Raw genomic sequence first — 105851 nt, forward strand, 5'->3', positions numbered from 1 at the left:
AATAGTATCAGAAATTTAACATTGACTTATGTATGTCCATGAAGTTACAGTATTTAAGTTTGGATTTTCATTAATAAACGTTAACAAAGAAAACGGACACAAATAAATAGTGCTTTAAAAGGAAATGCCAACTGAGTACTTTAATTTAGAAGCTCTTGCGGAAGCCACAGATTAACCGTTACTTTAATTAGTTTTTCTTTACAATTCAATGGACCGGCTTTATCAAGAAACGAAGGTTCAAAACATTTGTTTGGTTATTTATTCTATATTAGGGAGAGGGATTTATGTAACACAACATCCTGTATATAAGACCCATAGTATTATTGTTTTAGGACTACAATTTAGACAGACATATGATTGTTACAATAACAGTCGGGCCCTTTTGTGGGAACGTGTACGAGCTGAAGACATTGTTGCAATAATAGTCAATTATTATCTATACCATTTTATATATCCCATATGTGAAATTTATAAATCAGTGACATATTTAAAATACATTTCGCTACAGTGTCGATATTGTTTTGTTTATTTTTTTTAATTAAATCTTATAATCGCGAATTAAAACTTCTATAAAACTTATATTGTTATCCTTTACTATTAGCCTTCAAAAAACTGCAATAACTATGTATTTATGATGTTTTTCGGCAGTGGAAATTGTTGAAGCACCGACTATCGGACAATAAGCTCTGGGGAAATGTGAATTTAAACGACTTAAGTTCTCTCTAATGTGATACGATAATAAAAGCATAAAAATTTAAAAGCATCTATTTATCATAATAATTCCTTATTAAAAATAGCTTTTTGATTTGTTAAAATTACCTTTCTTTTATATCCATCCAAGGGCTGAAGTATCAGTTGAAATTCTGTAACAAAAGAATTTACAAAAGATATAGACAAAAGAGACAAAAGATATACTGTGTATACAATTAAAAGTAAAGTATGGAATGGCAAGAGAAAAGTTTCATTAAACCTGATAAAAAATTAAGGACAAAAACCTACCCTGGCTTCCTAAGATGTTTAGTAGAAGTACGCATAAAGTATAAACACGCAAGAATCGATTTTTATTTGTGTGGTAAGATAGATATGGTAGTAACATTTCACTCCGCTATAAGGGGGCTAATTGTACTTAGATATTCCGAGCACTCGCCACTGAGCAACAAAATCAGTCACCCGGAAACAAATAAAGTACTCAAAGTACTTTAAAAATTGTAAACATAAAAGCAAGACAACGAATCCAACTTTTGTAACAGCTTTTTAAAAGTTTTACAGATTGTAAAACATTTGACCCATAAAACTTAAAGCTTGTTCTCCGTCAGAAATTTTAAATATTTGCATAAAATTTTATCTGTTTTTACTATAGTGAAGAAAATACATTTAAAAAGATGGTGAAAGCCAACTTTTTGGAATTAAAAATGTACAATTAAACAGCCTAGTTAAACAAATCATTGAAAATTATTATCATCTTATTAATATTATAAATGCGAATGTTTAGATGGATGGATGGACATTTGTTTGAAGGTATCTCCAGAACGGCATACATGTAAAACATTGTCTGGAAGAACACGTAGGCTACTTGTAAAGTTTGTTTTTTAATACTGCGCGGACACAGTCGCGGGCGACAGCTAGTGTCGTAATAAAATTAAGAAAGCATTCGAAGAGAAAAAAATTAGATTGCCCCGAAATTCAGTTCTCATAAATAATTAACTACTATTGTATTATATTGCCCGGGGAATACTCCATGACTACGCATGTTACATATTCATTATAAAGCATTTGAGATTTGAGACATACAATAATGTAATATGCATGTTTGTGTGCACACCAGGGACTCCACCTTAGTTATTTCTGAAAAGACCAAACCGGTTTTAATAAATAACTAGAAAATAAAAATAAGCAATAATCTATATAAAATTCAATCTTTATTTTAATTAATCAGCAATTATTATAGTAGGTAAATATGTTAATTAAAACTTAAAAATATTATTTTTCATCAACTTGTGTAACAGTGTAACGACAAGTTAATCACATTAGTGAATTCGTACTAAAACAATTACAAAAAGTTCTTACGTTTCACATTAATTAGGTTACTGTAACTAACTCAATTACAACAATTAAATCAACAGTTAAATTGTCCTCGGTGTATTCGAAAATGTATTGTTCTTTTTTTCACAACATGATAGACGAATGTTTTCAATCATACTAATATTATAAATCCGAATGTTTGGATTATGTATGGATGGATGTAGAAGATGTATCTAGAAAAGGCTGCATGGATCTCGCTGAGACACAAAGAATGCTTCCAATAAAGAGAAGAAAGGAGTTGTAATACTTATTTAACTGTACGATATATTCCATTATACTAGCACTGAATTTGTCCGCGAAAAAATATACCCAATCTCATAGCTGTTTATTACCGAGATCTTTATAAGTATAGGCTTTATTTTTACGTACATACTGATATAAGATGAAAGATAATCGAAAATATGATAACGCAATGGCCATTATCAATTGCGTCGTCATTTGTTTCAGTAAGTAACAGTATTAAGTAATTTACACTTTGACCTGATATTACACCTCGTCTACGTCTCGATCTATATTTATGTTTAACATACTAATGGAAAATAAAATAAGTTTATGTTTCGCGCGTTTAATTGACAGTTGTCAAACGACACGACAGAGTAAATAGGAAATGTTGGCGGGTAACGAGGTGTTGGAGCCGTTCTCAATTTCCAAAGAGGCTTTATTCTCACATTTGCCGCGTTGTATTAAAATCCTTTGAAATACTACAAAGTATTACATATGTTGTTCAATATCTCCTTTTAAATTTTAAATAAAAGTACTTACCAAAGAATAACTTGTTACTGACTAATTACTATTGATACAAATTTTGACCCTAACACGTAACCATTTACGCAACGATTTGATTACACAATTATGATATTAATAAAAAAAACATAATAATGGCGTAGACTATTGTGGTAAGTGGCCCTTTCCAATCTCAACGTTAGGTCTAGATAAATATATTTATGTGTTGTCGTTGTGTTGTTTATTTTTGTTCTTTGAGCGAAATTACATTCTACGTCTCTAAATTATTAAAAATGCTTTCTAAATTGAACAATTTTTCTACTCTTAAAAACACAACATACAAAATTATTAAATGCAGAGCTATTTATTTCATAAATCTGTGCGTTTTTATTTTAATTAGGCAGAGATCGGGCTAAATCTTTTCATCGGATACTTTAGGATGAAATAAACTATTTAACTTCAATTTATTTAATTCCTGAATAATAAACACAATTTCGCAGATAATTTAATAGAAATATCTGCTGTTAATAAAATCTATTTATATAAATTGGAATATCCTTCACTTTAAATGAGAGAAATCAATCTTGTTGATACGTTATTCTATAAATAGGAGACGATTTATTCATAGTTCAATTACTGTCCATTAAAATTTTTAAACATGATTTAATTATTAAACTCTTAAAAGAATTTTTTAGAAATTAACTATGAAACTAAAGTTAAAATGAAAATTGAATTAAACACATCAATTCAAACGCACGTTACTAGACAAAGAAACTACAAACGGCTTAGGGTTATATTTTAGTTACTACAGCTGGCCTAACAAAAGATTACCTCACATCCCTTGAAGTGTTATTCATCTTTTTTACGTCTTATCCCAATAAGACAGCTTTATCACCACCCAAATTGAACCGAAAATCCACTCGCGGCTAACATGAATAAATGGATCTAATTTCCCTTTGTTCCACGCTTTGTTTATTATTCCTTGAAGAAAAAAATATTCACTATGAACAAGAACACACAAAAACCTCCAGATATTTTATTGATGTGATTAAATTGTTTTAAAAAAAATCTTATATCGTTAAGTTTTGTGTTTATGTGTAACAGTTAAAACAAAAGATTTTCACTTTTTAATGAAAACTTTCTACCATTCACATTATTTTAACTTTGAAATTGCTACGCACAATAGTTTGATCTAGTTTTAAACAGTGTGAGTTTATTGATAAGAATTGTGAACTGTGAACTTTTTCATGAAGTCAATTCCTTTAGGCAAATCTAGATTGATAGACCCAGAGTTATAAAGTTCTTTATTGCCACGAACAATGACGTAAACATGTAATGAGTAATATAAATAACACTTTAATAGTTTATAGTGAGTTATTTTCTGCTATTATTTCTCAAATAATCTGTAAAATTGATATAAATATACGTTGTTTGCAATAACATGATTGGTTTACGACCATTTTGTGGAAATATTGAAAATATGACAAAGCAAAAGACAATTCTGACAAAATGGAAGCTCATTCCTTCGTTAACAATTTCATGTGTGACTTTAACGATTTCTCTCGATAATCAAATGTTATCAAGTATCATAAGTAAATGTAAAAGTAAAGTTGATAATATTGTAAATTATTTTATATTTATTTAAAGTATTCGAAGGCTTCGATGGCGAAAAATTATAAATACTATTAAAATACAGGCCGAAAAATCTACATAGAAAGACAGAGAGTAAGCCAGAAAAATAAAATCGTCGCTAATAGCGCGTTGTTAGGCCGCATTGAACACAAAGGCGTGAACGAAGCTGAAACGTGTCATAGACAAGTGAAGCATTTGAACATAAACATTGTTGTGCAGTGCGCAACAGGGTGGCGCGAGTTACGAGCGAGCGTACCTGGAGCAGACAGATGACACACAACGCGGTTACACACCGCGCCGCTCGACCGCTCAACGCGGACTGAGCCGCCCGCCCGGCGAACCGCGCCCGCCCTACCTCGGGTGTTGCCACCCTCGCACACACAATACCCCTGCTTTTACTATAAATAAACCTACCTCCTGGATACACGTGGGTTTAGAATTGATTTCTATCTGACTACGTATGATACGTACCACGCAGATAGGTGACGACAAAACACAAATAGAACGCACATTCTATTGACACTTGTGCTTTTAGCTTTGGAGAAAATGTAGACAATTTTGTGAAAGTGTTTGCGATAATGATAGTACATCGAAGAATTGATTTTCAAAGAATACTCCTACGCACTAGTTAATAATGGAAATCCCTGTTGGTAGAGGTATGTTTTCAAAAAAATAGGTAATTTAAAACGAAGATAAACTATTTAACAAAAGGGAAATTTCTCGCTAACATAAAATATTAATAAATCTGTGATATTAAATTGTAGTATTTGTATCATAAGAACTAAGTTACTCACAAAGTTTGTATTAAAAAGATGTATAAACATAACATCCCCAAACAAAGCTCAAACCTGGGCACAATTTAGATTTTCATAACGGATGAACAATTAAAGGAAACACACAAGAAAACAAATTAAAAGAATTAATTTTTACGATCGTGTTTTGAGGTAAACCCTAATAAACAATTATATATGGACGTCATTACGACCTTTGCCTCGCGCGTGACGCGTTGGTTTGTAATTGGCAACACTGAGCGCCCGCCCCGTACCCCTCCGACCCGGCCGACTATAGAGCGGAAAGGGTACATAGGTAGGGTGGCAGGGAAATGCTACCCATGCCGGATGGATCGCACCAGTCCCGATGTGTCCTTTACCTGCATCTCTTTCACAAGTGAACACGGCCGCACGGAAATACTCGTACTAGTGGCGAAAGAACAATATGACTACCAATGCAAGTGGGACACAACTTCATTCTTTTTTGTTATTTATTCTACAGTTAATTATGACATACTTTTAGTTTACTGTGTAAGTTATTCGATGAATATAAAAATATGTTAATTAAGAGCTGAAATGTACGACAATTTCGTAAAACATGCATTGATATTATATTAAACCAATGAGATAATTCGTTGTCTACTCGTGGACGTGAGATTGTCTGTTTTTAAATAATTCGATTGTAGTGAATGAATGTACATGTGTTGTGTATATAATTTTATTTATATTATTTTTTTCAGAGAATTGAATGTAATCTTCATTTGTTTTGCTCTTTTCTTTTTTATAAGATAAAACATTTCCCATGTTAGGTGATCTTTAAATTAACAATATTTTCCATGATATTAGTAAATATTAATTGAACACTTTTCCAAAATGTGATAAATCATTTTATCTTATTTAGAAAACTTTATTTCTATTTAATGTATTATGTATTTAACATATAGACATAACGGAGACGTAACGATATTCGTATTCATATATTCGGCTACATTTATTACCGTCCACAACTCAAAGCTTTGAGGCAATGAATTTTAATCAAGTGCTCAGCGGACGTCGCACGAAGTGGGTCAATATGATATCAAATCATGCAATTAACAGTAACTGCTGTGAACGGAAATTAATGGATTTGCAATACACATGTGTAATCATCTTAATTTAGTGCCATCAAAGTATAACTACATAACTTCCTAACTGAACAAACATTAACTTTGTACTAAAAAAAACTTTTTAACTTATATCTATATATATAAAAGAAAGTCGTGTTAGTTACACCATTTATAACTCAAGAACGGCTGAATCGATTTGACTTAAAATTGGTGGGCAAGTAGCTTAGAACCAGGAAACGGACATAGGATAATTTTTACCCCGTTTTCTATTTTTTATTCCGCGCGGACGGAGTCGCGGGTAAAAGCTAGTTTGTGAATAAAGATGAAGCTTTCTTTTATAACGATAAGCAAAGATATAAGATATTTACGTGATAATATAAGATGCTGTATAAGGCGATTCACAATTTTGTGCTACACAGTATTTTGTTCTGCATAATCCAGAGCTGCATTGCGTTTATTTTTGTCAACTTGAAACTTGAAACTTTTAAGTTTTCCTAAATCACACTTTCAATATTACATTATATAAAAAACAACGTTTGTGAAGTAGTTTTATAGTTTATAATAGAAAGATTGCAAATTTTTTAGTAGTAAAAGCGTCGGTGGCTCAGGGATTAAGCACTTGACTTGCAATCTGCAGGTCCTGGGTTCGAATTCCGCCATGTACCAATGTGTTTTTCGATTTTCGATTTACATATGTACATTTATCCGACGTTCTTACGGTGAAGGAAAACATCGTGATGCAACCTGCACATATCTGAGAAGAAATTCAATGATATGTGTGAAGTCAACCAACCCGCATTTGGCCAGCGTGGTTGACTATGGTCTAGTCACCCCTAATTTGGGGTAGGCTCCGAGCCCCTCGGTGGGGACGTATAGTGAGCTGATGATGATGAAATTGTTTAGTTGACTGGAAAATCGTAGTAGTTCATCCAAATAACAAAAAAAAATTTTTGTTGTTTCAACCTTTTTTCGATCTTCATATTAACAATAACAGTTATTAACATGATAATATTTTTTAATTTTGCATGAATATTAAAGTAAAAAATTTACCGATCGCACTTTCAATATCCTAATTAACAAACTGTAACGGACACGGTAAGAATGGAAATAGGTCAACAGGATGTTTAATGATCCAATTTATAGTTAACTACTGGGTACACGTTTGTTATAAGTAACATCCTGTATGTAGCCCGGATTAATCCCCTCATTTTGTCAAACTTATCGTGTATTCATTAATTTAAATATTATAATTTTGGAATGTGAAAACAAGATTTCATATGAATATTGTCCGCAATAAAAACATGCGACAATATGTAAAATCCTCTGTATCGCTATTGAAGATTTTTTTCATAGATAACGAAGTTCCTTGCACGTAACGATCCTCTCAAGACTTTTAGAACCTACATTATGCACAAAAAAGTAAAGCCAATTTCAACCCTTGACTAAAGCTTAAATAGTAAAAATTGTCACCGTCAAAGAAATAATATTCAGAACATAAACTATACTGTGAAACACATTTTGTGCGTAAGTGTACGTAATGTAATATCACATACACAATGCATTAAATGAAGCAATTAGTGCAAGACGTGCTAGATTATTCGCTTTTGTGCATATCTGATCGTGCTGGTACAGTTAAATTCATATTATAATGTAATCTGGACAGGAAATGACGCCAGGTGTTACTGTTACGTTAAATTGAAGATCTTGAAGAGGGTAACGTTTGAAGTGCAGACATACACATTACACGATGCACACAGGTGGGACAGGTTATACATAGAACACACCGGTTAAAGCATAAACACACGACATATTTTGAACTTTGCGAACTGGACTTTTAATATTTAATTCCAAGCCGGCAAAATCGTGAGAAGTACCAGGGCCAGTACGTACGGTAGTTTTATATTGATGAGAAACTTATACAAATCTACTAATTCCAAACACAAATACTTGTCATTTTGATCTTAAGATTTTTTATCTCAGCTATCTTTGCTTAGATAAAATAAAATCTGTACTTTAAATAATCTGTAAGACAAAGTTTGAAACAGTAAAACTTTTTAATCTTAAGTCCGCTAGCTTGCAACTCGCTTGCATACTGCTTTATATAACAAGTTTTTTTTAATTCTACAACTATGTCTTTTTAGCTTACTACTAACCTCATATAAACCTGTCCTTGTTAATTATTAATACAGCTAAAAACTAATCTGCAACAAAACTAATTGAACATAGATATAAACACGAATTCAATTATTAAATCTAGAATTTCGACCATCTTATTTTACGAACATGAAAACAGATTAATAATTAACTTTTATGTACTGTAAACTTGTAAAGTTTAGACCCGCATTATGTTTACGTTTATTTACTGAGGGATGAAGGCTGAATAGTGACGTGCCATAACTCTCAACTAAACCAATGCTGGTTGACACGTGAAGTTTCCAGTGACCGACTTTAAGCCAATTAGCTCCCCGGCCGACACGTGTTCCATTTGAAGTGTTAATTTATTCTTACGACTTTCATAAAGTCAGTGGCGTCTAACCTTTTGACTTTCTCGTATCCTTCCTCAAAGACTAGAACTCGTGTTGGATCTTTAAAAACTTAGGGTTTAAAGTATAGTTGTTAAAATATTTTACTCTCTACAGTAATTTAATTTTTAATGGGATGAAAATATATTTCATATTTTATACAACAACGTGAACAATATTAAAAAAATTTAACAGCAAAGCTTGTATTTCGCTTTGTACTAAAGCAACATAAGATTGCTTAAACGTATCAAATTTCGCTTCAAAGATATACTTGAAAAAAATACGATTAGGATTAACAAAGCAACGAAAATTTAATAAACGAGGGCTCCATTAAAGATGGCATTCAGTGGGGAAATTGGAATTTGAACGAGAAGCAAGCGCTCTCTGAACTGTAGGCACCAGAGCGATAACAATTAAAAGCACTGGCGCACCGGCTTTTAATATCAGCTTCTACAGCAATTTATATCTTAACACCTTGTTTTAGATTGCCAGAGTCTTGTTTGGAACACAGATTTTAATTTTGAATCCTTCATTTTTTTTCTTATATTTATTTTAAAAGGAAACATTTACTTTTTCTTATACTGTTAAGAAGTTAAATCAAGAAATAACATGTAAAAACTAATTTCATATTTAATTTAACTTGAACACAACTTTACATTTCAATGATTAGAATCATTACGAAATTGTTAACGTTTTAATTTATAAAAAAAGCATCTTAGCTTTACTAACTTTTATTTAGTTCTAAAATTAGGTTTATATTTGTTTTCTACTAGAAAAGAATATTCAAATTTTATAATTGGGTACCCAGTCAAATATGTAAGTAGCTTTTGTAGTACAAAAAGCATAGTTAATTCTATTTATGTACTTTTCAAAGTTCTTTCTTGATGTCATTATAAGCTGCAGAATAACAAATGAAGCTCAGCGAATGGCTTGCACAATAAATTGGCACAAGTCGCGTTCACTTTGTCAGGCGGTGGCAAATTTCTCACAGCCTTAAAACCATGCTTAAAGTTTTATGACGATAAACAAATTGGATTGTGTCGTACTTGCTCTATGTCCTTCTGGATTTTACATGATTTTCTCTTTTTATTTATAAATATACCACACAAATAGGTGACACATTATTTAATTTTCATATTTCTGCCGATGGATACACACTAATAGTTACACTAAGAATCGTTAAATGCCCCCTAAGAGCTCTATCAGTATAGACAAGTGTGTGCAATTAGTTTAATCTTAACTCTATCGTTTAGTAAAATAATTAACACTATTGGTGTTAATTTTCTGAGAATTTTTAACGAGAAAGCAAATAGCGCACGATTAAATTGGTGTTAAGTGATTACCTATCACCATAAACAGCACTAATCCCAGATCTTCACTGCACTGACTATAGTATTAATACATATTGTCATCCCTTACTTTTTCTGACAAAGAACAACGACAACAATATTTTTCAATAGAAGTTCATAGAGTTCACACATTTCTTTATGAATCACATTCTTTATATTGACACAAAATAAACTTCAACTGTTTCCTTAGCATGAAAAGGTTCATTTCACAAATTAAGTTACTATACCTATGATTTACCGAATTAATATATAAACTATAAATATATACCAAAAAGCCACTAGATACATTCGACAGTGGGGTAAAAATAACTAAACAACATAAGATTTGATATCTCTTCATTGTTGACTCCATTCTATTGTGAGAGACCGAAACGTATTTGATGTTTAATTCCGATGTCCGCTGCTCGTCAGAGCGCAGCGAATGTTCGGTTCCATACACGTCGCTGCCAGATTACTTCCGGAACGTTAATTTTTAGAAAGTCAGCATGCAAAATACGGAAAAGCTTTTAGTTAAAAATCTTTAGTTGGAGTTTTTGGGCTTGACGAAAAAAGACAAAACAATTGATCGTGTTTACCTTCTAAATCCTATCTACGTTACTTTCCAGTAATACAAGGGAATTGACAGTAATCCCTGTTGTGTAACAAAAGCAAAACAATCAGCTTACCAAGACGTAGCAAGACGTAGCAAGACGTAGCAATACGTAGTAAGACGTAGTAAGACGTGGCAAGGCGTAGCATCGATAAGCTGAACTAGCAGACAAGACAGAACCTAACTTTCCAACTACGTCGAAGTAACTCCCTTATCAGACGGCCCAGCCGTGCTACGACAAATTATGCTAATTAACTACATTGATTAAACAACTCATAGACAATAGCCATCGTGTGAACGATGTTAGTGTTAGATTACTAATTAAACACATAATGAAATGTCTAAAAATGTTCTATATAATCTTCGTGTTGTCTTACTAAGCTAAAGTATTTTCTGTGCCAATTTTGTACGTTTAAAACTACTACAACAAATACAATTCAAACGTAGACAATTCTTTTTTTGTTAGAAAGTTCTACTATTTTTAATCAAGAAACTTACTAGAAAAAATTACTATGTTATTGAGTTTTGTAGTTGTGAAATCGAATGATTTTTCGTGTATTTTTTACCTTTTTATTTATTGAACATGTCAGTACGAGAAAAAAGTATTTGCATTCTACATTGCAACAACTATGATGCAGAAACTTCCGCCGTGCTCGTAACTCGTAGTTCACAGTTTAAACGTTTCGTTTCATCAGGTACATTTCTATTTCCGAAACGGAAAACATTCCTGATGCGCGCCGTCGAATTCATTTTGGAATTGTAAACAGTTGCGAAACATCCAGTTCAATACAGTTTACCTTCATCCCGTATCCTATCTATTGCTAATATCTTCATATGAATATATAATCTGTAGGATTTTAAAACATAAATATTTATATAATAAACAAGATAGAACTAGTTTTAGGTCTTTCATGATTGGCTAGGTAAGTATGACATCAAAATATATGAGATATTTAAAATATATGCGTAAATATTTTTGCATTTCGTCAAAGCTAAGTTAAGGTCAGCCTACATCGAAAAAAAAATATTTTACGATTGTTATTGTTGTGGCGCATATAAATATTAAAGTTGAAGGTTACCATTATAAATCTACACGCTAAAAGTCTGCCTTATCAGTATGGTTTAAAAATATCTTACTCTACTAAACGAGTAACGTAAATTAGTATAAAGTTACCGCAAATGTTGGCTTTTGTGTAACGGCTAACGAGTAGTGGACACTTCATTACTGAGAATTGAGGCTACTAGATCCTAGTACGTTAGTGACAATGAAAATAGGTTCATGTGCGGGCAAATAACACCTGTTTACTAGCAATAAACTCTAACAACAACGTTCGGCTCTTATTTAGAAAATTAGTACCGAACTTTTAAGTAACAGCTTGCACTGCATCTTAGTAATATTTAGACAAATACGTAAGTAAATTGTGTATTTAAATCCGTCTTTTCAGTAGGGATTTAAATGCAATACTTGCATCCTTTAAAATACCTCTTTCTGGTGTCTAGTTAATGATTAAAAAGAACCTTTCTTCTATTAGTAACATCGATTCACATCCTCATCTTACTAATATTATAAATGCGAATGTTAAGATGTATGGATGGATGGTTGAATAGATGTATTTTTGTTTGAAGTTATCTCCCGAACGGCTGCATGGATCTCGATGAAATTTCGCATCGATATAGAACATAGTCTGAAAGAACATATAGGCTACTAATTGAGTTTTTTTTAATTGCGCGCGGACGGAGTCGTGGGCGATATCTAATCTCTAATATAATCCGTTAACCGTTATTAGCAAGATCAATTTCTTCCACTAAGAAGTCGAATGAAATCAACATCGCAATCTTGTGTACAAAAGAAAGTTTCATATTTCAGAGTGACAAGAAAATAGTGTTTACCACGAATTTTGTTAATCAACATTTTTGGTCACAAAATAGAAGTAAATCTAATTTATTTTTGTTTCATTGCGCTGTGTAATTGAAATCTTAACTGTGGGAGGTTAAACAGAAGCAAAGCGCTCAATTAAGAGTGCGCAAAAACAACTGCAATTAAAGAGCAGTAGCGCGTAACTACGTCTAGTGCAATCCACTTTATATTAATTCTGAATTGGAAGCACAGCTACACGGTTTTGTTACAGCATTATTACACCAGTTGTTTAAATTTCAATAACTCCCTGGTCTTGCACACCTTAATGTTTTGGCTTAATTTTTTCAATTATAATCATCATATTTATATTCTATACATTTTCTAAACATACATATTTGCTTCCTTACTCTACTTACAAATTGAAAAAAGTAAGTCTCATCAGCGATGTAATTAATTCTGATGAAAATTTTATTACAATACTAGCTGTCGCCCGCGAATCCGTCCTTGCGGAATTAAAAAAAATCTTAGTAGTCTATGTGTTCTTCTAGACTATGTTCTATATATTATCTATGCCAAATTTCATCCGGATCCGTTGAACCGTTCCGGAGATAACTTCTAACAAACATCCATTGATCCTTCCAAACATTCGCATTTATAATATTACTGAGATTTATCTTTTCTTAATATATTTCATAATAGATAACTTGCTTAAAAAAACCATTGTATAAAATAGTCTTATTTTTGATTTAACACAACATAATTTTTTCTTTCATACGAGTTGGAGAAACAACTTGATATTTCTTTCAGCTGTAGATCAGGACTTACAATTGTACCGTTCAATTCAGCTCGTATCGTATCGGCGCTGTATTACATTTCACATCACACGGAATAGAATAAATGACATATTTTCTTGTTGGAAGATTTGTTGAGAATATAACCAACGAAGCGTGTGTGAAATATGATAGGGTACTAGCAGTCGAGACATGTACGCAGGTACGAACAACACAAAAAAATAGAATTTAGTAGCGAAGTACTGTCACGTGCTATGATGTCATAATAAATAATGTTACTAATATTATAAATGTAAATGTTTGGATAAATAAAATAAAAAATACGTAAGTATAGCTAAGATACCTTATTCACAAAAATATAGATAAACTAAAAAAAATTATAATCCTCAAATTTCATAACCACTTACATAGTGTGTACGTCATTCATCCGACCAAAGACGGTTATAATGCTATTGCTGAACACTATGACATAACCTATTAGATAAAATATTTAGCAATTAATAAAGAAGGTTATTAAAATTTTAATGTCCATCGAAAACATATATAACTTTAAATTTACACATAATTTTTCCAGCCTCGGTGTTGGGTCGTGTCTTTTTGGACATTTTATGAAAAAAATTTAAAGTTAATCTTTTTAACATCTCTTTGTTTTTGACATATTGTTTTATCTTGAACTGTCATATCTTTTATCCGACGTTCTTACGGTGAAGGAAAACATCGTGATGTAACCTGCACATATCTGAGAAGAAATTCAAAGATATGCGTGAAGTCAACCAACCCGCACTTGGCCAGCGTGGTTGACTATGGCCTAGTCACCTCTAACTAGGGGTAGGCTCCGAGCACCTCATTGGGGACGGACGACTGATGATGAAGAAAAACATCCGAGATAAAATCATCCTGTAGTTTTGCGGTTATAGTACCTTTATTAACCCTGAATACCGTTTGCAATCGATAAAAAAAATGACATTTTTGCAATTTTATTTATATTCATATGTATAGATTAATGTTAAATTAACCAGTGAGACTGTACAGATGTCCTGCCACAAACCGCCATCTGTATCATTAAACTTTGTAAAGGCTAAAGGCATTACTTTGAAAAATTAATTAGGACCCTTTTTAGGTAAAAAAAAAACTCGCAAGTCGGATTAAAATATATACTTTACAGACATGTAGGGAATTTAAAATTTGTTATTCAATTAACACTGAAAAATTTCTTTATAGACTCATATCATATAAACAATAAATAAACTGTAGGTATGTATAAACATTTCTAAATTCGCTAGAGATTATTTCTCTCTCGTGCTCTTCGAATGCAAGTTGCAAATCCGCTTATGCAAAATTCCACGAGAATCAGCAAAGCGTGGCTGGACGCCGAAAGTCCTTTGCCAATAAAAAATTCTCGACTTATGAAACAGCATATTTAAATAACTCCCGAAATGAAAAAGTCACAAGTTTACGTGCACATTCGTGTTTTATGAAAGCAAAACATAAATCTGTGTCGATGTTTACGTGTCTTGGGCATTAGCGGGATATGTTCATTTTCTTATTTATCAAATATCTTTCTGTGAAAACAAGCTAACGCTTGCGATTTTGTCCGCGTATAGAAACAAGAATCCGTAATTATTATTTAATTAATTTATACTTAAAAGTGTTTGTTTCAATTTTCAAGAGCTAAAAGAAAAATAATTCTAGTACAAACATTCACTCCTACTGCCAACATTATAACAGTATTCTTGGTTTAGGTGGCACGTTGATTACAATTTCTACAAAATTTTAGCATATTTTTTACTTGGCTGTAACTTAATTTTAATAAATGTGTGGTGCAAACATAGTCCATCAACGAAATAAACAATCTGGATAAGCTAAATGGATCTTTTATGCGCCTTTTACACAAGATATCATAAGTTATTCAAATTTATAGCAACGTAAGGAGAAACTCCATAAACGTTGCGGAACGAAACACTTAAATCTTTGAATAAGGGGTTTGCTTCAATATGGGCTTTAAAATATGGCCGTAATGGTTTATTATCATTAAATTTTATGTTTAAAATTATAATTATATTTAGTCTTTAACTTAACAGTCTCCTTTTTAAACCAGAGCCATCAGGCTTATAAAGTGTAAAAACCTTTCTTCGGCATTTATCGAATTATAAAAATAAAGTTTTAAATTTTAACCACTTACAAAGTATCGTATAAAGTTCATGATAGACATTTTTTTATTATTTTACTGAAAATAAAGTATAAGATAGAGAAAACAATGAGAATTTAATTAAAGCGTTGTTGAGAAACAGCACGATTTCTAGACCAGAAAATTGAAATCTCGAACGGAATTAAAGCTCACTACGTCTTTGTTAACATTATTTGATGATAACTAAAGATTAAATAAGGTCTTCCATTTAAATACAAGGAAATGCTTCAATTTTATTTTATAAACCCAAAGTTAATTCACAGCTAATCGAAACTTTTTCAACGTCATCGACAAAGTAATCTTCGAATATATGATATGTTGACTGTCTGATAAAACACTCGAAATTTTCGCAATAATAATAATCTAAATAAAAGCAATAAAAAGATAAGTAATTTAAATAGTTTAATAATAAAGTTTACCGAGTCAAATTGAAGTTAGATATAGCGGAATTTAATAAAGTGGGAAGTGAGAAGCGTTCGGTAGTTAAATCAAAAATAACCTGTCTGAGGAAATGAAGTCAGATTGAGCTCCAACTAGCTCGTACACTTAACTCGCGGAAGTATTCGTCGATTCATCTCACGTACAACACTAAAACTAGAACTTTTACTAACTATTACTAACCATAGTACTTTTGGGGTAAAGTATTTCATTTTTTATTAAAGCAAGCGAAGTATTATACTTATATTTATATTATTAGTACTCCGTTTGCTTCAATATTTTTTTAACATTAATCTTTTAGTTTTTTTTTAAATAAATAAATTAAAACGTGGCAAACGAGCAAGCTGCCACTTGAATTCGTTAAAGTAGAGAAGCCACCGCTACCCAAAGATTTGTTGCCTACTTTTAATCGACTTTTAACATACACACAGAATAATTCTCCTTCCTATGGATCCCCTCCTCGGCCAAATGCACCTCCCCTTTACATCTATACCTTATGAGAAAAGGGTGGGAAAGCGAAGAGGATTATAATTAGGCCTGCGGCATGCACACTCATAAGATGAAATGCGGAATTACATCCACTTCATGCGTGTCTTCTGTGTGGTCGAGCCTGCTCATTCATGCAACAGATGTTATTACGGGCTGTACCACCGTAATTCTTTCACTTGGATTTAAAATAACATTATAGTTTCTATATATGATTTTGATCAGAACAAAACAGCAATATATTAAAGTACATTTATGGTAAAACTTTAATAAACTACTATCACAAGTTTGCATTTTAATGTACACTTTACAATATTAATATATTAATAGTGACAAAAGATATGAAAAAAAATTTATATTAACTGTATCAAAACATAGCAAAGTTGCAATGTGAAAATATTATCCTAACATCTCACATACGAGGTTCATACATTATACTTGTTCAATAAAAACCTAATGACGCCGGTCGGAGACGTGGATTGCAATTCATCTTACTTTATGTCGCGACACGTACGAGATGTGCTCTATGGAGCTACTTCTTACTGCATTTACTATTATAGGTATATATAATTTTGTGTCTAGTATTTTTCTTTGTGCGGTAAATAAGCACTTGCTACGTTCATCAATTAATGATACTAATTGTTATTTAATATACGAAATAGAAAAATAACTATTTTAAAAAAATATAATCGTTACGCAAACACCAATATCAAAAAGCGAATGATAGGTATGGTATTAATTTATTGAATAAATTTAGAAAATTGAAATTGGACAAATTTTCTTTTGTACTTTTAAATAAAGTAGAACACAAGCCGCCATTATGAACAATAAACGAACTAATATTACAAATGCGAAAGTTTAGATAGATGGATGTTTGTTAGTAGGTATCTCTGGAACGTCTCAACAGATCTTGATGAAATTTGGCATAGATGTAGAACATAACCTGGAAGAACACATGGGCTACTTTTTAAGTTTTTTTTTTCTAATTTCGCATGGACGCAGTTGCGAGCTAATGACCAATAAATAAGAGAAAAGGTTATAAGAGCCTCGCGTCTTTTAAAAATAGACTAAAATCATGGCTTATTCAGAAAGCTCTGTATAGCTACGAAGAATATTTTGACTAAAAATATGCATATATATATATATATTAATTGTGTGCTCATCGTTATTCAAAATATTTGAGTAGTGAGATTTTGTTTTATAAAACAGATATTATAGCTTTTACTTGTATGACCTGTAATTTATATATTACCAATAAAATTGTAATTGTAATTGTAATTGTAAGATAGTATACCTTATGCCTCAGGTGACTGTTAATAAAAACATTTACGCCATCTGAGACTGAGAGGGTAGTTTTTGTACATTTGTCATGCCGCGAGCACATCTGGATAGTTTATTGCTCGCTGCTGCCATTGTGACACATTATGACACTGTTTATTATTTCTCATACATGTTTCTTAGAATGTAATATTTAAAATAAATTATTATTTAATACCCACACAGAGACATACGGAAAAAAGGACTCTTTAAGTAGTATTTAAGATACAGTTTTGAAAGGTTGAAAAAAAAAAAGAATGAATGTATGCATTTTGCCTTTACTTTGTTATTATCTGTAGCTATATAGAATATTTATACATGTTTGCAATTAAAAATACTCTGTTTTAACTATCATTTAAAAGCAAGTTTATCTCTTAAATTTACAGCACTTAGCTACAAGATTCCCTAGCTGTATAGCTGCTTCTTCACCGCAATTTAACGACCATCTTAATTAATACGGCTTACTTACTTCAACAAAGCGCAAATGCAAAATACTTAACCAAGTATCACTAACTCGTTTTTTTTTATTATTTAACAATGAATAGGATTTTATTTTAACTTTAATCTTGCTTCTTGCTAATATTATAAATGCGAATGTTTAGATGGATGGGTGGTTGGATGTTTGAAGGTATCTCCGGAATGGCTTAGGGAATCTCGATGAAAGTCTGAAGAACACATAGACTTATTAAGTTTTTTTTTCAATTCTGCACGGACAGAGTCGCGGGCAAAAGCTAGTATTTTTTAAATTTAATTTTACCTTTCTCAAATCTCTCCTAATTTGAATGGCTACCTTGATAATAATAATTACATGTATTTAAAATAAAAACGTATTTTTTTCTATTGCAATTTAACTTTACATTACCTTCCATTACAGAAACGATATAAGCCTTAAGTGAGTGGAAAAATCCTATTAGAAATTCAATTATCAAGATAATTCTCTGCGAAACTGGCTCGCGTTCGCGTGATCAGAATCTGTTTGCTGAAAACGCAATAATGGCGAATAAGCACAAATAAGAATTATTTAATTTAAAATCGTCATTGAGCAGTAGCTTAAAACTTTACTTTTTTTAAACTTTATTACGTTCGTAAAATATTTTAATATGTATCAGGCAGGAGTTCACATGGATTGTTAATATTTATTTATGCATCAATAAAAACCAAAGTAAAAAAACAAATAGCAAATAAGGCAACACAAACGTTTCTTTTATTTCACAACGTGGAATTTAAAAGAAGTTTTTCTGTCGGAATAAAATAAACCGCACTCCACTCACTTTATATTCGCTAATTCAAAACTTCAGTATAATTTTACAATATAAATAGTAGTTTTATATTCGAAACGCAAAATACTTACTTTCAACACTAATGGAATATTTTGTTAAATAACATGCCTTTAAATAGAATTCAATTTCATGAAAACCATGATATACTATCGAGGAAATTCAATTAGGTATTAAGAAGAAAAACAAATAGACTGCTTAGTTGTCAGATAAGTTGTAATAAAATAGGTTCTCACTTCCAATAGTTATACATACAAACATTAATCTCATTAAGAAACGGCTTAACTCACGTGTGATCGTCCGGTGACGGCACCGACTAGTTTCGGAGCCATCGGGGGTTAGTCGGTGACGTCACCGGACGATCACACGTGAGTTAAACCGTTTCTTAATGAATTAATTATTATGTCTCACGAAAGTTTAAACAATTTAAACATTAATCTTGCAGTTAATATCACCATATAAATAATTCCAGCCAATATTTTATTGAGCTTTACTCTACCATATAAATCAATAAAAGGCAACATCGTACGCGAAATCATTGGAGGTTTATCGATAAGCAAATTCAGACGTTCAAATGAAGACCGTGTTGTGGGTTTAATACTTTAAGTCTGATGGGATTTAAAGTAAACATTGTTTATTGAAGCGATATCTCGATTGAGTAAGCCCAATGAAAGGGATCAAAAGTTATAGAGGCTTTAAAATTGTGTTTCCACTCAATTTCTATTATCGAAAGTTAACGTGGTTTGAATTTTTACGTTAAATCTAACTCTAACATTACAGTATTTTAAAACTTTATTATCATATGCTCAAATATAAATGTTCAATTTTCAACGAAGTATGTTAATTTAAGTTGTTTAGTTTTAATTCTACTTAATACTTGTTTAATTGATATGTTGTTTGCTCATAAACATTCAAAAGCTTTAGATGTACTCAAATACTTCTTTATTATATGAATTATCTAATAATTGAATTAACGGAGAGAAAAAGATTTCAAGCTGCGTTCATTATTCGCTAATTGTCTTTCAAACAAAGCTAAGTTTTGCTTTGGTAAGCTTAATACGATAAACGTTGAGAACAAAACTTGATGGCTAATTAATGCAGTCTTACAGCTTGAAAAGGAAGATGGATGAAAGTTGAACGCCACCCGTGTTTGTTTCCACTGCGAATACACGTCAACAAAAACATGCAGTTATTCATCTTATAATAATGGAAAAAATAGAGCTAATAGTTTTTGTACAGGTTCTATGACAGTGCAAATGTACAATAATCTTTGCATAGTAAGCTTTTGTATTTATTAAAAAATCACGGTGTCTTCAACAAGATGTACAACTTATGAAAAAGTCATAAGTTATTACAAGCAACCTACATTCGTCATTTTACGACAGAATAAAAATCATGGACAGAAAGCTCCGCAAGTAGGTATCAACAACGTAGATCCCAAGCACAGACTCTTGGGATGTTCAGATTTCATTAACGTTTTCATTGTTAGCAGACTCAGCCACATGGAAGAGAATTGCAAATAAGATTACAAACTTGACGAACACTATAATGGTTTCACTTAAACAGAGCTGAATTAATATAGAAACGGTTAAAAAGAAGTTTAGCGCGGCGAGAGTTTTGTCAGCTTAATAACAGCGGTTACAGCGGTTTACGCTGTTTTTGTCGAATTTTTATACTTGTCTCGGTCGGTGGTCGAAAGCAGCTTTTTAATTACGAATTCGTATATTTTTTAATCCGGCCTTTGTACGGATAGAGGCTTCATTATAACGCTCCATGGGTTGTTTGTGCTTCTCAACAAGCACCTTTTGTGTAAAGAGCTAGGTTTTGTAGCATCTGCTCATATTTCTTTCACCTATTTAATATTCACCTCTTTTGGGTAAAAATATGTAATTTTCTATTTAATATAATAAAGGTAATTTTATGGTAATTTTATTATGTTAAAACGTCTAACTTGAGAAGTGAAAAGTTCAACTTTTTAGGTTTCTTTTTCTATTTTATAGAAAGTTTAAAAATTATTCATAAAGAGACGTCCCCAGTGCTTTTAAGTTTTGACTGCAAAAAGGGATTGAAAATTTTAATAATCGTCTTATTAACAAAAACGGTTAGTTTGTTGAGACGAAAAAGTTGCCATATGCAAGTGTATTATAAGTAATCTGCATTAAGAGGATATTTAAACGACTTTATTTTTTAAATAGAATCTACTTAGAACCTACTTACATTTAAAGCCATTTGCTCTCAAGAGATTAAATTTTAATTGAACGTTACAAATCGAAGTTACCGAGACGATGTTAATCTCCTCCGATTTATCATTCGCTAACATTCAATAATTTGTCTTTAGTCAGATAGAAATCGCAAATGCTTACCTTGAGATTAGTAAATACACTTTTACTAAAAGCCAAGATGACCACTTAATCTGTATCCCAGTGTTGAACAGATGGCACAAAACAGACCATCTTAGTTACTAACAGTTTTAGCTATTGTTTTGCCAATGTAACAATCAATTTGATTAATCTTTAGTATCTATGCTGTTCGTATAATTCTGGGACTATAAAAGTTTTACTATCTTTCAATTACTTCTTTAAACTTATAAAATATGCAAATACAACTTCCTCTATTAATCCCGGAACAGATCTGTTATCAGTCGTAAAACAAAGTTCAGCAGTTAAACCGAACGTTAAAACAGTTTTATTCTGTCGTTTGCGTTCGTAAAGAACAGTTGATTTCTATATTTTTTTATTATGATAAAGTGGCTAACGAGAGAGCGGCCACCTGAATTCGTAGAAATAGCGAAGCGACTGCTGCCCATAAACATCCACAATTTCAGATGCGTTGCCTACCTCAAATCGACAAAGGAGGGAATGCAAAGAAAGACAATACTTCTCCTTCCTATTCATTCCCTCCTCCGTCAAATCCACTTGAACAGAATAAGTTTGTGTCGATATTTTGCTGTATCAATTAAGAAGGTTTTTTACCTATGCCTTTTACCTTATTCTCACAATATTCCCGTTCGCGTATTCTAACAAAATACTTTATAAGCAAAACATAGTCCGCTAAACGACTACAGTTTATTTACCGTCGAGATAGTTTGAATACTGTGAAGTAAGTAAACGTTGTTTTCTTTGTACAAAAAAAAGCTTTGTATTTTGAACTAGCAATCGCTATAATAAATGTAACTCTGGTTTATTTTGTACAGTGATCTTTAATTCTTTCTCTGTTACATTGAACCGACAATTCTTTATATACTTTTATCGTGACATATACTTATATAAACTTGAACATAGAACACCCCAGCAAATCAATTTTGAGAACCGCAAGAGTAACAAATTCAACGTAAAGGCAACGGCTTTTCACACAAGACGAGACGAAGTTTTCAGCAGACTGGCGGTGCCGAGGGCTTGCGAACAATTGATGCTAATGTCGTCACTACCATGGGAGTTCACAGAGCAAACACTTCCACAATTATTAAAACGAATGTTTTCTAAACAACAAAGTATTTTATTAAGCATTCATAAAACTGTATCAGGTACAGTTTGTAAAGTTTTTTATGTTAGTTCAGCACAGTTTGCACCGCGCTCCGCCGCTCTGCCGCTATGAACAATGCTACGAGTTACAACAACGTAATACAATTGCTCACAAGTTTTGATAACAATCATTGTTTTTAAGTTTTTATTTGCAAAGTGGCAGGAAAAGTGCTGTTGAACGCCAAAGGCAATTCCAAAGTCTTATAAAAACCACAATCAACATAATAAACAGGGGGCAAAAGTTTTTTAATTTCTTCTATTACTAATCAGCAGAATTATGTCTACTGATGAATAAAACAAAACTTAACTGTCGCAACAAACATCGTCACACAAATTTAAATTATATTTAAAACAAAAACTTAGCTTCTATAGTTGATATTTTAAATTTTGTAACTGTAATGAATGAACTCGTAATTTATGTAATATTTTTTCACAGAAGGATTTAATATTATTTATAACTCCTCATGAACCTCACACTCAATACAGTGAAATTTTTATAGAAACGAGAAATGAGAAGATTTGCGAATTCCACGTGTTACGAGAAAATATCCGCCGCCTTATCCGAAAAACGATTGCGTACGTAATGGAAAATGAAAAAGTCGACGCTTCCATCTCGTATCTTTGTTTAATACTTATTCAAAATCTACCTATACGAATGAATTGTTTAAAATATAAACGAAATGTATCAAGTAAAAATTCAATCTGTCAAAAAATGTTCACAATTTTAAAATCTCATTCGTCTCGTCGGTACATTTTCCGATACTAAACTAAAATCCATCGTAGCGGAATATTTCCACTGCAAACAGCAGCCGAAGTTGCAATACCACTGCGACTATGTTTCATACAAATATATTTATTGACTCGATCGAATATACAATAAATAGATATGACATCCCTCTCCTCTGTCCTGATCAATCTTTCTGAATGGATTTTATTAATCTACACTTTATTTTGGGAAAAGTAATATAAAATACAATTAGTGCGCATGTTATTTTATACCTCTTATTAACAGTTTCTGTTACAAATAACTACACTTTTTTTGAATTGTTATAACAATGTGAATTGTGAATTAAACAAAGAAAAACTTTTTTTCGAAGACTCATTAAGTTCGGAACAGGGGTGGTTAGGAATCCTGGTAGTCGTTTGGATAAAATTTACGAGTCATTACACGTGATCATTTAAATGTTACACCTAAATTTTCTTTTATAACTGTTGAAAAAATCTTGCTATTTCTGTTAGTTACTTCAACAATATGGCAGTAACTTTTAATAACGAAACGTAGAATTAAAATATATATCTTCACAATAAGTATTTTAAAATGAACCTTTCCAAGTGATATACCTAATAGAATCTGCAAGCACAGACGCGGAAGTTTATGCAAGAGTGACGCGGCTGGGACAGGTTCACATGTAAATCCATTTCATTCAACCTGACACCTCATCCTCGCGAACTGAACCAGATTGGAGTGATTTGAGGCGACATGTTGGGTCGCGGATTACGTGCCCTATTTCTTTAATTCGTATTTTGCTACCAATGTTTGGATAACTCATGCCACCAACTAGTATCCATAATAAAATATAAGATTTGCGGAAATCTATCTTCTTTCCCACGCAAATATTGCTTATATCATTTTAAGTTATGCAAAACAAGTCGAGTCACGTGTATATTATGTATGTTTTAAGGTTGATTAGAATTACCTCGAACATCATCATTACAGTACAGATAAAAACAAATACTAGCAACAAATGTAAGTACTTTGTTACTACAACTTGTAAGCTGCTTGCTTGAAAACGTGCAAGTGGTCAAAGTGGCCATAACCACACGCTAGCGCTGCGCTGCGGTCTCGTTAGTTGTGCAGTCGACATTTAACTCGACATCTGCAAACCGACGCTGATACAGGAAGGACCTCCGCCAGCCAACACATACTACATACACAACTCGGATTTTAAATAATTATTAAAATTATACATTACAGAGACAGACATAGACTTAAGGTCTTTGTTAGCGTGAGATACCCTCCTGTTAATCTTCTTTGTAGTAGTTCGTAGCAACGCACATTTGAAACAATAAGAATAATTTATTACGCGAGCTAGGATACAAGTATAACAACATGCAAAGAAATGAGAAAAACGCATCAGAAACACGAAACAAAGGAAACAGGTTGGAAGCGGTCCAAGTTGTTTGTTGTCATAAAACTTGAAACACGGCAGCGAGAAATTTGTCACCCAGCCGGCAAAGTTACCGCGACGCCCAACGATTTATAGACAAAGCTCTTCAGTGAGCTATATTCGGTACTGTAGTTTTTACTTCACCTTTTTTAAGCAAAAAACTACCAAAAATTTGTACTTTGAAAAATAGCTACGGTAGAAAAATACACTACGGTTTTATAAACTGGGGTGTACTAAAAATATACATGTCTCATATAAATCGGTTGTCTAAACCGTAGCCTCTTCCTTCTGCTTATTTTTCTGGCGAAAAAAAAATATTTTTCCTATATAACAGTAGAAATCTATACAATTAAACAAGCGGCAGTGCCTGTATATAAAAAAAACATTTGCGATGGTTACAACGAAAATAAAAAAAATTAAATGTACGTCTGTCTGTCTGTCCACAAATCTGCGTTGGTTCCGGGTAATCTCCGAAACGGCTGAACCAATTTCGACAGTACTTTTACTGGAAGCTTATAATGTGCGGAAGTAACTTTTTTGAAAGCAATTTTCTCTTTTAATTTTTCGCTGACAAAGTATTGGAAAAGGGCATGTTATAAATATTACTGATGGAAATGATGGTAAGGGGAAGTTGATTTAGCGCAGAAGGAATAGGAAATGTCCTCTTTCTGTACATCTCACTGCAGATGTCTATGGGCAGCAGTCGGCTCGCTTCAGCGAATCCATGTGGCCGCTTGCTCGTTTGCCACTTTATAATATTAAAAAAATACATATAATGTGGCAAGTTATATTCAAACAAGAACTTAATTTAAATAACAATTTGTAATTAAATTATCTTGTTCTATAAAATAAAAAACGTAAGCAAGATTATATATTGGAAACAGGTTTTCGGAGCAGCCAACCAAGCTAAAGTTAATCTGTATGCAAATAAGATGTTCTACGCGTCACATCGATTATTCCAGTTAAGGGAAAATGGGAAAGGACAAGTGTTACCAGCTTAAGCAAGCCTAGTCTAGACAGGTTGACAGGTAGTAATAATAAGTGACTTTGACGAACTTTGGCTCGAGCAACACCTCCGTGAAGTTGGCCCCCTCACTTCGTTTTTTTTTACTTTTTTTATGCAAATCGTTTGAGAGGGTTTGAGAGAAAAGAAATATCGTTTGAGAGTTCCTACTTTCTCCGTAAAAACAATTTCAAATTTGAGTGTTAAGTTGGCCCCCACACTCAATTTTTTTTTTCGATGTAAATCGTTAGAGAATCGTTTGAGAGAGATTGAAAGAAAAGAGAAATCGTTTGAGAGTTAATACTTTTTCTGAAATAAATATTTCTAGTTTGGAATCGAAAGTTACAAATCGATTTTCCTTTTTTTGCGAATTAAATATGGCAATCATGCACTAAGACGTTTCCAATTTATTTTATAGGTAGAGAATGGTTAGAGAGTGATTGAAAGGGAAGAGAAATCGTTTGAGAGTTAATACTTTTTCTGAAATAAATATTTCTACCATTTATTTTAGAAATATTTATTTCAGAAAAAGTATTAACTCTCAAACGATTTCTCTTTTCTTTCAATCTCTCTCAAACGATTCTCCAACGATTTGCATCGAAAAAAAAATTGAGTGTGGGGGCCAACTTAACACTCAAATTTGAAATTGTTTTTACGGAGAAAGTAGGAACTCTCAAACGATATTTCTTTTCTCTCAAACCCTCTCAAAACGATTCTCAAACGATTTGCATAAAAAAAAGGAAAAAAAATGAAGTGAGGGGGCCAACTTCACGGAGGTAATCGACGTAGATGTTTCTTACAATTATTGTACTCTTTGATGTAAAGTGTTGCCATATCAATGAACATTATCGCGCACTTACTACAAGGTTTTAATATTGTTGGTCAGGCTTTAACAGTATGTTAAAATAATGAGATAATTAATTCAATACAATTATATAATTTTAAATTCCTGTTTGACTAACATAACTCTTTTTTATCAAAATAACATTTTTCAAAGCTCATCCAACTTTCATCGATTAATTTTGACAATTTTATATATATGACGTTGTACAATTAATGCAATGCAGTATCCGAACGTCAAGTAGAATGTGATGAAAAAAATGTGAGAGAATGTCAATTTCATGTTCTAAGCTATTTTTATATATTCTGTAGGTTCGTCAAACCTATCTGAGAAATAAATTATCATCAAACACATTAGATAAGGCGATTAACTGAATTTGTATAGAAGTGCGTAAGTTTTGACCTTGTAAGTTTTAGCTCTGTAGATGGTGGTTTTAGTGCTTTACGTTTTGTTTTGTAGCAATAATGAAAAGGGCAATGCAGAAATGTTGGCGTGATTCTGCCACCTTAATAGTTGCTACCAAAAGAAATCAAAACATTACACCTGTGAATAGAGAAACAGGTAATTGTAACTACGACATCTTGTTACAGACTCGAACGCATAACGCGTCATTCCCGAATAGTGTGGTGTTCCCGGGCGGCGTTTGTGAGGCCGCCGACGGAGACGAGGAGTGGTACAAACATCTCCGTACCTTTGGCTACACGGATAACGATTTTAAAAGTTTTCATCGCATTGGCAGTCCATTAACGCCTTTATTTGAAAATAATCCAATTCAAAGGTATGTAAAATCTCTTTTCAATAATTCACTTAAATATTAACACCGTAGTGTTCAAGTAATTGTTAGACTTAATCACATTGTGCATGTTTATTGAACAGAATGTTATTGACTCAAACATTCTATATCAGTTTGTTTGCTTTAACATTTGTATTTTCATATTTAATGTCACTTCATCTGTCAGTGACGCTTCTCCTACAATTAGTAATCCAATTGGTTGTTTGAACAAGTGTTTAGTGATTAAATTTTGTTGTAACATTTTAATACTTGTCTTGAGTTAATAATAGCTAAACAGTAAGTTTATTGAATTATGTAGGCTTCGGTTTTTTATTACAAAAAGTTAAGTCAATTAAACCTCAAAGTCTGGCCTGAAAAATATGAAAATAAAAAAATTGTCTTTGTACATACATTTTTAACAACATCAAAATTAATTACAACAATTTTACTAAGTTCACATTGAAATATAAAAACAATAATTTGTTTAGTCAGTGATAATATTAGATATTTCTGTAACAGGCATGTCTCCCTGAGAATAACTGCAATAAGGGAGACATTTGAAGAGCTAGGACTCCTTATATGCAGTCAGAGTCATAAATCTGAAAAGGGAAATGATTGGGCGTCACTCCTAGATAATGATGATCTAAAACATTGGCGGGAAAGGGTGAGAAAATAATTAATTTTATATTAATAATAATCTAATCAGTAAATTCAATTATTTTCTTCTTAAATCTTTGTATAAAATATAATTATAAAATACTTTACAATATTAGGTAAAACTGTACATCCATTTTGGTGACTAACACAAAGATCAAGGTTAAATGGTCATATACCATACAGAAAACAGGTGTTAAGTGGAAGTAATTCCGCATTTCGTCTGATGTGTGTGGTCGGAGGCCTAATTTTAGTCCTCTTCCCCTTCCCACCCCTTTTCTTATAAGGAAAGGATGGAAAGGGAAGTTGGATTTGATGGAGGAGGAGATGCATAATAGGAAGGTTAAATATTATCTTTTTGTGTGTTCTCCTCCTTCGTCAATTGAGGGTAGGCAACGCACCTGCAATTGTGAATGTCTATGCGTTTGTCACCTTGTAATATAAAAAAAACACTAATGTTTTTGTCACTGATTTTAAGTGTATCTATCTAAATTATTATATTTGGTAGTTATCTTGTAGATAATGATATAGATTTAGTATTCCCAGTATGAAAGATAATCTTAATGCTAATGCTATATCTTTGCATGCAGAATAGTAGAAATATGCAATTTCATTATTTTAATAAATTAATTAAAAAATAAAAAACATGTCTTAGATGTTATATCCGGAAACTTTACAATTAAGTTTAAAATAAAAATCTTTCCCACAGTTTTATACAACACTCAAACTATGTCAAAGTTTTCATGGAAAAACTATAAATTTAGTAGGAAAAATATTTAAATAAACATATACATTTTAGGTAAGCAAAAACCCAGCGGATTTATTAACTCTCTGTAAGGAATATAAGTGTTATCCAGATATATGGGCTTTGCACTATTGGAGTAATTGGCTTACACCTGTCAACCAACCAAAGAGATTTGATGCAGCTTTCTTTGTAACTGCTTTAGAAAGTAAACCTTCAATATACAGTAATTCTGAAGTAGTTAATGTAAAGGTGTGTATATATTTTTGAAGTCATACAAATACATGATTTAATTAGGCATTTTAAATTCACTTCACTCACTCAGGTTAGAAAGAAACCTATAGGCGAGTTCGGATTTTGTGCTTATACAGGTTCAACTGTATGTAATTTGATATAACAAAATACAATTAAATAAGTTAACTGTACTGCTTGCAAATAATTATGTATAGAATACAAAAATATACATTCAAATTGAGAATGTCCTCTTTTTCGAAGTTGGTTAAAAAAAAATAGTATTTTCTAATTGTGCATGTTATTTATATATTTTTTTTTCTATCCAAATCTTTTAGTGGTTGACACCGACAGAAATATTAAAGCTCAGTAGTAAAGCTGAAGTAATACTTTATCCACCTCAGGCGTATGAGTTTAGCAGATTATCATATCTACCTGATATTAATGAATTGTTAACATTTGCAAAGAAAAGAAGTTCTCAGGGTAACATATTATTTTACCCTGTGCCTATTCAAGCTAAGGATGGCATGATTCAATTGCTACCAGGTATTTTTCAATTATATTAATATTTATTGAGAAAGCTATAGTGGTGAAGTTTCGAACATGTTATTAACTTTGGGTATAGACCATAAAAGCATATGTAAAAAATTATATATGTGACTGTATGTGCTTAGTACAAGTGTCAGTGGAATTAATTTATTTTTTATATAAGTAAAATTGTATAGCTCAAAACAAATAAATATAGTCAAAATATATTGAAATTAGACACTCGTAAATAAGTTAATGTAGGTATAACTGCCTATATTATTGTATTATTATGTGAAAAATTGTTATTTTTGTAGTTTTTGCTTGTGCATGCCTAAAGTTATATAACTTCTAGACTTGTTTTTGTGTGCACGAAACTAAGTAGACTGGTTTAAAAGTTAAAGTTAATTTACTGTATAATTGTCCAATAAAATTTGATTTAAATACTATTAAAATTAATTAGACAGGTTTTATAATTACGTAAAATTCCGAACATATTCTTTGGCCTCAGCTTATTCACTACTCATTAAATCACACGGATTTTTTTTTTGTTATGACTTTAATGAAATTAATATTTTCTGTTTCAGGTGACTATCTGTACCCGTCCGATGTAGATTTCAACACTCAAAGTAGTCCTAAAAAAGATAAAACTATATTGGAACTAAGAGATAATAACCAATCACTCCATAGAGTCGAAGTGACAAAGTCGAGAAGAGAAATAATTATACAAAATTATCATCCTATAAACCATATCACTATGAATAACTTGATTATACCATTTCCTTCAATAACTGCTTGAAAAGTAAGTACTCAGATAAGTGTATACAGTTTAACGCTAGCTACAGGCCTCATTACATATAGACAATAGTAATAATAGGTTCAAACAGTACGTCCATATTCAAGAAGAAATAAAAATGGCGGGCTTGGGACATACATGGCCTAACAGTCAGGATGACTATGAGCTGCTGGAGGTGATCGGTGTGGGAGCGACGGCCGTCGTGCACGCCGCCTACTGCCAGCCCCGCGCAGAGAAGTGTGCTATCAAACGGATCAACCTCGAGAAGTGGAACACATCCATGGATGAGCTCCTCAAGGAGATACAAGCTATGTCAAGCTGCAACCACGAGAACGTCGTCACCTATTATACAAGCTTTGTGGTTAAAGAGGAGCTATGGCTCGTGCTCCGTCTCCTCGAGGGAGGCAGCCTGTTGGATATCATCAAGCACAAGATGAGAATTTCCAATTGCAAGCATGGCGTTTTCGACGAGGCCACCATCGCTACCGTTTTGAAGGAAGTCTTAAAGGGGCTCGAATACTTCCATCAGAATGGACAAATACATAGAGATATCAAAGCGGGCAACATCCTTCTCGGCGACGAAGGGACAGTTCAGATCGCCGATTTCGGTGTGTCCGCGTGGCTGGCGACCGGCAGGGACCTGTCGCGGCAGAAGGTGCGGCACACGTTCGTCGGCACCCCCTGCTGGATGGCGCCCGAAGTCATGGAGCAAAACCACGGCTACGATTTCAAAGCAGACATCTGGTCGTTCGGCATCACCGCCATAGAAATGGCGACCGGCACCGCGCCCTACCACAAGTACCCGCCGATGAAAGTGTTGATGCTGACGCTGCAAAACGACCCGCCCACCCTGGACACCGGCGCCGAGGAGAAGGACCAGTACAAGGCGTACGGGAAAACTTTTAGGAAAATGATATCCGAGTGCCTCCAGAAGGACCCGACCAAGAGGCCCTCCGCCACGGAACTGCTCAAGCACTCGTTCTTCAAGAAGGCCAAAGACCGGAAGTACCTCGTGCAGACGCTGGTGTCGATCGGGCCGAGCATGGAGACGCGCGTGCACAAGGCGAGCAAGCGGCAGCCGGGCGCGTCCGGCCGGCTGCACCGCATGGAGACCGGCGAGTGGGTGTGGGAGAGCGAGGAGGAGGACGACGACGAGGAGGGCGACGGCGGCCGCGACCGCCCCATGAACCAGCTGCCGCGCGCTGACTCCTCCGACAGCGATAGCGAGGGAGAGCCGGCCGATGGCGCCGGCTTCACCATCGGCTCGCTGACGGCCGGCGAGGCGCCGCAGATCGACCTCGTGCTGCGTATGCGCAACGCAAACAAGGAACTGAACGACATCCGGTTCGAGTTCGCTCCGGGCAAAGACTCGGCGGACGGCATCGCCACAGAGCTGGTGGGTGCGGGGCTGGTGGCGGCATGTGACGCGGCGGCCATCGCGGCGCAGCTGCAGCGCCTCGTCGACCTGAACCTGTTCCCGGCTCCTGCTGGAGGCGCGCCGCCGCGCTCGCTCACGTTCCGACTCGACTCCGCAGACCCGGCGGATGTACTGGACGAGAAGGGCCTGGTCGGCTACGCGCAGATATCTATAGTGGACTGAGCTCGCCGCCGCCCGTCTGGACAATAATCCTCTCTTAGGTACTAATGACTTGATCGTTCTAGCGCTAAACTATTTTATGCTGTAACTTAAGTAACTAGATATTTTATATGGGTGGATATGGAATACATTTATCATTCAAAGCTCAAATGATTGTATTAAGTGATACAAAGGTGAATCTGAATTTATAAGATTTTTTTTTAAATTAAATATTGTGTTTATTTACTGCTCTGTATCTTAAAAAACACTGTAACTGATTATATTATTATAATAATGAATTTATTTAACTTCAATGAATTTATTCAAGTGATCGAATTTTCCTCAATACGATACGATGTTGGCGTGCTTGAGATTCAATGACATTATGTTGACATGTGACACCAAAGTATGGGAACGTCTGATGGCGGCCATAGAGAACACCTCATCCGGTAGAGCTCTGAGAGTGCCATAACTAATGATACTGACATTGCAGGAGATGGATCCATTGTGCTGTTTGTTTATTCTGTGATGAGTGTATAAATATGATATGATCATAGTTAATACGAAGCTTTCGCGAACGCTTTTCATCAGATCATTACAGTGTTTGAATAAATGTATCAGATGTATGTAGCACCACATATGTTCTTTTTATGTTGTTATTTGTTTGTTGCTTATTTTAAAATTATTCTTAATATAATAAAATGCGAATTTAAACTGCTGGATGTTTTATTAAATCACTACAATTATCAGATATAGAAATACATGTAGAGTCTATATTACATCTTGCGTTAGTACAAATTTATTTATATTTAAGTCAAATTTACCAAACGTTTACAAATTTTTAACATTTCAAGCAATATCTATAATGTACTTTGCACTATAAAATAACAATATGTGAAATTACACAAAGGATCGCTCGAAATGAGACCTCATTGAAGCGTTAGAAAGTTCAAAATTTAAATAACCTGGAATCTTAACTATCAGTTCTATCTTATAATTTACACAAATCGTTATCTACAATTAAGTCAAAAGTGCAAAACTTATAAACTAAATGGAATATCGCATAGCGATGTACAAATGTGTTACAAAAGTTGAATTTAAAAAAACAAATTATATACTAGGGCATTCAAAAAACCCATACTTCCAACACCTGGACATGAAGATATTGCTCTTTTTTTTTTCAATTAAAGACATGACAATCTTTTACGTACGTGTGTTTCGGCACATCAAAAATAAATTATAATGCAAAAAAAAAAATATCTGGCCCGGGTAAACAAGACGGCAACGTCACGTCCGTCGGGTTCACTTAGCGTTAATTTAAACTATCTTAAAAATGGTAATTAGGTAAACAATAAATACACATTGTTAACAAAAACATGTTTACTCTTAAACGAGGTTTAGGCTAAGCACCATCTGCACTCGGCCACCTCAAGCCCGGTGAAACTGAAAATGTCTCTTCAAGGCAAACAGTGACTACTCAGTCACGAAAAAAAAACATACAACTTGGCCGAAACACAGCTGATCGGACGTGTCAGTTACCTCATATTTACAAAAAAAAAAATAGAAAAACCCTTAAATTGTATCATTAAAAAGCTAAAATTGGCCAATTTATTGGACACAAACATCCGTAAGCTACATTAGCAATAATGGACAATTTTTTTTTTCTAAATGGAACTAGGTTTTTTTAACAATGGCAATAATTGACAAGAATGCAAAATACACACTTCTTTTAATTTCATGGCAACGAAAAAAAAATAAGCACACACGTCATTGGATGGCTCAAAATATCACCGATTTATGAAAAAAAACGACGTTGCGAAAAATTTTGCATATTGTAGATTTATTAATGTACGTGCGAAAGTATCTAGTTAAAATTTAAAAAACAAACCATCGAATAACTAACAGAAATGGAACTAAAAATATTAGAAAAATAACGGTATGTCTACCAAAACAAGGGTAAATTTTTGTAATATATCAAAGAATGCTTACTTTAGAGATGCTGTTAGGTATAATTTATTGAAAACTTTTATTAGAATAAAACAAGCATTATTGACAAGTAATTAGTATAATGACTAGAAAGCAAATAAGGTTATAAATAGTTAAGTAAATAAAATCTTAAATAATCAGAATAAAAAAATCTATACAAAGTATTTTGAATGACAATACAGAGAAAGCACAGCAACAGAGATTTGTCATCTCTTACTACAAAAAATAAATAAAAATCTATTTACAATGAGGGGTATTGTAAATAATTAAATAAATAATCGAGTATAAACATATATAAGTTAATTCATAATTCAATCTATTGACAAAAAAATCACATAACAATTAAAAAATAAGTATTAATAAAAAAAAATCTACTTAAAGTTATTGTAAAAAAAAGTACGTTAATACATTATTTGAATACAGATTAAATAAAAGACAAATGCATCACAAGTTGTACATTCTGACAAGAATATGTGTATCTATGGGGTTCCACTGCAGTGACACTTTCACACATATAGACATCGCACACATTTTCTTTATAAAAAGAGAGACAACAATATCTGTCAATGTAACTGTCACTAGAATCAAAATCCACAGATAGAGAGCTAAACATGTTTTGGCGGTAAAGAACTTAAGGCGCCTAAATCTTATGTCAAAGGACTGTATTTTTTATTTTTTGAACTAAAATCAGTGTCAAAGTAATGTTGGAATGTAAAAAATATATAATAAGGATTCTAAAAGGGTATTAGACCTGTAAATTAAAGGGATAATTAATCTATGGCACTTGTTAAAGCAGTATGAATAAAAATGGAATGTCGTATGAAAAAAATTATAAAGATTAAGGTAAATACCAAAGAAAATTAATCTTCCAAACAATTATTTGTCTTATACACTGTTTATCTTAAAAAAATGTATATAACAGATATTTTAAATTTTTAGCTTACCAAAAAGATAATTAGGGTCTGTGAGGAAAGAGAATGGAATTTAGATTTGAGGGTGCAGTAGTGCTTCGTTGAACTGCAAATTTTTACCCCGTTTAAACCTGTTTTAATACAAAAAACCGCAAGAAATCACAAACAAATCCCTATCAATACAAAATTTTGAACGTTTGACAGATGGCTGATTTGGATTGCCATATAAAATTTTTAATGTTAGTTCCGTTTTTCGCCACTCTCTCTTTCCACACAGACTCTATTTAACAAGTTATTCATTTATCGTAATATCCAATTGGGTCATTTATATTTTATATAACACAAAAAACATACGAGATTCTTAAAGTGATCACAGACAAGCACACATACAAAATGATTGCAACCAAACGTACACACTAATTAATATATATTTATATATATTATGTGCGCTCAAAGCTTGTCTAAATATAATTCACATTTTAATGTATCAAATACATTATTATTTTTTAAATAACTAATTATATGAAACCAAATAATTGATTAAATTAGAAAATCAATTAATTTATAAAAAAAAATATATTTTCATAGCGAAATAACATTAGCAATAAAACTTTTAATATTAGAAGAAAAAAATTGTGCGTAAAATAAGCGTATTATGGTGACCTTAAATACTATTTTTTTATTATTGCTAAAAATAATTATTATCATATTTATTTAAGACTAAAATATCAACCTCCAAAAATGCTTGTGTCAAATTACATATAAATGGTATATAAGGCTTTATTATTACGAAGTTATTTTGGCTTGTATTGGCATCTTTTGTAATTACTGGAATATATACAAATATAATATACAAAGAGTTAAATGCACAAAAAAAATTACACATTTTGATGGAGATTATTTAAAGAAACCTTATATAAATTGTATTATGTTAATTTGAACAAGTTTGTTTAATTTGATTTTAGTTTATTAAATGTATGTAAATTAAAATAAATAACAGTCAACGCAAGGCAAGAGATTCAATATTACAGATTAAAGTCACTCTGTTTAGATGTAAATTGTACTACGTATTCATATTTTTTTTAATCTCATTCAATGGCTAAAATAATATCTTAAAATGGATTAAATAAAAACTATTTAATTTCAGATCACATAAAAAATAATTAATATAGCCTCAAATATCCATTACTTTAATGGAATGTAGATAACTAAGTTAATCCATTAAACTAACACAAGGGTTTAAGTAAAGCCGTTAGTTCTAGCAACAAAAACACTATTAAAGTACTAAGTAAGACGCATCACGTTAAGTTCTCGTATCTTAGAGACGGACCTCAACCACCCAAAGTCTATTCAACATAAATATAGTAAAAAACCATATAATGTTGTCCTCAAATATCCGTCTATAAAGATTGACAAAAAATCAGAAAAGTTCGACAATTTTCTTCTTCAAGTACTCCTTGAGGGGGGCGTAGTAGTGATGTCGGAGGGAGATGATTTCGGGCTTACGCTTAAGATGTCGGAGCAGCGGCCAGTCTGTCTCGAAGACCAGGAGAGCTGTGAGGGCGAGGGAGAGCCACACGAACAGGAATGAGGGGACGAAGGCGCGCAGTAGACTGAAGGGGCGGGGCGGAGGCTGCAGCGCGGGCCGCCATTCCTCTGCGTGTGACGCGTGTGTACCGTGTGTGCCGTGTGTGCCATGTGTGCCATGTGTCGCCGCGGACTCAGTAGACGAGTGCTCGAAAAGATCCCGCGCACTATACTCTGGACAGGCGGCTGCAACAATAGTCTTATATAATTACTAGCTGTCGCCCGCGACTCCGTCCGCGCGCAGTTAAAAAAAATGAAAAATAGATGTTGGCCGATTCTCAGACCTACTGAATATGCTCACAAAATTTCATGAGAATCGGTCAAGACGTTTCGGAGGAGTACGGTGACGAAAACTGTGACACGAGAATTTTATATATTAGATAGTCAAACCAGGGTATCTGAGGTTGCTTCTGTTAGAAAAAAAATAAAAAATGACAATTACAATACATCGACAGGAGGGCGCTAGTGATCTGTTATAATTTAGTTTGACGTATGCCCAACGGTTCAAAAAGTCTGTCTATAGTTACAGTTTAATTAAAAGTGGTGAGTTGTGTTCATTGTGTTGTTTACCTGACGTCTTGTCGCAGCAGGCGAGTGCGATGTCTACTGCGGCGCCGCTGAGCAGACAGGCGCCATCGCACATCTCACCCTCCCCCGCACCGACCACACCCCCACTCCCACCCCCACCAACACCCCCGCTCTCCTCCAGGGGCGCGCTGTGCGTCGACCGCGGCAAGCTGCTGTACCCTGACAACACAACACACCATCACAACAACTCTCTATTTCTTTCTGCTTCTATTCTGATATTGTCCCCTCCTCCGTCAATTAAAAGTAGGGCAATGTATCTGTAAACATAGAACTCTATGGACGACGGTGGTCGTTTCACTATTTTGGTGTATTCTGGTGGCCACTTGCTTCTTTGTTACGTTACGTAAATGCAACATTACGTAAATGTTTTTTTTATCTCTTTCCTAGAAAATCAAGATCAGGATTAGTGCCACCTTTTCCTCGTGCTTGCTTACCAAAGTCTCCAGTCATAGGTGTGGAGGGTGTGGCGGGTACACTAGACGCTTTCCTCCTGCCACCACCACTGGACCCTTCCTCCTGACCAAAACGAAAATTCACTAAAAACATGTCCTTATTTAAAAATTCATAAAAAATTCACAAACTCTATTCATTGTAATTTATTAGTCTAGTCTTCTAGTAGAGTATATTACATATTAGTAAAATTGCAATGTCGGTATGGTCCTATTATCAAAAAACATATTTTTTTTTAGCACAAGTGTGTTGATAAAGAAAAACCAATGTTAAAAATTGTTGTCTATCTGTATATCTGTCCGCAAGTTTTACGTGTCTGTTTTTACGGCTGAACCGTTTTTAACGGGAAGATTGTTATGACAAAGTCGCATGCGAACGCTAGTACATTAATATAATGTTAGTCTAAGTATGAGTTTAGTCTAAGTGCTAGTCTGATCTAGATCATACCGAATGATCTCGAGGAGCTAGCAGACCATCCCGCTCGAGTATCTCGCGCTCAGTACGACCCACGTATTTGAACTTTGTACCCCAAGAGAACAGTCCACCGCCAGAATACACACAAGCGTCCGACGATGATGGCAACCTTCAATCACAAATACATATACGAATATACTTTATTTTGCACTATCATGGAGTTAAAAAAAGGTTTTATTCGCTAATCAGCGATCTCTGCCAGACAACCTTTGGGTAGAAATTAAGCTAAGTAAACCAAATCAGAAATAAAAATAAAAATAGAGTAAAATAATACAATATTACACACACTTTATAAATAAAAACTAAAACTTTATAAATATAAACACAACACATGCCTGTAACCACTGACTTTTAAATGGACAGGCTATAAGATGTGGTATTTTGTGCCTATTTGATCGTCGCCATTTTAGCACTTACAGTAGTGATTTAAAGTGGTGGCGAGAATTCGAAACGCTTTAAGTAAAAAAGCAACTAGCTGTCATTTTCATACAATGACCTATCCATTTACAAAGGTCTTAGCACACCTCTTTATCTTACTAATATTATAAATGCGAATGTTTAGATGGATGTTTGTTTGAAGGTATCTCCAGAACAAACTAACGGATCTCAATGAAATTTGGCATACATATAAATCATAGTCTGGAAGAAGACATAGGCTATTTATTATGTTTTTTTTAATTCCGCGCAGACGTAGTCGCGGGCGACAGCTATGCAAGCAAAATGTAAAACAATAAGATCGACTTATCGTACCACTTTGTTAGACAAAGATTTAGGCACAAACAAATTAACTCACACAAAATACAGATATATATAATAATACTAACGTGAAAAACAGCATTTGTTCAATAGCGCAACACCACACGTGCCGGCACGCGGCTCCACTCGGACATTTGAATCCAACGGTGTGCTTTTTCTGTAACAAAATGTACATTAAAAAAAAAAAAATTACCAACACATTAAATGCCACATCACAACTTTGATCAGTAACACTGAAAGTGTTAATAAAATTAGGTGAAGATAATAAAATAAATTAGTATATCTAATATAAAATAACTTACTTCAGGATAATTTAAATGCACAATAAACATGCGTCCCTCGAAATTGATTTTATTGACTTCGGACCATTTGAAGTGGTTCGTTTTGCGGCCGCCTTGGAATGTGAGGATACCACCGTGGTTGATGCCCAGGTACAACTGGTTACCTCGGTGATCCTGACAACAAATACGAAAGAGATTAAGGCAATTTGAAGTAAGATTGAACAAAGCACATATAGAAACAGTCTAACAAAATGATGCTACGGCCATCGCTGTTAAAGAATCAACATTTTTAATTGCTAAATTTAATGTCAACTTAACCTGAGAGTTCATTTTAATAACTAACATAGTGGCAATTAAAGTGTTAATTGAAAGTTAAAAAGACAAAATTTCTAAAGCGAGTGGATAGAAAATCATGACACAATACAAAAAAATACCTATAAATACACATTTTCATTCTAAATGTTGATTCAAACATTTAAAAACTCAAAAAGCAAACCTTAACAGGATGTGGGTCTACCCCATAGGTGTCAAGCTGACAGGCGATCTTGAGAAAGGTCCTCTCTGCCTCCTGTGTTGTGAGGCCCTTCACACCGCCCGTACCACACGGAGAGCCCTCCACAGGCTCCCGGTGCAACTCCTGGATTCGTACACAATAACACTATTTATTACTAGCTAAAGATAATATCTACCCCTAGAATATGAAAAACTGTAAACAAATTACATTGAAAAAAAATAGACTAAATAAAGTTGAGCTTTAACAAGTACTAGCTTTTACCCGCGACTCCGTCCGCGCGGAATAAAAAATAGAAAACGGAGTAAAAATTATCCTATGTCCTTTTCCTAGTTCTAAGCTACCTGCCCACCAATTTTCAGTCAAATCGATTCAGCCGTTCTTGAGTTATAAATAGTGTAACTAACACGACTTTCTTTTATATATATAAGATGTTCAAACAATGTACACTTTGATGAATACTGCAGGGTCAGAATTCATTTTAATTGGATATTTAAATTCAAATGATCTTGAACAATACCGTTTATAAACTCAGTGGCATTCATAGCATACTTGTACAAGGAAAACCAAGCATTACATTTACAGAAGAGCTAATTTCTGAATATACCTGTATCCTGGCCTCAATTGCATCTGTTTGTCTAAGCAACAATCGCATCTCTGTCACATAGTTGCCTACATGTATACTCGGATCATAGTCACCAAGTTCAACTGAAAAGGATATTAAATTGTTGCAATATAATAATCAATAAATTAAATTACATAAATTTACCTGAAATGATAACCTTAGTTACATGTTATAAAAAAAAGAATAATACTGGCAGGAATGGTAGTCACATAAAATTAATTATTTCTATAACCACATATAACTTTTAAAAAAATTAGTTTTTTAAAAAATAATAACCAAAATGCCTATATAATAATAGGGAGCTTTAATTTAATAATTATAACACCACAACTAGTATATAAGATACTAGCTTTTAACCGCGACTCCGTCCGCGCGGAATAAAAAATAGAAAACGGAGTAAAAATTATCCTATGTCCATTTCCTGGTTCTAAGCTACCTGGCCACCAATTTTCAGTCAAATAGATTCAACCGTTCTTGAGTTATAAATGGTGTAACTAACACAACTTTCTTTTATATATATATAAGATAGATAACAGAGTTATAATAACTACATAACATACTCTGTATGATTAATGCACCAAGCATAGCTGCTTCATTAGCCGTACAATACAGCCTCCCATGTAAGAGGTCCCGTTTCAGTTGCAAGTATATTTGGAACCGAGTAACATCCTCTTTTAGCAGAAGCGGGTTTGGTGGATAAAATTTCACTCGAAAACTAAAAAGTATCGGCGAGGAATCTGAAATAGAAATATTTTCACAAACTAGAACTTTGTATTAAGTTTTAAAGTACACTAGCTGTCGGCCAGGACTCCGTCTGAGCGGAATTAAAAAAGTAATAAGTAGCTTATGTGTTCTTCCAGACTATGTTCTACATTTGTGCCAAATTTCATTAAGATCCATTTATCCATTCCAGAGATACCTTCAAAAAAACATTTATCCATCCATCCATCTAAACATTCGCATTTATAATATTAGTAAAATCAAGTACTTTTTGAGTTAACATCTAGGTTTATTCTTATAAACAATCAAATCGTTTCTACTTATATTTATGAACTCTTTTGTCTTTTTACAGTAAATTGAAATTCAAGAACATAGAAAACAAGCATACCATGTCAAATTACAATGCATTTGTCAATTATAATTACAATTTTATTACTATAAACAAGAAAATGATATCATACTTTTTAAATTCTATTGAGTTTATATATTAATAAAAGAAAATAATAATATAACAGTGAAATTTTACTTACCTTTTACTTGTTTCAATATTAATTTAGCAATATGCAGCCAATGCTGAAATAAAACAAGTTTGATTTAATTAAAACAAATTAAACCATACAACAATGTCAGTATGAAATTTAGTTAGTGCAAAAAATTACACAACAGCTTTGGTATCTGAAACCATTACCATGTATTACCATTTCCTAAATACCTGTACAAATAAAAATTAATAGGTCCTTACATATGAAATTGGCGTTTTTCGTACTGGTCACTTTAATCACGAATTTCTCCTCTTTGGTAAGGAAATCCAAATTCAAATTTGTACAGCTATAGACTCATGTATCTGTGGTTCGATGACCGTCATTCGTTTGTTTTTTTTTCTTCTGTTTTTTTCTGTTTGCGTCACTCATTTTACAAAATGGAAAACTAAAAATATCGCATTATTTACGAGTACGAGTTCCACGGTGGCACTAGTGCTGCGGAAACGACTCGAAGGGTGAATGATGTGTATGGCGGTCGTGTTGCAAAAGAAAACACAGTTCGTTTTTGGTTCAACGTTTTCGTTCTGGAAATTTCGATCTGCAAAACAAGCCCCGTGGACGGCCTGAGACTCAAGTTGATAATGAAGAGTTGAAGGCTATTTTGGAAGCGGATCCATCGCAAACCACGTCCGAGTTAGCTGCAGGCTGCGATGTTAGTGATAAAACTGTTTTAATTCACTTGAAGCAAATTGGGAAGATTAAAAAGCTTGAAAGGTGGGTACCTCACGAATTGACTGAAGCAAACCGGCAAACGCGCGTCGACTGTTGCGTTACATTACTAAACCGGCACAATAATGAAGGTATTTTAAACCGAATCATTACCTGTTATGAAAAATGGGTTCTTTACGATAATCGGAAGCGCTCAGCGCAATGGTTGGATCCTGGCCAGCCAGCCAAATCCTGCCCCAAGCGAAAATTAACCCCAAAAAAGTTACTTGTAAGCGTTTGGTGGACTAGTGCCGGTATTGTTCATTACAGTTTTCTCAAATCTGGCCAGACTATTACGGCTGATGTCTATTGTCAGCAATTGCAAACCATGATGGAAAAGCTAGCGGCTAAACAACCTAGGCTGGTCAATCGCTCCACGCCACTGCTGCTTCACGACAACGCTAGACCACACACTCCGCAACAGACGGCTACTAAATTAGAAGAGCTTCAATTGGAAAGTCTAAGACATCCTCCGTACTCCCCGGACCTTGCTCCAACAGATTACCATTTTTTTCGAAATTTGGATAACTTCTTGCAAGGGAAAAAATTCAACTCCGATGGGGCAGTCCAAATCGCCTTCAAAGATTTTATTGATTCCCGTCCGACTGGTTTTTTTAGTAAAGGGATCAATGAACTACCTATGAGATGGCAAAAGTGCATAGAAAATAATGGTTCATAGTTTGATTAATTAAATATATTATATTAAAAAATATTCGACTTTTTGTTCCTCCCATACAAAACGCCAATTTCATATGTAAGGACCTAATATTATGCTTGTTTTTTTTTTTTTTTGTTAAGAGAGATTCACTATATTTTCTATGCCACCAAAAAATAGGTCCATAAATAAGAGTTAAAGAAAATATACGCTACTCAGAAAAGTAATGAGAAAGGTATAAATTTGTGAAACCAAAGTAATCTACATCATTTTGCACTGCACATTTAAATATCGAATATTTCTATTTATTGTACAATTTATTGGAATACAAAGTAATTAGATAAGAATGCATAAATAATTCTTACTCTCTGCCCCGCAGCATCCACATAGCGAAGCCCAAAATAATCTGTTTCTGCCAAATTCAACTGCTGGCATACATGCTCTAAAAGATATTTCCCCTTATAGCCAGGCTGGAACATGTTATAAATATTTAACATCGTTTACAGAATAAAAGAAAACTCAGATATATTTCAAAACATTTGTTTTCATAGGTTTTTTCCAATTTGGTTTATCACATACGTTATAACTTCACATACTAGGATTGATTAAATTAGCATGTATTTGTAAGCTCTTATAAATCAAGTAGTCTTTTAACGATTAATGTACAGTAAGAAAGAAATTGTTGTAGTGACTTACATGGAATTCGCACTCTAATATTTCAGTATCTTCCAACAACCGAACAGTACATTTATAAACAATATTACTATCACCACGACTCTTAAACATTATGCCGAATCTATACCTCGAATATTGTATTCACAAAATACTAATAGTTAGTCAATTTGACATATTTAATTAAAATGAGATATTTGCGTTAATTCTTGTATTTTACTAGAGCGTATTTAAAGTACAGCACATTGTAATTTATTTTATTTTTGCAATATTTTCTGTTTTCTGATTTTTTGATGTTTGAGGGGTGCGGGTTATTGGCTGTTCGACTTTAGAGTGACTTTTGATACAGATTAAAAATACATTAGAAGATAATTAAACAAGAATTCACAAATTAAAACATTATTTTACATTACTGTACTGTTAATAAAATAGTGAATGTTTTTATAAAATACTTATAATTGGTAATTATAAAGAATAAAATCATGTGCCAACGTAAAAGATAACACCATATTTTATAATTTCGACATGATTATAATTTATATTTTTTGGCATGGATCAATAAAACATTATTAAAACTAGTTTTTGAAATCAAAATAAACAAATTCAATTAAATTGTATAAATTCGAAAATTGGAATTGCATCATATTTCATAACAAATTTCCGAACACTTAGGCAACGTTTCACAACGTAAACCAGATATGACGTCAAAGATATTTAGGGTAGCCAGGTAATGAATATAGTACAATTTTAAGTAGTTTTTTCGTTTTAAAATTACATTATTTTTTTTAAATAATATTTAAGCTTTTATATATCTTAATTTATCAAAACATTATAGCGAGTACAATCATATTCGTCATTATCTTTTCTTCTATTTCACCTTTGTCGGATGTAGGGGTATACTAAGACTCTCTTAAAGGCTATAGATCTTGGAACCTTCCTAAGTTTCTCTAAGTTATTATAGGGGTTATAATTTTTATATTATCTTTGCTAAAATCGAAGACAGAAGTAGAAAGGAAAGTAAACTATAATCTAATGTTTTATTAGTCAAGGCACAGCCAATTAAACGTTTAATCGCATTTTATTTAGAAAATAAAATTTAATATTTTGTTTTTCTTTGACATAATTTAATAGAAGTAACATTTTTTTTCATAAGATTCTCTATGGTTTTTAGCAGTTTTTTTACTTTATGTTGTCCTTTTTTTTTCTTTTTTAATTCGACTGATTTTCTCGATCTTAATCCAAAAAAACGTATGTCTACTGTAATTCTAAAATGTATTAATCATTGCAAATTATTTTTTAAATGATATTTGATATTTGCATTTTTGTGTTTTTATGGAAATTTTATTTTTTATTTCGCCACCCTGAAAACCGGATGTGACTACTTTTCTTTCCTTCCAGTCTGATCAATATCCAATTCTCGTTCATTCTGTTGGAGTCTTTCTCGGATATTACACGCTGACTGTAATCCGTGGTGAGTGTCAGAACCAGAAGATAGTTCTTGTGCCGTGAAAACCTTAGTGATTTATTACTTTTGTTTCAAAATTGTGTTAGTATTTAGATGTAAGACTTTTTATTTTGTTTATAGAAAATACGTTAAACTGATTTTAATTCCTTTTGTCTTTTGAAGTGGTTTAAACATACGTTTTTAATATATCACGTGTCGACTTTTAGTCGTGTATCCTATCTTTCTTTTGTTACAAAAAGTGTTAAAAAACCTAAGAAATTATAGTAAAATCAAAGGATTTATAATTGCGATTGCCTACGCGTCATACTTTCGCATCAACCGGCACATGTCACCACGTGGTGTGAATCACCTTGTTTTTTGTTGCAAGTTTTATATACTTTCAAATTATATTACAATAGTCTTACGATGATAATTATACTAAGTTTTAAATTAAATTTAACTATTTCTCTCTATAATAATGGCAGACATTCTTTGTTAAGTGTCAAGACGGGGCGAGGCGGCCATGCCACTGTCGAGCCGCCATATTGCCGGCCGCGTATCTAACATGAGGCTATGACCTTGTGAATGTGCATCGCGAGTCCTTTTTGCAATAACTACTGGATTTCTTCTTAACTAACCGTTATTTTTCCATTGTTCTAGACTAACCAAAAATGGGCAAGGAAAAGACACACATTAACATCGTCGTCATTGGACACGTCGACTCCGGCAAGTCCACCACCACCGGCCACTTGATCTACAAATGTGGTGGTATCGACAAACGTACCATCGAGAAGTTCGAGAAGGAGGCCCAAGAAATGGGCAAAGGTTCCTTCAAGTACGCCTGGGTTTTGGACAAACTGAAGGCTGAGCGTGAGCGTGGTATCACTATCGACATCGCCCTGTGGAAGTTCGAGACTAGCAAATACTATGTCACCATCATCGACGCTCCCGGACACAGAGATTTCATCAAGAACATGATCACAGGAACGTCGCAGGCCGACTGCGCCGTGCTCATCGTCGCCGCCGGTACCGGTGAGTTCGAAGCTGGTATCTCCAAGAACGGTCAGACCCGCGAGCACGCTCTGCTCGCCTTCACACTCGGTGTCAAGCAATTGATCGTCGGTGTCAACAAAATGGATTCCACTGAGCCGCCATACAGCGAGTCCCGTTTCGAGGAAATCAAGAAGGAAGTATCGTCATACATTAAGAAAATCGGTTACAACCCAGCGGCTGTCGCTTTCGTACCCATTTCTGGCTGGCACGGAGACAACATGCTGGAGCCATCCACCAAAATGCCCTGGTTCAAGGGGTGGAATGTTGAGCGTAAGGAGGGCAAGGCTGAGGGCAAATGCCTGATTGAAGCTTTGGATGCCATCCTGCCCCCGGCTCGTCCCACTGACAAGGCTCTGCGTCTTCCCCTGCAGGACGTATACAAAATTGGTGGTATTGGTACAGTGCCCGTAGGCAGAGTTGAAACTGGTGTCCTCAAGCCTGGTACCATTGTCGTGTTTGCGCCTGCTAACATCACCACTGAGGTTAAGTCTGTTGAAATGCACCACGAAGCTCTCCAGGAAGCCGTACCTGGTGACAATGTCGGTTTCAACGTAAAGAACGTTTCCGTTAAGGAATTGCGTCGTGGTTACGTCGCTGGCGACTCCAAAAACAATCCCCCCAGAGGAGCTGCAGACTTCACTGCACAGGTCATCGTTCTCAACCACCCTGGTCAAATCTCCAATGGTTACACACCAGTATTGGATTGCCACACAGCTCACATTGCCTGCAAATTCGCCGAAATTAAAGAGAAGGTCGACCGTCGTACTGGTAAATCCACTGAAGACAACCCCAAGTCCATCAAATCTGGTGATGCTGCCATTGTCAACCTTGTGCCCTCCAAGCCTCTGTGCGTGGAATCCTTCCAGGAGTTCCCGCCTCTGGGTCGTTTTGCCGTGCGTGACATGAGGCAGACCGTCGCCGTCGGTGTCATCAAGGCTGTCAACTTCAAGGAAGGTGCCGGTGGAAAGGTCACCAAAGCTGCCGAGAAGGCTACCAAGGGCAAAAAGTAGCTAGCGCTTTTAACAGCACAATTCTTTATAAAGCTGCGCCACTTCATTCACCGAAAGGTGTTCAGAAGGAAAAAAGGGCTACAAACTCATTCCTTTTCTATATTTTTTACAAGGCTTATACTGTAACATTATAATTTATAAGGTTATACATATATCTGAAATATTTTGTTATGATTGCAACATGTAAATTCATAGAATAAATGTAGCCTCCAATAATTTATAGTTTTATTTCTAAGTTACTCATGTACCCTTTTTAACATTAAATATTCATTAATTTTATTCCTTTTTTTGTTTGTATCCTTCATAATGAGTTCAAAAATTAGTCCAAATAATTGCATTGATTTAATGAAAACCACTGCAGATAGAAACTGGATTTTATAGTATTTCATCATAAAGTACCTACAATTTCAAAATTCAATTCCTTGCTCCTTCATGTCTACATGTACTGAAGGTGAAGAGCATTTCCAGTAAAGGGTGCTGTAAAACTGATTTTACAGAGTATACTTGTATAGGGAGAGCCATTGTCTGATCCAACCTGACGACCTCCAGAAGAGAAGATCTGGTAGTAAGACAGTGCTACGGGCTCTAGATGAATTAAACTTCATTTGGGCATGATGAATGAACAAATATGAGGTTAACGTATGTAGCAAAAGTGAATGGCAGAAACAGTATTTATAGGAAGTAGAAGGAAGAAGGTAGGTCTACTTAGGAAGAAGGAGTAGTGAAGTCCATCAAATTTGTGACATCCTGAATCGATTATTTTTTTATTGCAAGAAAAAATGATGAAAGCTAGACAATTATAGAACGTATATTGAAATACGACAAAACTTTCAACAATCTATGTCGAGATCAGAAGCTCTAGACATCTATGAACAGTACCGACGTTAGGGTTGGGCGCAGGACAGAAAGGAGCGCATCAGGTCTACATTCCCAAGGTCGAATTACATTCCCAAGTTAAACTCCTCCCCTAAGTCATGGTAAAAAGGGGGCGACGTAGAAATTTCATCTAGGGTGCTAGTAGCACCAAAACCGACCCTGACTATCAAGATAGGGACTTACCATTGCCAAATCTTACACTTTTGCGATTAATAAAACAGATTTATTTGTATTTATTAAAAAATAAAAGTAATAAGACCAAAATACGTCACAAACATATTTTATTTAATATTCATATTGACAAAGTATCATTCAAATAGGCAGCTTTTTCAAATCACTAACCAAAAAGTACCTATTGCTTGGTTTTATATAAAAAGGTTTGTTTGTTCGAAACAAAACCTCATCATACATCGGTTTTTTATTTAATTAGGTACTTTTCTTACAATTTTAAATTGTTATGTTGGTTAGCCCCAAAAAGTCAGCGATACATTTATTATTTTTCTATTCACTAATATAGTGGTATATTTTACCGCATAATGTTGTTGAACCGCGCAAAAATTCCCTATATTCGTCCCATTTAGCTACTTTTAGTCTCATTGAGAGCAATGCCCTCGATGGACGCCGGCTTTGAAATTGGAATCATTTTGTCATTGTTTCACGATTTTCATAAGTAAATGTTTACCTATTTACGTGCTATAAATAGCACGTAGGTATGTCTATCTTATTATTATTTTAAACTAGCGTTTATCCGCGACTCCGTCCGCGCGGAAAAAAATAATAGAAAACGGGGTAAAAATTATCCTATGTCCTTTTCCTGGTCCTAAGCTACCTGCCCACCAATTTTCAGTCAAATCGATTCAGCCGTTCTTGAGTTATAAATAGTGTAACTAACACGACTTTCTTTTATATATATAGATGAGAGAGTTTAGTTGGATGGATGGATCTTTGTAGTTATCTCCAGAACAGCTCTATGGATCTTGATGAAATTTGTAATGGATGTAGAACATAGTATTGGACTGAAATAAAACATAGGCTACTTATTAAATTTCGCGCGGATAAAAGCTAGTTGGATCATATGTGTGAATCAATATTATTATTAGCAAAATATTATTTTATGGAACCTTGTATAGTAATAGCTGAAAGGTTGTGATCATTGAGAGATAGTAATTATTTAGAAATGATTTAGTTTACCTCTCATCTATTACCACTATTATTATTATCCCTCCCCTATCACTACTAAAAGGGGTTAATATAATAATATATATTAATAGGTATAATAAATAGGGTTATTAGGATATGTAATAACAACTCCAAATAACTATATGATGCATTACTTATGATAAAATTTGTCAGTATCATGAAACGTTTTTAATACTCTAACATGCTGTAACTTGTATGTAATATTGTTATGAAACTTGTAGATTCCAAAAAGCAACTGAATTCAATTTTTATCATAATTCTTTTGCCTTGTTTATGAAACATATGAAAATAGTTTGTCACAAAATAGGTATATTAATAAAAGTTGTTGTAGTGGCTATAAATTTGAAAATAAAAACACAAATTAATATTTTTAAAACATTTACTAAATCTAGTTCAACAATTTATCTTAACACAACAACATCTTTACTGATTTTCATTATTATCCTGCAATCCTTCTTCTTGTGCTATAATAAAATTTGCCCACTCTTCAGCTTCTTTGAGCTTTCGTCTCCTTGTGTAAGGCGCGTACCACAATTTATTGGTAACGTAAACTGCTGTAGTAACAGATACAGCCATTAACATCTTCGATAGCGGACTTGAATGTTTAAACCATCGCTTTATTGGATCCATAGCTGATCACTCAGAAGGACTTGTTTCTAAAGTTTTTTTCTTTTTAGGATAATGTTCTTGGAACAGAGGATTCCAAATGTAAACACCGGAGAAAACCCCTAAAATAGTGACTAACACGATTTGTCCCCTTGTCCAACCACGCGGTCTATAAATTCTCATAATGATAAATTAGTCATGTTTTTACTAAATTCCTCTGGATTAGTTTGGAATTTAATGAACTTTTAGTTTAATTTTATGAAGTTTGAGGTTATGGCCAGTTATGACATAACTTACTGTCAATGTCAACTGTAAAATTTTCCATCTCATAGACTCCAGAGTAGGAAATAGAAAAGAAAAAATGAGTTAGGCCATATATGTCCCCTGAAATATAATGAAATGAAATATATATGTTCTAGATGTCCTAGTATTTCCCGTGTGAAAATTCAAACATCCTCCTTTGTAATTTGAAAAATCGTGCAGACAAAAATTACTATAATAAGATTAATCCCAAATGCAAACCTATGCAAACAGAGCTCTGAGTTGTCGTTCTTAAATTTCAATTTTACAGAGTTAGTTTTTATATTATTGTCCATGTGTTTAAAAGATTTTTGTTTTTAAAACTACTCCTATTTAAACATTCAATTCATTTAGTTAAACGAAAAACGGCCAACGGTTGAAATGTTGAAGAGTGATCAACGGTTGATTTAAATAGTTTAAGAATTAACGCCATCCCTAAAGAGATCAATGGTCAATGTGTCAATCTGTGTCTGTGTCAAATGTCAGTGTCACATGTTGCTGTGAATTGTTTGGGTTCCACAAATGCACCTTATAATTTAATATATTAAAGAAACTTTATTTTGTAGTTTATAATATAAGTGGATATTTCACTCTAATAAGCAACTAACCAGGGAGAACTGAACAATGGAAAGACGTCCCAGAATTTCACCCAATATTTTAATTACAGGTTAAATATTGGTTATGACCAATTTATTAAAAACACGAATTAATGCTAAGTGCCAAGTCATGTAAAAACCCTTGTCTGACTACGAATATAAAGAAGAGCATAAAATGGTGTATTTAACCGAATGTGCTTCGTACAACAGTCATAGATTTAAATGTATAAAATTATTGATCTGGTATTGTTTCAGGAAACGTGTAATCTTACTATGGTATTATAACATATGGTTCTATCCATACGTTCATGTAATTTATCATAATATAATATTTTATAAAGAAACTAATTTCTTATTACTTTCAGGAACGCCGGGAGTTGGCAAATCAACAATATGCAAAATATTATCTGAACGAATGAAGTACACATGGAGAGAAGTATCAAAACTTGCAGAAGAATTCAATTGTTTAGATGAATATGATCCTGAATATCACTGTCCAGTTTTAAATGATGACAAGGTAATTTTATTTGTGACTGGCTAGACAAGCTTGCATGGAAAAATTAACATCTTGACAATATAACTACTTGAAAAGTGAAAAAATATATGGAACTGACAATCTTACTAATATTATAAATGTGAATGTTTAGATGGATGGATGAATGTTTGTTTGTAGGTATCTCAGGAATGGCTCAACGGATCTTGATTAATTTCAGCACAGGTGTAGAACATAGTCTGGATGAACATAGAGGACGTAGTCACAGGCTATAGCTAGTAATTTTATTTATATATCAAAAATCTATGACAGATTTAATAAAATTGTTTCCAGATGCTTGACATCATGGAAAGTATGATGGAAAAAGGAGGGAACATAGTTGACTACCATGGCAGTGAATTTTTTCCTGAGCGTTGGTTTGATGGTGTTTTTGTGATCCGAACAAATAATACCATATTGTATGACAGACTAGTAGCAAGGTTAGTTAAAATTATTACATAAAAATAAATGCACTTCAACTCATATCATTTTCATAATTTTTAAAAGGTTCTCTGAAGACTCCTTTCTTTTACATCTTAATAAAAATGTTGATATACTTGTTATTCTATACCAAAAAGCAAGTAATAGAAGCTGAGGACAGTTTAAAAAATAAGTTGTCTAATTTAACAGGACAGAAAAAATTACACACTTTACATTTTTTTATTAATTGTCTTTTATTATGAGACAAAGATAAAAATGTATATTTTTTCATTATAGGGGTTATTCCGGAAAGAAATTGGAAGACAACATTCAGTGTGAGATATTTGAAGTATTATTAGAAGAAGCTCAAAATTCATATAAACCAGAAATTGTTAAGGAACTTCAGAATGATACACAGGAACAACTTCTTGCTAATGTTGAAAATATAATAGAGTGGATAGAAAAATGGAAAGAAGATAATCTGTAATATTTGGTGTGGAATTTATTACTTGTAATGTCATTCTGACATTGTATGAAGTGGTGTTATTTTATGGATAAGATTGAGGTGTACATATTTTGTCTTCATTTTTATTGTGGGCTTTCACTGTCTAAACATGTCACCTCAAATATGTACATTTTAACACACATTTGTGTTTATATAAAAAACTGCATTGTTGCTTTAATCATGGATTTCTGTGACAAAAATAGATTTATAAATCATATTGTTATCTGTTTTGTCAAAGATATTAACAGGGATGACAGTATGTTTTATATGGAGGTTTTGGTCTCGGAAACCAACTGTAAGAAATTTGGATGTATTTTGTAAAATAAATTACTACATATATATAATATTGATTTTCATTTAAGACATTACAAGTCCCGACAAACTCCAAGAGAATGTAGTAATAGCTCCATCAATAAACTCTTTCAAAACCAGACTTGATAAACAAGATATCTCCCAAACTATTTGACACACACATCAGCAAGTTAGCTGCCAGTGTGTAAACAAATAATGTATATCTATCTATATATGAGCCGCTCAGTGCACACATCGATTAACTCCATAAAACAAAAAGTTGAGAAACGCGATGATCTAATGTATATTGTTTTTTAAAATTCCTCTGATAATATGAATTCAAATATATAATGTAGAATGCATAATTGCAGATATAGCTTTCATCTAACGGTGTATAAAAATAATAAGAAAGAATAACCAACAAACAATCGTCAGTAATGTTACAGTTTTTATGTGACTGGTGGAGTTAATCGATTTGGCAACAGAAAAAAGTAATAAAGTTAAATTAAGTCTTTACATTTTTAAGTTTTTTACTATAGAAAAAGTTTGTTATTATACATTTTTATCACAGCTTTTCCATAAAAATGTATGTTGGCAGTTCTGTTGTAATATAATTTTTGTAATTAATTCATAGCATTTTTATGTTAGCGGCATTATTCTTTGGGATGATTCAGCAATATTATAAATAATGTCTTCTTCATCAGCTGTATGCGAGGATTCGTCATTTCGATTTGTTGACAAGTTCTTATAGTAGTAGTAGTAGTAGTTTACCGAAGCGATTTTGTTACGAATATTATTGAGATTGATTAAAAACAAATAAGCGTCGATGCACGGCCAGAACAGATACAGCGTTACCGAAACGATTTATACATTAAAGTATGGAGTTAATCGAAATGGCTTCTGAAATAAATTACTTATTATTCATAGGCCAAAAAAAAATTTGCCATTTAACGGTGCTAATCTTTATTATTCAGGAAAGTTATTATAAATATAAAAAGTTATGACTATACCAAGGGCTTTGACACTTAAATTTAAGATTTTTCAAAAAGTGGAGTTAATCGATGTGTGCACTGAGCGGCTCATATATAAAAGAAAGTTGTGTTAGTTACACCATTTATAACTCAAGAACGGCTGAATCGATTTGACTGAAAATTGATGGGGAGGTAGTTTAGAACCAGGAAACGGACATAGGATAATTTTTACCCCGTTTTCTTTTTTTTTTCATTCCGCGCGGACGGAGTCGCGGGTAAAAGCTAGTATATATATATATAAAAGAAAGTCGTGTTAGTTACACTATTTATAACTCAAGATTGGTCGAACTGATTTAGCTGAAAATTGCTGGGGAGGTAGCTTAGAACTACGAGGCGGACATAGAAACTTTTTTATTTTGTGTGCATTTTTTTTATTCCGCGGGGACGGAGTCGCGGGTAAAAGCTCGCGAGTAAAAATAATTAAAAATTCTCACTTGATGAACAGGATCAGGTTTAAATTAAAATAACAATTTTATAAATATTTACTAATTTATTTAATTATCCCACTGACAAAAATAAGAAATGCATTTAATATTACTGTATTTAGAATAATCAGATAGATTGTTCTCATTTGTTTGAAACAGATGCATTTGTGCCCCTGATATTTTATATTAAAAACTACATCAATAACGATATAAAATTATTCGAGACAATTGTAAAGTGTTGCCCTATTTCAATTATTTATTTCTATTTAACATGTCATAAAAAGTGATGCTACTTTTTAAACTGTGATCTGTAATAATTATCAATCTGTATTATCAAATCAAAACAAATGAGTTATCTATCATCATATGCAGGCACTCGCACACAATACATTCACTCACAGATCTTTCATAGAAAGTTTCACATCACAAAAATGTTGCCTACAACTCATCCTTCTTGGCAGTACCCTTTCTGTCCCAGCCTTTGAGTTCGCTGGAGGCGTGCTCTGATACGTATTTGAGGAAGTCTTCTAATGAACGCCCACCCTGGAAAAATTGGTAAAATAAATAATAATGTCTACTACAGTCTTAACCGATTAAAATGAGACATGAACTGATGATATCCAGCCGCAATACCCATATTGTACTACAAAATAATTTAATCATTACTTACGTTATATCTGACGGGTTTTTTGGCGGAGTCTTTGGGTTTCCAGTAGATAGTAGGGAAACCAGACACGTCGTAGAGGGACTTGGGCCAGTCATTTGCGGTCGCGTCGATCTTAACAATGTCCACATCTTCATTCTTGAGCTATAGGAAACACAACAAGGTTTAAAATAATAAACTACATCATAAAGCTTTTTTTATTTATTTTATTTTGTTACAATTATGTTTATTTACCTTTTCACCGAGCTCATCCCATACTGGTGCCAATTTCTGGCAGTGTCCGCACCAAGGGGCGTAGAACTCGACGAGAGCGTCTCTGCCGCTGTCAGTCACCAGCTCCTTGAAGTTCTTGCCGACAGCCACCTTTACGGGGCCGTCATTGTTCTCCGGCAGAGCTTCCGACTTGATGAAGGGCTCCAGTTTACCATCAATCAGGTCTTTTGAGAAGGCAAGTAAGTTCTCAATGCTGGAAGAAAAAGATACATTGATTATTTTATTTTCCACGATTTTCAATACATAATATAAAAAAAAAAAAAATTGGAAAAAAAAAAGACCTGAATTCAGCAGTCATGATGAACTTGTTGCCGTCACTGTCGCGTCCTGCCACAATAGGCTTGTCGGTCTTCACATAGTCCATGCCAAACTCATTCAGCTCATGCGTGAAGTCATCTTTGTCGCTCACCGCAAAGTTCACCTCGTTCATCTCCTTTGCCACCTACATATAAACAAAAAAATTATATTCTGTGAAAATAATTATTATTTTCTATTTGTAACAGGCAATACCAAAGGTGTTTGAATCAATACATACATGTAACAGATTAATTAAAAACTAGAATCTACCTTCAGCACACGGTTCCTCCAGTAGTTGGTGCCCTTGGGGTTCTTGACATAGTCAACGTCGTAGTAGGCCACCACCAGGGGGTTGGTGAATTCCTGAATGTTTTCCTTCTGACGAACGCCTACTAGACCGTGGCTGTAAAGTTTAAATTTATATTAAAACTTATCATTTATTTACTGTTTTATTACAATTTTTTTTAAAGAAAATAACTTTAGAGCTAAGAATGTACATGTTTGGACTGAAACAATAGATATTAACCTCTACCTCCTCTAAGCATTTGATCCACCTATTAAGAATTTTCCTGTATATGATATTTTGATAAAGAAGAAGGAAGTAGGAGAAAATTTCAACATATTTAACTGTGTGCTTTATTATGTGAGCTCTAAAGACAAAACATATAGAAAGTGTATATGTATTTCAGAACATTATACTCACTAGTTCTCCTTGATGAAGGCCTTGAGAGAGTACATGTCGGTGTCGCCTTTGTACACAATTGAGGACTCCTCAAACTTGTTCTGAAGACGTTTGGGACGGAACAGCACAACATTGTCCCTGGAAAGTTTTGTGATATAATTGCAAAATATTCATATTTTAAATATATATAAAAAAACAAGCAATATTTATGTGCATATAACGAATTGCATCAAATTCGTTACGACCTCGTTTGTTATTGGATACATAAGTTTTATAACGTGCGTAAAATACGTGAATAATTTTGTTATAGCAACATTTGAAAGTTAATAAGGCATATCCTTGTTTGCAAAACAATTACAAATGTATCTTCAAATACACGTATTTTTCCCACTAATTACACATGCAAGTTACGATAAAAAGTTATCTACTCGTAATAAATTCCTTTTAAAATTAGTATGACGGCAATTGTAAGAAATTTAAAAAGTATAATAAACACATCATTTCTCTTTTTTTTTTAAATAAATTCCCCAAGCATAATCATATTGGACGAAAACGATTTTTGAATACTTAGCAAGCACAATTTCAGGGGATAAAAAAAGGAATAGTCCAAACAAGCTTCAGGTGTTTGATATGTCAATGACAACTCTATAATTCTGTATCTAGACATATTTTGATTTGGATAAATTAAAGATGCTTTGATGCTACGCCAGTAATGTTTACGACCGATAAGATTAACCAGATTATGGGTAAAATACCGTCATGCTGGAAATTAGCGATAATAACTTTCAAGATTGGTATCTAAACATTAAAATTTCTGTTTCTAAAATTGTTGTATGGTTTGTATATAAGTGATCTTTTTATTTAATGTTAGAAATACATACCTATTTAATAGCATTATGTTACAAACAATGCATGTAGACTGGTTTATGTATTGAATTACAATAACTTGAATAATATATAACAATACAATTTAAACCATTAAATCACGTAAAACGTGCGACTAGTAAATAATGGGAGACAAGTCATAGAGTGGTCTCATGTCTTAAGGCTATTCTGAATACAGATTGTAGTTTATTTAAAAGAAATATGTGTTACATTTAGATGTGGAAAATGAGTTTTAACTCTGAAATATTTATGAAGATAAGCTATGATATTGTTGTAATGAATTTGGACAATGGGATGAAAAACTAAAAGCACTAAGTAGGTGGCGCCAGCGCCAAAAGTATGATGTCATCTGTCAAAGATTTTTAAGTCATTCTCGCCGATTTTTTAATAAAAAATAAAAATATTCCGTGGACTGTGCTGGAATTAAAAAAACTCGGAAAGTGGAATATATACACAGCTGTAAAAAAGCATTTTTTGTTGTAAATAATCTATGAACTATCTTAAGAATTTTTTAGTGAAATTTGACAAAGTCATTGCTATGACTACAATCCTCAGATTACATCTTCTATATATATAAAAGAAAGTCGTGTTAGTTACACTATTTATAACTCAAGATCGGTTGAACTGATTTCGCTGAAAATTGATGGGGAGGTAGCTTAGAACTAGGAGACGGACATAGGAATTTTTTTATCTTGTGTGCATTTTTTTTATTACGCGCGGACGGAGTCGCGGGTAAAAGCTAGTTGTATATAAAGTAAAGTGTTTTTTGTATATCTATGGTATTTTAAGTGCTACTGCAACTGCTACTTGATCATGTTGATATGTTCTCCCCATTTTAATGCTTACTTTGTTATGTATATTTGATCACAAGTAGCAATAATGTGTAAGACTAGCTGTCGCCCGCGACTAAGTCCGCGCGGAATTAAAAAAAAAACATAGTAATTAGCCTATGTATTCATTCAGACTATGATCTACATTTATGCCAAATTTCATCAATATCCATTGATCCATTCTGGAGATACCTTCAAACAAACATCCATCCATCCATTCAAACATTCACATTTATAGTAGCTGATTTTGTTTCAATATAACTTAAAAATCATCAATAATGAATATTGATAGATCATATTTCATTTATCACTATGGTGATAGTAACGAATGCTACTATAATTAATTGAGCATAATTTCATCTTATCAAGTAATGGTAAAAATGAGCTTTAATTACATTACTACTGCTACTGAACTCTATTTACAGATAGTTGAAACATCCTGTACATATTGATACATATTGTTCTCCATCTCTTTGAAAAAAATAGTATATTTAATATACAACTTTAACAGCAGTGGAGTTTCAAGGTCACAATAAGATTTTCAGTGATTCTATCATTGTATTCTATACCTATTATACAGTATAATTTAAGAAACATTTAATTTACAGGTTCCTAAAATTATTAATTTATCATTCAATTGATACATGAAATATTTGCTAAAAAAAATCATGATTTTTTTGTATTAGGAAAATAAATAAAATGGAAAAGACTTGTGTAAATATGCTAACAATGCTAGTTAAATATGTATACTATAATTTTAAGAGATAAAGAAATAGCTATCAGTAAACTAAGTCATAGTAATTTTTTGTAGAAATATTAAAATGAATTTGTTTAAAGAAGTATTTAGGTAAAAATTTTTTTTAAAACAAAACTGTAATTTTTCAGTAAACATTTTAAAGTTAAATTTTGTAACTATGTTGTAACTACTTCAAAATTAATAAACTACTTAAAAAGGTCTTACCTTCTAGATCAGACTCTACACATAATTCATATCATTAATTTATAAATAAAAAATTAATTCAGGGACACATTTTCTTCCATTAGCAAATTACTATTGGCAGTAATTCTCTATGTTGATAATACATATAATTCTAATAGCAATACTTACTTGTATCCAGACTTTTCTAGAACTTCCTTAGCAGAAGTGTGGCCAAAGGTGACTTCCTCGCGCATTTTGTCAGCAGTCTTCAGGAACTCTCCCTTCAGGTCTGTCTCCTTCTCAAAGAATCCAACCACAACAACCTCATCCTTGGAAGTAAATGCTTCATAATCGGCTACAGTCAACAGATCCTTGGAGCTGGGACCGACTTGCGCCCGCATGTATTTCACAATACCATCTGTAGAATTATTTCATCATTTAATTTATAATAGAAAAAGATCCAGTTAGAATTTTTGTATATGAAGATATATTTGAGTAAGATTGAGGAAAAGTTTGACCGATATATGGTTACGTACTTGATTCTCTAGGTCCATTATATTCTTGAGAAAGTTCGCCTTTTCTGAATATTTTGAGGGTAGGGTAGCCTGACACGGAGAACTTCTCGCAGGTACTCTTTCCTCCTTCCGTACAGTCTACTTTAGCAAGCATCACCGGTGTTTCATCGTTCTTCAGGATGCCGGCCGCTTGCGCATATTCTGGTTTTAATCTCTTACAATGACCGCACCTAATTAGGTTTAATTATCCAGATTAAGCTTTAATAAGTTCAATTTGTGTAACTCAAGTGATAAAAAGTGCTACTTACTCCACCAACTTACCAAGGTGCGTAAAACATGACGAGTGCTGTATCATGTTCAGATATAAGGGTAGAAAAGTCCGAGTCTGTTAGGTCTAGTACATCTTCTTCAGCCGCTTTACACAAATAAATTAAACTTAACAGTAACACAAATTTAAATGAGCCTAACATTTTTACGACAACTTATCCTGCGACTACAACCGTGCGATTAATCTCGCCGACAATGTGAAGCTGAGCGAAAGGACAAGGACCGAAAAAATACACGTATGATGCCTTTGATGACATTAGCCGGCACAGCGTTGGCCGATTCTGATTGGTTAACTTTGTCTGCGTTCATAAAATATTTGTGGAAAAATTTTATTTTCCGAAATAAAATTAACAATATCGGAAATTTTAATTTCAGTATGTTTTTGAAATTTTAAAATCAGTGCTTTAGTCAAATCTTTTACTACTTTACAAAATTAATAAATTCAAAAATGTTGCATTAATAAAAAACAACATTGAAAAGGGCAGTACATCACTAGTAGCTTGGCATTTGGCATTGGCAGTTGGCTTCGCTGTCAAACGGAAAATGGCAGCGACGAGTGTTGTCGTTCTCGACAGAGGCAATAATACAACTTGTACCGTAAATCTTTTCGGTGAGTAAGATTGTTAAATTAAATCATTAGTAATCTTTTAACTACTTATAATACTTCACAACTGGGTACTGTTAGATTATATTTAATCTTTCTAACACTTTGAAAAGTTTTTGTTAGTATATATTTAAGTATGCGCGGAAGTTTTAAAATGTTTCTAAAGTTTATAATTTCTTTATTCCATAAAAGTATAATTAACTGTTGTTATGTGTAGTTTAATAAATCGCGATTTGTTCAATACAACATCCTATTTTGTGTCTATTACAGACGGTAACGAGTTTTTTTTTTCGGTTTCTTTGAATAGAATAAGTTGTCTGCGGCGATATGACCTTGGCTATTGGATTGTAGGAAGTAAACTGTATATACTTGCTTCTAAATTATTGTAAGTTGGTATTTGATGTACTGACAAAAAATATTCATAAGTTGTCTAGCAACAGTATTTAATTACTATTTAATCTTACAATGAACATAAGGCATTCCATTAATATATAAAATAAAAATTATGAAATGATTTTTATCATTTCTTTCATGTTTATTATAAAAGTATATAAATTATAAATTTCCAGAATATTAAAATAATAGAAAACCTTTCTTACAAAGTTAAGTTTTCATTGTGGAGATATATATTACCGTACTTCATAGTATGTTTATAAAGATGAAACATAGAATATACCCAATTAATATCAACTGATAAAGATCTAAATAAAAATAATGACACTCTTCTACTACATTCTTCACACCTCACATATAACCTTTTTTTTGTATTAGGGGTAGGGAAATCTTTAACAAATATTTTAGTTGTTTCTTGATTAGAAAACAGGGTTTTGTGATAATTTATTAAAACCTGGTATATAAGAAAGTCCCGAGATCTCCATAGGTCCTTGGACTATAGATCTAATATGTTTAATATTTTGTTTCAGGTGCCACAGTAGTATCATGGCGTGTGAACAATCAAGAACAATTATTTGTAAGGTAAGTACTCAATATATAAGTACTAAATATTACAAACATTACTATTATATATTAATAGTTAGAACAGTTTAACTAAAGAAAAACTAATAAACTAGTAATAAAACTCTTATAAATACAATTCTTAATACAAATATTTCTAAAATTCTTAAAAAAAACTATAACTAAATTCTTAATTTAAATATTTTCGGTTATAAAAACTAATCTTTGTATGAAATATTAAAAATGTTCATACAAATTCAACAGTTGAAATTATCAATTAGCATTCAGGTATTAATTCAACTTTGACATGTAGTAATTACATTGTACTGCTTATTAAATTAACATAAATAATTCATTGCAAGTAGCATTAGCATACACATTATACAGATTTGGTGCTCCATGTTAGGAAGTATCAAGAGTGATAAGTCACTGTACTTCTTACGAAGACTATCGATAAAATTTTAAACACATGTTAACATCTGTGGCTTTAATGTCGAATACTTGTAAAACATTCGTTCTTAATTCAAATCTTAGTTAAAATAAAATGCTACACTTTAGAATGGGTCAGTATATCTTTTAAGATGACAGTTCATCTTTTCTTTTTAAATAGTACTACTTTAATGTGAATATATTCATCTAATGAGAGATATATTGTAAACTATCGTTAAGTATTAATATTAAAATTTTACGAGAATAGTTTAAGAATTTTGGTCATCTCCGTAAATAATCTTCCTAAATAAAAAAAAACGTTCTTTGGAGCAAGACCATGGCATGTTCGGGCACGTTCAATTGTCACTTGTCACGTTGCTTTGCTAATAAAAAAAATCAAAGACAATAGCGGAAAGTCGAAAGGTCTTGAAAATGTGCCTACATTGTGTCTTTGTAACATGTAATTGCGAAATAAAGTCTACGAAATGTAAGACATTACTATTAAAATTAGCCTATGGAATGCAAGCGCTTTACCACACCCTCCAAATTCGCAGAGGTTCGTAATCAAGACGGGTAGGTTCTAAACATCTTTATGAGATTTGTCAGTAAACTTCCTTAACTATACAATCAAATCTAATATAGATAGATTGTATAGAATTAGGGAACTAGAATACAAGTTGAAAGTACACAATTTATTCAAACTTCTGTTGTCTCGTTTAAATTTATTAGTTGTTACATTAAAAAGACTAATTGTAAAATACAAAACATTTTAATTATAATAATCTACTCTTATTACCTACGGTTGTGATAAAAGTAAAGCCGACCGTGAGTGTATCAGGGTCGAAATGACTAGCTTCCGCTAATAAGACGTCGATTAGTGGGGATTTCGGTAGTACGTAAGTACGTGTTAAGCCTGGTTTCCATGGTGCGTGAGGAGGGACATGTCCCGTACAACGCAATTTAGAAATACTATCGTGTCTGTCCGTCGGACCTGCGTTCGGTCGGCAACTTCCATTCGTTAAATTGGTGTAATACGTGTAGTGACTGTAGACGTCGCCCAATCACACCGTGGAAGCCTAACTTAACCGCCAAGATGCTATTAACGTAATGACTGACGAATAATGCTCAATTCATATTAATTCAAAAATTATGACGTTAGCGATTCATGCGAAATTAATTATAATTTGAAAACAAAATGCTTTAAGGTCATACGATTTACGTAACGTTCATTACGTTCATGTCAGTGTAGACTCATGAACTTGATGATTTGCTAGCTAGATGAATCTACAACATGCAAAGAACACATTGAAGTTCGTATACAAAAAAATAAAATAATCGACGGAATAATGCAACTAACGTCTTCCTTTGCTGTCGGTTAAAGAAGGCTGAATTTTAAGGACATTAAATTAGTTCTTATTCTTAATAACATAACACAGTTGGTTGCATTATCTTTTGAATCATATGTTTAAAGTTAATAATTAAATAGTTAGCATAGAATTTTTATTTTATTTTTGAGTACTAAATTATATCACACGAGCTGTCGCCCGCTGACCGTCCGCGCGGAACTGAAAAAAAAAAACCTTAATTAGTAGCCTATGTTTTCTTGCAGGGTATTTTCTACATCTATGCCAACTTCAAGCAGCCGTTCTTGAAATACCTTCTAACAAACATCATCATTCATACATCCAAACATTCGCATTTATAATATTAGTAAGATAGAAGTTAAGTCATAAATCGAGATATTCAACACTGATAGTAAGTTACCCAAATGCTGCAAAGAATAATCCGATGTTGCACAGTATAGAAGTTTAGATGTTAATCCTTTAATATTCTCAATAGTATTTAGTTGTACAACAGTTTTATCGCAATTAATTCGATATCAATTTAGAGGCGCACGTATTGTGCGGATGCAATTTGGCGAGGAGACAAAAACCCGTCTCGGCTGCGAACGGCTCTAACAAACGACCGACTGCTGCTAATGATTCTGTGCGCCGCATATACCTACAGATATCACTGCTTTTGTCTATACTAATGTTTTGCCCATCATTTAACCACAATTTGCTAAAAAAAAATTACGGCGAAATACGAAAGTTAAGCTGCAACATAATTTTTTTCGATAAAACTTGATCCCAATAGTTGGTTAAATAATTTATCATTAAAATAAATTTTCGGTTATATTTTATTTAAAATCTTTTAACCTTTTAACTAAGCCATCTACCGAGTCCAATTGTTAATTTAAATTGTCTTAGGACCTTAAATATAATTTCAGGAAAAAAGTCAATTTCAGAGACGACTTCCATGGTTTAGATTTCTCAAAGAAAGTTTATTCTGACACAATAGTTAGTTTAATTTAACGGTACATTTAAATTCATGGTAACCGAATAGTTTAGTCGTTCAGGTTCAAATCTGAAGGGTCCGAATCGAATCGAAAATGTACAAAACGTCACAATGCGTAGTATTTTTTCAAAAACATCAACAACATTCTACTGACGGTTAATGTATATAGTACTTATCTCGTAATTACTTTCATTACAGCTTATAATTAAATTTTGATATAAACTTAAGCTTAATTAAAAGTTGTCACAGATAGGATGTTTCTGTAAATTTCAACGGATATTTAAGTCTCAAATAAAAACTGGATCCGATTTGGCTATAGTTTTGTGAAGATTAATATTATAAATGTGAAAGCTTAGATACATGGATAATTGTTAGAAGGTAAAGGTTCAACGAATCTTGGTGAAATTTGGGACAGATGTAGAACATAGTCTGGAAGAACACATAGGCTACTTATTAAGTTTTTGTTTTACTTTCGCGCGGGCGGAGTCGCGGGGAAGCTAGTAATGGTATAAATATAAGATATGTTTTTACATTATTCCCTCCAAGAGCTAAATATTAATTATTCTAAGCTTTCGGACCGCAGTTGGGGCGGCTACGTCCCGGCTCTACGCAAAAACTTGCGCGCCTTCTGTTCTAATATTAAACATAGTTTGTGCTTGAGCTTTTTGCAACGCTCTCTCCTTCCCTAACCTTTTTCTCTTTGCGTGCTGATCGCTTGACCCTTTTTAAAGTAAATGATTTATAGCTTGCGTTAATTTTTGGGACGATTTTTTAATATGTCTTTGAGTCATTGACAATAATGTTTCGTATTTTATGTTGAATTTGATGTAAATATCTAGTTTTCTATTAATGTTTATCTTTTATCGATTGAATTTCAGTGAAGGTTTTTTTTTTATAAAATGACTTAATTTTATAGTTAGGTAAAGAGTAAGAAGGTATGCGTGTAATGTGTATGTTCGGAATTGCAATAAAATTAAGATAATTTAATCGGAAAATGCGTAATCTAATTTACAATCATATAAAATCTTTTATCACTAACAATACATAGGGAATTGGTATTGGTAACAGCGAGCGGCGAGCGACGCGCTGGCACAGTAGCACCGCGGCCCGCCCCTGCTCTCCCGGTCTTGTTTTTGTGGCCGCGTCTACAGCCCCGAGTCGCCGGTACTTTCTTCCGCCTCCCTCCCTACCTCCCCTTCTCCTGCCCCACGCGCCGATGACAAATGGTCCCTGGGCACCACCCGCCCTCACCCCCGCGCCCGCGCCTCCTGCTGCCTCTCTCCGGACACCCCGCTAATGTCGGATAATTTTATGCCGCTCCCGATGCGATGCAGACAAAGCTCCGGAGGATGACCGCGAAATCGCTCCCCATCGATCGCCGACGCGCGTCAACGGATGCGAGCCTCACTTTACGCCCGCCTTCACGGATCGACGCCGGCTGAAACGGGTTTATCGCGCCATTAGATGCCGATTGATTGTTTTCCATCTTTGGCTCGTTACGCGTTCCGCGAACTTATCGGAAAGTTCATGTCGTCGGAGCGGAACCGATTGCGCTTTATCGATAACGTGCTCGGTCTTACGACTCTATCCGTCAGTAGCGCGGTTCTATAAGAAATGAAAAAAGACGAGTTTTAGCTTGAAGAATGTAAACGTCACCCAACGCTCGGCGACCTCTCGTCAGCGGGCGCTGCCGACGGCGGTCACACGCCATTGACTCCGTTGAATAGTCGAGCCCGCTGCGCCCCGCAACCGTCATAACATTATCTCCAGTTTCCACTCGCTTGATAAATTTTGATTTAAACGCTTCACGTACCGCTGTGAACTCTAATTGCGGCTATCCGACATTCTAGTATTCTAAAGAACCATTCGAGATTAATTCTATTATGTAATTAAGTATGCTCCCACGTTAAGGTATTGAAGTTGTCTACTTAAATAGATAAAAATCACTATCCGCTTTTCGCCGAGCTGTGTTATATCAAGGAAGTGGTAATCTGAAACAATTTTGGCGAGCGAAATATTATTCGTTCTTCTTTATTCGGGCTGATTGATTTTATAATTAACATTAAGTTTAATACTTTCTGTGTCTCTATTAAGATTTTTATTTTGATTATTTAAGAGTAAAGATTAATAAGTTCAAACGACATATTTAACGGAAATACGAATAGTCAGTAAATAGAGAAGTGGGGGCGTAGATTCTTGGTGTGTTTACTGCACGTGCTGATTATTGCGGGCCGGGCGGGTCGGGGTGCGCATATGTTGTTTTTATTTTTTGTCCATCCGGTGACACCCAAGACATCGATTGTTCTACGTTAAACAGCTGCGATGTGAAATATTAGAAGGACCCAACCGTTCCCACCTCGAGTCTACAAGCAATTTAGCAATACGAGCACCCACTCGATAATGACTGCCCGATTGCTCAGACGTTGATTTACTAAAATTATGTTCGCAGTTTGCTAATGCTTTTGATTTATCTTGCGCCGACTTTACCGACGAGACGTACGTAATTATCATTCGACTGTACGATTTATCACATTTAAACCATCTTTGTAATTTAAAATATGAATATGAATTTTTCATTTTACATTTGACCTTAGTTTTGTAAAGGTTCGTAACGCATCTACTTTGTGCTAAATGTCGATTCATATTTTAAAAGACCACAAACATTTGATGTGATGAAATATATCTTGTCACGGATGTCTTGAACATGTCATCTTTTGATGTAGGTAACATTATCTTTACATTAGGTGCATATAATGGTTCAACTATATGTGACTCATCGTTTATTGTGTACGCTATCGCTCAAAGTTCAATAATTTTTAAACATCGGTGATAACTTTAAACTTTCAATACGTATGTATTGATTTGGGTTTGTCTATGTCTACCTAAGGAAAAAGGGAAACTTCGATACAAGTCCATACAATCCAATGATAAGGGATTCAGATTATTTTATAACTCATTAAAAGTTGCTACGGATTTTTGAACGGTTTATAGATTAAGCACAATATTTAATCAATTGCTATCATAATTTTGGAACATCGATTATTTTAAATTTATACAATAAATACAAAGTAAAAAAAATCGTACATATAACTTATTTCCGTTACTTATAACGGAAAACCTGTCTGTCTGTATGTCTGTCCGCAAAGATTTATTCCTCTCTGAAACGGATGGTTTTTGACGTGACTTTTACTGAAAATTAGCCAATGTGTGCGCGAATAACGTATATAATTTTTTTATTCTTCGCTGACGAAGTCGCGGGCGACCGCTTGAACAATATGTTAAATCGATAAGATCTTAGAAATCGATGTAATAGCTGCTGGAACATCCTACGCTCATCAACTTATCGATTTTCGTTACACGATAACTTTGATCGATTCATTTTGGGCATGTAATCGACTGCTTCGATTTTTTAGTCGAGTCACAACCGGCTGCTAGTGTTGTATGTTATGATTCATAATATAGTAGAATAAGCACTGCCTTATAAGGGCCCTAGACACTACGATCTGTCTTGTTATTATAATTTAATACTGCTAATTTAATTAGTACAATATTAAACAATGATCTTGAAGCATTCTTATGTTTATTGATTTGGTCGGTTAAATTTTAATCTTATAAAATTTAAAATTGGAGTAAAGTGCATTGCTTGTATCAATAGACTTCATTCTTCACCATTTGGGAGTTTTAACTATAAAATTACTAGATAAAAACTGTTCTTTTGAAGTCCCAAGTACGATAATTCGGGGCTCAAATTTCAAATGTGACTTGTTACGTCATCAAAAAATAAACAAGTGCAAGCCAAACATGGCCATGTATGATATATCATAGTGTTGGTGCACAGCTGACGCGTGACGCGGCAGATTGCGCGTCTCTACCAAAAAAGGCGCGAGAATCCGTCGCCTTCAGTGCGACCAACACCATTTGGGGCACCTAATTTAATGCCTGTTTTAAAAACAAACTTCCACTGGAATACTTTTCTTAGGTTTCGTATTCCTTATATTCTTTTAGCTGTGTCAAAAATCTATCTTAAAAATGTTAAATAAGATTACTTTTAGTTTAACAAGTTCGTATATGTATTTAAAAATAAAAAGTGATTTTTTACTGTTCCTTTAATATTGATAGTGTTTTTCTGGAAAAAGTTGCAAGTCAGTGCAAGGTACTACATATATCCTAAACGTCAGTACACTTTGTAACAATGCTGTCTGAGCTAATTTTATTCTAAAGGAAACCGTAGTCCTCACCCGCCCCAAGATAAATGGTGTAGCATTTCTTTCTGAACTTCGCAATGGCTTACAATTTACAAGTGGTTAAAGTAAGTATTATAATAGTGCAAAGGATTTTACAACAAACTATGTCGTATTCAAATTATATGTATAATATTTTGTCAGTTATCAATATATCTGTGAATATTATTACCCACTTCTCAGACGGAGACTAAAAAAACAGTACCGAAGTTTAAAATTTTACGTTAGTAGTTATTTCTACCATTAATTAAATATTAGTTTAATACCGATGAAACCCAATCCTAAATGAACCTCTTATTTAACCCTTGAAGTAAGTTGTGAAAGCATTGTGATGCATCAGTCTAGATGGCATCGAGTAATCGGCTTATCTGCGTATCACGGCCCTTTTGTGTTTAACACCGAACTTGATAGGGTCGCCATAAGTTTTTATTTTATAGGACTGAAGACAAATTCCGTAATCTACCGTAAAACATCAATATGGTTCTCAAATAAGATCAATTACATTTTTAAACACACACAAGTAAAAAGAAGAGTATATTATATTTACAAATTGTACAAAACAAATATACTTAGTAGTGAAGCAATATGATCGTTTTCTAGTAGGATCGACTATCGTGGAACTTGTATTAATATATTGTTAGATTTACTTCATTCTAGTTAACAAAACAAAGACAAACAAGTATGCAATATATACAAGTGTCACAGCAGTCTCTAATCTTCTTGTATACTGATCCTTGTAAGTCGTGCAAATATGGTGACTGTATTCGTAAGTTGGTGCGTTGCGGTCGGGGTAGCCGGCGGCAGGCAGCAGGCAGTAGCCCGGGGCTCCGGGGGCGGAGCGCCTTATTAATCGTCTGTCCGGAGCATCTGCGGCAATAGCGAGCTGACCCCTGTCGGCGAGGTGAGGGGGTGACTTGCGGCCAGACAGCCCAGCCAACACTGTTTGTATCTGTCCCCGTAACAATTTGCATTCGGACAATTAATGTCGCTTTTTTATACACGCTTTGTCTACACTTGGAAGTCGTCGTTTGTTTTGTTTACAGCTGAATATATTATTGCACTCGAATCTAATTTATTTTGTTTTACTTATTTATGTACGGTAAGTTTACAGTCGAACCTGAATATCGAGTCAAAGAGACCGCCATATTTCTTTTGCTTATAGAGGTTTCTCTCTGATCCGAGTTTCTCGCTTATGGAAATCGTCTGATGGGACTGAACAATGACTCTCGCTTATATTCTTGCTAATCCAGGTTCGACTTTATATTGATAGTGATGCGATGATAGGCGGGTTGATGATTATTAAAAGACTAGTAATCCATTTTGACAGTACGGGGCAAGTTCACTAAGCACATAGAATTGTCCTTAACAATTTGTATAAGCATAATTAATTTTGGTCAGTATTAATTAGTTCGTGCTGTTCATCTTAAGGGCGTGATGTTAGTTATTAATAAACATTAGTTATTACAAAAGACGTGTAGTGAGTTGCCGTTGGCAGGCAGCCTACGTGATCCGGCCTTACTTTCAATACGCGGCCCTGGGCTTGCATCAAGGTTGTCTAAAATTCTATGACATAACTCACGAATACCCCATGTCGGAAGACCATGTTATCAAAAATATACGTTTACTTTTCTTACATAAATGTTATCTTTTATGAAGTAATTATATATATCGTGTAAAATGCTTTCGCTGTCGCTGGAACAATCCTTTGCTCGTCCATTTACAAAAAAATGTATGCTATTACAAATCAGATCTACGTATTATTACGTAACATTTGTAGAGGAAGGAAAAGGCACGAGCAATAATTTAAGGTAATTTAGAAAAGAATGAATATGAAAATAATTAAATAAAATGGCGAAATGAAACAGCTAGCACACGTCAAGAAATCAAGTATAAAGAATAAAAAAAATTAAACATTCTAAATATAAAATTATAAGAAGAAAACATACACAAAAAGAGGTCTATTTGTATCGGGCAACATTATTTATTAAGTTCATATGAATAATGTAGTAAAAAATGTAAAGTCGTACTATCCAATATTGTCCATCATTTTGTCACGGTGCAACTGTTCTGTGCTTGGGCAATAAGAAATTTCTAACCTTGAGGGATCTTTGTGGTTTGTGTTCAGGTAAAAACCAGTGTTTGTGTTTTCATCTTTAATTCAATACAGAAAAACAAAAGAAAAAGAAAGTCATAAAATTGCAGATTATTTTAAGCGTACAGTTACTTAAAACAAAGACTAATTATTCTTTCATTTCTAATTACCATGAAATTTGCCTTAAACAATAATTAATTAATTAAATATTCACTGTTTTAAATGCACTTCACATATTAAAATTTTATATTTGAATAAAAAAGAAAGAACTAACAAGGACTAATGTGCAAACCTTGGTACAATACTATGTTGTTATAAATGTTGGTATAAATCTGAATAAATTATGACTCTTTATATGACAACACGTACCTAGTATCAGTTGTTTAATTCAAATGTAATTTGCTAACAAAAACATATATTTTCTACGTACAGTTGTCTCACATTAGTGTTACAACTAAAAAAGGTTAATCTAAATCTCGTTAAGTATCGTAGTTAATAATTCTGTTTACATAACGCCGGTTTTCATAATCCGGTTAAAAGGACTTGTCGACTGCACTTTTTGTTATTTTTGTTGGAGGAGATTCTAAATTCGTCTACATGTTTTTTATAATTTTATATCGGTACTAATTATGAATTAACGTTGAAGGAAATTTAAAGTTATGTGTGAAGTTAACCAACCCGCACTGGGACAGCGTGGTTGACTATGGCCTAGTCACCCTTAACTTAGTGTATGCTCTGAGCCCCTCAGTGGGGGGGGGGACGTATAGTGAGCTGATGATGACTAATTATGTGAATCGATTAATTGGCATCGTTGATGTCTAATGCTCTTGTGACATTAAGTGAATATCATCACCCGACAAAATTACTAAATTTAATGACATTGTTGGTAACTCCATTCTACGAGTACACAATGAAGTAGGTATGTTCAAAATCGTAATATTAAATTTAAGTACTCGGACACTTTTAATGGATATTTATTTAAACGCACTTTGAAAACTTGATGAGAAACAAGTGACATCTGAAAATAACTGCCATGCGTATTTTTCTACGCAAAATTCAGAAGAGTTTCTAAGCATTTGCGAATTAAAGAAGAAAAAAAGGAAAATTGTTTCCCCTAGTTTTAGATTATTTTCATGTTGTTATTATTAACAATATTGGTTTACATTATCTAATATATAAAATTCTCGTGTCACAGTTTTCGTTGCCATACTCCTCCGAAACGGCTTGACCGATTCTCATGAAATTTCGTGAGCATATTCAGTAGGTCAGAGAATCGGCCAACATCTATTTTTCATAACCCCTATTAAGTTTTTTTTAACTGCGCGCGGACGGAGTCGCGGGCGACAGCTAGTGATAAAAAAAAATTACAGTATGATTGCTAAATTTATGAACCGTGTATGTGCGATAAAGCATTTTAATTCACACGCCTTATTGATTACTTTTTAAACGCAAACAAATTTTAATCACATTTTTCTAAAGATATCAGATTATTTTTTTTTAATTTATATTATGCAATGTTGTACATTTATGTCTTTTTCGGGCGTTTCATTACATATAATTTCATATCACTATATCAAATTACTTTTTACTAAGATATATTAAATTGATATATAGGTATTATGTATTTATTAAATAATCATTAGCATCTATTTTTTTATTGAGTTACTTTCAGGCCTCACTATGAAAATATAATGTATCAAATACATTTTAGTTTATTGTTCTTGACTAATAAATAATAAAATACTTATACCGAAAGTATTACTTATTTATGGTGAAACATATAACCATTTTGACGTCCATAATGTCCTTCGCCGGTGTTCAAAGGGGTAAAACACGTGTTTACCTAAACAGTGTCTAACTATATTTTTTAGGATAATACCGTTAATATTTAGTTATATAAAAATATAGATTTTAGAACTGTTTCACAATCATATACTAATATTATAAATGCGAATATTTAGATGGATGGATGTTTGTTTGAAGGTATCTCCGGAACGGCTCAATGGATCTTTATGAAATTTGGCACAGTTGTAGATCATAGTCTGGAAGAACACATAGGCTACTTATTACATTTTTTTTTAAATTCTGCGCGGACGGAGTCGCGGGTAAAGTTAGTATAATTATAATGCGATTATCAAAACCTATTTTTAACATTCCCTTAAGAAAAAAAATTAAAAATAATCTTTCAAGGTATGCATAAAATGTTGATTATATTTACTGTAACGCCTATAAGGTTTCGACATCAATCTATGAGGTATTTAATTGAAAAATATGATATTGATGAGTCGTCACGATGTATCGTGCCTGTCAAACTGGACAGTTTATGAGCAAGGCCGATCAGATTAAAAGTAGTAGCTAGTAACTATCCGTAGTTTAAATGAGATCCTGGATCTTGAGCCTTTTCAGTCTTGGTGATAAAATTCTATTATACAAGTTCTAATATTTTTACAGTTTTTCTACTGTACATAGTATGGATATATCTTCAAATAACTATCAATTAATATCCATAATGTTTTAAAAGTAAATTGACTATTTCTAACTTGGCTGTGTAGTTTCGTCTCGTAATTTGTTATTGTGTACCTACTCTATATTCTTCTTTTTTTTTTCAATTTTTTCCAACAACCTGTTCACGGCTCCTTAATATGTCAAAGCGACACGATCCAAGTCATTAACTCGGTAGCCAGTTCAATGAGTTTCACTTTATTTTTTACCGTAGTCCATGCGTATGACCATTGGTTAAAATAATTAGAGAATTAATTAAATTTATTGAATGGCGGTAATTGAAGTTCATTAATCGATATGGAATATATCGAATGATTTTTAAAATGTATATTATTGGTAATTTGATTTTACTGATCTCTAAATAAACTAGTTTTAATAGTGATATAGTAAAAAAAGCATTGCAAAAAGCACACCTTTATATCCAAAGCATTCTTATGACGGACGTAACATATTTTTTTTTTTAATTCACCCTTAACAACTTTAAGTAATTTATAAGTAAAAAGAGTTTGTTACTGGTGCACAATACAATTGGATTATTACTGATGCACCTTGCCTTTGTAATTAAAAAAATTATATATGTATATTCAATGTAATGCTATTTTCCAACATACACATATATTTTATTTTAATAAGACAAAGTAGGCCTATTTTCCTTCGATAGTACAGTATATCGGATCATACATTACTGTATTTTATATGTGGCCAAATGATAAGCTTACAAAATGTTAAAAATAACTTAAGAGAACCGTTTAAAAGTCTTTTAAGCGTCGACATCGTTTCGTATAGCGTTATAACGAACCAGTTAATTACCATTAGCAATTTTATTGATGCTAGCGTTTATAAAATTTTATATTGGCCCGTTACTGGAATAGATGAGAGCGGGTTGATATTAATGTAACCACTTGCACGGTCATAACAAGTTCTATATACATTACATCTCGAATAATTACCAGGGAGCTTATCATAAAACGGTAATGGGGCCACAATTTATTCCGGTATGTCTCATGTATTTGTTCGGTACAGATGCTTAAATAAGAAATGTTTTAAGTCTGGAATGGGCAGTATCATATTATCGTACTGCATTTCATAAATTTTTAAAACATTGTTTTTTTTTTTTAATGGAATGAAAAAAAAATTTGGTCCGGTATATTAATTAATATTCTATAGAATTTTCTTCTATTCTCTCTCTTGTTATTTTTTACCTTTCTCAATGTTTTAAATATTTGTTTATTTTTTCATAACCCTCTTTATTTCAACTGTATCTTTAATTCAACAAAGTTAAAAATTTAAACACAAAAAATTGCTATTGTCTTTAACTGACATTTTCTTTCCAATTAATCCTTCATGTGTAAAACGTATGGTGACGCTACTATCAACCGTGGTTGGGCTTATACGATGCGCTTGCGCATCTCACGAGAACAGTTCACGTGACAACAATCTTGAGAAATATCAATTCGCAGTACTCAGCCTATGAAAGCCAAGAACAATAACTATGAGAGTTGCTACACAACACTAATTATTTCCAATTACGCCCATATCTATCCGTTAACGCGCTTTCCGTATACTCTATGAACCATAAACTATTTTGTTTGCCGATTGAAATGCGTATAATGAGATGTGAAATAAAAAAAGTCGTATGAACGTACTCGCCTGTCGTAAATGATTAACGCGGTAATCAATCAGATTCTATAGTTTGTTGTACGTTGATTTATTTCGTAAAAAGGTGTGTTATTTATAGCGATAGTATTAATTTACTTTTTTTATTTTGAGGTTTGATCATTTAATTCATCTAAGGATTGTTTGATAGATATATACAATTTTATTGTAACTTTATATACCGAAAGCGTGAACGATCACTTCAACAAATGTTCCACCTCTAGAAAAAGTTGTTTTACATTTTCAATCTTTCCTTCTGATCACTTTTCAGAAGCACATCTGAAAAACGATGAAGAAGTCAAACGATCGTCCATTCTGAATTATCTTGGTGTATTATTTTTATTGTTTATTTTTAATGGATGTGCAGGTTAATACAGTTAACTAATTATATCTTGAATACACGGTGAAGATAAAACATTTTGATTATTATTTATACGACTTTGTAATTCGAATAAAGCTAATTGTTGTTGAAATTTCAAATGTATTGTAACAATTATGAAAAGAAAGCATCGGGTCGCGACTCAACGTTTGTCGTGATGGTTTGTCAGAGCAGAATGGCATTGGCAGAATGGAACGGGTTTGTGGCATGGTAAAAACTGGACCGCTGACGAAGCGGGAATGTATCGGATCAGAGGCGAGTCATGAAGGAATTCCATCCGGAATCTCTAATTAAAACTTTATCTAGCCCCTCTTCGTTTTCGCGGAATACATTCGTTTTATCTTCGGTTTGAAATGCCTCGAATAATTCTTATCGTTGCTTGCATTTAATGTTTGTCATATTTGCAAAAAGACGACTTAATCTTAAGTCATTTTGATGGATGTAACATATGATGTAATATTTCCAATTCTAAAACAATATCTTATCAGTCTATCTTAATAATAATTGATAGTACTCCTCTTTTGATTATAAATTCTTTGCCTTAGAAATCAGATGACAATGTATTTAGCACTAATTCATTTGGCTTTCGCAAACTTTGCCATTTTGTGTATAATTATGTTATATTTTACTATTTCGCACCTTAAAAAAATGTTTTTTTTTTATTTCTGTATACAAAATTGTTCAACGTTACATTCTTGCAACAAACCCTGACACGTCTAGATAACTAGTAGTTTTGAATATTTAAATACATTTATCATTACTCAACATAAAGTTATATTTCAAGTATAATTTGTAGCACAGCCTGTGGTTTTAACGTGTCTGTATACGCAGATATTCTTACCGTAGGTTTCCACTGTCCAAAAAATAAGTGGAAGTCCTCGGTTACGAAAGCATAGAATAGACCACCATAGAAAATTATTGCCAAAAACATTAAATATTGGTTTATTTCCAGATATGTATAATATCGAAAAAAAGTTATACGTTGTTGTACATATGATGTATTTGAATTGCAGATAATGGAAAAATAAATGTTAAATTATTTGTCTGTTTGTATATCTGTCCGCAAAGTTAGGTTTGTTCTGGATAATCTCCGAAACAACTGGACCGATTTTGACGGGAAAGTAGTTGATGCGGTCTTATTATAGGCTACTTTTTTAAATTCTGCACTTACGAAGTCGAGGGCTACCGCTAGTTTTTAATATCTTTTGTTATTTATTTCATATCGAGCACAATAAATGAAATAAAACGTCATTTAGTTATTTATACAAATATAAATCGAATTATCTAAATGGGCTTCAATAGTTTATCGTTTAATTAGATCATTAATATTGTGCACTATCATGTTGCATTGCTCAGTTAGATTCAATGGAAATACATGAACCAGCGCCAATGTTCCCGAACACAATGTGGGAGTAAATCGATTTATTTATTGCAACACTTCGCCTCATTTGCACTTCTATCTGGCATTTTCTATTCACTTTTGTTTGCTCCATAAAGCTGTTGGTTTGTGTGATTACCTCGAACTTCTGAAGCGAATTATTCAAAGTTATATTACAATTAAAAACGGCAGCTTTATCAGCACAACACTCGGCATTGACACTAAACCGCCGGGTAAGTTACTTAGTATCCTCGATTTTTTTAATTAAATTAAAAACGCAAGAAGAAATCTGTGAAAGTTGTCAAATTCGTCACATATGTAGATTACGGAAGTTGCGATATTACAAGTTAAATAAACATTTTTTAACTCCATACAGGACTAGATAAAATAGTGGATAAATAAATAAAAGGCTAGCGAGGTTAATAATATAAAAAGATTAATATAACCTGATTTTGTAGCTCAATCGCAAATAGATAAATTCATAATAGAGTTTTAAATTATTGCTTACACTTATTTGTTCCAAGAATATAATCAAATTTTTGTAGACAACGTTTATCACCTCGTGACAAGTTCTTTCTGTCAAGTATGTTTAGATAAAGGGCAGTAAAGCGACGTGCAAATGGCGTCGAACGAGTTACAAAGAGGATCCTAGGACAAGTATGGTGGCATCGGTTGTCGGCGCGATGATCCGACGAGCAGCGGCGGGCGGCGACGACGTCCCCAGCCCGTCAGTCGTGTCCGAGCGAAACAAACTCCGAAATGCTAAAAATGGCATAAATAATTTATACGTTGGCCGCTCGGCCGCCGGTTTTTGCACCGTCCGACCTGTCCACTGATGCATTTATAATATAAGGGTGCTTTTTGCACCGTCCCCCGGCCGCGTTGGAATGCAACCGCTAAAATTGATCTTGTTTCAAACGTGGCTGGAAAGTTAAGCTGCTGCTGGCTAGCACGACGCCGAACTGCTGCGCTATCGAAGTGCCCGGACATGGTTGTGACGCGAATAGTTACACACATTTAGTTTTTTTTTTTTTGTAAATTGTGATCAGTAGTTAGGTTAGGTTAGTTCAGTATTTTATATGTTCGTTGCAATATTGTTATTGCTATTTAATAAGTCTATTTGAACAATTTTAGGAAAACGACTGATGTGTGCCTGGGCGATAGAAATGAGTAGTGGTTCATTGTCTTTTTGATGAAAAGATTGACAACCGTATTTATTTGTTTTATATCTTTCGCATTCAAATGTAATAAATGTATATCATCGTGATAGTGATTCGATCCGCCGCGTAGATATTAGCTACGCGTCTAGATGGCGTCTTTGCATCGTGTATCACAATTGTTTCTAGGAAATTACCATATCAGGAATATAATCGTGCAATCCTTGTCTTTCTTGTATAGTAAAACGTTTCACGTTGGGTCGAACGGCATACCGATCAATCGACTGATTCTATGGATTCGATTGGTCCAACGGGAAACATTGCCTATAAAGATCATAGAGAACAGTTAAAGATCTTGGAGAAATGTCAAACTCCTGTAAAGATTATCCTAACATAAGAGAGGTTGTGATGATTGTGGTTACTTCACTTCTTTCTTAATGCTTAAACTTGTGTGTGTACTGCTGTTGCTATGAAATGAAATACCAAATTCGTATTTGGTTAAGTGAACCTTATATGAATATGACGTTATAAAAATGTTGGAAAAAAATAAAGGAAAATAACTTTCCGTCGCAATAGTTTTCAATAAAAGACAGCATGTGCATTTTTATTAATGTAAATTGATTGCAACGCTGGTAAAGGTCACTAAGCTCTCGCTTATCATCGGTCAATTTCGATCTTGTCTGTTATAATTTTAATATTCCATCAATACAGGTACATCAAGTATAAAATATGCGCCTCTACCAATTTTCTGAAAATAGTTTGAGTAATTATCCATGATTATGTGGGTTGTAACAAAATCCCACTAATAACAGTGTGTATTCAGTAAAAATTTAATTAAAAATGGTACATAGTTTATAATTTTGATGCTACTCTGTAAGTCGTTTTTTTTCTTATAAATTAATAATGTATTAATCGCTTCATTTTTAATTACAGTAAACAAGCCGTGTTCGACGGCAAAAGGGCGATACGAGGAGGAATTCCGTTCGTGTTTCGTAAGTATAATAATTTGTTATGTTGTTGTTTTTTTCTTATTAACATCATTTACAAAAGGAAAGCAATTAATTATCTCTTTATTTAACATAATTTATTTACATGTTTACATCATTAACAAGTCTACACGACAATTCCAAATTGTATAAAATTATAGTCAAACTAGCTGGTCTCTACATGCTTTGCAATGCTAACTCCAAAACAACGTCAAAACTTATTGTATTACTCCAAATAATACTGTTGGAGATTGTTTTGTTAAACATATGTTTTAACCCTTTGACCGCCGCTGATTGATATTGACGTCAACGTGGTGATATGTTTTACCGTAAATATGTATGACCACAATGCTTTCGTTATAAGTACTTTATTACTTATTCGTAAAGTACGAATTTCGCAAGCCTAGGCATAATGATGTTTCAATAACCAAGATTTGTCAAAAATCCACGCCGGGTGTTAGAGTCACGGTGTAAAAGGGTTGACGTATGTTTAAGCTATAACCTCCTTCTTTTTGAAGTCGGCTAAAAATGAAACACTGTCTAAGTTTTTTATGGTAAGGCCCTTAATGTTTGTTTTATCTTTTAGTTTTTTGGAGACATCCTCAATATCGCGATGCTACTGTATTAGTTAATTATTACTTGTTAATGTAGTGTGCGTGTATGTGTGATTTCCAGCTCAGTTCGGCCAATGGGCATTCGGTCCGCAGCACGGGTTCGCGCGGGTGGCGCGCTGGCACGTGGAGAAGCTGCCAGAACGGCTGGCAAGCGGCGACGTCGAGGCCATCTTCAGCCTCATGGACGATGACTTTACGCGCTCCATGTGGCACTTTCAGTAAGTACCTGATGCACATATTTATATGGAAAAGTTTGACGCGGAACTTCGTTGTAAAGTTATCACTAACGCCAATGGATATCTTAAACTTGAAAACATCTGCGCGTTGCCGGTCTTTGAGAATTATTTACAACTGTTATATAACCTTTTTAGAGTTGCAGTAAAAAAAAAAAACAATAAAATGAAGAAAGTCATTAGCTTTTGTTAGGTAAGCTTAGATTCAGAAAGGTGGACAAAGTTTATTTATTCCATTTCAGAATTAACTTCACGATTTTCCCTGTCTTTAATGGAGTTATCATGCAGTATGTCAACTTGATGATCAAGAGATAGGCTGTATATATTAGTATTTTGATGAACAACCTGTGTGTTAGGTTTAGACTGACGTACCGACTGATCCTGCGCGAGAAGGAGCTGCATTTCAACATCGGCGTGTACAACCCCAGCAAGGAGCTGACGTTCAGTTGCCAGCTGTTGTTGCACACCTACTTCAAGGTGCCCGACGTCCGCCGCTGTCAGATCACAGGCATGCACGGCTGCATGTTCATTGACAAGGTAAACAACGACCAAATTCCTAAGTCAGACGTTGTCGTGGACAAGTGTTAGTCGCGTAAAACAAGCGCAGGATGGGTCTGATTGAAATGAAAACTCAAGCTCTCATTGTTTACTTTTTTTAATTCAAAGCTCATTTTGATCCATAAAACGAAATTAAAGTCAAAACCGTTTATAGCGACATCGTTTAGTACAACATACCGGTTAAATTGACCAAAATCAAAGGTCCTGGCTGAATGTTATATACATATCTTTCCTATTAATACCTGTCACCGGTTGTTACAACTATCGGTTTTTACGACTCAATATGAGTAGTCCCTTCGATGTCGTTATAACAGATTCCTTAAAAGATGTAACTATTTTTGTCGTATGGGTCGTTGGTAGTAGAGCAGTTTATGTTATTTTTTTATATACTGTGTTGTTTGTAGACGCGCGAGGGTGCAGTGTACCAGGAGACGCGCGAGGTGGTGACCATCAACGAGTGGACGGACCGCATCTACCAGAACACGATGCAGGAGCACATCATCACCAACGTGGTCAGCGGCCGCAAGATGCGTATACAGAAGTACAACTTCCCTGACACAGGTCTGTGACCTTCCTATATAAACACAGCACATTGTTTACATACAAAATACACTCATCATCATCATCATCAACAGCTCACTATACGTCCCCACCGAGGGACTCGGAGCCTACCCCAAGTTAGGGGTGACTAGGCCATAGTCAACCACGCTGGCCAAGTGCGGGTTGACTTCACACATATCATTGGATTTCTTCTCAGATATGTGCAGGTTGCATCACGATGTTTTCCTTCACCGTAAGAACGTCGGATAAATGTACATATGTAAATCGAAAATCGAAAAACACATTGGTACATGGCGGAACTCGAACCCAGGACCTGCAGATTGCAAGTCAAGTGCTTAACCCTTGAGCCACCGACGCTACCGCAAAATACACTCGTATCTTATAAATTAAAATTATTTGAATTTAACATAAAAATAAAAAACTAGGGGTTTTCATTTTGTAGCAATCTTAACTAGTCCCAAATGTGAATTGACTATTCTCTAGCCAAAATCAAAGTTTCCTTCCAAGACTTAGGAATTACTGTTGTTGCAGTGATCTGGAACCCGTGGTCGGAGTTCGCGAAGGAGATCGGTGATTTTGGAGACGATGAGTTCCCCAACATGGTGTGTGTGGAGGCGGGCCGTGTTGCTGCACCCATAGTGCTGCTGCCAGGCACAGCATTCGAGGCCAGCCAGATACTGCAGGTCACTCTCACTATATACTTTATTTACTACCTTGAGGAGGGAAAGTGTTAAGGCACAAGGGAAACTGGTATTACCAGCCGATAATCTAGGCTAAGTTTAGTGCAGCTACCATTAATATGGGGGAAGCTCTCCCTTCCTAACCCCCCTGGCGACGCCCATTGGGCCATAATGATGGATTGTGTGAAAGGTTTTATTATGAAGGGAGTGACTTCTGATTGAGACTAGATCTATCTGGAGGATAGACATTACGCGAGTGAGAAAGGCACAGAGATATAAGGATGATTACAAGAACCTTTCACATTGCACTTTGTATAGTTTTTTTTTTTTAATAAAGTGATAAACAAGAAAGCAACGAGGAATAATAAGTAATCTATATATATAAAAGAAAGTTGTGTTAGTTACACTATTTATAACTCAAGAACGGCTGAATCGATTTGTATAATGTTCGTAAGAAACGGGATTCTTACCACGATTAGGCTGTTTGAGCTCCCGATATTTCGGCACAGTTGCATGCGCCATGTTCACGGGTTGACTGTGGAGTCATTGGAGGAGGAGAACATTATATTTGTAAAAACCACGAAAGTTTGAAGTTATGAATCGATTTGACTGAAAATTGGTGGGCAGGTAGCTTAGAACCAGGAAACGGACATAGGATAATTTTTACCCCGTTTTCTACGGAGTCGCGGGTAAAAGCTAGTTGAATATAAAGATTGCAGATGTGTTATCTTCCTTTAATAGTCAGGAGAGGGGATGTTATATTGACAAGTTTCTGTATTATATTTAATTTTATATTCCAGGTGATGTAGGCGTTTTGGTGTAAGGTCATACTCAGCCGTCCACGTGGTGTCACCCCCCCCCCCCCCTCCCCCGACACAAAGTGCAACCGATTCTAACACCTATTGTTATTACAATAATCACCTTTTTAGTTTGCATACTGTTGCTAAGTAATTGCTGTAATCTGAGTCGTTAAGTGGTCCTTATTGTAGACTACACTGATAAGCTCTCTATGTGTACAATTAGCCGCTTTGAATGTGACAGTTTTTATTTTTAATTTCGTACATTACTGTGGTTTCTGTCGGAATATACTCATGTAAAAAAACAGATTCAACAGATTTTCAACCCTTTGAAGAATACAATTATAATATTTTTCTAATGTTTTGGGCAATGAAAACACAACAAAGACATAATACATAATGTATTTATCAATAGTTCACGAGTTAATATACTTTACAATGGCGATTTTTTTTTTCTACTAAACTTAACTTTTTTACTTCGCGATTTCTTAAACGATTAGATCGTCTAATAATTTCTTCCTTACTCGTCTTCCATCTTGAAACTGTTTTGCTTATTTTTTTTCAAATAAATTTAAAGGTAATAAAATAAATTAGACAATATGTAACAAAATAAAATTCGGTTTAATTAAAGAGGACCTTTTCCATTCCAATAGTTTTTTTTCTCTTTTTACATTCTTTACGATTAGATAATGTTAGTTAATTTTCCTTAAATTTTACGGGGATAAATTTAATTATTTCATAATGTAGGTCATTAAGTTGATTCAATACGTTTTAATAATAATGTTACATTTAATGTTATTTCTTAAGATCTTCAAGTTATTTTGTTGATGAACCTTCGAAATACTGAAGTTTTTCGCACAAAGTCAATTCCACTGCCGAAACAATTGGAACAAAAACATGTCCTCCCTTGTTAGGGTGTTTCGGCAGTGAAACTACATGATTATGCCCAGTTTACATTATTCCAGTCCAGTGATCAATATCAGCGCTGGATAGGAACTGGTAGAAAATGTAAACTCAAACTGATATGCACTGACGATTCCAACAATAATCCAGCACTGATTTCGATCGCTGGTCTGGAATAATGTTAACAGGATATGGATATATAAACGTATCTCTAAGAATATCAGTAATTAACAAGAAACATAACTACTAGCTTTTAAAACTCAGTACATCGCATGTTTTAGTTAATTTATATTTTAACATAATATTAAGTGTTCTTCAAAACATGTAATCGTTTTGTACATTTTGTCGTACGCGAACAAATTCAATTTAAAGAACGTTTTTTTTAAATACTTTTTTACAACCAGTTCTTGATGTAAATACTCTTCAGAAAGTTTTTTTTTTGTACAAAATATGGAGATTTTTTAAGTGCACATTGTTCGTATTTTTTTTCGTTTTTGGAATAATTTGGAGGCTTTTAATGTATACGACATTTAATATAAGGATATGTACTTAGATGTAATGAGTTCCTTATTTCACACGGTACGAATACATTTGGGTTGTACAGTAATTCTTTATCTCTGAGGTTATGTGAGAAAGTCGAAATTTCCATACAAAAAAATTATTTTGTATGAATCCGAGTTGAACTGACAATCATTAAAACGATAAACTCCGCTCTGATCTGTATGACCACTGATTCACCTTTCTTGTCTGTTTGTCTATAACCTACATACATAAATAATGTCCAAAATCTAAAACCTAGTTAGAAATTTTACTTTAAATTCAATTCGAGGGGTGAAAGGCTATTTGTTTTAAGCGACATTGACTTATATATATACATTCAGAATCAGAAAAATTCCCTGATTCTGAATATATATATAAGTCAATATCGCAAAAAATGTCGCTTAAATCAAATAGCCTTTCACCCCTCGAATTGTAACATCAAATTATGTAATCAAGGACAAAAAAAAGGGTCTTGATAAACAGATAGACGGACAACAAAGTGATCCTATAAGGGTTACGTTTTTCTTTTCCATCATTCCTAAAATGAAAATTTGAAATCATATTTCGGGTTCGCAAATTTCATTTTGCTAGTTACATATAATATTGTATAATGCATAATTATTGTGCGATCTTTTTTCGGGATAAACTGGTTATATACGTTATTGAATAATACAAAAGTGATTGTAAAATCCCAGTTAGAAATAAGTTATGACTATTTAATCAGGTAACAGATTAACTTACGATTAACTAGTATGTAATCTGGTACGGTATTAGAATGAATAAACATCGAAACTAGCAACGAAGTGTACTTTTATAGGTGCAATAAAGTTAAATAATGTAATAAACATTGGTTTTATTTTCATTACCTTCCTCATATATTATTAGCTCACTAGAAAACTTCTCATAGACACTTTTGTTGTAAATTTTAGTTCATAAACATCAACAGTTTAAATTAAACTGTATTCACATTTAAAAAAAAACTTCTAAGAATTTAACATTGAGTGTGGACTTCAATATTAAATGTAATATTAAATATTAATATTTAATATTACAAAATTTTAAATGAAATAACGTACAGATTGAAATGTTTTATTAATTTTCTACAACTAAAATAAAGTTATGTTTAGACATTGACTTCCTTATCAATAGGCTTATCATCCCACGCCCCCACTTCTAATAACACATCCTTCTTAGATTCAAAATATTCCTTGTACCACATAATGTGATCTTTCTTTTCCTGAGCTGTGTAGAATGGATTTTTGGAGAGACCAACGCACACTAATTCCATGAAATGTCTGATTGGCCCACGGCTGGGACACCAACCTTCTAAGTGGACATCTAAGAATATATGCTCAGAAAAGTGCACATTATTTTCATCTTCAAGTCCTAAAATAAACATAATCATGATCAGTTGCAAAGGTTATATTAGAAAAATATGTTAACTGAAAAGAAACATCTGCACAATTTTTTTTTTAAATGTACATAATTATTTATTGTACAGAATTATTTTCACAAACATGTAAAGCAATATACAATTAAATTTAATTAAAAAGATAAAATAACATGAAATGATGTAATAAAAAAAAACAGCTTTTCTCACTCTTCAATTATTGCCACAAGAGTAACTCATAAACATAAAAATTACAACATGTTACCTTGTTCATTATTAATGGGGAACTTCCAGACTTTCCCCTGCTCCGTCCACTGTATCATCTTCTGGAAGTAATTAGCAGGTTGTTGTAAGGTGGCTAGATCTAACTCCCTTTGGTTTAATCTGTCCCACATATCAAGCTTGGTACCATAGTTCTCTTCTTTTGCTTTAAATATACCCAAAGGTTCCCCACCAAATATATTGACTGCTGTGGCTTGGGGTAAGCTGAGACAAGGTAATGGAAATTAGTTAATCATATTTTAATCTAAAACATTAATTATGTGTGTCTATCTTACCTCTTTTTAACAAATTCTTTCCTATATGCAAATCTGGTTCTTGGGGCTTCTGTTCGTGCTCTCTCCACAAGTCGTTTAACTTGCTGCCCCCGAGTTTCTGTTTTGAAACCTTCATCACTTTCCTTTGTACGATCCACTTTCATTCCTACTAATAAGTCACTAGAAGAAAAATAAATAAATTAAAGGTACAGTAAGGTTGACTAAATACCTGTTGTTCGAGTTATAATATAGTATATAACTTCAAACTTTCGTGGTTTTTACTAATATAATGTTCGTAAGAAACGGGATTCTTACCACGATTAGGCTGTTTGAGCTCCATTATAATATAGTAATTTCCATAATAAAAGTATGTGGGACCTTAATTTAATTTACCAACCTTAAACTTGTAGAGGTCTGATTAATTTTGCCGAGAACCTTTGACAACAATTCAGCTTCAGTATGTTTCACATCTCCACCAATTGCTTGAGCAACTTCCTCTGCTGCTTTTGTAAGAGTCTCTTCTATAAAATTAAACAGATTAATTTATATTACGCATTAATAGCAAGGAATGTTTGAAGGAAGCTGTGAATATTATTTATTTTTCTTTGTACTTTTTACTCATATGAGATGTTTTGCTCTTACCTATTTTTTGTGTATTCTTTTCTACATCGTCGCCTTTTGGTTTCCGCTTTCTTTCAGGAGCAACAGTGAACTTTTCTTTATACTCGCTTTCGCTTATTTTAGGTGCTGCCATCATACTTTTGAGAAGAGCTTGAATTTTTTCTGTCGGGTTCTCAGAATTACTTTTATTTTGTACTTTATCATCTTTTTTTTCTATATTTGGTACTTTTCCATCCTTTTCTGGTGGAGTTTCAGACAAACATCTCACAATCAACCTAAAATCTCGTTTGAATTTTAGTCTGAAAATAAAATACATTGAGTGAATATGTGAAAACAAATATTAAGCAAAGATAAAGATTTGAAAATGTCAGAGAACGCTTTCGAACCTCGTTAACATATTGTTTTGTGGCTTATTACTATTAAAGGTTTACATTAAAAATGTATTTTGTAAATAGATTTTTGATTTATTTTTAAGAGGTTATGATAGTGATTGATGTACCGTTTTCCATAGAGAAAGAGCGGTGCGAGTGACAGATTACAAAATCGATTTTCTACTTCTTGTACAAACTATCGTTTTTTTTTTTTTCAAAAAGGATTTACCTTAACTTTTAACGATATTAAAATACACTGCTAATTACTACAAATATGTGACGAATTTTTCTGTTTTTATCGTGTCAGTTAAATTTTTATGGATGATGATGATTGATCACTGGTCACTGGATTATGACTCATGGTTCCGTTAATCCCCCTTGGTATATGTAAACTGTAATTAATTCTAACAAAGAATTTATATTTCTTTAGAACAAACTTCTTCATAATTATTTGTAGTAAACAACGTCAAAAACTACAAAAATAAAACGAGTTTTCATAAACTTACCTGAACAATCTTCCCTTCGGGGTGGATAACGAGTTAATTATAAAAATATAGATTCTGTTTTTTTCATGCAGAATAACACATCACGAAATGTTCTTGTAGCAGTGCTTTGGCTGTAGATAACAGACGGTTACTTTACATAAGTTTTTTAAAAAAATTGACTTTTAGAGAAATGTGATATTCCATTATAAATTGAAAATTATCGAAAACATATATTTACATGTATCAAGTAAATAGCACTGCATAGTAGAATAAATAAATACAATTTTAAAAGCCATAATGGCTCAGATAAAAAGATATACATAACGGCGAAAAAAAAAACCAATAAATTAAAGCTATTTCTCTTTATTTTTCTACTGTATACATTTATGTCATTTTTATATTACACTTTTTAAAAGGCACAACAAAATATTTCTAGTACAGATATTTCGGTAATTCTAGAAAAAAACTAAATAGATAATGTTATTGCTACAAAGTACAATGTAAAATGTACTGAAATTTATGAGCACTGGAAGACGAAATATACCCTTTTTTTATAACAAATTTTTAACTTAAGATTAAATTATGACTACAAATTCCGGTAGGCTCTATTTACTTAATATGACGGACTATCGGCACCATTCTTAGACAATATCTAAACGAAATTTAAACCTAAATTGACTTTTAATTTACAATAACATAATGTAAATGAATAAACAGTAAATCTATAAGTATGCCAAATAAAAACCATTTCAATGTAGTAAATGCTTTTGAGCAAATAAAGTCAAAATTTGTATGTCATTTTCCAAACAAAATATGTTGAAATCGTTTTATTGTTAGACAATATCATTTCAACTAAATATATCAATATTAACTTATAATTAAGATATTTAACATAAGTACACAATCGCTTGTGATGTTACCAATATACAAATGAAATCAAATATGGCACTTTGTTAGCAACATTTTGATGCACCGTTGGCAGTGAAAATTTATTTACAAATCAAACTATTTGTTAATTAAAAAACTGAAAAACCCGACTGACTGACACTCAGAGGAAAAGTAACAAAATTAATGACACCTAAATCATCAAAATCGTATCAGTCGTCAGCTACAGACGGTCACAACGAAATTTTACATTACCAGAGACAATCAGGTAAAAATGAAGTAATTTTACTCGGTTAAGTATCACTTTTCACAGCCATTAGGAACTAATTTTAATGAATCCGAAGTGAGTGAACCCGGGACGCAGCCATAGCGTTCTATTCTGTTCTCTCTGTGCGATGTTGACTGTATCACCTTTGTAGAGTCGTGCGAGTGTGTGAGTGGCGCATGAGATCTGCGAGTGGTCGAGAGCGCGCGAGCTCGTGTCGTCGCCTGTCGCACAAGTGCTCAGTAGACGAGGATCCTGGTTTGGCTGACGAGCCCATACGAAGTAACAGTTCGGCGCGTGTGTTAAATACACGATCTGGAAATAATCACGAATTGATAAGTACTATCGGGATATTTGGCGGTATTCCACATTAAAAGCGACAGTCGTTTGAACGTTTCTTAAGCAATGAGACGATGACGCGCAAACAATAACCAATAGGACGCAGGTTTAAAATTTAAGAAAGAAGACGTTCATTTATACACGAATAATTACTATCATTTTTAAGAAGGGGTGGAGTTTGCCTCGTTGCAAAGAACAAGACATTTTTCTGTAAGTAAAACACCACGAAGGGTCCTGACTGTAGATGAAAAAAAATTCTCTACGACAGGTGTACATCTGTAGAGTATAGATTATTATTATTATTTATGTTAGTTTATCCGCATTTGGATATAACTAAATGGAGGCGATAAAAGATGTAGCATCAAAATGTAATAAAATTGTCAGGATTTTAGACTAAGCGAAGTTAGGTATAAGGCGGATAAGAAGGCTTCTCTTACATTTAAATCATGTATGTATTTGTCACAATACAAATACAGTATTTGTGTGTTAGAGATTATTCATAACTTTATTAAAGCACGAGTCACACCTTGTCGGGATAAACTGATGCTAGCTATTGTTTCAATCATCTGTCCTGTTTAATATTTAGTGCTAGTGATGAATGACGAATTGGTTTTTTTCAATTTATTTCCCACGACTAGAACGGACTGAATCTAACGTGAATTTATGGGAATCATGAAATTTTAGAAATCACAAACATTTATAATTGCATTCTATGAAATAATAACTGTCGGTTTCTAAGACCGAAATCTCTGTGTAAAAAATATCGTCATCCCTGTCATTGTCTTAGACAAAATAGAGGTAGCAATATGTTTTAAACATAGATTTTCGTCTTAGAAACCCACGGTAAGGAATACAAAGGCAGATAACTAACCTGTGTGTAAATAAAGTACAGTCCAGATTCTTGAATGACGAAGTAGTTGGTGTTGAGTTCTATTTTGGTTTCGCTTCCTTTAGTGGACACCTCCAGGTCGCGCAGCCATGGACCCACGATTGCTGAGGAAAAAAAATATAATAAGCATTAAATGTTTTAAGAACCTTTCCTTAATCGATCTCAGAGACATGATAAGGGTAGATTGCAATAGTAAGTTTCGTTCAAGTAAATTTCGCAACAAATTTATGTTGATTCGTGAAATTACCAATTTTTTTTTACTTCATAATATTAGTGTAGAAGTTATTTTCGTTCAGAGCCTATTAATATATTAGTTCTTAGCCACGATTGGGATAAAAGACTTGAAAGTTAACATTTTTTATAAATTCATTAGTGTTACCTGATGTAACTTGTAACGATAGGCTTCGTTGTTTACACGATAAGCGGAAATCGTTAATGTAATCGCATAATTAAATAATTACTGACATTATGATCACTGGAGCTATATGAGTTGGCAACACTTGATATGCGAGCCCATACTACATGTTTGTATTTTATTCGATATATAGGATGTTTCAAAATTAAATTTTCAACAAAAGTTACAAATTTTCTTAAACCAAAATATGATCATTATAGAAAATTGTGTGTTTTAGATGACAAATAACTTTTATAATAAATATATTTTAAATAAAAAAATGACAATTTTTTTACTGTTTAAGACCTTTATCGGTGGCTAAAATGATGCATACCTCTTACTTTTACCACATAAAATTGTATAATTAAATCATAAGGAAAATCCGTTACTTTGTTCTGGATAAACATCTAGGTATGCCTCTAGACAACAGTTCTAAGAAAAAAATGATTTATCTTCTTTATTATATGTACAATTTTTAAGCGATTGTACTAATGAAGGTCGAGAGAAAGGAAAAACAACTCGACAGAACTCGGATCAATTTCTGTACTGAACGATAACATTAAAAATATACCATATGTATGTACATTAATTTTTTAGATATATATCTAAAAAGATCCTCAATGGCGGATTTATTGTAGAAGCGCTAGTAGGAAAAGATTCTCCACCGTGGAGATGACAATTGTACGCCCAATTGCGGCGTCGCAATTCCAGTTAAACTTGAACCTGATCTTATTGTCTTATGCCCTTTGCCTTAGGTATAACAATCTACAGAGACTCATTATTTAAACTCAGTAAACTGAGATTTAAAATCGTATATCAATAGTTTTTTTAAGTCCAAAGCAAAAACAATTCTATCTTATCGATTTAAATAACACTTAAAATGGAATATCCGAAGTAAGAAGTATGTAACTGAATTCATATTATCATCAGCTCACTATACGTCCCCACCGAGGGGCTCGGAGCCTACACTAAGTTAGGGGTGACTAGGCCATAGTCAACCACGCTGGCCAAGTGCGGGTTGACTTCACACATATCATTGAATTTCTACTCAGATATGTGCAGGTTGCATCACGATGTTTTCCTTCACCGTAAGAACGTCGGATAAATGTATACATATGTAAATCGAAAATCGAAAAACACATTGGTACATGACGGGATTCGAACCCAGGACCTGCAGATTGCAAGTCAAGTGCTTAACCCCTGAGCCACCGACGCTCTCAACTGAATTAATATGCAAAATAATAACATTGTATATATGTACGCAATTTAACATAGTTAATACGTAATAAACATAGTTACTATTATGATCCGACTATAGGAATTGTTATGAGAGTGTTTTCAAATGAGTCATATAAGACCCTATTCTTTGTACATTAAAATGTAATTTCGTTATTGATTTGTAATATCAAGAGAAGGGCTATAAATGTAATACTTGGTTTAAACTTTAAAGTACCTATTCCGATAGAATACGTCTATTTTGTACCACTTTTGAGTGCAGTACCCGTGATTTTACGGAATAATAAAATTATTGTTATATAAATTTTTTCAACGACAATGAAAGAGACGATTACATGCTTTTGTACGAATATTTTCTAAGTACAACAATAGATGGATGATAATTTAATTGGAATGGTATCAATGTGTCACATAACGGCGCGAACACTTTAAGATAACCTCAAAGTGGTTCTTTATTTTGCAATATAATAAATAACAATGCGATAGCCTTATATCTGAGTATATAAATTACTAGCTGTCGCCCGCGACTTCGTCCTCGCGGAATTCAAAAAATAAATCTATATATATAAAAGAAAGTTGTGTTAGTTACACTATTTATAACTCAAGAACGGCTGAATCGATTTGACTGAAAATTGGTGGGCAGGTAGCTTAGAACCAGGAAACGGACATAGGATAATTTTTTACCCCGTTTTCTATTTTTTACTCCGCGCGGACGGAGTCGCGGGTAAAAGCTAGTACTTAATAAGTAGCCTATGTGTTCTTCCAGACTATGTTCTACATCTGTGCCAAATTTTCATCAAGATCCGTTGAGCCGTTTCGGAGGTACCTTCAAACAAACACACATCCATCCATCCATCTAAACATTCGCATTTATAATATTAGTAAAGAAGTAAGATAGTAAGACGACCTAAGGTCGGGTTTTTGAAGTAAAACTGTGGGGAAACGATTGGTTTTGTTTTCGAGATGTATTAACCATTGGTATGCCTAAAAATAATAGCATAAGGTTGGGAGAAAATAAGACTAGAGTTAAGAGTAAAATTGAATTTCTTACTATAATGAGTTGTCACATTTTATAAAATCCCCTTGTAGACACTGATAAGTGACGGTGTCAAACGGCATTTTTGTTTATGATTAATTCCCGAACCATCACCAGTTTCTAAGGTTCTTTACAGAGCTACAATTTTTTTTTAGATAATAAATTCGTAATGTTTGTTTTTGAGACGTAAAATTTTAAATCTTTAGTTTGATACCTTAACCCCTGACATTAGTCTGACTGGAACTTTTATATCGTGCAGATTATCGAAAATATATTTTTATATGTTTTCAAAAGGTATTTTTAACAATATAATTAGCTGAATTATTAGAAAGCACGATAAAAGTATTTAACAAATGGCAACCCTATCGGACTGTTTATTATTGTTATTGTTGTGTTGTAAATTCTTGATAAGGACTAAAATGTTTGAGTGTTTGCGTCTATTACGAATTTAATCTTTGCAACTGGATCGTGTCAAGAGTTTTTTATTGAGCAGTTAGCAACTCAAGTTTCATTGCTCGACCTAAATATTTACAGCTTGACCATGTGAATTTGTACCTTAATTAAAAGCAAATGAATTTTTAACCGAGTCAGTAATTTTCGCGCCTAAAATGACCATAGACGAAAAAAAAAATAGTAAAAACTAAAATATTGATCATAGAAAATGTGAGGAAAACAATTTTTAAAATGCCTTTTTGTAAAAAAAAGAAAACTATTTTTAAATAATTGGTTAATGGTAATAATAATTAAAAAATCAATCTTTAAACGATTTTTAAACTGAAAATAAAGTTAACTTCTTTAGTTAGTAATTTATGTTTTTTAAACAATTCCATAGTCCACAATATATTCATTTTAACAACATTACATGCTTCAATTTATTTTAATTAAAATTAAATATTTTAATGCAAAATAATTCTCTAAACATGATAACTATGTATCATCTTATAAAACCTAATTATAAAACAAAAAGAAAGCATAAACATTTACATTCAAAACTTTATTTTAATGTTCACTATGTATATAGTATCCTTCTTAAAAAGATCAATAAAATTGTATCAATTTAAGTTTGGAATGCACATCTTTAATTAAAGACAGCTTTCCTTAAAAAGAACATCACAATAGTGTCTGGATGCTTGCATTTGTTAACAGATTAATTTCCATCTGAACCTTCATTTAAGCTTAATCAAGTATCAAGTTTGTATATTAAGATTAAGTTATTTATTCTGATTTGCACTTAATGTTGTATACAAAAGGTTGCAATTTGAATGGCTAAGTAAACATCCAAACAATGCATACAACTAGGACTTAGACATCCTGCAGTACACACATAAATTATCATGTAAATAACATATTTGTTGTGCTGTGAACACTACTCTGTGATATGTGAATGAATGGTCCAAACGTTATTTCAAACAAATGTAAACATTAATACAATGTAGTTACAGTTAATATTTATTTGTACATAATATTAGGAATTAAATATAATTTTAATACTGAGTATTTATTCTTTGTTACTTTATTTGTGATTCACCATAATAGTGGCGGTTAATCTTGCTATTCAAGTTGTCTTATAGAAAAAAAAAATGCTGAAGAAAGTAATTTGTGAATACTACAAATTTGATAGAAAGACTAAAAAAGGTATTAATACTATTTATTATTTAAAAGTAATGTAATTAATAAGTAGGTATGGACTTACCTTGAGACCCCATATTGACTTCCTTAATTGCTCCATTGAAGTGAACTACCAGAGGCTCTAAAATAGAACATTTTAAACATTTAAAATATATAAAAAAAACTTTAACATACTTCTAGAATAGATTTAAGTAAATATGTACCTTTTTGGAATGCTGCCATGTCGTAAACAGATGCTTTGTCTTCTTTTGAGTCTTTTTTACTGGAATCAACAAGCAACATGTCCTCCCCAAGGTCTTCAACATAGTATCTTCTGGCATTTGGTGATATGTCTCCTTTGGCAAAGTTCATACGCGGCTCGCGACCCTCCGCTCGCACTTGAGGCCGCATCCTCGACACCAGAGCACTGTGCATGGGTTTGTCTTCTACCACTACACCGTCTTTAAAGTTCTGAATTAAAAACTGTTCTCGCACCAATTCTATTTGCTTCCTCATCGATATCATCTCATTCCAGTAGTAAAACGCTACCGAACAACTAATTATCATACACACGACGCTAAGCAAGAAGTTCATTATGAACAAAAGTTTTATTTTCTTGGAAGACGCTATCGACAAAGTCGTATTTATATGCACTCCGACGTCTGCCGGTTTCTCTAAAAATACAACACAAATTATTTAACACGTAATTAATTTAAATTCTTTAAAGATAAATAAGCTATAGTCACCTGTTTTTAAATGTATCACAGTTCCATCTTTAACTTTTCTATCATTACTAGTATTCAAAAAAATATTCGCCGCACCTGGTGAGTTAAGAGGAACCCCCTCGCATAAGTTTATTTTTCTATCTGCGTCCATTATTATTGTTATGGTACAGCGTACTACTGTTTATGCAAAATATTAACGTGGGCGACGCCGTCCCTAAACAAAGGAAGTAAAGCTTATTAAAAGTTCGCACGGAGCGCACGATAACCGAGAGTTGATAACAAAAAACACATTACATACCAAAAATATTTCGTTTGCACTATATAAATTCACTAAAACTATATGTATTTAATTCAATTTTTAGTTTTTAAAAGTCTTAATTCTCTAAAAACCGGTCTCTTCTTTTACCAAAACAAACAAAAATGTAAATAACACAAGCGAAACTTTCAATTTGTTCGTTTTCTGACGGCCCACAATGGCGCGATCGTGCAGCTTGGCCGTCCGCTACTGGACTGTATGTCGTCGCGCCAAATTCAAACTGAGAGCCTGTGAAGGAGCGGTTATGTCGAGAACAAGAATATGGTCGCGCGCGGTACGTCACCGATTGCCCGTAGTCTGTGCTCTTAACTTTAACAATGAACGTAACGCTTTTATTGCTTTTGATAGAGTAAAATTGCAACCGTCAACAAATTTTGTGTAACAATAAACACATCCTTCGCATTAGGTACCTATCTATACCTTCGCACTAATTTTGTTGTACATATAATTTAGACAGATTAACATAAATTAAGACAGATTAATTAATTACTGTCGCCAGAGGTGATTTAAAATTAAATAATGTTATAATTATAATTTTCTATTGTTTAATTATTGAAATATTTGTACATTTACAACATATTTTTTATTTTTTTATATCCCGACAAATAATATTTATTTATCAACTTAAGTCTTAATAGTGCTAGAAAAAAAGCCATTATAAATTATTGAAATATTTATCATTATTCCGCCTTTTTTTTCATTAATTGTATGTTATAATATTATCTAAAATTTACTTCAAATCCGGAAAACCAAATTAGCCAGTAAAAGGATTTAGTTACAGAGATCAGTAAAAATGTACCTACTTCTTAGAATATCTATAATACCATCATCATTGTACATACAATCATTGTTGCTTATACCTGTTTATTGTTAAGGTGTTTGTTACACCTTACATTGCTCAGGTAGATTCCGTGAGAGAACGGAAAACGTAAGTATAATGTGTAAGAAGAAACGTACTACAATTTCAAATAATTCTGAATATTTGTCCGCACTAGTATTTCAAATAATTCCGAATATTCGTTCGCAACGCAGTGTGCTGAAATATAAAGTACCGGCGAATCCAAAAACAGATGCAATGCTTATGACTGGACCTATTACAGACCAGCTGCTTCCATTCCTTGCTCTATTAAGTGTCGCATCGTCTTTTAATAAATTTCTATCTTGGAATTTCTACTTTCGTGGTCCCAGTAAAACATACATTTATTCTTATAAATCTATTTGAAAAAATAAGATATACCATAAATCATAAATAAATGTAACAGTTGTATGTGGTATGGAATGTAAGCTCAAACGATAAAAAATATATTGTTAGACTAAAATTCTAATTTAGCGATTTATATTAAGCAGTTTATTAATGTCTACTTTGAATAAATAGAACAACATGATGTGGTTTTGCAAGTACATATCTATAAATAAAATTGACTCTGCCCCTTAAGTTACAGCAAGCAATATGCAAATATAACTTCAGAGATTCTATTCGCGGACACGTGCGAACTATTGAATGCTTTCAGATTTAGACTGGGCTTTGTAATAAAAAAAAAAAAAGTTTTAAATCTTTCTTCGGTCTTTCGATAGTTGTATGGTAAAAATAGACAAATAAATTATGAGTCAATACTTTAGCGATGTAATTCATTTTTTTATATCAAAAGGTAGCAAACGAGCAAACGGCCACCTGAATTCACCGAAATAGCGAGGCGACCGTTGCCTATAGACATCCGCAAATGCAGATGCGTTGCCTACCTTTAATCAACGGAGAAGGGGACGCAAAGAAAGAGGATATTTCTCCTTCCTATGCGTACCCTTTTCCGCCAAATCTACTTCCCCTTCCCATTCTTTCTTAATAAGAAAAGAGGGTGGGAAGGGAAAGAGGACTAAAATTATGCCTCCGGCATCACACTCATCAGACGAAACGCAGAATTGCTTCCACTTTACGCCTGTCTTTTGAGAGGTCGTGGTATTTCACTGGTTGATCATTCGTGCACCCAACAAATATTGTTGTTGCGGGATCTGCCACTGTAAAACAAAAAATATTAACTTATTTATGTGTATGTTTGACAAGAATTCGAGCTCTTAAACTCAAGCTATTAAATTAAAAGTAGTAAATAAAAAAACCAGTAATTTTTTTTTACCCATTTCTCTGGATTACGGACATAAGAGCACTGTGAGTGTTTGTACATAAGAGTAAGAGTGTGGCAGTTAGTGGATGTTACAGCAAATTATTAAAAGTTTATTATGGTTGTCGATGGTATAGTATAGTCAAAGATATTCCTGCAGCAGGGATAAATATCTTCGCGATCTCCGGCTACGCTGGTACTGGCTGACTGGATATTTTCGTCTTGTCTGGAACAGTATTCAATTCGCCTGTGCTATGCAGATGTACATATTTGAGATGTCTCTGCTCTTCTCGTTTGTGACTTCAGTAGTATCCATCTAAAGTTTGATGTTCAATGATATTGTTTAATTAAAAATTAGACAACGACTGCTATTATAATATTATAAACGGGAAGAAAAGACGATAACAATCTGCGTCACAAAGCTAGAAAAAAGAAACAAAATATTTTTTTCTTAGCAACTATGCATTTATCGTTTGCCAGAGTTTGACGAAAAACGGAAAAAGGTCAGGTTAACGAATACCGTTTGTACCATTAGTTACAATTAACAAGAGACTATATAATAGTAAATTAATTAGATTTTGTAACTTAATAATAGCGGCCGTATGCCTAAAGTACCTAGTTTTTGTGTCGCATGACCTTAATATGATTCAACTTATATTACACGTGCTGTCGAGCCACGGTTTGATGTAATGCCTCTATTATAGGACATCTAAATCTGCATTTATTGTTATAGCGCTTGTATATCAGCAGGTCAGGGAATTCAGAAAATTCAGCCACATCAAAAATATTCGTAAGTCTTTCAATCAGTTTGGTTAAAATACTTCAAAGCTTATGAGAAAACAATGTCATGATAAATAAAATATCGTTCGAAAGTGTGCCACTTTGTGCCTACTGAGAACGGCAGTTTTTCGTTACGCGGAAAACTTAATGATTCGCTTTTGTACCACAGACAAGAAAATAAGCTGAAAAATTGGAACTCACGTGAATCACCGCGTGACTGACTCATACAACTGGTATGTTTGAAAATTGCAAAGTATGCAACGAAATATTGATTTTATTGATGAATACATGTCTTTGTCGTTTTCATTGTTATGATACAATGCAATAACATTGTTATGTAGGAACAAAGAACGCTTTTAGTATATAGTACGGGTTAAAGTTCCAGGGATATTATCAAACTCAAGGTTGGTAAAACACAAAGTTGTATGGGAACATTTTTTATCGTCTGAGACTGGTGGTACAAATGTTTCTAACAGTTAAATAAATAAACAAAGAAATGTGTTCTTTTTTGGCACATACGAGAACTCTTATTGCCTAGGTATCAGTGTTTGATGAAGCTATATATCAAACATCTCATCAAATAACGTGAAGCATCCCATTCTATCAAATTATTTATTAAAAACGTAGATTTTGACCGTAAGATTGATCATTAACAGGACACTCAAGATTTTTTAAGGCATGATATGTGTGGTTTGACGTGTGCTCACACGAGGAAGTATTGTCGGTAGCTGGCGGCGGATGAGTAAGCCTGTCATTGCCCCTGCTGTGGCACACATACCGTTACGACAGTGTTTACATTTAGGTCATTCTCGCCACTATGACACGGTAAATTACAAAAAAATATCTATGACAATAACGTATCACGACCTTTATTTCATGCCTTCGTTTTTTGGCTCTTAAATTTAAATACGATCAAACTTATTTTGTAATGATTATTGATAAATTTAAGGAGGACTCTGGAATGCTTGTATTGGCTGACTACAAAAAATTCAAACTATTGGATCACGACAAAAAATCTTTGTATTATCTACACTGTTGTCAAAAACCGGTAAAACAACCTTAGTTTATAAGCTCCAATTCGTGTCTGCGGATAGACAAAGACCAAGGTGGTGTGGCGACCAATTTTTACTTTTCTCTAAATTTGAGAAGTTTTTTCTAAGAATTTGAGAGAAGAGTCTTTATATAAATTAAAGTCTTTTCTATTTATAACATTAAAATAAGAAAGAAAATGTGAAAGTGTGTCGTCTCGTACAACATTGTGTTCTTATTTTAATCCTTCTTATAACTACGCGGAAATAATTTGAGTACTTCTTATTTGGAGTTCGAGGAAATTGACGACGTGACGACCATACACGCCTTCTGTACGAAGAAAGCAAATTCATGACATTCTTCGAGCTTACTATGGCGCTTATCTAATTTACGAGCAATTGTTATGCAATTGTTTTTGGTATGCTATGTTTGGATGTTTGCCATTCATGTGTACTACGTTTATTATTTTTAGCTGACTTCAAAAAGAAGGAGGTTATCAATTCGACTGTATTTTTTTTATGTGTGTTACTGCGAATCTCCGCCCCTGGTGATCCGATTTTGATAAAAATTATTTCAATCGAAAGGAAGTGCTTGCAGATGGGTCCCTTTTTTTTTAATAACTAGAAGACTAGTAGATTTTGAATATAGCTTCAAAATTTGTTGCAAAAATTAGGGACGTTTTTGCTTTCAGCGCTTACGTAGGCTAAACTATAGGACCTACATAAAAATGATGTATGGCGAATTGTAGCTCTTTAAATGTGCTAAATAAAAGTCTGCGATAGCATATATCTATCTTTTATAGTTTTCTCACAATAACCATTTTTTTCTTTATATAAATTATGATGTTGGTGATGATGTCAAATGGTTGGTTGTTCAATGAATGATTAAGTATACATTCACAGTACTTATGCATTTGACTTGCTATTTTTCCTGCATCAAATTATTCTTCTTTTAAACGCCATTGTTCGCTAAGCACCTTCTGATATGTTTATGATCAAAACAAATTTTAGACACAAATCAAGACAGTGTTTTGTTATTTTTAATTTGGTAAGTCGAGGTATGTTTCTGTGCATACGGTATGCAAGTGGTATTAAAAAAAAATTAATATTAGCGTCACTAACATATGGTAGCGGTGCGCGAATTATTGTGAAAAACGGTTGAATGAACTGAGATGGGTTACGCTTTTATAATGCAGCAGCATCTCTTATGAAATTATAAAACCACACGTATATGCATTATAAGGATTGTGTCTTTTTCGTCACTTCGAAATATATAATTATTACAAAATATTCTTATAAAATTCTATTGAATTGGTTTGGTTAAGTTTCTGACATATATAAGTCAATTTATCAAACAGAAACGATTTTTGTAATTTTTTAGTATGGTAACCTTAACTGTATATGACCTAAACTAAGTTTACTTAATGTGTCAATAAAGTTTAAATAATCGAATTGTAAATTACCTATTTTGCTAACGGACTTATACATGTATGAATTTCCTTTTCGAGTATAGGCGAAAAAACTATACTATTGTTTGACTGAGTCCTTGTATTTAGCCTAATTTTGATCAATGGCTAAATTAGTTATTACCTATACAGTGAATAAACGCTCTAGATTGAGATAAAGTGGCCATAAAGCTTTATTAATGAATGAATATTGATAAAATTAAGGTTTTAAGTTCGTTCATAAAATTGTTATATTATAATACAAGACTAGCGTAAAGTGTAACTGCAGATTTGCACGCGCAAATTATTTTTGAAGTACGTGAGTAAACACACGATGGTCTGTTGTTTTTCAATAAAACGAGGATTATTGATGTTAATAATAATAAAATTGATTATAGTGGCATTATTTTGACCCCTTAAAATAATCAATGACTGTGTTATTAACAATGTGTCATATGATTTTAGCAAAACATTGGTCGATAAGTTTTCTTTCCTAATAAAATCGAATTCTGGATTCGAGGAAAATTTACATTCTTTTCTGTAGAGTTTTTAAGGTTTTTGTTTTGTTTTAGAACGTGTCAGTTATTTTTAAAGATCTCAATTTCGAAAGGAGGTTACGAATTTGGCCGCTTTAAACAAGGATTTTAAACCGTTATCGGAGGTTCATTGTGAAGACCGTTATTAACGTGGTCTTGTTATGTGGGACAGTGAAATTTATTCTTAGAATAATGAACTACGTATTCAACGTCTAGACGAAACGGTATCGATACGAGAGGCTGAGAAGATGATCACGTTACAATATTGTAATACGTAATATATATGTTATATGTTTATAGGTGAGTACTATCTCACAGTCTGTACATTAATTTCTGGCAGAGTTATACCAAGAAGGTATAAGTAAAAGTATTCTTTGAGCCCACCTTGCACTCACCTGCACTGACATGCGTTCGAAACTGAACACGAACCTCTATAAAGTTTGAATCTTATAATACAAATCACAGGTTTACCGCAAATCGTGTTACAATTAGTTTAGTGTTTTTTCAAAAATGAACATAAACCGAATACTTACTTTTCCTAAGAAAAAAATCAAGCATCTTTGTCCACGGATTCAAGAACATTACAATTTGGGTAATTCCTGGTTATTGAAGCAAACACCTGCGACTTAACAGGTGCTATTTCCCGAGCATTGGGGGACGAGGATATTGCAGGTAAAAATAATGTACCTGCAATATTCGTTGGGTATTTTATACAAGCGACAAACAAAGGTTACTATTAAGATTAAAAAGTATATTCCAAAAATAAGTTCGTTAAATCTACACTCAGGTGAAATAAGTTTTAAATATTGAGATTATAAAATACTTTTACATTGTAATCTGCAATTAACAATTATAAATAGTAATTTTTATTCAGTAAAAGTGAATTCGTATTTATCCCTAATACGATCTAGGTCGATTTTGTATATGGTACATCATCATGTTCTCACCATGTCCTTATCCCACTTTAAGAGCGATTGTTTACCAGGTTTTCGTCATGCAAATCGGTTTAGTTTCTAGGACTGTTTATAAAAAAGAGTAGAAAAAATAAATCTAGAAAACAAAAAATAATCCTCTAAATTGCTTGTACAAATAAAGTAATTTTTTTAGTAACGTGCTGACGCCTTCTGATATGGAAATCGCGTAACGATCGCATGTCGATTAGAAATTCCGACCTACCACAACACGATGTAACTTGGCCTAGGTTTGACACCGCTCAATTTCGACCATAATATTTACATCTAAAGATCATCAAAGATCAAAATATAGGCAAAACAAATGAGAGGAAAATATATAAAATGCTATGCAATGCAATTTCTCATTTGGAGGCTGAATTTGTTTTCAAACAATAAGTTTCGCAATATCTCTATGATATTACGTCGTATTTTCTTTTATACAGGCTACCGTAAAAGTTGTGCAATATAATTATTCCTGCATACTAATACCATCTTAAAATGAATGAAAGATGGTTTAAAACCGTTTAAAACTATGCGAACCAGTACTTATGCGAAGGAGTGTACGATATTTAGAACGTTTCCGTGAATATTCACATATAGATTTGCAAATCAGCGAGTTGTGTCTAGAAATATTTACTATTTTAGTAAATTAATGACTTACGTCGGTTGCACACGAGGGCAGTATAGTGTGGCAGGAAAGTAGTTAGTGCAGGACTGTTGTTCTGTGAGTTCAAGCAGTTGTAGTACTGCACTGTCTACTTCTCTGTTTCATTGTTCGGCCCTCGTGTGAAACTAGCATACGAAGGAAATAAGACACTGCGCATTGTCACACCATGCTACCACTTCTTGTTTACAATCAGCACACCTTGCAATGTAATGAATACGAACTAGATATTTTTCAGGCTAATTCAGGTCGCTGAGGTTGTTTGGTCCAGTTGCGAATGCGTACGTGCTAAAAGCATTCACACACACTGTAAGCTATGCATATTGGTTGTTTACTATAACGCGTAACTTTTGCAAAACCAAACTACATGTTATCGTTAGTTTGTGCTGGTCAAACTAATACCTAATAGAAAGATGTTGTGAAGTTTCAATATTCTATTCAGTCTTCGTTAGGTTTTGAGTAAGGTGCTCAAAGCTTATTTTCTTTCCTTTGCATTAGTGTCACTAAGCATACTAACTCGTACAAAACAATACTTATCCCTTATCATTGAAAAAGAGATAACGCTTTTACCTATATTTAAATTGTTAGTATGATAAATGATGATCAAATTGAACAGCGAAACGTATCACGTCTAAAGAGTTCTAGGTCATGAGTCACCGTTGAAACCATTTAAAAGACTAATCGTGGGTTACTTAAACCAAAATCCATTTAAAACATATTGTTATCTCTGTTTTGTCAAAGATAATGAGAGGAATGACTATATGTTTAATACAGAGATTTTAATCTCAGAAACCAACGGTAAAAGTTCAAATTGTAATAGAGACCTGAAAACTTATATAAAAAAATGGGATCGTAATAAGATATATTAGAATTATGGCCGTGTTATATTAATCTAGTTGCCATGAACTCATTGTGGCATCCTTGAAATGTCACCGGAACCTCTATTTCGATAGGCGACACGTGTATGGATGACGACTGTGACATCTCATTTTGCCATAACGGTGGCATAACTTCTTACATTATGTTAGTATCGTTTGGCTATGAATACTTTCATACACGTGTTTATTTGTCTATCTCATATGAAAAAAAAATGTCATGTCAGACAGAAGTTTTTCTTTTTATACAGATTAATTTAATCCTCATTGAGTATTCCATAAGGCTACATTGTGTTTTGCAAATTTTTTCAGAAGAAAATCAAGTTTATGTTTAATAATTTAAAAAAGCATGCTGCAAATAAAAATGAATAAATTATTCTTAAAAATTTTTAAATTGTTAATTTGATGTTTAGTTTACATTATAGCTTTTTCAAGACAATTGAAAGATCACACGCAATTAGTTGCTGTTTTCCTAATTATTACTAAAACGTTCTTTAACTTTTATTTTACTTCACGCTCAAGGAACAAATTTTCTTACAGAGTTCAATAACCTGTGACGACGTAATGTGTGTATATTTAAACGAGTAAATTGTTTGTAAGGGTTTTTGCACTTTAACCTATATAGGTATCCTTTTCTTCTTTATTGAATCGCGTGCAAATATGAATCTCAACATGAGTTTTTATTTATTACTGTTATCATCAGCACCTGCAAAAAGTTGAGTTATTATATATTTGATAAGTATTAACTGTGTGTTTTTTTCCTTTTTTTATTGTATTTGGCAAGTCTTAGTGTAATTTGTGAAAGATTTGAGGAAGAATTTTTGGTCCGAGACGAAAAGAATTTTCTGGAGTTATGAAAGTCACGCATATGATGCCAGTCCGGTTTCAAAATACGCAATCGTTTGTCATACCGAGGTGTGATTGTATGGTGTGACCACGTGTGACAATTACAAAGCCTAGGAATTGGTAACTTGACCTGCCACGTTCCATGCATATTGACTTGTACGCTACCCGTAAAATTACTCTTCGATTAAATACGCTGTTCGATGATCGATTTTAATTCAAAGGCAATCGATTCTACGATGGATAAATATTGTTTGCGAGTCGATTTTCCTAGGAACAAGCGTGAAAAACATTTCTGTGTTAGAAGTTTTGTTGCAGCGTCTCCGGGAAACGATAAAGTTGTTTTCGAGCCCGGGGCCGCGCTGTCTGACGGCAACTTCGAGAAAACGAAGTCTACAAGTGTCCTATTGTTTGGCACGTTTTACTTTGAAGTAGTTTTAATCAATCCAAACTGACGAAAACAGGCTTTTGATTTACAAGAGATGATGTAGAATAGATCTTCAGTTTGAATAAAATTAAATAATAAATTTATGTTTCGTGTTTATGTTGTGAATAATAAAGAGTCCAATTGGCTTAGTTTATAGAACCTCTGACATAGCGCTTACAACTAAGCTTCTTGTACTAGTATGGTGGAGTTTTGCTAGAGATAATATAATACTCATATTACAAAGTAGCCATAGTAAACCAGTTGTGGTAAACTAACGAGTTTCTTCAACACTGGTAGGGTTACTTGTGGTCTTTTGTAGACTAATTGTTCTTTTTTTTTTCGGAGACATGGTTTTTTTTTACGTAATTTTATACTTTTTATGTGTATACCATATGCATACCTTAATACGTTCTATTCTAATTATCTTAAACTTCGTTTGTCATAGTACTCGTACACACAAAAAATTTAATAGTATGTTAACGGAATAGTAATCCACGGAAAAAACAAATAGTATGTACCTGCTTGTTAACTGCATTTATTGAATTAATGTTTCGTATTCGGGATATACATGCAAAACTTGATTTACATATGAATTACGAAGCAAAGGTATATTTTTATGTTTCTTGACGCCTGCCACAATATCGTCAGCAATTATTCACTCCTATAAAATGTCTGGCGTTTTTCAGGAAAAACATTTCAATGTCTCCAAAAGATGTGAACGATTGAAATGCTCGGTTATGTCAACAGATGGCACCATTTCTATAAAATGATCTTCAACTCTCGTGGCGCCATCTTTGAATGCTAAGTTAGCCATTTCATAATCAGCTGCAGGTTGGCATAGGCTAAAAATTAATTTCCTGTCGCTGTATACAATTGTTTTGTATTTAACGAATAATTGATAGTAGATAAATAGGGAGGGATTGAAATGTTAGAGAATTGCATTCTTGTATAACAGTCTACCATGAACCATTAAGAGATATATTTTAAAAATAAACATTTTTTACACTTAAAAACAGTTTCTACATGATAAAGCTTTACTATTTTTTGTCATCAATACTAAAAGGATAGTCCTAGTGGATTTGATTTTAAACCGCTGTGATTTTGTTAGACCATTTCCTGGTATTTCATTATTATTTATGTCAAAGGTGACCATCGATTTAACGGTGATAATTATAGAAAGGAGTTGGCGTAGTAATTGGGCAACAATGTAAACACTCCAATAAGACATTGCAGACATAGGATAGAAATAAACCGTTCTCAACTATAGTAACAGTTAGTAAGCATAGAAATAAATATTTACGTGTGTACCGGTACGATTTGCCCAAATTTAATTTGGAACAAAATAGCATAGCAATCATACTACTGTACATTATCGTATTATTTTTTTAATGCTAGGCGCGTGCATTGAATTAATTCAAGACACCACCGTAACGATTTACTGTGCATATAATCGACCGATTTTTTCACATGATATAACAACTCACGATCTTAAGCTGTTCAGTCAGTTTTTAAATATATAGAATTGCTTTCTGCTTTAACTTGATCTTACGATTTATTTTTCGTTGATTTGTTTGTCAAAAAACGAGGTAAAACTATCGATTCCTCTTTATGGCATATGTATATATACTCTGTAATGTTTTTGGCATAACAGATTAAAATCGATTCCGTTGGATCGTCGATAATCTTCACAGGACTAAATTAAATCCTTGTTGTTACATTCCTTTAAATACAAACATACACAAAAGCACTTTCTTAATACTAATTTATCACTAAAAACAAAACATAAACATTTCTCAGTTGGTTTATACATGAAATAAGGCAATGAGTTTCCCCGAATTCATTTTCGCAATGCTACAATCGGCATGATCTGTGTTGCAATATTGTTTATATACTTTCGTGTCATACGAAATGTGTTCAGAAATTACGAGGAAGAAAGATTTATCTTAAGATTCAATTGAATTATTTGAATTATCATTTTTAGACCTTTTGATTTTATTTATTTCATAGTTTCTTTTACTTCACTGTTTCTGATAAATTATGCAGAAGTAGGCCACATAACAGCAGCAACCTGATGTTTTGAACCTACACACCGTTATCTCTAAATAATTACAAGACGCATTTTACTAATATTTTTGAAACCATAGGTGACGGGAGACCATATTCTTGACATGAAATACTAAATCGAATCGATATAGTTACTCTTTTTATAACGAGCAGTGGGCCTCTTAATGAAAACCGGTCAACGCGTAATTTCGGGAACTTTACGTGAATAAAAATCCAATCGTCTTTATTTAATTTTATATATATATGTAGATAAATGCCATTTACCATGTTATGAGACGAAATTAAGTTTAAACATGTATACGTCTTTCGGGATGATAAAGA

The 105851-nt window shown here is 33.3% G+C and overlaps 9 protein-coding genes across 12 annotated transcripts; 5 read left to right on the forward strand and 4 right to left on the reverse strand.

The window, feature by feature from the left end:
• The first annotated feature begins 27072 nt into the window (after positions 1 to 27072).
• Positions 27073 to 30528, forward strand: LOC106719014 (acyl-coenzyme A diphosphatase NUDT19). The gene is made up of 5 exons (XM_045685025.1): positions 27073 to 27439; positions 27953 to 28097; positions 28887 to 29081; positions 29399 to 29606; positions 30173 to 30528. The coding sequence occupies exons 1-5, from the start codon at positions 27126 to 27128 to the stop codon at positions 30382 to 30384; spliced, it is 1074 nt and encodes a 357-aa protein (XP_045540981.1). The 5' UTR covers positions 27073 to 27125; the 3' UTR covers positions 30385 to 30528.
• LOC106719039 (STE20/SPS1-related proline-alanine-rich protein kinase) lies at positions 30500 to 32666 on the forward strand. Its single transcript, XM_014513282.2, has one exon. It carries the CDS (start codon positions 30500 to 30502, stop codon positions 31979 to 31981), a length of 1482 nt encoding a protein of 493 aa, XP_014368768.2. The 3' UTR covers positions 31982 to 32666.
• A 3431-nt stretch (positions 32667 to 36097) lies between these two features.
• Positions 36098 to 43736, reverse strand: LOC106719013 (FERM domain-containing protein 5). Its single transcript, XM_045683287.1, has 12 exons — positions 43448 to 43736; positions 43117 to 43221; positions 41377 to 41419; positions 40687 to 40863; positions 40109 to 40209; positions 39487 to 39627; positions 39012 to 39164; positions 38778 to 38866; positions 37927 to 38062; positions 37464 to 37545; positions 37012 to 37188; positions 36098 to 36627 (listed from the first exon to the last, which is right to left on the reverse strand). Exons 1-12 carry the CDS (start codon positions 43535 to 43537, stop codon positions 36275 to 36277), a joined length of 1647 nt encoding a protein of 548 aa, XP_045539243.1. The 5' UTR covers positions 43538 to 43736; the 3' UTR covers positions 36098 to 36274.
• A 1066-nt stretch (positions 43737 to 44802) lies between these two features.
• LOC106719037 (elongation factor 1-alpha) lies at positions 44803 to 47027 on the forward strand. Of its 3 annotated transcripts, none has more exons than XM_014513279.2 (2): positions 44803 to 44894; positions 45528 to 47027. In XM_014513279.2, exon 2 carries the CDS (start codon positions 45539 to 45541, stop codon positions 46928 to 46930), a length of 1392 nt encoding a protein of 463 aa, XP_014368765.1. In that variant the 5' UTR covers positions 44803 to 44894; positions 45528 to 45538; the 3' UTR covers positions 46931 to 47027. The 3 variants fall into 3 exon arrangements, with proteins under 3 accessions (XP_014368765.1, XP_014368766.1, XP_014368767.1); XM_014513280.2 differs by having other exon boundaries at positions 44834 to 44983; XM_014513281.2 differs by having other exon boundaries at positions 44834 to 44969.
• A 3355-nt stretch (positions 47028 to 50382) lies between these two features.
• On the forward strand, positions 50383 to 52151 carry LOC106719028 (adenylate kinase isoenzyme 6 homolog). Its single transcript, XM_014513264.2, has 4 exons — positions 50383 to 50579; positions 50874 to 51025; positions 51335 to 51480; positions 51758 to 52151. Exons 1-4 carry the CDS (start codon positions 50537 to 50539, stop codon positions 51945 to 51947), a joined length of 531 nt encoding a protein of 176 aa, XP_014368750.2. The 5' UTR covers positions 50383 to 50536; the 3' UTR covers positions 51948 to 52151.
• A 1639-nt stretch (positions 52152 to 53790) lies between these two features.
• LOC106719021 (protein disulfide-isomerase A3) lies at positions 53791 to 59370 on the reverse strand. The gene is made up of 9 exons (XM_014513254.2): positions 59099 to 59370; positions 58799 to 59007; positions 58452 to 58680; positions 55650 to 55766; positions 55217 to 55349; positions 54931 to 55091; positions 54611 to 54842; positions 54383 to 54520; positions 53791 to 54255 (listed from the first exon to the last, which is right to left on the reverse strand). The coding sequence occupies exons 1-9, from the start codon at positions 59245 to 59247 to the stop codon at positions 54151 to 54153; spliced, it is 1473 nt and encodes a 490-aa protein (XP_014368740.2). The 5' UTR covers positions 59248 to 59370; the 3' UTR covers positions 53791 to 54150.
• A 241-nt stretch (positions 59371 to 59611) lies between these two features.
• LOC106719012 (glucose-6-phosphate 1-epimerase) lies at positions 59612 to 81469 on the forward strand. The gene is made up of 8 exons (XM_045684784.1): positions 59612 to 59714; positions 60632 to 60683; positions 77767 to 77825; positions 78495 to 78651; positions 79023 to 79203; positions 79629 to 79785; positions 80317 to 80468; positions 81266 to 81469. Exons 1-8 carry the CDS (start codon positions 59648 to 59650, stop codon positions 81272 to 81274), a joined length of 834 nt encoding a protein of 277 aa, XP_045540740.1. The 5' UTR covers positions 59612 to 59647; the 3' UTR covers positions 81275 to 81469.
• A 2328-nt stretch (positions 81470 to 83797) lies between these two features.
• On the reverse strand, positions 83798 to 85737 carry LOC106719025 (28S ribosomal protein S31, mitochondrial). Its single transcript, XM_014513260.2, has 6 exons — positions 85639 to 85737; positions 85274 to 85551; positions 85029 to 85152; positions 84653 to 84811; positions 84361 to 84581; positions 83798 to 84091 (listed from the first exon to the last, which is right to left on the reverse strand). Exons 1-6 carry the CDS (start codon positions 85647 to 85649, stop codon positions 83829 to 83831), a joined length of 1056 nt encoding a protein of 351 aa, XP_014368746.2. The 5' UTR covers positions 85650 to 85737; the 3' UTR covers positions 83798 to 83828.
• An 823-nt stretch (positions 85738 to 86560) lies between these two features.
• LOC106719024 lies at positions 86561 to 94002 on the reverse strand. 2 transcript variants are annotated; one of them, XM_014513259.2, is made up of 6 exons: positions 93784 to 94002; positions 93582 to 93699; positions 92985 to 93434; positions 92846 to 92902; positions 88469 to 88590; positions 86561 to 87573 (listed from the first exon to the last, which is right to left on the reverse strand). In XM_014513259.2, exons 2-6 carry the CDS (start codon positions 93634 to 93636, stop codon positions 87310 to 87312), a joined length of 948 nt encoding a protein of 315 aa, XP_014368745.2. In that variant the 5' UTR covers positions 93637 to 93699; positions 93784 to 94002; the 3' UTR covers positions 86561 to 87309. The 2 variants fall into 2 exon arrangements, with proteins under 2 accessions (XP_014368745.2, XP_014368744.2); XM_014513258.2 differs by having other exon boundaries at positions 93507 to 93699.
• Positions 94003 to 105851: the final 11849 nt, after the last annotated feature.

Source organism: Papilio machaon, chromosome 2 (assembly GCF_912999745.1).
Source record: "Papilio machaon chromosome 2, ilPapMach1.1, whole genome shotgun sequence".
NCBI classification, from domain to species: domain Eukaryota; kingdom Metazoa; phylum Arthropoda; class Insecta; order Lepidoptera; family Papilionidae; genus Papilio; species Papilio machaon.

Bases quoted from the DNA above. Each gene is read 5' to 3' on its own strand.
- LOC106719014 (XM_045685025.1), top strand. From the start codon at position 27,126: ATGAAAAGGGCAATGCAGAAATGTTGGCGTGATTCTGCCACCTTAATA. The intron at 27,440-27,952 runs GTATGTAAAATC...TTTCTGTAACAG, and splicing joins GAAAATAATCCAATTCAAAG to GCATGTCTCCCTGAGAATAA. The intron at 28,098-28,886 runs GTGAGAAAATAA...TATACATTTTAG, and splicing joins TAAAACATTGGCGGGAAAGG to GTAAGCAAAAACCCAGCGGA.
- LOC106719039 (XM_014513282.2), top strand. From the start codon at position 30,500: ATGGCGGGCTTGGGACATACATGGCCTAACAGTCAGGATGACTATGAG.
- LOC106719013 (XM_045683287.1), bottom strand. From the start codon at position 43,537: ATGTTTAAGAGTCGTGGTGATAGTAATATTGTTTATAAATGTACTGTT. The intron at 38,063-38,777 runs GTTAGTATTATT...TTGTGATTGAAG, and splicing joins GAACAAATGCTGTTTTTCAC to GTTGCCATCATCGTCGGACG. The intron at 37,189-37,463 runs GTAAGCAAGCAC...TTGTGTTGTCAG, and splicing joins ACCTATGACTGGAGACTTTG to GGTACAGCAGCTTGCCGCGG.
- LOC106719037 (XM_014513279.2), top strand. From the start codon at position 45,539: ATGGGCAAGGAAAAGACACACATTAACATCGTCGTCATTGGACACGTC.
- LOC106719028 (XM_014513264.2), top strand. From the start codon at position 50,537: ATGGAAAGACGTCCCAGAATTTCACCCAATATTTTAATTACAG. The intron at 51,026-51,334 runs GTAATTTTATTT...AATTGTTTCCAG, and splicing joins CAGTTTTAAATGATGACAAG to ATGCTTGACATCATGGAAAG. The intron at 51,481-51,757 runs GTTAGTTAAAAT...TTTTCATTATAG, and splicing joins TATGACAGACTAGTAGCAAG to GGGTTATTCCGGAAAGAAAT.
- LOC106719021 (XM_014513254.2), bottom strand. From the start codon at position 59,247: ATGTTAGGCTCATTTAAATTTGTGTTACTGTTAAGTTTAATTTATTTG. The intron at 55,092-55,216 runs GTAGATTCTAGT...GTTTATATGTAG, and splicing joins GGAGGAACCGTGTGCTGAAG to GTGGCAAAGGAGATGAACGA. The intron at 54,843-54,930 runs GTCTTTTTTTTT...TTTTTCTTCCAG, and splicing joins ATCATGACTGCTGAATTCAG to CATTGAGAACTTACTTGCCT.
- LOC106719012 (XM_045684784.1), top strand. From the start codon at position 59,648: ATGGCAGCGACGAGTGTTGTCGTTCTCGACAGAGGCAATAATACAACT. The intron at 59,715-60,631 runs GTGAGTAAGATT...ATTTTGTTTCAG, and splicing joins TTGTACCGTAAATCTTTTCG to GTGCCACAGTAGTATCATGG. The intron at 77,826-78,494 runs GTAAGTATAATA...TGTGATTTCCAG, and splicing joins AGGAATTCCGTTCGTGTTTC to CTCAGTTCGGCCAATGGGCA.
- LOC106719025 (XM_014513260.2), bottom strand. The intron at 85,153-85,273 runs GTAAGAGCAAAA...TTAATTTTATAG, and splicing joins AAAGAATACACAAAAAATAG to AAGAGACTCTTACAAAAGCA. The intron at 84,092-84,360 runs GTAACATGTTGT...TGTTTATTTTAG, and splicing joins CCCCATTAATAATGAACAAG to GACTTGAAGATGAAAATAAT.
- LOC106719024 (XM_014513258.2), bottom strand. From the start codon at position 93,636: ATGGACGCAGATAGAAAAATAAACTTATGCGAGGGGGTTCCTCTTAAC. The intron at 93,435-93,506 runs GTGACTATAGCT...TTGTATTTTTAG, and splicing joins TGTGATACATTTAAAAACAG to AGAAACCGGCAGACGTCGGA. The intron at 92,903-92,984 runs GTACATATTTAC...GTTCTATTTTAG, and splicing joins CATGGCAGCATTCCAAAAAG to AGCCTCTGGTAGTTCACTTC.